This window comes from Miniopterus natalensis, chromosome 7 (genome assembly GCF_054644295.1).
Source record: "Miniopterus natalensis isolate mMinNat1 chromosome 7, mMinNat1.hap1, whole genome shotgun sequence".
NCBI lineage: Eukaryota > Metazoa > Chordata > Mammalia > Chiroptera > Miniopteridae > Miniopterus > Miniopterus natalensis.
The window spans coordinates 72,799,017-72,943,195 of record NC_142087.1 but is presented as its reverse complement, the minus strand read 5'-3'; the positions used below and the strand labels follow the sequence as shown (position 1 = coordinate 72,943,195).

At 50.5% G+C, this 144,179-nt stretch overlaps 1 protein-coding gene across 1 annotated transcript; it reads right to left on the bottom strand.

Annotated features, from left to right (window-relative positions):
• Positions 1–93,449: 93,449 nt before the first annotated feature.
• Positions 93,450–142,658, bottom strand: ACSS1 (acyl-CoA synthetase short chain family member 1). Its single transcript, XM_087819152.1, has 14 exons — positions 142,323–142,658; positions 130,158–130,254; positions 116,012–116,211; positions 110,738–110,913; positions 110,206–110,358; positions 106,440–106,587; positions 105,025–105,162; positions 101,976–102,068; positions 100,686–100,798; positions 100,152–100,278; positions 99,293–99,420; positions 99,127–99,190; positions 95,699–95,817; positions 93,450–94,579 (listed from the first exon to the last, which is right to left on the bottom strand). Exons 1-14 carry the CDS (start codon positions 142,645–142,647, stop codon positions 94,400–94,402), a joined length of 2,061 nt encoding a protein of 686 aa, XP_087675278.1. The 5' UTR covers positions 142,648–142,658; the 3' UTR covers positions 93,450–94,399.
• Between the last annotated feature and the right edge of the window lie 1,521 nt (positions 142,659–144,179).

Genomic DNA, 144,179 nt, shown 5'->3' with positions numbered 1-144,179 from the left:
CATGTTGGCAGCTTGAAATGGGCCATGGTGAGAATATTGACAGCACAGGAACTGGCAAATGTACCAAATCAGGGCTTGATTTGTTTTCCGCAGCGCCTGCTGTCTCCAGACTTAAGACAGTAATGGAGAAGATGTTAATAGCAGAAATTAAACTTAAGAGTGTGTCTTGGGTGAATATTATGGCATGTAAATTGTGTCTCTGTTTTTAAAAAACTAACTGCAGCCATTACAATGTGAACACATTACGGGAAACTGAGGAATGCCATCTGGCATTCAGAAAACGAGCACCTGATAAGGAGCCACTCACATCGTTAACGAGGGACTGACCTTCTCACAAACATCTTCAGCTTCTTTTCCTTGATAACACAAGGAGAACATCACCCGACATTCCCGTTGGAGCTACACTCATCCGTCAGCTGAGGGCAAGCATAGGCGGCTATAAATACACCAGTTTGGCCAAACGCAAGGAGCGCTTCCTGAGGATCCATTGCTGTGCATAGACATGTATATGTGCATGTGTAGGTGCATGTGAATATGTATGCATGTGTACCTGTGTACGTACGTATGCATACATGTAAATACATTCCCTCCTGTGCCGCTGGCTGGTTGAGAAACATTTGGCTGGGTGCTTCCCAGGGTCCGTCCGACCTTTTCTAATATTCTCACTTGACTGTTCTGCCCAGGGTGAGCCCCTCCTGTCCCACAGCTGACCCCAAATCTCCCTCCAGGCAAACCTCAGCCCTGAGCTGTGGGCATGAATACCCAGCTGTCGCTTGGATATTTCCCACCCAGCAGGTCGCACACCTCCCAGGCCAGTGCAGAGAGGGGGGGCCCTGGAGCTCAGCAGAGTCATGATTTGGGGGCCCCCTCAGCAACAGGACCCGTGATACTGCTCAGGGGACCATCACCTGGGCTTGGCTGGGTGTGTGAGCAAGATGTCAGGGTTGGAACCAGCTGATGCAGTAATGGATAGGACACAGTGGGAGAGAGCGATGCCAAACATGGTCTGAATGGAAGGGGACAGATGTGATGAGATGAGGGACACAGGGGCTTGGGTGGAGGGAGGATGGTGAACCTCGATTTTGAGTTGGAGGTGTCTTTGGGACATCCAAGCTGGAAACAGATCTGGAGATTCCCGAGGAGAGGCTGGGGCTAGAGGTGTTGGAATCTTCTGGGAAGACTGCAATTACAGCTCTGGGTGTGAGCCCGGCTGGCACGGTCAGTGCCTGGGCTTTGACCTATGAACCAGGTGTTCAGGGTTCAGTTCCCATCAGGGCACACGCCCCGGTTGTGGGCTCAATCCCAGAAGGGGGTGTGCAGCAGGCAGCTGATCAATGACTCTCTCGTCAGTGATGGATCTATGTCTCTCTCCCTCGCTCTTCCTCTCTCTGAAATCAATAAAAAACATCGATTGTTTAAAAGCGGTGGGCTTATTTGAGCTTGTCTGGGGTTGGAGGGGGGTGAGAGAGTGCAGGGTGCACCCCGACGTGAGCCATGTAGGGACCCTAGACCACAAAGGGATGGGTGTAGCTCGTGTGGAGGCTGAGGGAGGGGAATGTTCAGAAAGGAAGGTCACCCGGGGTGAACGCCTGACAGGCGTCATGGGGCTGAGAGGTTGTGTGAGGCAGGCAGAGCAGTTGACAAGCCCCTGCCAAGACGCGAGTCAGGCGAGGGGGAATGTCACCTAGGACAAGAACAGAAAGTTAAGATGACGTGGCAGGTTCCAGCCCATTCTCAGGATCAGGTGACATATCAAACGTGGGAAGTGGGGATAGGAGGGGTCAAGCCTCTACCACAGGCTCCTGTGCTTGACAGCTGCTGTCCTTGGATTAAGGGGGGAGCCCTGAGGAGCCAGGGGGAGGGGAGGAAGCCTGCAGTCCAGACAGGGGGCGTAACAGGCAGCGCACTTCAGGCCTGCAGCTCAGGAGAGGTCAGTGCTGGGGAGGAGGGTGGGGTCAGCCCTGAGGGGGTCATGGAGGGAGGTGCCTCAAAGGGGAACTCAGGAGTGAGCACACGAGCTTCCATGAGGGTTTGTGGGAGGAATGACTGACTGAGGGCCTGGCAAGTGTGAGCACTGGAGAGCTGTCCCACGGGGGAGAGAACCACGAGCCAGAGGCTGAGAGCTCCAAGGAGTGACTGGCCAGGGTCAGATCCTGCAAAAGCCAAGGGCCCAGGACACACAGCCTGCAGGTGCCGCTGCTCAGTTTGGCTCTAAGCATTGCGGGTGGCAGCTCCCACTGAGTGGTCGGCTAGGACAGGCTGCCGAACCTGGGGAACAGGGGACAGGAGGCTCGAGGACACACTTGTACAGAAGAGGTTTGGTGGGAAGGCAGGGCCATGGAGGCAGCAGCTGCACAGAAAACCATTAGAAGACTGGGTCAGGTGGGGACACTTCCATGCCTCCTTCCTGCCTCCCTCTCTCACCTTCCAGCCTCTAGTCTGAGGCCTCCAAGATCTAAACTCCAGATCGGGCTCTTCCTAGTGCAGTAGCCTTGGAAAAATCCAAAGGATCGCTGTAGGCTGAGCTCCTTTGTGATCTAAATCCCACATCAAAACGGGATTCAACTTATACAAACTTAACATAAATACAGGTCTGGAAAAAGCTGCTGCATGGTGAAGAGGAACCAGGCTTTCCCAGTCTCTGACCTCGTGGCAAAGGGAGCTGTGGATTCCAGGGGGGGGGGCACTGGGGGGCTAATGCAGGGAACCCCGAGGGGCCGGCGCTCTTCAAGGCTGCCAGGGAGGAGCGGTGAAGAAAACTAGGACTCAATTCTACTCCAGCTCATTTTATTGCAACCCCATCCCCGTGTCCAGAATCAATGGCTATTTAATACACATGCAAAGCACTCCTAAAGTCGACCACGTGAACATGCCCATTTCTTTACCAGTATATGAACTCAAAAGGGAAAAATCTTTATAAGACCAAAATCAACAGGTTTAGTACATCCAGGAAGAGCATCTTTAGTAAACAACAGGAAAGAAAATGTGTCAGGAACCAGGCCAAATACACAGAACAGGACGTGAGACTCCCATTGGCCACGATGACTCCCAAGGGAACATCAATATAGGGTGACCCCAAAAAGGTAGACAGACGTGAGACTCCTGATGGAACATAAACATAAGGTATTTCCAAAATGATATACCCATGGCAGATTATTGATAGAACACAAATATAGGTGTCCCCAAAATGGTACACACACGGGAGATTCATGATAGAACTTAAATATAGGTGTTCCCAAAACCGTACACACAGGGGAGATTCACAGTGGAACATACGTATTGGGTGTCACCACAAACGTACACACAGGCTAGACTTCCAATGGAACATAAATTTAGGTGTCCCCAAAAAGGTACCAATAGGGGAGATACCCGATAGAAAATAAATATAAGAAGGTGTCAACCGAAAGGTACACCAGGGAAGACTCCTGATGGAACATCAATACAGGGGTCCCCAAAGAGGTACACACAGGTGAGACTTCTGGTGGTACATATATATTGGGTGGCCCCAAAAAGGGACACAAGGGGAGATTCCTGATGGAACACAAATACAGGGGGTCCCCAAAAAGGTACACAGAGGTGAGATTCTTGTTGTAACAAATACTGGGCTTCCCCAAAAAGCCACACAGAGGGGAGACTCCTGATGGAACATAAATATAGGGTTTTTCCAAAAAGGTACACACATGGGAGATTCGTGATAGAACATAAATATAGGTGTCCCCAAAAACGTACACACAGGGGAGATTATCGATGGAACGTATGTTTTGGGTGTCACCACACAGGTACACACAGGGTAGACTTCCAATGGAACATAAATTTAGGTGTCCCCAAACAGGTACCAATAGGGGAGATGCCCAACAGAACATAAATATAAGAAGGTGTCAACTGAAAGGCACACAAGGGAAGACTCCTGATGGAACATTTATACAGGGGTCCCCAAAAAGGTACACACAGGTGAGAATTCTGATGGAACGTAAATATTGGGTGGCCCCAAAAAGGGACACAAGGGGAGATTCCTGATGGAACATAAATACAGGGTGTTCCCCAAAAGTTACACACATTTTGACAGCTGATAACTCTTATTTTCACTCTCTTCAGGTTTAAGGAATTTGAAGCAATGGGTGAAGCCACACTAAGTTTTGAACAAAGAAAATGTATCCACTGGACTCTTTATGGGGATACGGAAAAGAAAGTCTACGGTACAAAAGCAACAACACTTGGGAACTGAGGGCAGCTACTGAAAGACAAGGCGCACAGATTCCCACAGAACAGGGTGATCCCTGAGGTTTGCGGGTCCTTTGCTGCGCATCAGCTCCGGCCTGGGCGCTCCAGAGACAGAAGCAAAGGAATCGCAAACATCAGGAACCACTTTGTTTGGCGTTTGTGCGCTTTCTTTCCACAGCTGCCCCCGATTCATTGACTGTTGCCGGGTTTGAGCCGTAAGCTTGATATTTTATGAATCCCCATAAGAGAGTTTAGTGGATAATTTTTCATTGTTCAAAGCTTAGTCTGGCTTCACCCATTGTTCCAAACTTGTTAAACCTGAAAAGGAGTGAAAATTAAGGGAGTTACCAGCTCTGAAAATTTACGTACATTTTTGGGAGACACCCTGTAGATCACCCTCAAAATACATGCATTGCACAAGTGTGTACACACCTCTGTAATAGATTATGGGCAATGCGGTCACTATCCCCAGGACTTATTCATAAAGCATAAGTCAACATCTCACCCACGATGGGGACACTGGGGACCTACACCCACTCCCAAATCAGGCGTGTACCTCATCTCAGACACACTCCCCTCAACACACTATGTACACTTGCTGGGGTCTGCCCAGAGACAGGCTCTGGGGAGGCTGGGTCAGCCTCAGGGGGTGCTGGGTGGGGCCTCGCCTCAGCAGGTCTCAAGCTGGGCTTCACACAGGCCCTGGCTTCAGCAGCTTCCCCTCGGAGGTGCTGACAGCCATGTTCATGGTGGGGCCGCAGAGCTGGTGGGTATCCTGGTCCCTTCTTTTCTGGTAGGGGGTCCTGGCTAAGATCTGATGGTTCGGGCATCATTGCCCTTGCTCAACAGGTAATTCAGCAGGTCATCCTGGTAGGTGGAATATCCTACAGAGAAGAGAGGAAGAAGGGAGAGGCGAGGGTGAGGGACACGAGGGTCCTCAGAGAGCCCTCTCCCGGTCAGGACGTCCCCTGTGCAGGCCACTTGGCCAGGACTGAAGTTTCCTGCTCCTGTTGGGCCTTTCACAGCCTAACTGGGCCCCACCACACACCCGGCCCGTGGTTGAGATGGGGAGGCCGGGGCCACACATGGGTCAGGGAGAAAAGCCAGGCGTCCGTCACTCAGGCAGCTCCCTAGCTTCACCAGCAGGAAAACAGACCCAGAGGGAGATGCCGTTTCCAAAAACACATCCACTGGATGGGAGGGTCGGGGCTGGGAGCCTGGGCACAGCCAAAGCTTTCCATCTGTCCTCATTCCCACCAAGCTCAGTGGGAGGCAGGGACCGGCTGGGCACATTGTCCTCTCTTCCTTCCAGGCCACCAGCTCAGACACCTGGTGAGGGCTTCATCTTAGGCCACAAGAAACAGAAATGACGCCAGCAGCTCCTATATGCCAGCCTGACCTCACTCGAAACCCTCACTCACACCTACACCTTTCTTTTGATCTGACAAGGGGGATGTAGGAACAACGAGGTGGGCCACCAAGGGTAACTCAAGACTGTGCAGGGGACAGCCACCCCACCATTGTTCCCTTTAAGCCACTGCCCTGGCACAGCAGCTGTGCTGGGCCGGCCTTCCCCTGTCCAGGGAACCACTGTCCTTTCCCACCATGCGGGCAGCAGGCCTAGGCCCCCAGACCGAAGTCTGACCCTGCTCTGGAACCTGCAGCCCTCTGCCAGCACCTCACAGCCTGGAGGAGCCGAGTGCAGGTGTCCCCTGAGGCGGATGGACACCATGAGGAGAGGAAGGAGTGCATGCAGAGGAGCCAGGGGTCACCAGCACATGGAGTCAGACCCCAGGCAGCTAGACATTTGAGGGACCGTCAGTCTGCGGGACAGCTCAGCAGCCCGACACACCCCTACACCTGCCAACAATGCCTGACCCAGGATTCCGACATCTGGACCCACAACTAGACACACACTCATCCCCAAAGGCAAAAAAAATCAACCTTCTCAGTGACGAGTGTGGGGGAAACACCCTCCCGGCTGCCGTGTACCTGCATGCGAGTGTCCACCACAGCCCTCGGGTCTGAGGGTGAGAGCGGCTACAGGGAGGGGACACTGCCCTGGCCGAGGGCAGGCTGCCCCTTCCAGGCCTGCAGACCTCCCCTCCTGGCCCATTCCTCTAGCACATACAGTATCCGGTCCCTGTTCCCGGGATCATCAGTGTCCATCCCGCTGCACACTAACAACTGTGGGACAGGGACGTGTTTTCGTGGTCCCAGCTCACAGCTGGTGAGCAGCTGAGCTGCACTGAGAACCGGGGACACACCCGGACATGCTCTGCTTCCCGCCCCGCCAAGCCGTCTGCTCCGGATTCACCGGGTCCACAGGGCACCCAGGTCCCAAGTGCTGGCGCGGGCCACAAACAGCAGCAGCTGGAAAACACCACTTGGCAAGGGCATGTGGGGTGAGCCACAAATACTTGGTTTTTCTGAAGGCACAGAAACAGGACCTGCTTTCCACAGTGACGTCCAGGTCAGAGCCACCCACGGCCTTGCTCACAGCCTTGCTGAAGACCCTGCGTATGTCCATTAGGTATTTAATGCACCGGGATCTCCCTATAGAAATGGCTTCTTCTAGGCCTGACAGCTACAAGGAAACCCAAACATAGGCTATGGTGCTTTTCCGTGCTGGCTGTGTGGACATCAGCTCTGGAGATTTGCGTCCCTCTCACCACACACACGATCTGCGAGGCTTCTCATGCTTAAGTGACTACATTGTTCTGGGACAAAACTACCACAACACTGCCTGGGTTTGTATTTTCTACTTGATTGGTAACATACCTAAGGAGGCGGAGGTGTGTGCATGGAGCATGCCCCTCAGGCTCCTACACACTCGTGTGCACATCCAACACTCCTTCTGGCTGGTTCTACCTTCCCAGGAAGGAGACTGGAGATCCCACCCTTTACTACCCACCTGCAGCCAGTCGCCCTCCTACCTTTCCTGGGAGCCTGCTGTGGGCGTACTGGTCTTTCACCATTGGGAGCAGGATGGGATGGGCTCCCGGGGATCCAGTGGACAGGCACCTACAATCGATACCTCTCCTTTTTTCGATCCCTTTTTATTGGTTTTAAAAAGGTTGAGGATCCATTTGGGTCCAATCCAGCGTTTTTTCCTAGTTTGAAGGAGATTTTTAGGGCACAGTTACACTCACTGCCCCCTCCAGCAGGTTTCGGGTGCCCTACCGTGACCTGGGATTTCCATCACTTGCCTGTGAAGTTGCCCATTAACTTGGGGATCAGAATTCGGCTTCTTTTTGCCATCACCAGGATCACTGGATCTGGGGTTCAGGAGGTAAAACAGAATTTGCAGTTAACGTGCACAGACTCGGGGATGGTAGAAGTGTCGGTCTTGGCAGAAGCCCACACTAGCCTTCGGGGAAACAGAACTTCAAATACCGCCCTCAGCCCGTGGCTGTCTGCCGAGCACAGGAAGCGGTGCTGTGTGAACCTAACCTATGTTTCCTAGAAAGTTCACATGAAAATGCCATTTTCAGGAAAAGCCAGGGACCTTCTCATTTTCTGCTAGAGTCAATAATGAGTGAAATAGGCTGGGATACTTTGCCATTCCCGGCACTGGGGAATCTGGGTGAGGGGAAGAGGGCAGGGCAGAGTGGGTCGTTTGAATGAAAAACACTGAGGCCTGGTCACTGTGGCTCTGTGCTTAGAGTGTCAGCCTGAGCACCAGGGTTGCAGGTTCGATTCCCACTCAAGGGAATCGAACCTCTGTTGCAGGTTTAATCCCCAGCCCCAGTTAGGGCACATGCAGGAGGCAACCAATCAATGTGTCTCTCTCATATCCATCTCTCCCTCCCTACCTCCCTCTCTCTCTCTCTCACACACACACACACCCCTGCCTTCTTCCTTCCCTTCTAGTTTCTATAAATCTCAATGCAAAAAATATCCTCAGGTGAGCATTAAAAAAATAAATAAGAAAATACATAAAAACAGGGAATTGAAAGGGTAAGTAGTATGTGTGGTATCCGAGCAGAAATGGAGGCATTCTAACCTAACAGAAGAACCCCATCTGGGTTCTAATCTTGCCTCTGCCCTGAAACAGCACTGTGCTCACACAAATCACTCCAGTTCCTCATGGGTGACTCAATTCCTCGCAACAGAAGGGTCAGAGGGAGCTTCTGAAATCTTGTGGTTCTGTGATTTGAACAGAGAAGCCTTGCAGGATTCATGGGGATGTGACTTCAAGGCTGGGCTGGCGCAGGACAGCCTGAAGGGCCAGCTCCTGGGGCTCAGGCCCGGGACTAGGGGAAGCCCTGCTGAAGGGGACTTAGCCAGCCACCAACTGCAGCTGCTGCTCTCTGGAGAAGGGAAGTGGTTCTGCAAGTGCCTTGAGGTCCAGTGGCTCCAGAGGAATTTCGCCTGTGTTTGAAGACCATGGGTGCTGGTCTAGGTGTCTGATCCAAGCTTCCTTGCCAAGACAGAAGCATGGCTTCCTATGTCCTGAAATCTTCAGGCAAAACATGACCCTCCTGCTTCAATGGCTCTAAAACCAGACTCTCTGTGCCCTTACACAGGCTCATGGCCAGCTGTCATTTGCCATCCGTCATAGGATAACCCTGAGTCCAGAGGGCAGGACTGAAAGAAACTCTAAATTCTGTCCGTACTGGGAGGGACCTGCACACACATGACCTGCTCAACAGTGGAAGACACAGGCCCACCAACGGGCCCCTGCTCCAGGTGGCTACAGCCTTCCCTCCTCCTGAGAGAACAAGCTCTCTGTTCTCTTTCAGTCACTGAAGCTTAAGGCAACTCACTTCTTTGGACCAGGATGAGAGCGCTTGAGCGGAGCTTTGGATTTTTCTTCCAGGTTGTCATTTTCTCTCTGAAAGTCACTTAAGTCGTCTCTAAAAACAGAGGAGAAAGGATAAACAAGCTCGTTTTTTAAATGTAACATGTAACTTGTCCCTTCAGCCCAGCCCAGAAGGGTCGGTGGTTTTCTGGGATTCACACATCACGGTGCTCACGAACATCGCGGTCGCTCAGGTGGGAATGTGTGAACACAAGCATTGGATGTGGGTCCGGGAACACTAACACCTCAAGGAGACCTGCGGAAGCACCTAGGACCAGCCTGGACATCATCTCAGGAGAGCAAACTCTGGTCCATCTGAAACTCAGGCCAGAAACCCCAAGGAATTTCCGGCCAGGCCAATTCAGGACGGGAGGCTCTCGGGGTCAGACACAGGGCTAGGCTGGCTCCTGGGGGGCAAACTAACAAGACCCCCAGTGCTGAGGAGACATCTGCCTTCAGCGAGTTAGATGGGCAGCAAGGTTTCAAAGTCACTTGAGCAAAGTCAGACCTCTGACATCCACCCATTCCATTGTTGGTTTTTGATAACACTTGCAGGGAAGCAAACTCTAAGCCTTTCAGGGCCCAGACAGAGAAAATCAGGAGCAAAGCTGGCCTGGAAGGACCAGAGGGAGTGGCCGGGCCTGGGGCTGCTGAGCGCATGGTGCCGCGGGGAACCGCACCGGGCCCTGCACACGGAGGGCTGCTGGCCAGGGGGCGGAACTTCTGATTCTCTTCCCAAAGGACCCAGAAACCCAGGTTGTGAAGCAAAATCTCTTAATTTCTAATTGTTGGAAATCAGTTCACATTTTGAAAACCACAAAAAGGACCCCAGAGAAACCCTTGAACCTCGGCCTCCAGAGGGCACCCCGACCTTGAGGAAAGGGCGCCCGGCCTTCCTGTGCCAGGGGCCTGCTTCTGTTCTCTCCTGGCCCCTAGGGCTGTGCTGGGTGCTCTCTATACAATGCTGCCCAGGGGGCCCGCTGGCTCCTGTCCTGTCGCTGCCTCTCACAGTGGCTGTGGCCTTGACAGCTTGATCCCTGGTTTCCTTGCTTGGCAATGAGTCCTCTGGATCCCGGCAGCTGCTCAGGCTCCTTGGCCATGAAGCTGCCGAGGTCCCACCTAAACCGAGGGCTTTTGCGGGAGTTCACCGTGAAGTGGGGACCCAGGCAAAGTGCTAGCTTGCCAACCAGTAAGGCCCCAACCACTGCCCCTGCTCAACATCCCAGTGCCATCAGCTCAACATCTTTGATTCTAGACTTTGTGATTCTGCCCCCACAGCCGTGCTGCTTGGCCTTATGCTAGGGTGCTTTCCTGTCCGCATGTGCCCCCTCGTCCTATGCCAGCAGCAGAACCCAACTCCCAGCCCCATGCCTCCATCTATGCCTCCAGGGAGCCCCTCAACATCCGTGTGCTATGCATGTAGCTCTGCTCACATCCCATCTCCCCGACTAGTCCCTGCTGACCAGGGAACTGGTGCTCTGCACCTCGCGGGGCCTCCGCCGAAGTCCGGACCCTGTAGATATTGGCAGAGGGAGGGCAGCCACGCGCACAACAACCCACTCTCCAAGACAAACAAGCTCAGCCTTTGACCTGAATTCTTTCCCTGAGGACTTCTCTTTACCACTATCATATTTTTTTCAGTGAAGTTCATTCCAAAGGCAGATCAAGAAGTGTTTGGCAGTGGGCACTGTCTTTGAAAAGCAAACAAAGGCCAACCACCCTGCTTGCAGAAATCTAGAACCACCCCAGGGAAAATGAGAGGACATGCTGGTAAGGTGGCCTGTCCCCTCGCCCTGGGGACACCAATGTTCCCCAGGGCTTCTCTCCCCGAATGTTGGGCTCTAGGCTGCAGCTGGAAGCCAGGACCCTTTGTGGACAGGCGTCAGCCATCCCACACCCCTTACAGGGAATCCTCCTGCTCCTTGACGTTCCAGCACTGATCTTGGTAACACAAGTTCTGCTCTAGAAGCATCAGCTGGTCATGGTCCAAATTCTGGATCCGCTCCAACATCTCAACCCGGCCCGCAAGGTGGTAATTGGCTTCCTCCATGTTGCCCTTGAGTCGAGACAGCACCTAGAACACAGATGGACAAAGTCTCGACCACCCCAAGCCCTGCGATTCCACTGCTTCGAATCTAATTCCGAAGGAAGAAAAAGGCGACGGGCACACAGATGGCCACTGCGTTATTATCTAGACCAGTCGGAGTGACCAATACTGCCAATGTCATGGGGACGGCCAAGCCTTCTGCCACTGCTCCGTCTGATCAGGCAGCCACTGGCCACATGTGCCCACTGGGCACTGATAACTAGCCAGTGTGAGCTGAGTCGTGCCATAGGTACAAAAGAGACAACAGAGTCCGAGGAATTAATAACCATTTTTAAAAATATGATATATCTCATTAATTAGCCTGCTTCCTGGTGTGGCTCTGTGGCTGAGCATCGACCCATGAACCGGGCCGTCACTAGCTCCATTCCTGCTAAGGACATGTGCCCAAGATGCGGGCTGGATCCCCAGTAGGGAGCCTGCAGGAGGCAGCCGGCCCAAGTTTCTCCATCATCAGTGATGTCTCTGTCTCTCCCTCTCCCTTTTATTCTCCCTGTCAAAAGAATCAATAAAAATATTTTTTTTTTCAAATACCTCATAAAATCTATCATTAAAATTAATCCCACCTCTTTCCTTTTACTGTTTGAATGTGGCTACTAGAAAATTTTGTATTACGTGGGGCGGCCTGCATTATATTCCTATTGGACACCTCTGCTTTCCATGAGGGTTGGCACTTTTTCTGTCAAGGGCGAGATGGTGACTGTTTTAGGCTTTCCAGCAGGATGGTGGTCTCTGTGGCAACTATTCAACTCTGTTATTACAGCAGGCAAGTAGCCAGAGATAAAATGGACATGCATGGGTGTGGCTGTGTTAAAAAAGAGACAAAAAAACAAGTTTACTTGTGGACACAGACATCTAAGGTTCCTATTTCACTTGCCACCAAATAGTCTTCTTCTCGTGATTTCCCCAACCTTTCAAAACTGTAAAAGGTATTATTGGTTCACAGACGTACAAAAAGAGGCAGTGAGTGGGGGTTGGATCTGAACTTGGGGCTGAGGTGGACCAAGTCCTGCTCTAGGATATCATCGCGGTTGGTGCAGCAGGACAGTCAAAAGCTCCGGCTTCAATCAAACTGGGTCCCAAGGCACCACTTAAGAAGGACAAGGACAGGAGCCCCGTTCACGAGATCATCGTGAGAACTGAGTGAGAGGACCCCGGGGAGCACAGGGCAGAGTGCACAGCAGCAGGAGGGACATGAACAGGACTCGGCTGTTTCCACGCACCGCCCGACCCTGCAAAAGCCGAGGTCAGACGAAAGGTGCTTCCTGACACATCCCTGACAGTCAGGGTGTTCGTCCCCTTCAAATGCCTCTGGCTTCCCCTCGGCCTCTGGGTGACATTCACATACAGTCTCTGAGCAAGGACGCCAACGAGGACCCATTTGGACCCGGCCCAGCCCAAGGCTCTCAGCCCAGGGAGCACCGCCCGCTGTCCTGGGCCCCCCAGGCCTCACCTCGCACTGTTTGCGCAGCTGGGCCAGAGAGGCGCTGGCTGCCTGGTGCTCCTCCTCCAGCTGGCAGAACCGGGCCTGCCAGTGGTCCGCCTCCACCTGCACCTTGACAAGGGCGCTTCCCAGCTCCGTGCTGCGGGCTTGCAGCTCCTCCTGCTGCCCCTTCACCTGCTGGTGCAGGATGCTGACTCTAGGGGTGGACAGACACAGGGCCAAGGGCTCAGGAGCACTCCCAGGCTCTGTCCCGATTCTGCAGCCTTAGCAAAATCACCGCCTCTCGGGGCATCAGCTTTCCCATGTGTAAGTGAAGGCTGAACAAAATCAGTAGTTCTCACACTGTGCCTGTTGGGTTCTATGAGGCTCCCCATGGCCCCCCACTGTGCGCTGGGGGGACAGGACAGGCAGCCTTGGACAAGACTTCAACAGAGCATCACTGTTAACATCCTTTATACTTATGGCTTTGCTTCCCTGCTTCCTTGGAAAAAAGGCTTCTTCTAGTAAAATACTTTCAGAAATCATTGAATCACAACATTTTGCTCTAAAATTCTATGCCTCTGCCCAGCTCTCCTCCTCAATTCCAAGCCTCTTTCTAATTTCAACTCTGGAAGGAAATATAATATGAGATTCTGGGGTTCTTGTCAATCCACTGAAATGATCGTCATCACTAGGATTGCCTGATTGGGTTTCCTAAGAAATATTTATGCCAGAAAGCTCCAATTGCCACAGGCTCATGGACTCAGTGAGAACACAAATAGGTCTAGCTTGGCCCACACAGTTCTGTTTCTAAAAGTAATGAGTATGTCATCATTTAAAAATGTTTAGGTTTCACATCAACATTCAGATGTCTCGCTTCTGAGAAGAAAGTACACTCAACAAAACATAACCAGGATCCCCTGGATCCACCTCCCAGGTCTTACATTCAGATGCTGTGTGTTCTTTACCAGGGCCTGGTCTTTTACCGACACTCCTTCCCCACGTCCAGGGCCTGCCGGGCCACCACAGGCACCTGGCTTTGCAGCCCCCCAGGACCTGCTAAAACAAGGCTGTGGGGAGGAAGGCTTCCTATGGTCACGCCTCTAGGTTGAGACAAGCCCTGGCCTCAAATCCTGACTATGCCACTCAGTAGGAGCACTGAGCTTCAACAAGGGTCTAAATCTCTTTGAGCCCGATTCCTCATGTGTTAAAGAAGTCAGTCAATTCCCATGGTCCGCAGTATGTTCTATGGTCACAGGGAAGACGGAATCGGTGTACGCTGAACCTGATGCCAACGTTCCTGTGAGTCTCAGGCCACACTTTTGGCAACTGATCAAGACAGAAAGATGCCTGTGTAACATCCTCACAGCAACAGCACCGTGACTCCTGCCAGAAGGCGCCTTATCTACCACTTGTGTACTCCCCGTGAGGCCCAGCGCAGCCCTGCACATGGGAACGCTAGGGAGCACAGAGCACGGCACGTGGGGGCCATTTCAAACAGAGAAATCGCCGCCAAAGAGCACAAAACTAGAAAACCATGGCACCAACTGGGCCACAGGAAGGGCGCTCGTTTACAGCATGAGAGCTGGAACAAGGCAGGAGTCAAACGCCTCATTGACCGCAGATGCGAAAGTGCACATCAGATGACGTCAGTATCCCGCACTCAGGGACAGTCCACAACCGGCCACACGTGCACATAGGGGGTTCCAAGTACATTTCAGCCAGTAGATGAGTCACAAACAGGGAATGCATGAATGAAAATTGACCTTACCTCCACCACTGGTGTTAGGGGATGAAGGTGCCCGGACCCCATGCCATCATCACGATCGACAGTGTGGGAGGTGAGGCTATCCAAACCCAGACAGTGCACCATCCCAGGTGTCCCTAGTCCTTCCATCCCAGCTACCAGCTGCGGTCCCCTTTTACCCTATTCCCATGCTGCAGTTAACATGACAGCGTTTGTAAGAATGCATCATTGCCAGGGGACTCTCTTGAGTTTCACTCAGTGGGTGCTGAGTACGTTGGTCTGAATGACATCCTGGCAGATGCTGCTGCATTGGGGTGGTGGCGGTTACCTGTCCAGCTCTTCCCTCAGCTTCTGGTTCTCATTGGTGAGGATGGCGTTGGACCTCTGCTGTTCTTGGAGAGCCTCCCGCTGGGTGTTCAGGAGCTTTTCCAGCTGCTCCACTGCCTCGCTGTGCACCATCTTGTCTTCCTGCCTGTGGGAGGGAAGACACCTGCTAGGAAGGGACACCCCTGAACACTGCAAAGCCTCCTCTGGGGGGCTGCTCTATGGAGAGCTGAAGGGGAGGGCGATGGGCAGGGAGTGGGCTGGACAGCTGAGAAATCGGAGAATGGCAGTTGGCACAGACATGGGGCTAGCTCTGGGGGATCTCCTCCAGCCACAGAGCCGAGTCCACCTTCCCCCATCCGATGTATCTCCATAGTCCCTTCAATTCCCTGTCATTCCAGCCCTTCAAAATGACACCACAGCATACACAGCTGAAGTCCACTCTACCAAACACTCTACTTCTGATTACAGCAGTCCCTTTAATATTTCTTGCAACAACATTTGGTGGTGAGAAACTTTTAGCCTTTTTTTTGTCTGGAAAGCCCCTTATTTCACCATCTATTTTGATTGATAGCCTTGCTGGGTAAAGTCGTCTTGGTTGCAGATCCTTGCTTTTCACTTCCTTGAATACTTCATGCCATTCCCTTCTGGCCTGTAGAGTGTCTGATGAGAAATCAACAGACAGCCTTATGGGAGCCCCTTTGTAGGTAGGTAACACAACGCTCTTCTCTTGCTGCCTTTAACACTCTGTCTGTCTTGAATTTTTGGCATTTTCATTAACTGTCAAGGCCTGGGCTTCTTTGCAATTTTTGTGCTTGGCACTCTGTGTGCCTCCCAAATTTGTGTGACTTTCCTTCACCAGGTTCGGCAAGTTTTCCGCCACCATTTCTTCAAACAGGTTCTCTATCCCTGGCTCACTCTCTTCACCTTCTGGGACTCCAAGGATGTGAATACAGTTATGCTTCACGTTGTGCCACAGCTCCGTTACACAATTCCCTTCTTTGTTCTTTCTGGATCTCTGATTCAGTATTTTTTCGACCCTGTCTTCTAATTGGCTGATCTCATCCTCAGCTTACAACACTCTGCTGTTTATCCCGTCCAGTGTATTCTTTTTTGATTTAAATCCTCCTGCAAGGATATGATTTCCATTGCTTTTCAGAGGAAGTACGAGAGAGAGAGGGAGACAGACAGACAGACAGACATCAATATGAGACACACTGATTGGTTGCCTCCCACTCATGCTCAGAATGGGGCCGGGGATCCAGGCCAACACTGAGGTATGTGACCTTGGCCAGAATCAAACCGGAGGCCCTTCAGTCCTCATGCCAACTCTCTGACCACTGAGTCAAACCGGCTAGGGCCCAATGTAGTCTGTGTTTCTGCTAGGTCAGTCTTAATAGCCTGCATAGTTTCCATATCTTTTCTTCTGCTGTTAGGGCAATCCTTACAACCATTATTCTGAACTCTGGATCTGATAAGATTGCGTATCTCCATTTCCTTTAGTTCTTCTTGTGGGGGCTTGTTCGTCTCCCCATTTTGGTCGCCTGTTAGGTTTTGTGTGTATGTATTAGGTAGATGTGCTAGGAGTCCCATTCTTTTTGAAGGGTCTCTGGTGCAGGCCAATGTCAAACTCTCTTTGTGAATGGCCTTGGGTACTCTCTGTTTGGAGCTACACGTGATCCACAACCTGTGGCGGCTGGCTGTCTCTGCTGGGGCTGGGTGCCCCTGGGAAAAAACCAACATGCACACCAGGGTTTGATGTTCCAAACCCTGGGTCCAGAAGCAGATCAGGCAGACCAGAATCACCCACAGTCCACCTCTAACTGCAGGGTGATTGTTATTCTTAGTCTCTTAGTCAGGTTCAGGCTGTAGACCACAGGGTGGGGTGAGAGGATTGCCAAAGGGTGGGGCAATTGTCCCCCCTTCCCCCAGGCAAAAGCTGCCTGGGAAGTACAGGTCTACCTGAGACAGACAGCCTCTGCATCTGGGGGAATGACTCAGCACAGGAATTCAGATGGCCACCCTCCAGCTCTAGCCCCAGAGCCAGGATTTTCCTCACACAGCTCTAGTCTACTCTGCCCTCCCTCCACCAGAGCTCAAAAGGAGTAGCTGAAACAAAACTTTGTGCACTGGCCTTTGAAGAGGCTGCCAGCATTTCCAGCCATCACTCCCTGGCACACAGAAATCTCGGTGCTTTTCACAGCTACATCGTATATGGTCACCTTTCTTACTTGTGCTGCTCTGGGCTGAGGAGCCCAGCTTCATGTTTCGAATCCAGACTTCACACTGGGAACACCCCACAGCTGAGATAGCCCTCCGGACCTCCAGCTATTGCCTCTGGGAGCGCAAGAAGCCATTTCTAGCCTCCATACTTTCTACCAGTCTCTAGGCGCTCTCTGCTTTAGGTCCTTGGTTATAAGGGTGCTCTCTAGCTAGTCTTCCGTTGATTATTCAGGATAATGTTTTCCATATTTTACTTGGAATTCCAGTTATGTCCTGGGAGAGTGTCAGTGTAGCTTCCACTTAATCCATCGCCATCTTGGAATCCCCCACTTTTAATGACTCTTCTCAGACTACACCCACCAGACACTGAGTTTTCCTCTGAGTGTGTGGGACAGGTCAGGGGACTCCAGGAGGCACTGTGCCACTCCAGAGTCAGGTAGGCAGTGAGGCCACCTGGCGGGGAGGGGAAGGAGGGCAGCACCCGAGATGATGGGCAAAGTGACATCACCAGCTTCAGGAAAGGGGAACAGGCTCACCAGATGGGGTGAGACACATCCTCCCTCCGGCCAAGAAAACCACCCCAGTGTGTCACCACTTGAGCCTCACACTAGGCCTGAGGGTAAACAGCAGGCTGCCTCTCTAAGCCTGTAGTGACTGCACTGATAGGAGCCCTAAAGCACCAGAAGAAACCCTCCTGTGTGGACCAGGCTGGGAGTGGACTAGTCCAGGAACAAACAGGGATCAAGCTCAGAGCAGAGCCCAGGGACTCCAGGGTGCAAATCAGAGCTCTCCCGTCTGATGCAGCTCATGGCAATGAACCACATGTGCTAGAAATGGCTTGGTAACACGTGGGAGAAGAACAGAAAGAAGGGCCACAGGAGGACTCACAGCTCTTGGCTCACGAGGCACAGTCTGGCCTTGGTGTTCTCTAGCTCCTCGACCAAGTGCTGCTTCTCCTCCATGGAGAGGCTACTGGTCAGGCAGAATGTTGAGTCCGCGCTAGAGACCTGGAAAGGACTAGGCGGCTGTTGCACTTGGAGGTGCTCCTGCTCCTGAGACAGGTGGGCAGAGAGGGGGGTCTCATCAGCAGGCTCCTGTGCCCAGCACAGTGCCCACACTAGTACTTGGTGAAAAAGAACCAAAAGATGGAAAAATGTAAAAGAGAGGATGCCAGCTAAGACTGTAAAACCAGCAGGGAGCCAGGAGAATGGTGCTATGTTAGTGAAAACCAAGGATATAGTTAGTGAGACAAAAAGGGGAGTGTGAATGGAGCAGTGTCCCCAGGCTGAACTTCTACCCGGACACAGGTGTCTTGGAGGTGACTGTGCAGTGCAGGGAAAAGCCCATGTCCTGACACCCGGGGCACATCCGAGAGGAGGACGGGGTGGTCTGCAGGATTCAGAGGGAGAGTCAGGATGAAGACAGCCGCCCAGCACTCGGGCCCCAGGCCCAGGCCCCTCCTCAACCTGTCCCAACAGGCCACTTGGCCATCAGCAAACACACCTCCTGGCATTGGTCTCGCTCACGTAGCAGCCTCTTCAGGAGAAGCAGCATGTTCCTGGAGAAGGCCGCTAACTCCTCTGGGATCACGTCTGCAAGTCTGAAATTCTGCAAGTCCAGCACATTCTCCGGACTGTGGGTCACCTGAGGGCACACACGGGTAGGGTGCTGCAGAGGCCGCACAGGGAGCAGCTCCAGGGAAACCTGAGAGCACCCACCCGCCATGGCCATGCCACGGGGCCTAGGCGCACTCTCCCACAGCGGGCCCATGGCACTGACATTAACAGCTCTCAGCCACAAATTTCCTATGGCCGGCAGGGGGCTCCTGAACAAGTGCTTTCCCAGGCTCTACCCTCACAAACCACTTCTCCCTTCATCACCAGCTCAGAGAGGACACTGATGTTAACACCAGAAAGCTCCTTACAATGCAGTAGTTCCCTCCACAGTCCTCAGGTGTTCTCAGTGGAGCACCATCCATTTACCACACAAAGAAGGTCAATCTTGGGTGTGGGAGAGTCCAAGAGGAATACTATCTTAGTACGCAAAATCTAAGGCAAACATGGCCCCATATTAAAAGACTTAGGTCAGAATGTTGGTACACAACAATCTTCTGTTATTTTTCGGGGAAATATTTCATGATCTAAAATAATTTTCAGGTAAGCCTGTACCTCAGTCCCACTGGCCACTCGCACCACCTGCTTTTCCCCTTCAGCTGGCTCGGAACGCAGGCCCACGGCCACGGCCTTGCCGGGCCACCTCTCCACCGATTGCCAGCCTCTCCTTCTCAACCTGAACCCCCAGAGCAGCCAGAGGCACAAGGTCTCGTTCATGTCCTTGTCATCTCAGTTTGGGAAGATGACTATTCGAGGACTCACGCCATAAAAGGGGAAGACACTCAGGGAAACGCACCCAAAAGTTCTTAACTATTAGAGAGGAGTAAATGGAGGTAGAGGATAACTTAAACAACAAAACCCACATGAAAACGGGGCCTTCCGGTTTCTCAAATGGCACCCACTTCCTTACTTCTCTCCACCTCACAAAGGAAAAGACGGGAGTCAGATGACCTCAGGGAATTAGGAGAAATCTCAGCCAATAATACGGGGCACCCCAAAGGCCAGGATCTGGGACTCAGGGGCTGGGTTCTAGGCCTGCTCCACACCAGGGTCTGGGAAATGCCCTTCATGTCTGAAAAGGGGCTCCCGGGACACAACCCCAGCTGCACATCACTCAATCGTGCAGCTCAAATTAAAGGCTCATGTCGCTCCTCCCGAATTCTCACTCAGTGGGTCTCTTGTGGATCCTGGGCACCTGACTGCCTGAGAAGCACGCAACTAATTCTCAAGTCCCCGCAGCCAGCACTGAATCTGACCATCGCTCAGGATTCTTTCGGCTGCATTCCACCCCCTCTCATTTTAAATATCCTGCTGGTTGAGCAGGACAGACAGCGAGTGGCAAGGACCTAGTCCCCAGATACATACATTTTCAAAACATGGGGACACATAAGGAAAATCAAAAGGCAGAATGATTCTCAGGCCAAGAGGTGGCCACGCACTTACAGGAATGGCTGAGTGTGTTTCTGACAATGCTGAGTTTCCCCTCGACTGCAACAAGCCGCAGCCAGCTCCTGCTCTGGGGCTGACTCCGAACCCAGCCCCGTGGTGCCTGGAGGCCGGGGAACCGTCACACAGCCTGTCCCCGGCATCGGCGTGGGGAGCTCTGTTCACCTGACCCTGCCAGTCACACACCTGCTCCTATGTGCTCCGGCTCCCGTCCTTCTCATGCCTTTATCTAATCTGTCCCATCAGACTAAAGGCCGAACCACATGTCCTAAGACACTTAAAACATACAAGGCTTCTTCTGGACGGAGGGTGGGGGAGGCTGTCAGGGAAATAAATTTTCAGGTCGGGGATTGCCCTCACAGGCCCGGTTTCTAGGGAAACCACTTCCCTGACGTTACCACCTCTGCCAAGGTCAATGTCAGAGGGGCTGTCCTCAGTACAGAGCCCTCCGGACCCAACCCCAGGGGCTGAGTCTGCAGTGACAGCCCTTCAGGAACCTGGTGCTTTCTCACTTCCTAAGTGGTGCCAGCTTGTTTCTCTGCCATGTCACCAACAGAAACAAAGAATCTTTCTCGAACATCAACCATCTGAAGCGGGGTGATATGTGCCAGAATACAGTCTGTAAATGAAACTCTGAGCCCAAAGCACTTCAGAGTCATCTGAGAGCACTTAAAAGTAGTCTGAGTCCACATTAGGCAAGAAGACTAGGCAATGGCAGACTTGATGAAGGTGTTGTGAAGAAATTGTTTTCATTTTTAGCCCCATTTCATTTTAGCTTGCTAAGGACTACCTGTGGGGTCAAGCAAGTGAGGATACACCCCAATCCCCCTCCCGGGCAGTGGAAAGGTGTCCGCCTGGCCAGCTGCCATGAGGACCAGGGCACCACATACCCAAGGGTTTCCATGTCCTTGAAGGCTAACAAGCCTCACCAGGCTCTGCTTGTCCTGGGTCTGCAAGCAGGCCGTTCCCAGCATGGGTCCCTCCCGTCCCCTCTCTTCTGCTAGGTAAGGCCCTAGCCTACCCTGGCCGAGTGCAAGTAATAAAGGCGACATCTCTCCACGCTGCTCTACCGGCTGCTGTTTTCAGACTAGCAAAGAACAGAGGGGCAATCTGGGGTTGGAGCTCCTACAAGACCCTACCTTTATAAACAGGGTCCATATTGCTGTGGTGTCTGAACCCTAAAATTAGTAAAATCACCAACAGGTGACATAGGCTTTAAACTTTTCCCTCGTGGAGACAGCCTGCCTCCTGCTTGCAATAGGATTGGGGATCTCCGGCTGAGCCCCACAAAGCCAGCCACACACCTACCTCCATAATATGGGCCACGAGCCCGGCCTGGGTGGCCATGTCCAGCTCTTGGATCCGGTTTATATACTCCACTCTCCTCTCGCACTGCAGAGGGGAACACGTGTTAATGGAAGCATTTGCCACTGAGGCAGCCTAGGCCCTTCCCACCCACAGGAATCGTTTCCAAACGAACTGCCCACCCAGCCCCTGGCTTCCTCCTTTGTAACCAACATTTTGTCCCTTGTCCTCCCTACGGTCCCTTATACTGGGGGTTTCTCTAGCACTTGCTCTGACCACCTACATCAGGATCACCTGAGGAGCCATCAGGCAGAAGACACTGGAGGTGAAACACAGAAATCTGCACCTGAAACAAGCTCTCCAGGCGCATCTTAAACAAGATCAACAACACCTAGTGTGCCTGAGCAACACGGTGTTGCTCAGTGCCTGACTGTTGTCCCAGGCACCGCAAGGTCTTGGGTTCAAATCCTGGTCAGGGCACACACCTGGGTTTCAGGCTCCATTCCAGTAGGAGGCATGCAGGAGTCTGCTAATCAGTGTTGCTCTCCCATCCATGTTTTACTCTCTGTCTCCCTCTCCCTTCCTCTCTTTGAAATCAAGGAAAAAACACAAAAAAGGAAATAAAATAAAATGAAGAACACCTGCTTCAAGCCAGGCTGTGGCAAACTATATCTTCACAGGGCTGCATGGTAAGAATATCTTAGAGTCTGCCGGCCATTTGCTCTCACCTGTGCCACTTTGGTGTGGGAGCAGCCAGAGGTAACACACAGAGAAACAACTGAGGCTCTGTTCCTGTGAAAGCCTATTTTCTTTTTAATATTCTAAAAAATAATACCTTATTGATACTGAGAGTGGAAGAGAGAGAAAAAAATATATCAATGAAGAGAGTCATTCATGCTTGCCTCCTGAATGCCCCCCACTGGCGATTGAGCCTGCAACCTGGGCATGTGCCCTGACTGGGACTAAACAGCCATCTCCTGGACTATAGGTCAATGAAAAGCTCATTTCAAACACAGGGGGTGGGTCACACTCAGCCCCCAGGCTGTGTGTGGTTTCTGACCTTTGCTCTAGGTGTCCCCACACCAGGGACCATCTGCTAATGGCACCTTGGGCTGAGGAAACCCCACCTGCTTCTTGCCAAAGGTGCCCTGGGACAAGCAGTGGCTACCACCTAATGAGTGCTCCCTTTTCTCAGGAAGCCAGGGATGTGTCACGTTGCGCTTCAGGCAGCTTCCCTCCTGCCTCACTAAGGTGGAGTCTAATCCCCACAAACCCCAACACGAGATGGCTGAGGGCAGGCCTCCTCCCCTCTTGCCCAAGCCCTACCTGCACAGCGCAGCCCAGCATCAGCACCAGCAGTTTCCTGACTTCCTCGATACTTCGGCCTACATTGAAACAGCAACATATTTAATTAGGCTCATCTGATTATAAAATCTCACTGGTGAGACACCGGTTGGTTGTAGGGGGGAAAATCAGATAAGAAAAAAAAAAAATCCTTTGTCTACTCAGTGCTTCCTACCTGGGTGCACACAGCCCATCTGTTTTCTACTTGTGCGTTTGTGTATTATTTAAGGCAAGCGAGAATTCTGTGCACAGCTTTCACTCACCAGATAGTGGATCTTTGCCGATCATCATGACGTTCGGCAAACGCATGACTACGAGCTGCTCGAGAACATCCTACAGAAACAAAGAGGAAAAGTTACCACTGAGAACAGGAAACAAAACTAAAGAGGCATTAAGAAAATGACAGGATGAGCGTGCGGCCACTACACGGTCACTGTGAGCAAGCCACGTGCGAGGAAGGAAAACTTAGGATAGAAACCATGTGAAAAGTCCAAGCTAACTGCACTTCTGCCTGGATCACAACCAAATACGCATCATGTCTGCTTATGGACAGAGACCTGGGGTCAAAGAAGATGTGTTAATGCCAGGACCGCAGGGTCAGCTGTGAGTGTCTTTTTAAAAGGTGTCTTTATTTATATGCTACGGTCTGCTTGTGCAATTGAAAATGCAGAATGAAAATGAAAGAGGTGCTGCTGGGTGTCTATAACCGACCATGCAGGACGCTGGCGCTCAGCAGGTCTCCGGGACACGATGTGAATCAGGAGGCTTCTCTCCTGTACAGCAGCCCCTTCCCTGGGAGAGGGATAAGTCACAGCTAATCTGCACCCATCGGAGAGCTGGTGTGGGAGACCAGCTGCCTTCTGGCCCTCGGACCAAGGGCCTTTGACAGCGGGCCCAGCCACCAGCCATCAGCCAAGCCCCTTGCCGGGGTGTCTCTGACAAGCCCTCCTGGCACTGTGGCAGCTCACACCCGCACCCACCGCTGCGTTCCCCGAGGGCCTCAGGCCAGGTCGTCTTCCCTGAGCAGATGGGACTTGGATCTTACAAATCAGAAGATACAAATTAAATTTTATGGAAGACGAGGAAGAGGGTAGGTTCCATAAGCATTCCTGGCCTCACGAAACTGGTTGTTATAGAAATCTGCACTGACAAAGCAACCTTAAACCTTTTAAAAACAGGTTTCCAAATTTTCTCAGGAGTCTCTCTATTGCATAGCTCACTGAAACTTTACATTCAGTATCCTGCCAGCAAGCACTGATAAAGGAAAAGGGGATGATTACACAGCAGGGCCAATGGAACACCCTACAGCTGACTCCTGTGAACAAGCTAGAGGCTCGTCGATGACTGCCCTGGCCCAACATAACCCTCGTGTGCTCCCATATCTCCTTCAACCCCTTGAATTGCTGCTGTACAAAGACTCGCTGAGCTGTGGCCAAGAACATCCTCCAGGTTCCTCACGAATTCCAGCCACTCCCCGTGTGACTGGTGCTAGAGGCCACACTGGCGACCCAAGGCTCATCTCTGGGGCTCTCACAGCACCAGACACCCGTGCTTTGCACACCACACAGCTCAAACAACATTTGCTGGAAAAGTAAAGACATCGAACATCTGAACCTTCTCACAAGGTAAAAAGAAAAAGATGAAAATGACAAAAACACACCAAGTGTCAGCAAGGAGATGCCTAAATGTGAATACCATTTCCTCCAGGATTCCCGTGGGGAAAGGTTTGAGTGAAGACATTGCTAGGGGCAAGGAGCAACTGTTTGAGTGAAGTCGGTGTCAGGGGCACAGAACACCTGGGGCACCAAGAGCTGCCCTCACCTGGTAGAAGGTCTTGATATTTGTGACCAGGATGCTTAAGTTCTCAGTCCGGAGGTTAATATCACTGTTCACCTGCTGGTTGATGGGTTTATATCCAGGCCTGGGATCGCTAGGGAAAGAAACATGGCAATGGAAATGGCGTCTCCCCACATTGGCCACACCTCCCTTCCAGTGGCATGTAGTCCTCTCCAAGTCTAGGCTAGTGTGAGGCTGTAAGGAGTGTGGCTCAGAAACACAGGCGTCCTTACTGAGGAGGAAACCTTAGTCACTCACAGATGCTCCCGACCAACCCCTGACACATTTTGTAAGCAGACACTGTCCCTTATAGTTCCTTGATCCCCAAAAAGTGTGATTTGTGTTTTTTTTTTCATTTCATTGCTTAAACCACATGAAATAGCTGATTTTGAAGTTAATTGCACCCTCTACAGTTCTAAATGTCCTTCATCAATCAAGCTGCTAACACACTGTCCTGCAGTTCTTCCCACCCCAACGAAGGGCGGCAAAGGCCCTTATACTGAGATATCACTGGCCCAGGGGCAAGGACCCTCCCAGAGCAACTGCAGGTCTCCTTTTACAACCTGAAAACAAACTTGAAGACAACTTACATTTCCACCATGATCTGGTTAAGAAAGATGCCATCGACCAGACTCATGTAAACCCTCAGGTTGTCATCGTTGCTGCCTTCAAAGGGTCCCAAGGTTTTGACCTGGAAGGAGCAGGATGCAGAAAGGCAGGAAAAGTCACCCCACACACATTATGAAGCTCTTCAGGACAACCGCAGCCTGCGGGCTGAAGGGTCACCCAAGGCCCACCCATGCTTCAGTAGGCTCCAAGCCCACCTTTCTTCAGGGCCCCTCTCCCTGCCCTACTCCAGGCAACAGATTCAAGACAGCGGGAGGGAAACTTTCTCCCCACTTTTTCCCAGTGTCCCAGAACAGGAAAGAAATGAAAAATAAAAGGAACTTTTCAACAAATTACTCACATCTGATCTATTACAAATCACTGTGCCCACCGCAGATTGTATACATTCCCACTCAGGCATCCCTCAAGCCCCACCCGTCACCACCATTCACCACCTGATCTCAGTTCAAAAACTACACAAGGATATTTTCTGGGGAGTCCTTTACGTGAATGGCCAAGCGACAGGCCTGGGGTGACCACTCAGACCTTGTCTCCTCCTGGAACGGCAGCCCAGCACCCTGATGGGAACAGGCCCACCCACTCCCAGCCCAGGGCCGGGACGCTGCAGGGGGCACAGGCTCCCGAGTTGGAAACGCCTCCTGACCCCAGGCCCTGGTCTGGACCCCGCACCTGCTAAGACCCCGGCGTGCTGGGACTTCCCCGGGGTCCCAAGGGGCAATAGTCGGGTCTTGTGGGACCACAGGCAGGCGGGAGAAGGGCCGGAGCACCAACGTAGTAGGGAGCCTGGCTACTCACCCACGCGATGAGGGGGCCGTGAAGAAAGAGCTCCAGGAGCTCCCTGCTCGCATCATCCATCCTCAGGCTTCGCCCACTGTGTTGGGCCCAAGGTCTCTGTACCAGAGTCTCTGCGCCCGACGTCTCTGCACCAACTGGCTCTGCACCTACTGGCTCTGAGCCCAACTGCTCTGTGCCCCACCTTCCACTGTTTCTATGGCCACTGTCCCCATGCCCGCATCCCATAAGCCTCTGCGCCCACATTCCAACTGGCCCTGGCACTCAATGCTGCCCGGCCCGGGCCATGGGGGCTCACGCCCCATGCTAAGCACCGTGGGGGACATAAAAAATTGGGCTCTCTCCCCATGCAACTTAAAATCTATATGCACACATAAAATACAAAGAAATAGAAAAATTATATATCTACATTATAGGATTATAAATGGAAAATAGCCATTTAAACCTAATCTTGTCCATCCCCATTTTTAAAAATTATTTTTTCTATCAGCCGAATTACAGAAATGTGATCAGTTCCTTTAAGGCAAGAGTGTATTCATTTGATTTTGCTAAGTCTTGCCTAGTATCTCAGCTTGGGCTTGCCGCTCCCCATCGACTGTGAAAGGGGACGCTCCAGTTAGTAGTTCATACATCAGGACACCTAAACTCCACCAGTCAACTGCCTGCAAAACAATTTTATAGAATATTAACTAACATGCAATTTATAGGAAAGAAAAATAAGCAAAATAAAGCTGCATATTTAGAAGATATTTTAACAAAAATATTTTGTACATAGCTTTCTCTACAAGGACTATTAAATTAGCATATGCAAGAGAAACATTTAGAGAACAAATATGCAGGTATCCTCAGAAAAGAATTTAAACATTTAGTCTGTCAATCAATGAGCTAAAAGTGTTGTAATTATTTTGTAAACTAGTAATGGCTCTCCTTTGGATAATTAAAAATGAATTTTTAAAAACGTTTTTAATTGATTTCAGACAGAGGAAAGGAGAGAGCAGAAAGAGAGATAGAAACATCAATGATGAGAGAGAGTCAGTGAACCTGCACACCCCCTGCTGGGGATCCAGCCTGCAACCCGGACATGTGCCCTGATGGGAAATCGAACCTCGATCTCCTGAATCAACCTCTGAGCCACTCTAGTCAGACAAAAAAAAATATTTTTCATATAAAAGAAATTAAAAATTTTTTAAGTAAATGAAATCTTTGGACTCAAGATAGAGGGAGGGAAAAAGTACCGATTAGTATTTTTATTAATATTGAGCTCCGATAAATATTATAAAATTACTGAAAGTCAAAGAACAAAAATGAAAATGTAAAAAATCCCACCTATAGGTGTTACTTTTTTCATACCAACCTAAATCAGTTCCTCTTATAGAGCCTATCTCATAAATCGAATGGCCTTCATTTGCAGAAAGCATGCTGACATTTAAAATAAAGGAAAATAAAATGGGAATTTACTGGGAAACAAATTTATAAATGTAGTTACCAGAAATGAGAACTGAGCAAATTATATATAATTAAAGGAATCCTGATCTACTGAAAAATACTTCTTTTATAATTATGCAAAACAAGATTTCAATAATGGTTGAGTGTGTGAGCTTATGCCAGTGAGATATTAACTGGATGCTAAAACTTTATGTTATTTATCTATTTTTCAATATGTCTTTGTTGATTTGAGAGAGAGAGGAAGGGAGAGAGCGAGAGAGAAACATCGATGACCAGAGTCCCTGAACGGCTGCCTCCTGCACGGTCCCTGCTGGGGATCGAGCCTGCAACCCGGGCATGTGCCCTGACCAGGAATCGAACCTGCAGCTCCTGGGTCACAGGTCGATGCTCAACGGCTGAGCCATGCCAGCCGGCCGGGCTCCATGCTAACATCTTCAACTCTCTGCTTCCAAATGTCAGGGCCAAGGTTTCAGAGAAATGATGCAAAACCCATGAGCCTAGACCTATTTTACAGAGAAAACATATCAATGACATAGAAAACAGGCTCAGGCCGACTGAAACCACAGGAAGTGAGTGCAAGGCATGCGTGGTGACCAGCTCGCTGCACACTGTGTGTCTCACGGGAGCAGCTCAGAGCCATCGAGGTGCTCCATGGGCTCCCCGTAACTTAGCTGTATTCTGGACCTCAGGGTGCAGAAATTCCAGGAGTAATATAAGGTTTTCTTTCCTAAAAACGGGTGCCATGCCTTGGCTTGTGTGGCTCAGTTGGCTGGAACATCATTGCCTACACCCAAAGGTTGTAGGTTCAATTCCCAGTCAGGGCACCTATCTAGGGTTGGGTTCAATCCCCAGGTTGGGGTAAGTCCGGGAGGCAACCAAAGGATGTTTCTCTCTCGCATGAATGATTCGTTCTCTCCCTTTCCCTCTCTCTTCCCTTCTTTCTAAACTTAATGAGCATATCCCCGGGTTAGGATTAGGAAAAAAATTGGTTCCATTAGGTCTTAGAAGGTAATTTTCCAATTTGAATAGTTATCAATTCTTACCAAATTTCCCAACAGTTTCAAAGAATATCTTCAACCTAACTAAACCAACAATTCAATTATTTTCTTTCTATGAGCTCTTTTCCTGCCATGTGAGTGAGACCCTGAGAATGTTCTGTTGCTGGATTGGAAACCAATTGACACAGCTCTACAATCTGATTCCTAGTCATGAAAAGTAGAAGGACAGGCTTTAAACATGATAAGCCATCAGCAAGCATTCTCCACACTTAAAATATCTGTGCTGTGCATGAGAGGTTTAGAAAGGGGATGAGGGAGAGGGGAAGCAAAAAATAGTCCGAATCCCTTATTTGGAGAAAGTTATTAATAAAGCAAAAGTGTTAGGAAAGAACTGGACAGGCCTGCAACCATTAATACAGGAAATAAGTGTATGTGACCTAGCCCAGCCGGCGTGGCTCAGTGTGGAACAATGACCTATGATCCAAGAGATCTCAGTTGGGTTCTCTGTCAGGGCACGTGCCCAGGTTGTGGGCTCGATCCCTAGTAGAGGGCAGTAGGGGGCATGCAGGAGACAGCTGGTCAATGACTTCTCTCTCCCTCTCTCTCTCTGAAAACAGCAAGGAGATAGTTAAATAAATGTATATACACATATATATATATGTATATATATTTGTGTGTGTGTATATATATGTGAATCAGGCCTCTTCAAGGCCTTAATTTTGCACATAGAAAGGAAAGGGGGGAGGGAAAACTGACCTCTTTAGAGGGCTTAGGAAAACAAACTTAGACTATCTTGGATTATCTTTTTCTCCGAGGATTGTTACGATGCTTATGTCTGTTGAAGAGACAATCAAGAAAGCCTCCAGCATCTCAAACTTAAAAGCAGAAATTGGGAGGAAGAAAATAAGAAAGATTCCCTTTTCAAGGATCTCTTAGAAAGCAAATATCAACTGTAGGTGAAACAGCCAACGATACGTCTCATGTATTTTTCTCACAAAAATCAGTAATGTCAATACACACTACTTAAAATCATCCTCATGATGCAGACAGCAACACGGGACACTTGGTGCCCTCAGTGACACCTCTGTACTGTATTGTACTCTGGCTCGGCTGTGTCCTAAAAGAGCAGGGCCCATGCAACAGAAAATGCATGATTTTTGTTTTCCATAGAGTTGCAGCTGGTGCTTTGCTTAAGATATAGACTCTTATCATGGCAATTACATAAAAATTATTACTTGAAGAATTAGTTGCTTTTGAAGTTTCCTTTAACAAAGACTGTTACTCTATAAAACAAGAAATTACCCTCACCAACAAAACCTGAATAAAGGGAAACCTAGAATGTCCTCACCGTCCTATTATCTTTTTCCGCCAAAACACTAGATATCACAGTGTGTTCATGTATACGAAGCAAAGGACAGAAACATAAAGACAACAAGAAAGGGGACTCTGCTGAAGGCTGTGCCTGAGTTGTTATACTTTGGTTATCACACCTAAGTTATTACACATTTTAGAGAGGTATATAAAGAAGTGTCAGAAACAGAACACACTCTGTCATGTCCCCAATCTCCCCTCTGACAGTATCTGGTGCCACATATTCAATAGTGCCACGAAACGAACATGCTCGTTCAGCCTGAAACAAACAAACAAAAAGGGATTTGATCTCAAGCTGGGATGATAAGTGACAGAAAGGAAGTTCATGCTCCATGTCAGTGGTGGAGATGAACTGCTATGTGCAGCAAAGCAACGTAGTGGCAGAACCCACCTGAGAGACCCTCTTCTCACCAGGACGGACCATCAGGTCCAGTCTGAGTCCTGGGTAAGTGAAGCCCTCCCGGCCTGAAGCGCGCAGCCGCCACTCACCCGAGCGCCACCCGCCAGCTCACGAGTCCACCGCCCGCCCTTCTTCTCTGCCTGTGTGCGGAGTTCAACTCCTGCTTCCTGCAGCCATTCTTTTCTGTAAGAGCGCAAACAGTCCAAGAGGAGTAACAGGAACTGTCTAAGGCTTTACTACGGATGACTTTGTTTCCAGCCAGGCAAGACTGGAAAACACTAGAAAACTTGGAGGGGAAGGCAGGCCAAATGCTAAGGAGGGGGACAGGGAACCAAAGGAGGGAAAACCTGTCCTCCCTCACCACCTTGTCTGGGTTGGCACTGCTAATAGATTGTCTAGTGATGGCGAGCAACCTGTTTTGAAAACAAGACTTTCTCATAAAGACAGCTGTTTCTCCTTTATAGAGTTTTAAAAAGGGATAATTTTTATATCTGCCAAAAACTAATTTCAAAAACTGAAGGAGCCCTGGCCAGTGTGGCCCAGCAGTTGGAGCATCAGCCTGTGGGCTGAAAGGCCTCGGGTTTGATTTCCGGTTGGGGTACGTACCTGGGTAGCAGGCGTGACCCCTGGCCCAGGGCAGAGCGCATGTTGGGGGGCAACTAATCTATGTGGATGTGTGTCCCTCTCTCTCTGCCTTCTAGCTCTCACTCAAATCAATAAAAACATTTAAAAAAAAAAAGGGGGACATCGGCTCCCCGGGCTGACCTTCGGGAACACACGGGAAGGCTGCCCAGTGCGCGGGGACAAAGCCATTGCGGGGGGGCCTCTGCGTCCCGCCAGCGGGGACCAGGCAGGTCCTTGCTCCTCCCTGGGGCGTCCACGACTCTCTGGCCTCAGGGCCTGCAGCGCCCTCCAGGGCGGCCGGGCGCTTCCCCTCCCTGTGCTGAAGCCCACGACCCGTCCTCCAAGGTCACCAGCGCCTGGATCAGGGCGTCGGCCCCCGACCCCCGCTGCCCGAAGGACGCGCCGTGGTGGGACCCCTGTCGCCCCCACGAGGAGCGTCGGGCGGCTCCACGAGGGACAAGGAAGGTCGGAGGGTGAAGGGCAAGGCCTCAGGTCCCCACCACAGGGGGGTCGACTCCCGCGGAGCAGCGCAACCCCACCCTCTGCAGACCCTGAGCAGGAAGGCGCCTGGGCCCCGCCCCCGGCGGCCTTGGGGCCTCTCTAGGCTGCAGAGGCTCCCTCTCGGTGGCCCCGCCCTGAGGCCCCGGGGTCCAGGCCTTGCTGGGTCAGAGTGCAGGGGAAGGGAGGCCAGGCGGGCTTAACCCGGGTTTCCACTGTGTGAATCATATCTATTTTTTAATTTAAATCTATCTTCATTGAGTTGAGGGAGAGGGGGAGAGAGAGAGAAACATCAATGACAAGAGTCATTGATTGGCTGCCTCTTGCAGAAACAAAATCAAAGCCCTGCTCCTGGATTCCCAGTGTCTCTCATCTCCATCGCCAGCTGTGAGAAGAGTTCAGCCTTGTCTTCATCAGGCCCGGAAATAGCGCCGGTGCCCAGACATCTTGCACCATTTGCTCCGATTATGTCATCCCAGGTACAAGCCACAGGCACTGTGCCCAGGCCCGGCCAGCCTGCTGCACACCCCGGAGGCCTGCTAGGGCCGCAAGGCTGCTGCAGGGAGACCGGGCACGGGAACAGGGCAAGCCCCGTGTTACAGGGCCAGCGAGCATGTCTGAAACTGTTAAAGGCAATTTGGTGCCATTGAAGCACTTCACAGAATTACTTTAGAGGAAGCTCTCCAATTTACACTTTAGCCTTCTTCCACTAGCAAGGGTTCAGAAAAATAAGCATTCATCTGATTTATCATTTTTAAAATGTTTTTATTGTTGCAGAGAGAGGAAGAAAGAGGGGGAGGTAGAAACCTCAATGATAAGAGAGAATCTGATCGGCTGCCTCCTGCACGCCCCCTACTGGGGATGGAGCCTGAAACCTGGGCATGTGCCCTGACCAGCAATGGAACCCTGATCTCCTGGTTCATGGGTCGGTGCTCAACTACTGGGCAACACTGCCTGGGCTTATTTACCACTTTTTAATGTAAAAACAGTCTTACAGCAATGTTATAGAAGTGGTAGTATTCCCCTACTCTGTTGGCTGAAGGTTAAGCTCAGAGACAATGAATGTAATAAATTTATTGAAACTCTGTAATCATGAATGTATTAAACTACTTAATTAGCCCTAGCCGGTCTGGCTCAGTGCTAAGAGTGCCAGCCTGAGGACTGAAGGGTGCTGGTTTCCATCCGGCCAAGGACATATATACCTGGGTCCCAGACTCTATCCCAATCCCGATCAGGGCACATGCGGGTGGTACCCAGTCCATGTGTGTCTCTCACATGCATGTTTCCCTCTCTCGTTCTCCCTTCCACTCCCTCTGAAAAGCAATGAAAAAAATATCCTCAGAAAAGGATTTTAAAAAAGAGGGAGAGTGACGGAGCAGTGTGAAAGCTGCCTTTCTCCTCGGAGTGATGGGGTGTCACTGAGGGTTTGGGGAGTGTGTGGAGAAGGGGGTTGACAGGGTGAGATCCGTGTCCTCAAAGCTCACTCTGGCTACAGGGTGGAGACAGACCTGAGCAGGTGCAAGGAGCAGTCAGGTGGCTATGGAGGTGTTCCGGGGAGCTCATGGTTGTATGGACAGTGGTGAGGGGCCTAGGGCGGCAGGTGGGGGTGTGGGGAGTGACAGCGGAGAGAAGTGGGTGGATTTAAGGTATTCAGAAGCTATAAATGGCAGGGCTCACCCAGGTGCCATGTAGGGATGCTTGGGGTTCTAGAAGATGGTGGAACCATCACCTGGCCAGTGAGCCCTGGAAGAAGGCCAGGTAGGTGGGGGAAGGGGCCTCAGCATCCAGGTGTTGATCTAGAAGAGGCCTGGGTGGTTCTGTGAGTCATCTGCACAGGTCCTGTGCCAGGAGCTCCAGCAACAGGCCTGGAGGAGGGAGCCTCTGCAGAGGAGACAGAAGCAGCCTCCAGGGGGCGGAGGGAAGCCCCCCAAGCTGATGGTGGAGCCAGGGCAGAGGCCTCAGGGCGGTGGTGACCAGGCTGACTCTGAGGTGCTGGCTCCTGCATCTTGAGTCCTTCCCTTTGATCTGGATGAAAACTTAAAACACCCCGGGGCTTTCAAGGAGAGGGAGGTGGCTTCTTAGAGCCAGGGAGAGTCTTTCACGGGGAAAATGCAAGTTGCCTTTTGGAGGCTCAGCTCCTGAGAAAGGTTCAAATACAGGGATCCCTGGGTTTTCGAAGGTACTCGGTTCCCGAAGACGGTTCGAGTTCTGAAAAGTTGGAAAACCGAGGGGTCCACAGCCCACAGCCAGGCCTCAGGATCTGGCCTCAGCGGATACCATGGGGCATGTTCAACTTCGGAGGCGGGGTCGAGAACCGAAGCGCTTCCTTCGGGGACCCGGCGATGGTGACCCGAAAAGTTCGGCAGCAGAGACGGGCGAAACCCCGGTACCCCTGTATCGCAGCTCAAGGCTATTTGTACCTCTGAGAGTCCTTGCAGCTTGGAAACGTCGTGCACCCAGAGCTTTTGGTGGCTAAATAAAGCTGAGGAAAGAACAGAAAACCTGAGAAAGGACAAAAGAGCCACTGAATTTCCCAGCGCCCGACAGCAACCGCCGCTGGGGCCTCGGCCCCCTTCCCGCCATGCCCCCCTGTGCGGGCGCATCCTGGGCTCCCAGAAAGTGTGCACACACTTGAAGAGCTGCTGGCTCCACTGATGTTTCCCTCTTTCCAGGTTTATTTAACCCATTGGCATACAGAATTATTCAAAGTGGGTATACATTTGGGGGACACCTTGTGTATATGTAGACAGGGAATTCAATGTTACCTTGCTTGAAAGATATAATTTTTAATCTTGCTTTTTGTACTTAATATTTTAGCATAAGCCTATCCCTAAATAATTGCAAATGTTATTTTAAATTCTTCCTCCATGTCTCCTCCCCCTTTTCTATTTTCTGGAAAATGTCTTCATTTTGCCCTCTCATTTACCTGGCACATAAATAAATCCTGAGCTAGCTGCTGGGCAACTGACAGTATTCACTGCAAAGGGATACGGCCTGTGTGCAATAAAATAAAGAAGAGAAAAAAATGTTGGGAAGACAAATCTCACACGTGTCCGGTCCCCAGCCTGTGCGTCCCAGGGGCCATGATCTCTGAGAGGCTGAGCACTTGCGCTGCTTTGGCAGATGCTCCGGGAGAGAGGAACGACCTGCTTTCCCGCCGCCCACTCCTCTGGGCCGAATGCTCCAAACAGCTGCTCCCCGGGCAGTGGGTCATCAGGGCTCACTGCTGCGAGCAGAAAAAGCCAAGCCTAGCCAATCCCAACAGAACAGACTTAGTTGAAAGGATGTTAGCTAGCACACCCCACCACCGGGAAGGCTGGACACCCAGCTTGACACAAAGAGCCACTCAGTCAAAGTTAGTCATTAACCCTGACAGTGCCCTCACCCCAGGGAACCAACCGGCTGGGAACCAACAGACCTAATCCTGTCCCCTGGGAGATCCCAGTTTAGCAAAGTCAGGTGCTAGAGTGAGTGGCGAGGCTCAGGTGTTGTGCTGAGTGCATGTCAGCTTGTCCTGGAGGGTTGGGCAGGTGCCTGAGACTGGGACACTTGACAGCGTCCTGAAGGACAAGAATGGATCAGTGTAGACCAAAGTGCGGAGAGCCCTCTGGGCAGAGGGAATTGCCGGTGGTGGCAAGCATCCTGCCCTCTTGCTCCGACCTGAGTGCCCAGAGCCTAGCACACTGTCTGGAATAGTACGTGTTTAATAATAGGAGTCAGATGGATGAATGAGCTAATTTCAAAACCACCTTACATTTTAAAACAAAGTCACATCTCTGTTCAAACTCTCCCCATCTGGCTTGACCCTGATAGGATTGACAGATTTAGCAAATAATTTTCTATAAGTGTGTGTTACGCAATATTGGGGACATACTTGTACTAAACTGGTATTAGTTGTTCATCCGAAATTCAGCTTTAACTGGGAGTCCTGTACTGTATCTGGCAGCGCTACACCCAGAGCAGCAGCCCTTGGATAGGCCCCACCTAACCTGCACTTTTCCCCTTTTCCCTCCCAACAGCCCCCCTCCCCAAGCTTCCTGATCCTTGCTCACTGGCCCTGTAGCAAGAAAGCTGAGAGGATTTCTTCTAGGAGCCTCACGGGTTCTGCAGAATGTTTGGGTCAACAGGCTGCAGAATTGTTTCTTCCCCTGTCTTCACAGTGACAACTTTTAGGTCCTCAAGCACCATTGCATGTGGAATCTTGCAAAGGCAGTTCTGTGGGGGCTTTTTTGTTGTTTTTTTTAAGGAAATTTGACATGTACCCAGTGCTTCAGAAACCTGCTTATATTAGAAGCTGTATTCCTTCCCACCTGTAGTAGCCCATTGAATCATTTGACTGTAGGTTACTTTTTCCTAGTTGCTAATGATGGTATAAGCTTGATGTTTACTCCGCAGTGGCTACCACACAAATCAAGAAATAGGATGTAGTGTTTCTCTCTGCCTGTTCCAATCAGTGCCCCAGCCCTTGAGGGAACCACTATCTTCACTCTTAACATCATCAACTAATATGCTTTTCTCAGAACTTCACAGAAATGAAGTCATGTGGCATGTAAAAGTAAAGAATAATAGTTATCATTTCTTCCTTGGTTATCCTTATGGTATCCAAACTAAATACCCTTGATTGTAAAGACAATTTTTGCCTTCCACAGGCAGAAAGAGCTCACTCAATGCCCTCTTCCCCATTTCAATTTTTCAACTACCAAAGGGTTTTTTCCTCTCTCTTTGTGTATTTATATGATTCTTTTCATCTTACTTTCTCTGTTACATTTGGGCTGTGTCTCCCTTCCTCTCTCTGTCTCTTTATCTATGTTTCTGCTTCACTCTTTCCTTTCTCTCTTGGCCAAGCTGTTTTGCATTTTGCGCCTTATTGTGAAAGGGGTCTATGCCTGGTTATAATTTCTTTCCTTCTGCAATGCCCCAAGCCGTGAGTGTATTGCATAGCACACGGTGCCCCGGGCAGCGCCCCTGTGAGTTTCCTGAGGCAGCAGGATAGTAATTACCAAGCCTGCTGCCTGGGAGCAAGATATTCCTTCCCTTTCGCTGAAGTCACTTGAAGGTCAAGAGAATCGAAAAAACCAAAACCTGCGATCCAGTGAGTGTTGTTCCCATAAACAATGAAAATAACTTCCTCAAATCCTTGTTACTGGAGCCAGAAGAGCAGTGGGTTTTTAAAAATATATTTTTAGTAGGTAGCGTGGAAAATCTGAAAACCCAGAGCAAAGTTTCTCCCGTGAAATACAACCAGTATCAGTTGATCTGATTTATCATCCCGAGCATTTGCTTGAATGTGCTTTCTATTTTATTACTGACTTACTTTAAAAGAAAGAAAAAGTTAGGCCTCGGGGGAAGGTATCTTGGCGTCAAGAGAAAGGATTCCCGCGCCAGTCGCAGTCAACCCCGCGCACCCTCGCGGGGACTCCCCCGCGTCTCCCTCCGTGTCCAGCGGGCTCCACACAACCCCGCGCACACGGACACCTGAGGCCGCGCCCCAGAAATGCGTATTGGTCCCCATATTCGAGGACATGCGATCGCATCCAGCTACAGGAGAGCTATGAGAAAAATAAACATGTCCTCACGCCGCAACTGAATTAACTGCAGCCCGTGGCATTTGGGGCTGAAACATGTAACAAAAGCCCTGGGCTCAGAACTTTCCTCTTGGAAAGAGCTGAAACTTAACTGGTTGTTTTAGTCCCATTTTCACATCTGCTGAAGGAAAAGTCTCCTGGGTTGAGGCTGTCATGGCCAGGCTTGTTTCATCAGCTCGATGCCACAGTGCTTGTGCAGAGGAGAGACCCTGCCCCTCTGTCCATGGAAACTCTTGATAGATCTGCACATAGAGATGAGAGGAAAGGAGCAGCCAGAGGCAGAGACGGCTGCAGGGATTTTTAAGATTAGATAGAACTACGAGAGATTCACTCTGCACTCAAGTAGGGTTATAGATACACAGACATAGCTTTATATTTATACATTACATATATATTCAACTGGCAAATATCAGAATTTTAAAAATATTTACACACTCTGGAGAAATATGTATTAGAAATATGAGCATAAACTTAATGGGTCCACACAGTCTCATTCGAAGTGTACCTGAAATATATCTTGATAAACATAAAATATCAAGTAAAGGAACTACTGACATTTAATCATTGCATGCAATAAATTTTTACAATTTATTCAGAGTATGTGTTTCCATATTGTAAGGTATTTGTGTGTGAGTGTGTGTTTTTGTCTGTTTTTTTCCCTGCCTGTTTTTTTTTAATGGAAAAGAGAAAGAGAGATTTAAATAAATAGAAAAAAGAGACCAATACAGCAAGACTGTCTTTCTGATATTCTATAATGAACACTAGGACTTGATGTGACCATGGTCGAGTATGATTGGGTAGCACAGAGTGTGATGATTTGGATGATTCTGGCACTTGCACCTTACGGAAACACTTCTGAGGAATACTCACTCGACTCAACTGGAATGCAAATTGAGGTTGCTCTCTGCTAGAAGTTTCCACTGCTTCCAATCTGGTGTGGATGCAGATAGAAGCCATAAACTTGGTTAGGCACTCTGACTCTCCCACACAGGGTCTTAGATAAATGAGGCATTGCAAATTTCTGAAAATCTGATGCAAAGGCCAGAAAAAAGGCAAAGAGACATAATCACAGTTAAGAAGGAACTCTGAGCTTTCAAATATGATTTTCTTTGATGAATGGAGAGTCATAGTCCACTGCCTTAAAAACTTGAAGCAGTTTTTTCAAAATACAAACAAAAGAAAGTAAAGATACACAATGAAGAAACACCACCAGGAGGCTCAGAGATAACTTACAGTTTCTTTATACAAAACTATTAAAAATTATGGGTAATATGAATGTTTATATAGACAAAACTGCTAGAATAAGGGAAAGAGGAATATTCAGACAATTTCCTGACTGTTGAATCAAGTTTCTATCAAGAGTACTTTTATCTCCCATATTATTTGTTTTAAATGTTCCAAGGGAAAATAGGATACAAACATTTCAAGGTGTTCTAGACTTCACCTTTAAATCAATTAATCACATGCAGAGTTTAAAGGTATATTTTACTATCTGTTCCTGGGCCGAGAGCTAGAAGAATAAATCATGGTTCTGGACTCACGTGTTCAAGACCGTTAGCACCTGCGCCCTTCTGCACACCGGCCTAACCTCAGTTTCCTCTCCTGAACTCCAGATCCACCAGCAAAGAAACCTGAGGAGGAGTCTCAGCCCTTCGTTAGGCCTCGTTTCGTTTGCCGTTCTGGGGTTGCCCAGACAGCTCGGTGGTGATGGCAGCAGTGAAGAAGTCATGTTGGCCACTTCAAGACTTTTTGTTGTTGCCAGACTTTGGGTGAGGCATCTGCTGTTTGGTGCTCTCAGGGCTTCCAGAGGCTCTGTGGGGCTTGACAACTATCCCTGAGGCACTAAAGCACTTCACGCGGAACAGGGATAAGAAAACCCTTTCGGCTGCCATGTGATGGCTGCATCTTTCCGCTTTGGCCTTGTTCCAACACCTGCTGTGTATTCCAAGATCGAAATACTTTGCTGTCACTGCGGATCTGCATGTCAAACAAAGGCCTGTTTTGGGGGGTGACAGAATTATACTATTCGCCTCCTAAAGCCCGGCCCTGACTTCATTACAGCATGTCCACTAGAGCCTAAAATTCTAACTGAGGGGTCACTCTGGTAGCCCCGGAGGCTCATCTTCCTGAGGTTTCTCATTTGGAAATGCTTGTGCCTCGTCCTATAGCAAGGGGGTTGAGAGGATTTCTTCTAGGAGCCTCACAGGTTGTGTGGGATGTCCCGGTGTCGGCAGGCTGCACAATTGTCCCTTTCCCTTTCTTTCGTTGACATTGACATCATTAGGCCCTCGTAGCACCACTGCATGCAGAGTCTTGCAAAGGCAATGCTGTTGTGTTAGTTGTGGGCTGGCATTTTCCCCCGTCTGGGTATCAAAGGGACATATGAGTAAATTAGAAGCCCCTTCCAATGTCTGTTCTATTTACAAGTGATTCAAAATTTCAAAAACTGTAAGATATATCTTCTCACTGCACAGCCTGCGCCGTGATTGGCCCAATCAGTTTTTGGGGTAAAAAGAAATAACAAGAAAGGCGGGAAAGAGAGGAGCAGCTGTTGCTGCTACAAATGAATGTATGCTATGGAGAGCATAAAATTGAGGAACATGATGAGAGCTCCTGAGAACTGTCAAAATTTGTTTTGGTGCAACCAAGGTAGCAGGTGAGGCTTAGGATGAGGGTCTTGTGCCAAGGCCTTCAGGGTTCCACTTCTGCTCTGCTCTGAGTGCTGAGCTGGTCAGTTCTGAAAACAGTTCTAGAAGAAAAAAAACAGTAACACAAGAACATCTGAAAAAATAAAAGTTTCCAGTTCTATCTCCATCCCCTATACTGCCAGACAGAGGAAAATGTCTGTAAAGCCTTCTATCAGGAGTGTCCTATATATAGCGCTTACCTGGTCCTTTTAACTGGGAGCAACTTAGGGCAACTGTGAGCACATGGCTAAGAGTAGATTCCACATTGAGTCATTAGATGATAGCCAGCGACACACTCCCCATTACATCTCATTCCCAGTCCCCTCCTTATAATCGATGTCTTAATAGTATCCCCTTGGTCCATTCTATGGAACATGAATAGAGATCTGCCCCCTTCCCTACCTGAAATACTCTAAGTCAATATACAGGAATCTCCACCTTCAGCTGCATGGCTTAACTGTGCTCTACACGCATTTTCCGTGCCTTATATGTTTTCTTAATATCTCATTACCCTTCTCCATTGTCTTACACTTGTTGTCTTAAAAGACACATTTAGATAAGAAAATCAAAGCTAACTGCCGTCACTTGGAGGAACTTAAATAAAAGAGGTAAGTTCCCACTCCAATTTGGAAAACCACTTAAATTATTCATAAGGATTTGTTCCGAAGCACAACTCAGCTTTAGCTGCCTCTCTGCATTCTTTGCGTGTGAAATTACTTTCATGTAAAACAGCAGCCACTTATTTCCTTTTCAATTGTGTCAAAAAGGGTTGATGTCCTGGGGCTGGAGCGGCAGTCACAGAGACAGTGGGAGGAGGCCTGATACTCTCTGGAAGAAGCCAGGGTCCGTGTGAGAAAGGAGCTGTAGTCCACAAATCCAATATTTACGTTATATTATTGTTTTCCTTCTGGAGCTGTGCATGTGGCCAGGGCTTGCATTGCTTGTGGCAAATGGACAGCGGGGTGGGCAGCTAGAGGGTGCCTGTTTCTGAGCTGGGCGGGTGGGGAGGTGAGATAGGCTCTAAGTCTGGCCTGTGATGCCCTCTGGAGTCAGTGAGCCCAGGCTGCCCGGAGCTCACTCACATTCCCCTGGTTTCTACTGTTTTGTCACTGTCACTGCCTGGACCCCGTCAGGGTCACGTGCAGCTGTGTCCTACTGAGGAGAGGCTGTGGGCCTGGACTGGTCTGGGGACTCGGCTCTGCCTGTCCCGAGTGGGACGCGAAGGGCTGCACCTCCCAGCACGGCGCTCGGCATCTGCCCTCTGCGTCCCGGGAGCCTGGGCCTGAGCATACGGGGTGTGGCCCGATCCTGAGGCTAGTCCCATGGCGGCGTTTCACCCAACCCTGAAGCGTGGGCTACTGTTACCATGCAGGTCAGAGTTGGAGAAACAAGGCCCAAGTGGCCATCTCTTGCCCAGTGTCATCTAGTGGAGAACCTAGAACTTGAATCCTTGCCTGATGCCAAAATTTGCATATTTGCCACCAAATTTCACAAACCTGCTATCCCTTACCTGAAATACTTGGTGGGGGAGAGTTTGGGGGAAAGTCTGGAGCAGTGAGACATGGCCCTTTTGGGGGATAGTTTCCTTTCTAATTCCCTTTGCACAGGGCACTCACTGTCCTGGGAGTGACTTAATGTCCCACTGCTCCCTGAGCCCAGGCACAGAGATGGACAATGGGGCCTTGGGTCTGGTGGCCCCCTGTGTGTGTGTGTGTGTGTGTGTGTGTGTGTGTAGGCCCACGTGGGCATTGTGGGTTTCGGACAGTGGTGCTGTTTGTAATTAATCAGCAGTCCTCTCCCCTTTCGTCTGTTTTCAAATGATCTTTCCAATAAACGTCTCCTAGGCGCCAGAGCAAGTGCTTATAGAAGATGCCGCCTCTAGGTGAGGCCCTTTCGCTGGAATTGCCCATAAGGCAGCCGAGGCTGTAACTGGTGCACTATGGAAGCCTTGGACCTGCGTACAGATGTGCTCACACTCTGAGGGCAGGAGCATGGGAGTGTGTAACACGCTTACATCTGTGTAATGCACACACGTTTACATGCAGAATTCATATGCGCTTATTTGCGATATACAGAGTGGGGCAAAAGTAGGTTTACAGTTGCTCATATGGAAAAGATAATACAACTATTAATACAGAATAATATAAGAACAGACTCTGTTTTGTGTGCTCACAACTGCAAGCCTAGTTTCGCACCACCCTCTATGCACTTTCATAGTCATGTGCACACGCACACATTACACGTGTGCCCACATGCACGTACCTGCCGGTTTGTACGTATGTCCGAAAGCTCACGCACAGGCGGGGACACTGCCCGAGCGCAGTTGCACAATCCTGCGGATGCCTGCATGGACCGGCACACCGAAACACAACTGATCACCTGTGCCACACTCTCACAAAACGCACGCGGGTCCATGCACATCTCCATGTGCTCACACGTACAAGCACGCACATGTTGTATGACCAACGCTGGTTTCCACACTAAGTCACACAGGCACCGTTGAACAAGTGGGACGTGGCAGCGGTGGGGTTAATGCAGGCCCAGACTCCCATAAATGTGTGCACGAAGCTCTCAGGTTCTCAAAGCAGAGACAGACCTCTCCCCACCAGCCCTGTCAATCACGCGGCTACAAAGGAGGAGCGGCACCTGTCACATCCAGGGCTGTGTGATCCTCGACTTGCCCCATGAGGGCGGCCGCATGCGAGCAGGAGCACGGGGCCCTCTGCACACCTAGCCAAGCACCCCAACGAATGTGCCGAGGCTGGTCCCCACTCCCAGGATGCTCTCGGGAGCAAAAGAAACATTTCAACGCTGCTGCAAGTGCAGGGTGGCATTGATGGGGGGGGGGGGGAGGTGGGGGGAGCAAAGGCTTTTGGGGACTATCTGAGACTTGGCTTCTCCCTGAAGACAGAAGTTATCCGGGAGGGCCTGGGTGAGGAGGTGGGTGCAAGAGAGGCCTGGGGGTCCTGGGCTGACCCAGGTTTGCTGCAGCAGGGACTCCAGCTTCTGGAGCTGCTCCCATCTACCAAATTTTGGGATCCAGGAGCCTCCTGAATTGCAGCGGCTCTAACCCAGCGCTCGGTGAACACCCTGCTTGCGGTCCTGCATCAGAAGACCATTCAGTCAATCATGGAACAGATATTTGTTGTGTGTTTTCTATGTGCCAGGCGCTGTGCTAAGTGCTGACAATACAACACGGAGCGAAACCAGAAACAATCCCCACACACACCTCCGCACGGAGTTCACAGTCTCATAGGATCGTCAGACAGCATTTAGATAGGACAGGAATCGGTGCACAGTTTCAAAAGGAGGTGACTGCTATGGAGAAAAGCAACCTGGCCCTCTGAGAGCACCTCGACTGCAATGATGATGACCTAAACACGGAGGGCTTCCTGGAGGAAGTGATGTCTGAGCTAAGATCTGAAGGCTGAATAGTTGTGCAGGTCAAGCAGGTAGGGGGAAATATTCAGTGTCTCAATATCCTTTAGTCTTAATTATTTTGTAAAATAAAGGTTGGCCAGTGAGAGAGAGGTCAATGCAGAGGCTAGAAAGGCCCTGATGGACTGTGACTGCTGAGGGTGTTGGCAAAAACAGGGGAGGGCCAGCAGGGAGCAGGGCAGTGCCCACTAGAAGCTGCAGCACATTATTAACAAACATCAATTTGCTGAACCCAAACACCAACCCCAGTAGTTTTTGTCATGTTTGGAGAATTTTACCATCTTCGGTGATAAATGGCAAGTTCTAGAAACAAACAGGAAACTAGGGGTGCACAGTGGCCCCCGTTCACCTGAGTGGCAGGGAGGAACTGCTGTTCTCCGGCCCCTGGGTCTGGAGCTGCTTCTCTGAACATTTCCCCTCCTACATTCCCTCACTCCCATGGCCCAGCCACAAGCCCCTTCTCTCTGTTCCCAGGGAGCCTGCGCTCAATAGGGCCCCCCCCTCAGGGTTCAGAACTGGCCTGGGAAGTTCTCTCCCCTTCCTCTAACGGCTACTGCTTCCTATCAACAGGACCTGGGCTCAAATGTCACCTCCTCGCACACACCTAGCCACATGGCTATGTGTCTGGGGATTGTTTGATACAAGGGCACGCAATGAAACTTGTTAAACGATTGCACAAGAAAAGCTGTAAGGCACCCACCAGGGGCACAATCTTGCTCATGACTCCCTGATGGGGAGTGTGGATGGTGACCAAGGACCCACAACTTAGGCTCACAGGGGGTGTGAGGTTGTACTGCAAAGGGAACTGGGCTGTAGCAAAGGGAGGTTTACCCCTGGGAGAGGAGACCCAGTGCCCAGCAGGGACGGGCCAAAGGCACCCCAAGCAAGGCCATCCCCACACGAGGAAAGAAGGAGAGAAGCTGGCGAAGTCTCCAGCCTCCAGACAGCCCCTGGCCTCTCTGTGCCCTGTGTGGGGACAGCACTGTGGGGACACATTCCAGCCTGGACCAGGGGGGCAGCTCCCTAAAGCTCCCAGGGCCCAGCTGTGCTGCTCTTGGCGTCACCTTCCTCTTTGGCCCCTTCTTCCTTCTTGTCCTTCCCTTTAGCCCCCCTCAAAGGCGGGCTCCCCTTGCTGAGCGGGGGCCCTGTGAGGGCACATCCCTGAGTTTCCAGGGACTTGGCAGGCCAGGCGTTAAACGCAGCCGCCGTCAACAGTGAACTGTGCAGCCCCGAGATCACATAATTGACAGCAAACACCTGCCGCCTGGAATTATGCTCCTTACCTATGCTCTTGGGGCTGTTTCTACCCATTGCATCTGCAGGGAGGGGATATTATAGAGCAGGTGACGCCACACAGCTCTTCCCACGGCTGTGGGGAGTGACACCATGTTGGCAGCTTGAAATGGGCCGTGGTGAGAATATTGACAGCACAGGAACTGGCAAATGTTCCAAATCAGGGCTTGATTTGTTTTCCGCAGCGCCTGCTGTCTCCAGACTTAAGACAGTGATGGAGAAGATGTTAATAGCAGAGATTAAACTTAAGAGTGTGTCTTGGGTGAATATTGTGGTATGTAAATTGTGTCTGTTTTTAAAAACTGCCTGCAGCCATTACAATGTGAACACATTACAGGAAACTGAGGAATGCCATCTGGCATTCAGAAAACGAGCACCTGATAAGGAGCCACTCACATCGTTAACGAGGGACTGACGTTCCCACAAACATCTTCAGCTTGTTTTCCTTGATAACACAAGGAGAACATCACCCGACATTCCCGTTGGAGCTACACTCATCCGTCAGCTGAGGGCAAGCATAGGCGGCTATAAATACACCAGTTTGGCCAAACGCAAGGAGCGCTTCCTGAGGATCCATTGCTGTGCATAGACATGTATATGTGCATGTGTAGGTGCATGTGAATATGTATGCATGTGTACCTGTGTACGTACGTATGCATACATGTAAATACATTCCCTCCTGTGCCGCTGGCTGGTTGAGAAACATTTGGCTGGGTGCTTCCCAGGGTCCGTCCGACCTTTTCTAATATTCTCACTTGACTGTTCTGCCCAGGGTGAGCCCCTCCTGTCCCACAGCAGACCCCAAATCTCCCTCCAGGCAAACCTCAGCCCTGAGCTGTGGGCATGAATACCCAGCTGTCGCTTGGATATTTCACACCTACCAGGTCGCACACCTCCCAGGCCAGTGCAGAGAGGGGGGCCCCTGGAGCTCAGCAGAGTCATGATTTGGGGGCCCCCTCAGCAACAGGACCCGTGATACTGCTCAGGGCACCATCACCTGGGCTTGGCTGGGTGTGTGAGCAAGATGTCAGGGTTGGAACCAGCTGATGCAGTAATGGATAGGACACAGCGGGGAGAGAGCGATGCCAAACATGGTCTGAATGGAAGGGGACAGATGTGATGAGATGAGGGACACAGCGGCTTGGGTGGAGGGAGGATGGTGAACCTCGATTTTGAGTTGGAGGTGTCTTTGGGACATCCAAGCTGGAAACAGATCTGGAGATTCCCGAGGAGAGGCTGGGGCTAGAGGTGTTGGAATCTTCTGGGAAGACTGCAATTAAAGCTCTGGGTGTGAGCCCGGCTGGCACGGTCAGTGCCTGGGCTTTGACCTATGAACCAGGTGTTCAGGGTTCAATTCCCATCAGGGCACACACCCCGGTTGTGGGCTCAATCCCAGAAGGGGGCGTGCAGCAGGCAGCCGATCAATGACTCTCTCGTCAATGATGGATCTATGTCTCTCTCCCTCGCTCTTCCTCTCTCTGAAATCAATAAAAAACATCGATTGTTTAAAAGCGGTGGGCTTATTTGAGCTTGTCTGGGGTTGGAGGGGGGTGAGAGAGTGCAGGGTGCACCCCGACGTGAGCCATGTAGGGACCCTAGACCACAAAGGGATGGGTGTAGCTCGTGTGGAGGCTGAGGGAGGGGAATGTTCAGAAAGGAAGGTCACCCGGGGTGAACGCCTGACAGGCGTCATGGGGCTGAGAGGTTGTGTGAGGCAGGCAGAGCAGTTGACAAGCCCCTGCCAAGACGCGAGTCAGTCCAGGGGGGGATGTCACCTAGGACAAGAACAGTTAGTTAAGATGACTGGCAGGTTCCAGCCCATTCTCAGGATCAGGTGACATATAAAACGTGGGAAGTGGGGATAGGAGGGGTCAAGCCTCTACCACAGGCTCCTGTGCTTGACAGCTGCTGTCCTTGGATTAAGGGGGGAGCCCTGAGGAGCCAGGGGGCGGGGAGGAAGCCTGCAGTCCAGACAGGGGGCGTAACAGGCAGCGCACCTCAGGCCTGCAGCTCAGGAGAGGTCAGTGCTGGGGAGGAGGGTGGGGTCAGCCCTGAGGGGGGCATGGAGGGAGGTGCCTCAAAGGGGAACTCAGGAGTGAGCTCAGGAGCTTCCATGAAGGTTTGTGGGAGGAATGACTGACTGAGGGACTGGCAAGTGTGAGCACTGGAGAGCTGTCCCACGGGGGAGAGAACCACGAGCCAGAGGCTGAGAGCTCCAAGGAGTGACTGGCCAGGGTCAGATCCTGCAAAAGCCAAGGGCCCAGGACACACGGCCTGCAGGTGCCGCTGCTCAGTTTGCCTCTAAGTATTGCGGGTGGCAGCTCCCACTGAGTGGTCGGCTAGGACAGGCTGCAGAGCCTGGGGAACAGGGGACAGGAGGCTCGAGGACACACTTGTACAGAAGAGGTTTGGTGGGAAGGCAGGGCCATGGAGGCAGCAGCTGCACAGAAAACCATTAGAAGACTGGGTCAGGTGGGGACACTTCCATGCCTCCTTCCTGCCTCCCTCTCTCACCTTCCAGCCTCTAGTCTGAGGCCTCCAAGATCTAAACTCCAGATCGGGCTCTTCCTAGTGCAGTAGCCTTGGAAAAATGCAAAGGATCGCTGTAGGCTGAGCTCCTTTGTGATCTAAATCCCACATCAAAACAGAATTCAACTTATACAAACTTAACATAAATACAGGTCTGGAAAAAGCTGCTGCATGGTGAAGAGGAACCAGGCTTTCCCAGTCTCTGACCTCGTGGCAAAGGGAGCTGTGGATTCCAGGAGGGGGACTGGGGGGCTAATGCAGGGAACCCCGAGGGCCCGGCGCTCTTCGAGGCTGCCAGGGAGGAGCGGTGAAGAAAACTAGGACTCAATTCTACTTCAGCTCATTTTATTGCAACCCCATCCCCGTGTCCAGAATCAATGGCTATTGAATACACATGCAAAGCACTCCTAAAATCGACCACGTGAGCATGCCCATTTCTTTACCAGTATATGAACTCAAAAGGGAAAAATCTTTATAAGACCAAAATCAACAGGTTTAGTACATCCAGGAAGAGCATCTTTAGTAAACAACAGGAAAGAAAATGTGTCAGGAACCAGGCCAAATACACAGAACAGGACGTGAGACTCCCATTTGCCACGATGACTCCCAAGGGAACATCAATATAGGGTGACCCCAAAAAGGTAGACAGACGTGAGACTCCTGATGGAACATAAATATAGGGTATTTCCAAAATGGTATACCCATGGCAGATTATTGATAGAACACAAATATAGGTGTCCCCAAAATGGTACACACACGGGAGATTCATGATAGAACTTAAATATAGGTGTTCCCAAAACCATACACACAGGGGAGATTCACGGTGGAACATATGTATTGGGTGTCACCACAAACGTACACACAGGCTAGACTTCCAATGGAACATAAATTTAGGTGTCCCCAAAAAGGTACCAATAGGGGAGATACCCGATAGAAAATAAATATAAGAAGGTGTCAACCGAAAGGTACACCAGGGAAGACTCCTGATGGAACATCAATACAGGGGTCCCCAAAGAGGTACACACAGGTGAGACTTCTGGTGGTACATATATATTGGGTGGCCCCAAAAAGGGACACAAGGGGAGATTCCAGATGGAACACAAATACAGGGGGTCCCCAAAAAGGTACACAGAGGTGAGATTCTTGTTCTAACAAATACTGGGCTTCCCCAAAAAGCCACACAGAGGGGAGACTCCTGATGGAACATAAATATAGGGTTTTTCCAAAAAGGTACACACATGGGAGATTTGTGATAGAACATAAATATACGTGTCCCCAAAAACGCACACACAGGGGAGATTATCGATGGAATGTATGTTTTGGGTGTCACCACACAGGTACACACAGGGTAGACTTCCAATGGAACATAAATTTAGGTGTCCCCAAACAGGTACCAATAGGGGAGATACCCAACAGAACATAAATATAAGAAGGTGTCAACTGAAAGGTACACAAGGGAAGACTCCTGATGGAACATTTATACAGGGGTCCCCAAAAAGGTACACACAGGTGAGAATTCTGATGGAACGTAAATATTGGGTGGCCCCAAAAAGGGACACAAGGGGAGATTCCTGATGGAACATAAATACAGGGTGTTCCCCAAAAGTTACACACATTTTGACAGCTGATAACTCTTATTTTCACTCTCTTCAGGTTTAAGGAATTTGAAGCAATGGGTGAAGTCACACTAAGTTTTGAACAAAGAAAATGTATCCACTGGACTCTTTATGGGGATACGGAAAAGAAAGTTTACGGTACAAAAGCAACAACACTTGGGAACTGAGGGCAGCTACTGAAAGACAAGGCCCACAGATTCCCACAGAACAGGGTGATCCCTGAGGTTTGCGGGTCCTTTGCTGCGCATCAGCTCCGGCCTGGGCGCTCCAGAGACAGAAGCAAAGGAATCGCAAACGTCAGGAACCACTTTGTTTGGCGTTTGTGCGCTTTCTTTCCACAGCTGCCCCCGATTCACTGACTGTTGCCGGGTTTGAGCCGTAAGCTTGATATTTTATGTATCCCCATAAGAGAGTTTAGTGGATAATTTTTCATTGTTCAAAGCTTAGTCTGGCTTCACCCATTGTTCCAAACTTGTTAAACCTGAAAAGGGGTGAAAATTAAGGGAGTTACCAGCTGAAAATTTACGTACATTTTTGGGAGACACCCTGTAGATCACCCTCAAAATACATGCATTGCACAAGTGTGTACACACCTCTGTAATAGATTGTAGAAAATGCGGTTACTATCCGCAGGACTTATTCATAAAGCATAAGTCAACATCTCACCCACGATGGGGACACTGGGGACCTACACCCACTCCCAAATCAGGCGTGTACCTCATCTCAGACACACTCCCCTCAACACGCTATGTACACTTGCTGGGGTCTGCCCAGAGACAGGCTCTGGGGAGGCTGGGTCTGCCTCAGGGGGTGCTGGGTGGGGCCTCGCCTCAGCAGGTCTCAAGCTGGGCTTCACACAGGCCCTGGCTTCAGCAGCTTCCCCTCGGAGGTGCTGACAGCCATCTTCATGGTGGGGCCGCAGAGCTGGTGGGTATCCTGGTCCCTTCTTTTCTGGTAGGGGGTCCTGGCTAAGATATGATGGTTCGGGCATCATTGCCCTTGCTCAACAGGTAATTCAGCAAGTCATCCTGGTAGGTGGAATATCCTACAGAGAAGAGAGGAAGAAGGGAGAGGCGAGGGTGAGGGACACGAGGGTCCTCAGAGAGCCCTCTCCCGGTCAGGACGTCCCCTGTGCAGGCCACTTGGCCAGGACTGAAGTTTCCCGCTCCTGTTGGGCCTTTCACAGCCTAGCTGGGCCCCACCACACACCCGGCCCGTGGTTGAGATGGGGAGGCCGGGGCCACACATGGGTCAGGGAGAAAAGCCAGGCGTCCGTCACTCAGGCAGCTCCCTAACTTCACCAGCAGGAAAACAGACCCAGAGGGAGATGCCGTTTCCAAAAACACATCCACTGGATGGGAGGGTCGGGGCTGGGAGCCTGGGCACAGCCAAAGGTTTCCATCTGTCCTCATTCCCACCAAGCTCAGTGGGAGGCAGAGACCGGCTGGGCACATTGTCCTCTCTTCCTTCCCAGGCCACCAGCTCAGACACCTGGTGAGGGCTTCATCTTAGGCCAAAAGAAACAGAAATGACGCCAGCAGTTCCTATATGCCAGCCTGACCTCACTCGAAACCCTCACTGACACCTACACCTTTCTTTTGATCTGACAAGGGGGATGTAGGAACAACGAGGTGGGCCACCAAGGGTAACTCAAGACTGTGCAGGGGACAGCCACCCCACCATTGTTCCCTTTAAGCCACTGCCCTGGCACAGCAGCTGTGCTGGGCCGGCCTTCCCCTGTCCAGGGAACCACTGTCCTTTCCCACCATGCGGGCAGCAGGCCTAGGCCCCCAGACCGAAGTCTGACCCTACTCTGGAACCTGCAGCCCTCTGCCAGCACCTCACAGCCTGGAGGAGCCGAGTGCAGGTGTCCCCTGAGGCGGATGGACACCATGAGGAGAGGAAGGAGTGCATGCAGAGGAGCCAGGGGTCACCAGCACATGGAGTCAGACCCCAGGCAGCTAGACATGTGAGGGACCGTCAGTCTGCGGGACAGCTCAGCAGCCCGACACACCCCTACACCTGCCAACAATGCCTGACCCAGGATTCCGACATCTAGACCCACAACTAGACACACACTCATCCCCAAAGGCAAAAAAATCAACCTTCTCAGTGACGAGTGTGGGGGAAACACCCTCCCGGCTGCCGTGTACCTGCATGCGAGTGTCCACCACAGCCCTCGGGTCTGAGGGTGAGAGCGGCTACAGGGAGGGGACACTGCCCTGGCCGAGGGCAGGCTGCCCCTTCCAGGCCTGCAGACCTCCCCTCCTGGCCCATTCCTCTAGCACATACAGTATCCGGTCCCTGTTCCCGGGATCATCAGTGTCCATCCCGCTGCACACTGAAACTGTGGGACAGGGACGTGTTTTCGTGGTCTCAGCTCACAGCTGGTGAGCACCCGAGCTGCACTGAGAACCGGGGACACACCCGGACATGCTCTGCTTCCCGCCCCGCCAAGCAGTCTGCTCCGGATTCACCGGGTCCACAGGGCACCCAGGTCCCAAGTGCTGGCGCGGGCCACAAACAGCAGCAGCTGGAAAACACCAGTTGGCAAGGGCATGTGGGCTGAGCCACAAATACTTGGTTTTTCTGAAGGCACAGAAACAGGACCTGCTTTCCACAGTGACGTCCAGGTCAGAGCCACCCACGGCCTTGCTCACAGCCTTGCTGAAGACCCTGCGTATGTCCATTAGGTATTTAATGCACCGGGATCTCCTATAGAAATGGCTTCTTCTAGGCCTGACAGCTACAAGGAAACCCAAACATAGGCTATGGTGCTTCTCCGTGCTGGCTGTGTGGACATCAGCTCTGGAGATTTGCGTCCCTCTCACCACACACACGATCTGCGAGGCTTCTCATGCTTAAGTGACTACATTGTTCTGGGACAAAACTACCACAACACTGCCTGGGTTTGTATTTTCTACTTGATTGGTAACATACCTAAGGAGGCGGAGGTGTGTGCACGGAGAATGCCCCCTCAGGCTCCTACACACTCGTGTGCACATCCAACACTCCTTCTGGCTGGTTCTACCTTCCCAGGAAGGAGACCGGAGATCCCACCCTTTACTACCCACCTGCAGCCAGTCGCCCTCCTACCTTTCCTGGGAGCCTGCTGTGGGCGTACTGGTCTTTCACCATTGGGAGCAGGATGGGATGGGCTCCCGGGGATCCAGTGGACAGGCACCTACAATCGATACCTCTCCTTTTCTCGATCCCCTTTTATTTGTTTTAAAAAGGTTGAGGATCCATTTGGGTCCAATCCAGCGTTTTTTCCTAGTTTGAAGGAGATTTTTAGGGCACAGTTACACTCACTGCCCCCTCCAGCAGGTATCGGGTGCCCTACCGTGACCTGGGATTTCCATCACTTGCCTGTGAAGTTGGCCATTAACTTGGGGATCAGAATTCGGCTTCTTTTTGCCATCACCAGAATCACTGGATCTGGGGTTCAGGAGGTAAAACAGAATTTGCAGTTAACGTGCACAGACTCGGGGATGGTAGAAGTGTCGGTCTTGGCAGAAGCCCACACTAGCCTTCGGGGAAACAGAACTTGAAATACCGCCCTCAGCCCTTGGCTGTCTGCCGAGCACAGGAAGCGGTGCTGCGTGAACCTAACCTATGTTTCCTAGAAAGTTCACATGAAAATGCCATTTTCAGGAAAAGCCAGGGACCTTCTCATTTTCTGCTAGAGTCAATAATGAGTGAAATAGGCTGGGATACTTTGCCATTCCCGGCACTGGGGAATCTGGGTGAGGGGAAGAGGGCAGGGCAGAGTGGGTCGTTTGAATGAAAAACAGTGAGGCCTGGTCACTGTGGCTCTGTGCTTAGAGTGTCAGCCTGAGCATCAGGGTTGCACGTTCGATTTCCAGTCAAGGGAATCGAACCTCTGTTGCAGGTTTAATCCCCAGCCCCAGTTAGGGCACATGCAGGAGGCAACCAATCAATGTGTCTCTCTCATATCCATCTCTCCCTCCCTGCCTCCCTCTCTCTCTCTGTCTCTCACACACACACCCCTGCCTTCTTTCTTTCCTTCTACTTTCTGTAAATCTCAATGCGACAAATATCCTCAGGTGAGCATTAAAAAAATAAATAAAATGCATAAAAACAGGGAATTGAAAGGGTAAGTAGTATGTGTGGTATCCCAGCAGAAATGGAGGCATTCTAACCTAACAGAAGAACCCCATCTGGGTTCTAATCTTGCCTCTGCCCTGAAACAGCACTGTGCTCACACAAATCACTCCAGTTCCTCATGGGTGACTCAATTCCTCGCAACAGAAGGGTCAGAGGGAGCTTCTGAAATATTGTGGTTCTGTGATTTGAACAGAGAAACTTTGCAGGATTCATGGGGATGTGACTTCAAGGCTGGGCTGGGGCAGGACAGCCTGAAGGGCCAGCTCCAGGGGCTCAGGCCCGGGACTAGGGGAAGCCCTGCTGAAGGGGACTTAGCCAGCCCACAACTGCAGCTGCTGCTCTCTGGAGAAGGGAAGTGGTTCTGCAAGTGCCTTGGGGTCCAGTGGCTCCAGAGGAATTTCGCCTGTGTTTGAAGACCATGGGTGCTGGTCTAGGTGTCTGATCCAAGCTTCCTTCCCAAGACAGAAGCATGGCTTCCTATGTCCTGAAATCGTCAGGTAAAACCTGACCCTCCTGCTTTAATGGCTCTAAAACCAGACTCTCTGTGCCCTTACACAGGCTCATGGCCAGCTGTCATTTGCCATCCCTCATAGGATAACCCTGAGTCCAGAGGGCAGGACTGAAAGAAACTCTAAATTCTGTCTGTGCTGGGAGGGACCTGCACACAGATGACCTGCTCAACAGTGGAAGACACAGGCCCACCAACGAGCCCCTGCTCCAGGTGGCTACAGCCTTCCCTCCTCCTGAGAGAACAAGCTCTCTGTTCTCTTTCAGTCACTGAAGCTTAAGGCAACTCACTTCTTTGGAGCAGGATGAGAGCGCTTGAGCGGAGCTTTGGATTTTTCTTCCAGGTTGTCATTTTCACTCTGAAAGTCACTTAAGTCGTCTCTAAAAACAGAGGAGAAAGGAAAAACAAACTCGTTTTTTAAGTGTAACATGTAACTTGTCCCTTCAGCCCGGCCCAGAAGGGTCGGTGGTTTTCTGGGATTCAGACATCACGGTGCTCACGAACATCGCGGTCGCTCAGGTGGGAATGTGTGAACACAAGCATTGGATGTGGGTCCGGGAACACTAACACCTCAAGGAGACCTGCGGAAGCACCTAGGACCAGCCTGGACATCATCTCAGGAGAGCAAACTCTGGTCCATCTGAAACTCAAGCCCAGAAACCCCAAGGAATTTCCGGCCAGGCCAATTCAGGACGGGAGGCTCTCGGGGTCAGACACAGGGCTAGGCTGGCTCCTGGGGGCAAACTAACAAGAGCCCCAGTGCTGAGGAGACATCTGCCTTCAGCGAGTTAGATGGGCAGCAAGGTTTCAGTCACTTGAGCAAAGTCAGACCTCTGACCTCCACCCATTCCATTGTTGGTTTTTGATAACACTTGCAGGGAAGCAAACTCTAAGCCTTTCAGGGCCCAGACAGAGAAAATCAGGAGCAAAGCTGGCCTGGAAGGACCAGAGGGAGTGGCCGGGCCTGGGGCTGCTGAGCGCATGGTGCCGCGGGGAACCGCACCGGGCCCTGCACACGGAGGGCTGCTGGCCAGGGGGCGGAACTTCTGATTCTTTTCCCAAAGGACCCAGAAACCCAGGTTGTGAGGCAAAATCTCTTAATTTGTAATTGTTGGAAATCAGTTCACATTTTGAAAACCACAAAAAGGACCCCAGAGGAACTCTTGAACCTCGGCCTCCAGAGGGCACCCCGACCTTGAGGAAAGGGCGCCTGGCCTTCCTGTGCCAGGGGCCTGCTTCTGTTCTCTCCTGGCCCCTAGGGCTGTGCTGGGTGCTCTCTATACAATGCTGCCCAGGGGGCCCGCTGGCTCCTGTCCTGTCGCTGCCTCTCACAGTGGCTGTGGCCCTGACAGCTCGATCCCTGGTTTCCTTGCTTGGCAATGAGTCCTCTGGATCCAGGCACCTGCTCAGGCTCCTTGGCCATGAAACTGCCAAGGTCCCACCTAAACCGAGGGCTTTTGCGGGAGTTCACCGTGAAGTGGGGACCCAGGCAAAGTGCTAGCTTGCCAACCAGTAAGGCCCCAACCACTGCCCCTGCTCTATTCCCAGTACCGTCAGCTCAACATCTTTGATTCTAGACTTTGTGATTCTGCCCCCACAGCCGTGCTGCTTGGCCTTATGCTAGGGTGCTTTCCTGTCTGCATGTGCCCCCTCGTCCTATGCCAGCAGCAGAACCCAACTCCCAGCCCCATGCCTCCATCTATGCCTCCAGCGAGCCCCTCAACATCCGTGTGCTATGCATGTAGCTCCGCTCACGTCCCATCTCCCCGACTAGTTCCTGCTGACCAGGGAACTGGTGCTCTGCACCTCGCGGGGCCTCCGCCGAAGTCCGGACCCTGTAGATATTGGCAGAGGGAGGGCAGCCACGCGCACAACAACCCACTCTCCAAGACAGACAAGCTCAGCCTTTGACCTGAATTCTTTCCCTGAGGACTTCTCTTTACCACTATCATATTTTTTTCAGTGAAGTTCATTCCAAAGGCAGATCAAGAAGTGTCTGGCAGTGGGCACTGTCTTTGAAAAGCAAACAAAGGCCAACCACCCTGCTTGCAGAAATCTAGAACCACCCCAGGGAAAATGAGAGGACATGCTGGTAAGGTGGCCTGTCCCCTCGCCCTGGGGACACCAATGTTCCCCAGGGCTTCTCTCCCCGGAATGTTGGGCTCTAGGCTGCAGCTGGAAGCCTGGACCCTTTGTGGACAGGCGTCAGCCATCCCACACCCCTTACAGGGAATCCTCCTGCTCCTTGACGTTCCAGCACTGATCTTGGTAACACAAGTTCTGCTCTAGAAGCATCAGCTGGTCATGGTCCAAATTCTGGATCCGCTCCAACATCTCAACCCGGCCCGCAAGGTGGTAATTGGCTTCCTCCATGTTGCCCTTGAGTCGAGACAGCACCTAAAACACAGATGGACAAGGTCTCAACCACCCCAAGCCCTGCGATTCTACTGCTTCGAATCTAATTCCGAAGGAAGAAAAAGGCAACAGGCACACAGATGGCCACTGCGTTATTATCTAGACCAGTCGGAGTGACCAATACTGCCAATGTCATGGGGACGGCCAAGCCTTCTGCCACTGCTCCGTCCGATCAGGCAGCCACTGGCCACATGTGCCCACTGGGCACTGATAACTAGCCAGTGTGAGCTGAGTCGTGCCATAGGTACAAAATAGGCAACAGAGTCCGAGGAATTAATAACCATTTTTCAAAATATGATATATCTCATTAATTAGCCTGCTTCCTGGTGTGGCTCTGTGGCTGAGCATCGACCCATGAACCAGGACGTCACTAGCTCCATTCCTGCTAAGGACATGTGCCCAAGATGCGGGCTGGATCCCCAGTAGGGAGCCTGCAGGAGGCAGCCGGCCCAAGTTTCTCCATCATCAGTGATGTGTCTGTCTCCCCCTCTCCCTTTTATTCTCCCTGTCAAAAGAATCAATAAAAATATTTTTTTTCAAATAACTCATAAAATCTATCATTAAAATTAATCCCACCTCTTTCCTTTTACTGTTTGAATGTGGCTACTAGAAAATTTTGTATTACGTGGGGCGGCCTGCATTATATTCCTATTGGACACCTCTGCTTTACATGAGGGTTGGCACTTTTTCTGTCAAGGGCGAGATGGTGACTGTTTTAGGCTTTCCAGCAGGATGGTGGTCTCTGTGGCAACTATTCAACTCTGTTATTACAGCAGGCAAGTAGCCAGAGATAAAATGGACATGCATGGGTGTGGCTGTGTTAAAAAAGAGACCAAAAAACAAGTTTACTTGTGGACACAGACATCTAAGGTTCCTCTTTCACTTGCCACCAAATAGTCTTCTTCTCGTGATTTCCCCAACCTTTCAAAACTGTAAAAGGTATTATCGGTTCACAGACGTACAAAAAGAGGCAGTGAGTGGGGGATGGATCTGAACTTGGGGCTGAGGTGGACCAAGTCCTGCTCTAGAATATCATCGCGGTTGGTGCAGCAGGACAGTCAAAAGCTCCGGCTTCAATCAAACTGGGTCCCAAGGCACCACTCAAGAAGGACAAGGACAGGAGCCCCGCTCACGAGGTCATCGTGAGAACTGAGTGAGAGGACCCCAGGGAGCACAGGGCAGAGTGCACAGCAGCAGGAGGGACATGAACAGGACTCGGCTGTTTCCACGCACCGCCCGACCCTGCAAAAGCCGAGGTGAGACGAAAGGTGCTTCCTGACACATCCCGGACAGTCAGGGTGTTCGTCCCCTTCAAATGCCTCTGGCTTCCCCTCGGCCTCTGGGTGACATTCACATACAGTCTCTGAGCAAGGACGCCAACGAGGACCCATTCGGACCCGGCCCAGCCCAAGGCTCTCAGCCCAGGGAGCACCGCCCGCTGTGCTGGGCCCCCCAGGCCTCACCTCGCACTGTTTGCGCAGCTGGGCCAGAGAGGCGCTGGCTGCCTGGTGCTCCTCCTCCAGCTGGCAGAACCGGGCCTGCCAGTGGTCCGCCTCCACCTGCATCTTGACAAGGGCGCTTCCCAGCTCCGTGCTGCGGGCTCGCAGCTCCTCCTGCTGCCCCTTCACCTGCTGGTGCAGGATGCTGACTCTAGGGGTGGACAGACACAGGGCCAAGGGCTCAGGAGCACTCCCAGGCTCTGTCCCGGCTCTGCAGCCTTAGCAAAATCACCGCCTCTCGGGGCATCAGCTTTCCCATGTGTAAGTGAAGGCTGAACAAAATCAGTAGTTCTCAGACTGTGCCTGTTGGGTTCTATGAGGCTCCCCATGGCCCCCCACTGTGCGCTGGGGGGACAGGACAGGCAGCCTTGGACAAGACTTCAACAGAGCATCACTGTTAACATGCTTTATACTTATGGCTTTGCTTCCCTGCTTCCTTGGAAAAAAGGCCTCTTCTAGTAAAATACTTTCAGAAATCATTGAATCAGAACATTTTGCTCTAAAATTCTATGCCTCTGCCCAGCTCTCCTCCTCAATTCCAAGCCCCTTTCTAATTTCAACTCTGGAAGGAAATATAATATGAGATTCTGGGGTTCTTGTCAATCCACTGAAATGATCGTCCTCACCAGAATTACCTGATTGGGTTTCCTAAGAAATATTTATGCCAGAAAGCTCCAATTGCCAGAGGCTCATGGACTCAATGAGAACACAAATAGGTCTAGCTTGGCCAACACAGTTCTGTTTCTAAAATTAATGAGTATGTCATCATTTCAAAATGCTTAGGTTTCACATCAACATTCAGATGTCTCGCTTCTGAGAAGAAAGTACCCGCAACAAAAGAAAACCAGGCGCCCCTGGATCCACCTCCCAGGTCATACCTTCAGATGCTGTGTGTTCTTTACCAGGGCCTGGTCTTTTACCGACACTCCTTCCCCACGTCCAGGGCCTGCCGGGCCACCACAGGCACCTGACTTTGTAGCCCCCCAGGACCTGCTAAAACAAGGCTGTGGGGAGGAAGGCTTCCTATGCTCACGCCTCTAGGTTGAGACAAGCCCTGGCCTCAAATCCTGACTATGCCACTCAGTAGGAGCACTGACCTTCAACAAGGGTCTAAATCTCTCTGACCCTGATTCCTCATGTGTTAAAGAAGTCAGTCAATTCCCATGATCCGCAGTATGTTCTATGGTCACAGGGAAGACGGAATCGGTGTACGCTGAACCTGATGCCAACGTTCCTGTGAGTCTCAGGCCACACTTTTGGCAACTGATCAAGACATAAAGATGCCTGTGTAACATCCTCACAGCAACAGCACCGTGACTCCTGCCAGAAGGCGCCTTATCTACCACTTGCATACTCCCCGTGAGGCCCAGCGCAGCCCTGCACATGGCAACACTAGGGAGCACACAGCACGGCACGTGGGGGCCATTTCAAACAGAGAAATCACCACCAAAGAGCACAAAACTAGAAAACCATGGCACCAACTGGGCCACAGGAAGGGCGCTCGTTTACAGCATGAGAGCTGGAACAAGGCAGGAGTCAAACGCCTCATTGACCGCAGATGCGAAAGTGCACATCAGATGACGTCAGTATCCCACACTCAGGGACAGTCCACAACAGGCCACACGTGCACATATGGGGGTTCCAAGTACATTTAGGCCAGTAGATGAGTCACAAACAAGGAATGCGTGAATGAAAACTGACCTTACCTCCACCACTGGTGTTAGGGGATGAAGGTGCCCGGACCCCATGTCATCATCACGATCGACAGTGCGGGAGGTGAGGCTATCCAAACCCAGACAGTGCACCATCCCAGGTGTCCCTAGTCCTTCCATCCCACCTACCAGCTGCGGTCCTTTTACCCTATTCCCATCCTGCAGTTAACATGACAACGTTTGTAAGAATGCATCATTGCCAGGGGACTCCCTTGAGTTTCACTCAGTGGGTGCTGAGTACGTTGGTCTGAATGACATCCTGGCAGATGCCGCAGCATTGGGGTGGTGGCGGTTACCTGTCCAGCTCTTCCCTCAACTTCTGGTTCTCATTGGTGAGGATGGCGTTGGACCTCTGCTGTTCTTGGAGAGCCTCCCGCTGGGTGTTCAGGAGCTTTTCCAGCTGCTCCACTGCCTCCCTGTGCACCATCTTGTCTTCCTGCCTATGGGAGGGAAGACACCTGCTAGGAAGGGACACCCCTGAACACTGCAAAGCCTCCTCTGGGGGGCTGCTCTATGGAGAGCTGAAGGGGAGGGCGATGGGCAGGGAGTGGGCTGGACAGCTGAGAAATCGGAGAATGGCAGTTGGCACAGACATGGGGCTAGCTCTGGGGGATCTCCTCCAGCCACAGAGCCGAGTCCACCTTCCCCCATCCGATGTGTCTCCACAGTCCCTTCAATTCCCTGTCATTCCAGCCCTTCAAAATGACACCACAGCGTACACAGCTGAAGTCCACTCTACCAAACACTCTACTTCTGATTACAGCAGTCCCTTTAATATTTCTTGCAACATTTGGTGGTGAGAAACTTTTAGCCTTTTTTTTGTCTGGAAAGCCCCTTATTTCACCATCTATTTTGATTGATAGCCTTGCTGGGTAAAGTCGTCTTGGTTGCAGATCCTTGCTTTTCACTTCCTTGAATACTTCATGCCATTCCCTTCTGGCCTGTAGAGTGTCTGATGAGAAATCAACAGACAGCCTTATGGGAGCCCCTTTGTAGGTAGGTAACACAACGCTCTTCTCTTGCTGCCTTTAACATTCTCTCTGTCTTGAATTTTTGGCATTTTCATTAAGTGTCTAGGCCTGGGCCTCTTTGCAATTTTTGTGCTTGGCACTCTGTGTGCCTCCCAAATTTGTGTGACTTTCCTTCACCAGGTTCGGCAAGTTTTCCGCCACCATTTCTTCAAACAGGTTCTCTATCCCTGGCTCACTCTCTTCACCTTCTGGGACTCCAAGGATGTGAATACAGTTATGCTTCATGTTGTGCCACAGCTCTGTTAAACAATTCCCTTCTTTGTTCTTTCTGGATCTCTGATTCAGTATTTTTTCTACCCTGTCTTCTAATTGGCTGATCTCATCCTCAGCTTACAACACTCTGCTGTTTATCCCGTCCAGTGTATTCTTTTTTGATTTAAATCCTCATGCAAGGATATGATTTCCATTGCTTTTCAGAGGAAGTACGAGAGAGAGAGGGAGACAGACAGACTGACAGACATCAATATGAGACACACTGATTGGTTGCCTCCCACTCATGCTCAGAATGGGGCCGGGGATCCAGGCCAACACTGAGGTATGTGACCTTGGCCAGAATCAAACCTGAGGCCCTTCAGTCCTCATGCCAACTCTCTGACCACTGAGTCTAACCGGCTAGGGCCCAATGTAGTCTGTATTTCTGCTAGGTCAGTCTTAATAGCCTGCATAGTTTCCATATCTTTTCTTCTGCTGTTAGGGCAATCCTTACAACCATTATTCTGAACTCTGGATCTGATAAGATTGCGTATCTCCATTTCCTTTAGTTCTTCTTGTGGGGGCTTGTTCGTCTCCCCATTTTGGTCGCCTGTTAGGTTTTGTGTATATGTATTAGGTAGATGTGCTAAGAGTCCCATTCTTTTTGAAGGGTCTCTGGTGCAGGCCAATGTCAAACTCTCTTTGTGAATGGCCTTGGGTACTCTCTGTTTGGAGCTACACGTGATCCACAACCTGTGGCGGCTGGCTCTCTCTGCTGGGGCTGGGTGCCCCTGGGAAAAAACCAACATGCACACCAGGGTTTGATGTTCCAAACCCTGGGTCCAGAAGCAGATCAGGCAGACCAGAATCACCCACAGTCCACCTCTAACTGCAGGGTGATTGTTATTCTTAGTCTCTTAGTCAGATTCAGGCTGTAGACCACAGGGTGGGGTGAGAGGATTGCCAAAGTGTGGGGCAATTGTTCCCCCCCCCCCCCCCCCAGGCAAAAGCTGCCTGGGAAGTACAGGTCTACCTGAGAAAGACAGCCTCTGCATCTGGGGGAATGACTCAGCACAGGAATTCAGATGGCCACCCTCCAGCTCTAGCCCCAGAGCTAGGAGTTTCCTCACATAGCTCTAGTCTACTCTGCCCTCCCTCCACCAGAGCTCAAAAGGAGTAGCTGACACAGAACTTTGTGCACTGGCCCTTGAAGAGGCTGCCAGCATTTCCAGCCATCACTCCCTGGCACACAGAAATCTCGGTGCTTTTCACAGCTACATCGTATATGGTCACCATTCTTACTTGTGCTGCTCTGGGCTGAGGAGCCCAGCTTCATGTTTCGAATCCAGACTTCACACTGGGAACACCCCACAGCTGAGATAGCCCTCCGGACCTCCAGCTATTGCCTCTGGGTGCGCAAGAAACCATCTCTAGCCTCTATACTTTCTACCAGTCTCTAGGCGCTCTCTGCTTTAGGTCCTTGGTTATAAGGGTGCTCTCTAGCTAGTCTTCCGTTGATTATTCAGGATAATTTTTTTCTTATTTTACTTGGAATTCCAGTTATGTCCTGGGAGAGTGTCAGTGTAGCTTCCACTTAATCCATCGCCATCTTGGAATCCCCCACTTTTAATGACTCTTCTCAGACTACACCCACCAGACACTGAGTTTTCCTCTGAGTGTGTGGGACAGGTCAGGGGACTCCAGGAGGCACTGTGCCACTCCAGAGTCAGGTAGGCAGTGAGGCCACCTGGCGGGGAGGGGAAGGAGGGCAGCAGCCGAGATGATGGGCAAAGTGACATCACCAGCTTCAGGAAAGGGGAACAGGCTCACCAGATGGGGTGAGACACATCCTCCCTCCGGCCAAGAAAACCACCCCAGTGTGTCACCACTTGAGCCTCACACTAGGCCTGAGGGTAAACAGCAGGCGGCCTCTCTAAGCCTATAGTGACTGCACTGATAGGAGCCCTAAAGCACCAGAAGAAACCTTCCTGTGTGGACCAGGCTGGGAGTGGACTAGTCCAGGAACAAACAGGGATCAAGCTCAGAGCAGAGCCCAGGGACTCCAGGGTGCAAATCAGAGCTCTCCCGTCTGATGCAGCTCATGGCAATGAACCACATGTGCTAGAAATGGCTTGGTAACACGTGGGAGAAGAACAGAAAGAAGGGCCACAGGAGGACTCACAGCTCTTGGCTCACGAGGCACAGTCTGGCCTTGGTGTTCTCTAGCTCCTCGACCAAGTGCTGCTTCTCCTCCATGGAGAGGCTACTGGTCAGGCAGAATGTTGAGTCCGCGCTAGAGACCTGGAAAGGACTAGGCGGCTGTTGCACTTGGAGGTGCTCCTGCTCCTGAGACAGGTGGGCAGAGAGGGGGGTCTCATCAGCAGGCTCCTGTGCCCAGCACAGTGCCCACACTAGTACTTGGTGAAAAAGAACCAAAAGATGGAAAAATGTAAAAGAGAGGATGTCAGCTAAGACTGTAAAACCAGCAGGGAGCCAGGAGAATGGTGCTATGTTAGTGAAAACCAAGGATATAGTTAGTGAGACAAAAAGGGGAGTGTGAATGGAGCAGTGTCCCCAAGCTGAACTTCTACACTGACACAGGTGTCTTGGAGGTGACTGTGCAGTGCAGGGAAAATCCCATGTCCTGACACCCGGGGAACATCCGAGAGGAGGACGGGGTGGTCTGCAGGATTCAGAGGGAGAGTCAGGATGAAGACAGCCACCCAGCACTCGGGCCCCAGGCCCAGGCCCCTCCTCAACCTGTCCCAACAGGCCACTTGGCCATCAGCAAACACACCTCCTGGCACTGGTCTCGCTCACGTAGCAGCCTCTTCAGGAGAAGCAGCATGTTCCTGGAGAAGGCCGCTAACTCCTCTGGGATCACGTCTGCAAGTCTGAAATTCTGCAAGTCCAGCACATTCTCCGGACTGTGGGTCACCTGAGGGCACACACGGGTAGGGTGCTGCAGAGGCCGCACAGGGAGCAGCTCCCGGGAAACCTGAGAGCACCCACCCGCCATGGCCATGCCACGGGGCCTAGGCGCACTCTCCCACGGCGGACCCATGGCACTGACATTAACAGCTCTCAGCCACAAATTTCCTATGGCCGGCAGGGGGCTCCTGAACAAGTGCTTTCCCAGGCTCTACCCTCACAAACCACTTCTCCCTTCATCACCAGCTCAAAGAGGACACTGATGTTAACACCAGAAAGCTCCTTACAATGCAGTAGTTCCCTCCACAGTCCTCAGGTGTTCTCAGTGGAGCACCATCCATTTACCACACAAAGAAGGTCAATCTTGGGTGTGGGAGAGTACAAGAGGAATACTATCTTAGTACGCAAAATCTAAGGCAAACATGGCCCCATATTCAAAGACTTAGGTCAGAATGTTGGTACACAACAATCTTCTGTTATTTTTCGGGGAAATATTTCATGATCTAAGATAATTTTCAGGTAAGCCTGTATCTCAGTCCCACTGGCCACTCGCACCACCTGGTTTTCCCCTTAAGCCGGCTCGGAGCGCAGGCCCACGGCCACGGCCTTGCCGGGCCGCCTCTCCACCGATTGCCAGCCTCTCCTTCTCAACCTGACCCCCCAGAGCAGCCAGAGGCAGAAGGTCTCGTTCATGTCCTTGTCATCTCAGTTTGGGAAGATGACTATTGGAGGACTCACGCCACAAAAGGGAAAGACACTCGGGGAAACGCACCCAAAAGTTCTTAAATATTAGAGAGGAGTAAATGGAGGTAGAGAATAACTTAAACAACAAAACCCACATGAAAACGGGGCCTTCCGGTTTCTCAAATGGCACCCACTTCCTTACTTCTCTCCACCTCACAAAGGAAAAGACGGGAGTCAGACGACCTCAGGGAATTAGGAGAAATCTCAGCCAATGATACGGGGCACCCCAAAGGCCAGGATCTGGGACTCAGGGGCTGGGTTCTAGGCCTGATCCACACCAGGGTCTGGGAAACGCCCTTCATGTCTGAAAAGGGGTTCCCGGGACACAACCCCAGCTGCACATCACTCAATCGAGCGGCTCAAATTAAAGGCTCATGTTGCTCCTCCCGAATTCTCACTCAGTGGGTCTCTTGTGGATCCCGGGCACCTGACTGCCTGAGAAGCACGCAACTAATTCTCAAGTCCCCGCAGCCAGCACTGAATCTGACCATCGCTCAGGATTCTTTCGGCTGCATTCCACCCCCTCTCATTTTAAATATCCTGCTGGTTGAGCAGGACAGACAGCGAGTGGCAAGGACCTAGGCCCCAGATACATACATTTTCAAAACATGGGGACACATAAGGAAAATCAAAAGGCAGAATGATTCTCAGGCCAAGAGGTGGCCACGCACTTACAGGAATGGCTGAGTGTGTTTCTGACAATGCTGAGTTTCCCCTTGACTGCAAGAAGCCACAGCCAGCTCCTGCTCCGGGGCTGACTCGGAACCCAGCCCTGTGGTGCCTGGAGGCCGGGGAACCGTCACACAGCCTGTCCCCGGCATCGGCGTGGGGAGCTCTGTTCACCTGACCCTGCCAGTCACACACCTGCTCCTATGTGCTCCGGCTCCCGTCCTTCTCAGGGCTTTATCTAATCTGTCCCATCAGACTAAAGGCCGAACCACATCTCCTAAGACACTTAAAATATACAAGGCTTCTTCTGGACGGAGGGTGGGGAAGGCTGTCAGGGAAATAAATTTTCTTGTCGGGGCTTGCCCTCACAGGCCTGGTTTCTAGGGAAACCACTTCCCTGACGTTACCACCTCTGCCAAGGTCAATGTCAGAGGGGCTGTCCTCAGTACAGAGCCCTCCGGACCCAACCCCAGGGGCTGAGTCTGCAGTGACAGCCCTTCAGGGACCTGGTGCTTTCTCACTTCCTAAGTGGTGCCAGCTTGTTTCTCTGCCATGTCACCAACAGAAACAAAGAATCTTTCTCGAACATCAACCATCTGAAGCGGGGTGACATGTGCCAGAATACAGTCTGTAAATGAAACTCTGAGCCCAAACCACTTCATAGTCATCTGAGAGCACTTAAAAGTAGTCTGAGTCCACATTAGGCAAGAAGACTAGGCAATGGCAGACTTGACCAAGGTATTGTGAAGAAATTGTTTTCATTTTTACCCCCATTTCATTTTAGCTTGCTAATGACTACCTGTGGGGTCAAGCAAGTGAGGATACACCCCAATCCCCCTCTAGGCAGTGGAAAGGTGTCCGCCTGGCCAGCTGCCACGAGGAGCAGGGCACCACATACCCAAGGGTTTCCATGTCCTTGAAGGCTAACAAGCCTCACCAGGCTCTGCTTGTCCTGGGTCTGCAAGCAGGCCGTTCCCAGCATGGGTCCCTCCCGTCCCCTCTCTTCTGCTAGGTAAGGCCCTAGCCTACCCTGGCCGAGTGCAAGTAATAAAGGCGACATCTCTCCCCGCTGCTCTACCGGCTGCTGTTTTCAGACTAGCAAAGAACAGAGGGGCAATCTGGGGTTGGAGCTCCGACAAGACCCTACCTTTATAAACAGGGTCCATATTGCTGTGGTGTCTGAACCCTAAAATTAGTAAAATCACCAACAGGTGACATAGGCTTTAAACTTTTCCCTCGTGGAGACAGCCTGCCTCCTGGTTGCAATAGGAGTGGGGATCCCCGGCTGAGCCCCACAAAGCCAGCCACACACCTACCTCCATAATATGGGCCACGAGCCCGGCCTGGGTGGCCATGTCCAGCTCTTGGATCCGGTTTATATACTCCACTCTCCTCTCGCACTGCAGAGGGGAACACGTGTTAATGGAAGCATTTGCCACTGAGGCAACCTGGGCCCTTCCCACCCACAGGAATAGTTTCCAAACGAACTGCCCACCCAGCCCCTGGCTTCCTCCTTTGTAACCAACATTTTGTCCCTTGTCCTCCCTACGGTCCCTTATACTGGGCGTTTCTCTAGCACTTGCTCTGACCACCTACACATCAGGATCACCTGAGGAGCCATCAGGCAGAAGACACTGGAGGTGAAACACAGAAATCTGCACCTGAAACAAGCTCTCCAGGGCATCTTAAACAAGTAAAGATCAACAACACCTAGTGTGCCTGAGCAACACGGTGTTGCTCAGTGCCTGACTGTTGTCCCAGGCACCGCAAGGTCTTGGGTTCAAATGCTGCTCAGGGCACACACCTGGGTTTCAGGCTCCATTCCCAGTAGCAAGCATGTAGGAGGTTGCTGATCAGTGTTGCTCCCCCATCCATGTTTTACTCTCTGTCTCCCTCTCCCTTCCTCTCTTTGAAATCAAGGAAAAAACACAAAAAAGGAAATAAAATAAAATGAAGAACACCTGCTTCAAGCCAGGGTGTGGCAAACTATATCTTCACAGGGCTGCATGGTAAGAATATCTTAGAGTCTGCGGGCTATTTGGTCTCACCTGTGCCACTTTGGTGTGGGAGCAGCCAGAGGTAACACACAGAGAAACAACTGAGGCTCTGTTCCTGTGAAACCCTATTTTCTTTTGAATATTTTTAAAAATATACCTTATTGATATTGAGAGTGAAAGAGAGAGAAAAAAATATATCAATGAAGAGAGTCATTCATGCCTGCCTCCTGAATGCTCGCCACTGGCCATTGAGCCTGCAACCTGGGCAAGTGCCCTGACTGGGAATAAACTGCCATCTCCTGGATTATAGGTCAATGAAAAGCTCATTTCAAACACAGGGGGTGGGTCACACTCAGCCCCCAGGCTGTGTGTGGTTTCTGACCTTTGCTCTAGGTCTCCCCACACCAGGGACCATCTGCTAATGGCACCTTGGGCTGAGCAAACCCCACCTGCTTCTTGCCAAAGGTGCCCTGGGACAAGCAGTGGCTACCACCTAATGAGTGCTCCCTTTTCTCAGGAAGCCAGGGATGTGTCACGTTGCGCTTCAGGCAGCTTCCCTCCTGCCTCACTAAGGTGGGGTCTAATCCCCACAAACCCCAACACGAGATGGCTGAGGGCAGGCCTCCTCCCCTCTTGCCCAAGCCCTACCTGCACAGCGCAGCCCAGCATCAGCACCAGCAGTTTCCTGACTTCCTCGATACTTCGGCCTACATTGAAAAAGCAACATATTTAATTAGGCTTATCTGATTATAAAATCTCACTGGTGAGACACTAGTTGGTTGTAGGGGGGAAAATCAGGTAAGAAAAAAAAATCCTTTGTCTACTCAGTGCTTCCTACCTGGGTGCACACAATGCATCTGTTTTCTACTTGTGCGTTTGTGTATTATTTAAGGCAAGCGAGAATTCTGTGCACAGCTTTCACTCACCAGATAGCGGATCTTTGCCCATCATCGTGACGTTCGGCAAACGCATGACTACGAGCTGCTCGAGAACATCCTACAGAAACAAAGAGGAAAAGTTACCATTGGGAACAGGAAACAAAAATAAAGAGGCATTAAGAAAATGAAAGGATGAGCGTGCGGCCACTACAGGGTCAGTATGAGCAAGCCACGTGCGAGGAAGGAAAACTTAGGATAGAAACCATGTGAAAAGTCCAAGCTAACTGCACTTCTGCCTGGATCACAACCAAATACGCATCATGTCTGCTTATGGACAGAGACCTGGGGTCAAAGTAGATGTGTTAATGCCAGGACCGCAGGGTCAGCTGTGAGTGTCTTTTTAAAAGGTGTCTTTATTTATATGCTACGGTCTGCTTGTGCAATTGAAAATACAGAATGAAAATGAAAGAGGTGCTGCTGGGTGTCTATAACCGATCATGCAGGACGCTGGCGCTCAGCAGGTCTCCGGGACACGATGTGAATCAGGAGGCTTCTCTCCTGTACAGCAGCCCCTTCCCTGGGAGAGGGATGAGTCACAGCTAATCTGCACCCATCGGAGAGCTGGTGTGGGAGAGCAGCTGCCTTCTGGCCCTCAGACCAAGGGCCTTTGACAGCGGGCCCAGCCATCAGCCAAGCCCCTTGCCGGGGTGTCTCTGACAAGCCCTCCTGGCACTGTGGCAGCTCACACCCGCACTCACCCCTGCGTTCCCGGAGGGCCTCAGGCCAGGTCGTCTTCCCTGAGCAGATGGGACTTGGATCTTATAAATCAGAAGATACAAATTAAATTTTATGGAAGACGAGGAAGGGGGTAGGTTCCATAAGCATTCCTGGCCTCACGAAATTGGTTGTTATAGAAATCTTCACTGACAAAGCAACCTTAAACCTTTTAAAAACAGGTTTCCAAATTTTCTCAGGAGTCTCTCTATTGCATAGCTCGCTGAAACTCTACATTCAGTATCCTGCCAGCAAGCACTGATAAAGGAAAAGGGGATGATTTCACAGCAGGGCCAATGGAACACCCTACAGCTTACTCCTGTGAACAAGCTAGAGGCTCGTCGATGACCGCCCTGGCCCAACATAACCCTCGTGTGCTCCCATATCTCCTTCAAGCCCTTGAATTGCTGCTGTACAAAGACTCGCTGAGCTGTGGCCAAGAACATCCTCCAGGTTCCTCACGAATTCCAGCCACTCCCAGTGTGACTGGTGCTGGAGGCCACATTGGCGACCCAAGGCTCATCTCTGGGGCTCTCACAGCACCAGACACCAGTGCTTTGCACACCACACAGCTCAAACAACATTTGCTGGAAAAGTAAAGACATCGAATGTCTGAACCTTCTCACAACGTAAAAAGAAAAAGATGAAAATGACAAAAACACACCAAGTGTCAGCAAGGAGATGCCTAAATGTGAATACCATTTCCTCCAGGATTCCCGTGGGGAAAGGTTTGAGTGAAGGCATTGCTAGGGGCAAAGAGCAACTGTTTGAGTGAAGTCGGTGTCAGGGGCACAGAACACCTGGGGCACCAAGAGCTGCCCTCACCTGGTAGAAGGTCTTGATATTTGTGACCAGGATGCTTAAGTTCTCAGTCCGGAGGTTAATATCATTGTTCACCTGCTGATTGATGGGTTGATATCCAGGCCTGGGATCGCTAGGGAAAGAAACATGGCAATGGAAATGGCGTCTCCCCACATTGGCCACACCTCCCTTCCAGTGGCATGTAGTCCTCTCCAAGTCTAGGCTAGTGTGAGGCTCTAAGGGGTGTGGCTCAGAAACACAGGCGTCCTTACCGAGGGTGAAACCTTAGTCACTCACAGATGCTCCCGACCAACCCCTGACACATTTTGTAAGCAGACACTGTCCCTTATAGTTCCTTGATCCCCAAAAAGTGTGATTTGTTTTTTTTTTCTTTTCATTGCTTAAACCACATGAAATAGCTGATTTTGAAGTTAATTGCACCCTCTACAGTTCTAATGTCCTTCATCAATCAAGCTGCTAACACACTGTCCTGCAGTTCTTCCCACCCCAACGAAGGGCGGCAAAGGCCCTTATACTGAGATATCACTGGCCCAGGGGCAAGGACCCTCCCAGAGCAACTGCAGGTCTCCTTTTACAACCTGAAAACAAACTTGAAGACAACTTACATTTCTACCATGATCTGGTTAAGAAAGATGCCATCGACCAGACTCATGTAAACCCTCAGGTTGTCATCGTTGCTGCCTTCAAAGGGTCGCAAGGTTTTGACCTGGAAGGAGCAGGATGCAGAAAGGCAGGAAAAGTCACCCCACACACATTCTGAAGCTCGTCAGGACAACCGCGGCCTGCGGGCTGAGGGGTCACCCAAGGCCCACCCATGCTTCAGTAGGCTCCAAGCCCACCTTTCTTCAGGGCCCCTCTCCCTGCCCTACTCCAGGCAACAGATTCGAGACAGCGGGAGGGAAACTTTCTCCCCACTTTTTCCCAGTGTCCCAGAACAGGAAAGAAATGAAAAATAAAAGGAACTTTTCAACAAATTACTCACATCTGTTCTATTAGAAATCACTGTGCCCACCGCAGATTGTATACATTCCCACTCAGACGTGCCCCAAGGCCCGCCCGTCACCACCATTCACCACCTGGACTCAGTTCAAAAACTGAGGATACTTTCTGCAGAGTCCTTTACCTGAATGGCCAAGCGACAGGGCTTGGGGTGACCACTCAGACCTTGTCTCCTCCTGGAATGGCAGCCCAGCACCCTGATGGGAACAGGCGCACCCACTCCCAGCCCAGGGCCGGGACGCTGCAGGGGGCACACGCTCCCGAGTTGGAAACGCCTCCCGACCCCAGGCCCTGGTCTGGACCCCACACCTGCTAAGACCCCGGCGTGCTGGGACTTCCCCGGGGTCCCAAGGGGCAATAGTCGGGTCTGTAGGGACCACAGGCAGGGAGGAGAAGGGCCGGAGCACCAACGTAGTAGGGAGCCTGGCTACTCACCCACGCGATGAGGGGGCCGTGAAGAAACAGCTCCAGGAGCTCCCTGCTCGCATCATCCATCCTCAGGCTTCGCCCACTGTGTTGGGCCCAAGGTCTCTGTACCAGAGTCTCTGCGCCCGACGTCTCTGCACCAACTGGCTCTGCACCGACTGGCTCTGAGCCCAACTGCTCTGTGCCCCACCTTCCACTGTTTCTATGGCCACTGTCCCCATGCCCGCATCCCATAAGCCTCTGCGCCCACATTCCAACTGGCCCTGGCACTCAATGCTGCCCGGCCCGGGCCATGGGGGCTCACGCCCCATGCTAAGCACTGTGGGGTACATAAAATATTGGGCTCTCTCCCCATGCAACTTAAGATCTATCTGGGCACATAAAATACAAAGAAATAGAAAGGTTATATATCTACATTATAGGATTATAAATGGAAAATAGCCACTTAAACCTAACCTTGTCTATCGCCATTTTTAAAGATTATTTCTTCTATTAGCCGAATTAGAGAAAGGCGATCAGTTCCTTTAAGCAAGAGTGTATTCATTTTATTTTGCTAAGTCTTGCCTATTATCTCAGCTTGGGCTTGCTGCTCCCCATCGACTGTGAAAGGGGACGCTCCAGTTAGTAGTTCATACATCAGGACACCTAAACTCCACCAGTCAACTGCCTGCAAAACAATTTTATAGAATATTAATTAACATGCAATTTATAGGTAGAAAAATGAACAAAATAAAGCTGCATATTTAGAAGATATTTTAACAAAAAGATTTTGTACATAGCTTTCTCTCCCAGGAGTATTAAATGAGCATAAGCAAGAGAAACATTTGGAGAACAAATATGCAGGTATCCTCAGAAAGGAATTTAAACATTTAGTCTGTCAATCAATGAGCTAAAAGTGTTGTAATTATTTTGTAAACTAGTAATGGTTCTCCACTGGATAATTAAAAATGAATATTTTAAAAGTTTTTAATTGATTTCAGACAGAGGAAAGGAGAGGGGGAGAGATACTACATCAATGATGAGAGAGAGTCAGTGAACCTGCACACCCCCTGCTGGGGATCCAGCCTGCAACCCAGGCATGTGCCCTGATTGGGAATCGAACCTCCATCTCCTGGATCAACCTCTGAGCCACGTTAATGGGACAAAAATATATATATTTTTTTCATTTAAAAGAAATTAAAATTTTTTAAGTACATCAAATCTTTGGACTCATGATGCGGGGGGGGGGGAAGTACCGATTAGCATTTTTATTAATTATCCAGCTGTAATAAATATTATAAAATTATTTAAAGTCAAAGAACAAAAATGAAAATGTAAAAAATCCCACCTATAGGTGTTACTTTTTTCACACCAACCTAAATCAGTTCTTATAGAGCCTATCTCATGAACGGAATGGCCTTCATTTGCGGAAAGCATGCTGAGATTTCAAATAATGGAAAACAAAATGGGAACTAACTGGGAAACAAATTTATAAATGTAGTTACCAGAAATGAGAACTGAGCAAATTATATATAATTGAAGGAATCCTGATATACTGAAAAATGCTTCTTTTATAATTATGCAAAACAAGATTTCAATAATGGTTGAGTATGTGAGCTCATGCCAGTGAGAAGATATTAACTGGATGCTAAAACATTACTTTATTTATCTATTTTTCAATATGTCTTTGTTGATTTGAGAGAGAGGAAGGGAGAGAGCGAGAGAGAAACAGCGATGACCAGAGTCCCTGATCGGCTGCCTCCTGCACGGCCCCTGCTGGGGATCGAGCCTGCAACCCGGGCATGTGCCCTGACCAGGAATCGAACCTGCCGCTCCTGGGTCACAGGTCGATGCTCAACTGCTGAGCCACGCCAGCCGGCCGGGCTCCATGCTAACATCTTCAACTCTCTGCTTCCAAATGTCAGGGCCAAGGCTTCAGAGAAATGATGCAAAACCCATGAGCCTAGACCTATTTTACAGAGAAAACATATCAATGACATAGAAAACAGGCTCAGGCCGACTGACCCACAGGAAGTGAGTGCAAGGCAGGCGCGGCGATTGGCGCCCTGCACACTGTGTGTCTCACGGGAGCAGCTCAGAGCCATCGCGGTGCTCCATGGGCTCCCCGTAACTTAGCTGTATTCTGGCCCTCAGTGTGCACAAATTCTAGGACCAATATAAAGTTTTCTTTCCTAAAAACGGGTACCATGCCTTGGCATGTGTGGCTCAGTTGGCTGAAACATCATTGCCTACACCCAAAGGTTGTGGGTTCAATTCCCAGTCAGGGCACCTATCTAGCTTTGGGTTCAATCCCCAGGTTGGAGTAAGTCCGGGAGGCAACCCAAGGATGTTTCTCTCTCGCATGAACGATTCCTTCTCTCCCTTTCCCTCTCTCTTCCCTTCTTTATAAACTTAATGAGCATATCCCCGGGTTAGGATTAGGAAAAAAATTGGTTCCATTAGGTCTTAGAAGGTAATTTTCCAATTTGAATAGTTATCAATTCTTACCAAATTTCCCAAGAGTTTCAAAGAATCCCTTGAAGCGAACTAAACCAACAATTGAATTATTTTCTTTATATGAGCACTTTTTCTCCCCAAAAAGGTACACACAGGGGAGATTTTTGATGGAACATAAATATAGGGTGTTCCCCGAAAGTTACACACATTTTGACAGCTGATAACACTATTTTCACTCTCTTCAGGTTTAAGGGATTTGAAGCAATGGGTGAAGCCACACTAAGTTTTGAACAAAGAAACCATGTCCACTAGACTCTTTATGGGGATACGTAAAAGAAAGTTTACGGTGCAAAACCAACAACACTTGGGAACTGAGGGCAGCTACTGAAAGACAAGGCCCACAGATTCCCACAGAACAGGGTGATCCCTGAGGTTTGCGGTTCCTTTACTGCGCATCAGCTCCGGCCTGGGCGCTCCAGAGACAGAAGCAAAGGAATCGCAAACGTCAGGAACCACTTTGTTTGGCGTTTGTGCGCTTTGTCTTTCCACAGCTGCCCCCGATTCATTGACTGTTGCTGGGTTTGAGCCGTAAGCTTTATATTTTATGTATCCCCATAAGAAAGTTTAGTGGATAATTTTTCATTGTACAAAGCTTAGCCTGGCTTCACCCATTATTTCAAACCTGTTAAACCTGAAAAGGAGTGAAAATTAAGGGCGTTATCAGCTGGGAAAGTTTATGTACATTTTTGGGAGACACACTGTAGATCACCATCAAAGTACATGCATTTCACAAGTGTGTACAAATATATTTAATATATTGCCAGAAATTTGATTACTATCCCATGGAGTTATTCAGAAATCATAAGTCAACATCTCACCCACGATAGGGACACTAGGGCACTACACCCAGTCCCAAATCTGGCGTGCACCTCATCTCGGACACACTCCCCTCAAAAAATATGGATACTTACTGTGGGCGGGTTGCCTTCTCAGTGCCCCACACCCCAGGCCTGGCATATCTACTATTTGTAGAAAAGTGAGCCAGGGCAGGTAGGTCCCTGTGTGGGCCCAGGAGCCAGCTAGAGAGAGAAAAAGGCCTGAGGCCACCTGCCAGGAAGGCCACCTTGGCCCTGGGTGAAGGGAAGTACATGGGAGCCCAGGAGTGTCTCAGCAACACTCTTGGTTTACAGTGAGCCTGACTCCAGGTTCTGCCAAGGCCTCAAGATCTCTGTATTCTGGCGGATCTGGTCTTCAACTAGGATGATATGGCTTCTAGGAAACATAGTAGAGTTTCCGCCCTGTGAGCCTGTGTGCCCTTGAGTATCTGCACACGCACACATGCTTTAAAGGTGGTCAACAAGTTGTAAACAAGTGCTCCGCAGGGGCGTGCTGCAATAGCGTCTGCTTTGGGGGCCCAGTTTTGTCCCTGCATTACGAACATCCCCAGGTCAGAGTAGATTTGTTCAATAGAAAGCAGTGCCTGGAGGCTGTAGATTCATGTCCCACACCTGGGAGTGTCACCCTTTAGGGCTTGGCACAGTGTCTTCACTGACAGAACAAGCGGGAGAAACGCAGGGGAACCCCATTCCTGCCACCACGGGAGGACAGAGAGAAGGGCGGCGGCGTCAGGAGGCAGCGGTGCGTTTAGGGCTCTGCAGCTGCTGGTCCAGGAGACCAGGCACAGGCAGCCACGGTCCACACTCGCACCACAGGGTGTGCTGGGCCCGCCCGGCTCAAGGAGGAGCTCCAGCTGGCAGGTGTGCGGGAGGCTGGGGGCATCGTGGCTTGCTGGGGTCTGCACAGAGACAGGCTCTGGGGAGGCTGGGTCCGCCTCAGCAGGTCTCAAGGTGGGCTCGCACAGCCCTGGCTTCAGCAGCTTCCCCTCAGAGGTGCTGACAGCCATCTTCATGGTGGGGCCGCAGAGCTGGTGGGCATCCCGGCCCCTTCTCTCCTGGTCAGGGGTCTTGGCTAAACTCTAATGGTTGGGAGATCATTGGCCTTCCTCAAGAGGTCACTGAGCAGGTCATCCTGGCAGCTGAGAATGTCCTACAGAGAACAGAGGAAGAAGTGAGCAGCCGGAGTGAGGGCCACCAGGGTCACCAGAGAGCCCTCTTTTGCCCAGGACGTCCCCTGTGCAGGCCACTTGGCGAGGACTAAAGTTTCCCACTCCTGTTGGGCCTTTCACAGCCTAGCTGGGCCCCACCACACACAAAGCCCTTGGTTGAGATGCTGAGGCCGGGGCCACACATGGCTCAGGGAGAAAATCTGGTGTCACTCAGGCAGCCCCCTAACTTCACCAGCAGAAAAACAGACTGAGAGAAGGAAGACATTTCCAAAAACACATCCACTGGATGGGAGGGTGAGGGCTGGGAGGCTGGACACAGCCAACGGTTTCCAACTGCTCCTCATTCCGACCAAGCTCAGTGGGAGGCAGAGAGCTGCTGGGTAGACTGACCTGTGTTCCTTCTCAGGCCACCAGCTCAGACACCTTGTGAGGGCTTCATCTTAGGACACAAGAAATAGAAATGATGCCAGCAGCTCCTAAATGCCAGAGTGGCCTCACTCGAAGGCCTCATTGCCACCTATACCTTTCTCTGGATCTGACAGGGGAGATGTAGGAACGGAGCCACCAAGGGTAACTCTGGACTTTGAAGGGGACGGCCAACCCACCTTTGTTCCCTTTAAGCTGCTACCCTGGCTGAGCAGCTGTACCCGGGCCAGGCTTCCAGTGTCCAGGGAACCAGTGTCCTTTCCCACTCTGTTGGCAGCATGCCAAGGCCCCCAGTCCGAGGTCGGACCCTGCTCTGGTACCTGCAGCCCTCTGCCAGCACCGCACAGCCTGGAGGAGCCGAGTGGAGGTGTCCCCTGAGGTGGATGGACACCATGAGAAGAAGAAAGGAAGGAGTGCATGCGGAAGAGGCAGGGGTCACCAGCAAGTGGAGTCAGACCCCAGGCAGCTAGACATGTCAGGGAAAGTCAGTCTGTGGGACAGCTCAGCAGCCCAGGAACCACCTGCACCTGCCAACAACTCCTGACCCAGGAAGACATCTGGACCCACAATTGACACACACACAGTCTGCCCTAAACGGGGAAAAAAAATCAACCTTCTCCGTGACGAGTGTGGGGGAAACACCCTCCCGGCTGCCCTGTACCTGCATGAGTGTCCACCACAGCCCTCGGGTCTGAGGGTGAGAGCGGCTACAGGGAGGGGACACTGCCTTGGCCGAGGGCAGGCTGCCCCTTCCAGGCCTGCAGACCTCCCCTCCTGGCCCATTCTTCCAGCACGTTCAGTATCCGGTCCCTGTCCCCGGGATCATCAGTGTCTATCCAGCTGCACACTAACAACTGCGGGACAGGGACTAGTTTCCACGGTCCCTGCTCACAGCTGGTGAGCAGCTGAGCTGCACTGAGAACCGAGGACACACCCGGAGATGCTCTGCTTCCCGCCCCGCCAAGCAGTCTGCTCCGGATTCACCGGGTCCACAGGGCACCCAGGTCCCAAGTGCTGGTGGGGGCCACAAACAGCAGCAGCTGGAAAACACCAGTTGGCAAGGGCATGTGGGGTGAGCCACAAATACTCGGTTTTCCTGAAGGCACAAAAGCAGAACGAGTCCCCTCTTTGAGAAGGGAAAACTTGAACTTAAAAGCCACCTCTGCCTTTGAAAAGGATGTGTCCCTAAGAGGAAACTGCGATACAAATCAACGGCCTCCATACCACCCCTGTATCCTGGAGCCCTCGCTGCACACTCCTCGCCTCCTCCTCGGGAAGAGAAGCTCGAGGAGCCAGAGCCCTCAGGAAGGAAACCCTCTCGTCCGAGGGTGAGCCTAAGTCGGGCTGCCAGTGAAACTTTCCGAGAGTGGTGGCCGACCCCTCCTGTTGTCATCCTCCCCCAGGGCGAGGAGAGAGGGCTCCGCGGGTCCAGCTGTGTCACCCCAGCCCTGTCTCCACCCGTCAGCTAGAAGCGTCTATGTCTGTGCGGATCAGTGCCAGCACCATTCAATATTTTACGCAGTGGAGAGGGCAGGAGACCACCCTCACTCCTACACTTACTGCTGATCAGTTCAGAGACTGGGTCCCATTTGAACTCTCTCAGTCTTTGTTTTAATTAAAAATTGAGTTTCCCACCATTCTAGGAGCTTGTGTTTCAGGAATTACAAAAACCCAGAGCAACTTTTAATTTTTGAGAGGGGTGGCATAATTCACTGTTTCCCTTCTGCAGACATTTGTAATAGGCCTAAATCAGATGCAAGTGTTTCTAACAATTTCTGAGATGAAATTTACATCTTGGAGCTGCTCTGGGCAAGTAACCTCCAGGCGAGGACAGCGAGACCTTCCTGCAGTCAGTGCTCTCTGCATGGGTCGCCAGGCCTTCCTTCAAGCAAGGACAGCCAGAGCCTCCAGAAGGAGGGCACTCCATAGGTAGTGACTTCCCCATCACTGGAGGTATGTAAGCAGAAGCTGCATGTTTAGGCCCCTCGGAGGGCAGGGAAGGAGTGTGGAGGAACTGTGGGTCCCCCGTTCCCACTCTAGCATTACAACTCTACTTGTACCCATTGTGTCAGTGGAACTTCCACACAGGAATTAACAGGAAGGACAAGTCCTGTGAATGAAAACAGGCATGAGAACCGAGGCTGAAGGGCACAGCACACCACCCACTCACCATGCTGCCTGCAGTTGGTGAAGTCGAGCTCCAGGAAGCGCTCACAAAGCTGTCATCTGAAGTCTAGCCTATGGTGAAAATACGGCTGTGAGACAGGGGACCGGGGATACCCATGGCGAAACAGGCCTTTTGCCAAACGGCCACCTCTGACTCGGCCCAGCGCCTGAGTGGTGGTGGGGTCCAGCACCTGGAGGAGGGGGGACGTGTGGACCGTCCCTTAGGACCTGCCTGTACTCTCCATCCCCCCATTTCTCCTGCTGGGACAGCCTCAGTCTCCAGACTTCTATTTGACTTAACTTTAAACCAGGCTTCTGCCTGTGCAATGACTGGGACTCCAAACGGAGGCAGAGTCCAACCTGAGGGCAATGCACCAAAAGCAGAGGTGCTCCCCCGGGGCCTTGTTCTCTCAGGGGCCCGAGGAAGGACAAGGAAAGAATCCAGCACCTGGGAGAGGAAGCTGACTCCCTAGAGACTGAGCCCTGCACCAGCAGCTCCTACCAGGAACAGCGCACAACCCTTGGGCCACCAGTCACTACTCTTTCCCCGAGAAGGGCTACAATTCCCTGGGCCTCAAACGTGCTAGTTTCTCTCTGACAGCAGCCCCAGATCCCTTCCAAAATGACTCTAGGGCCTTCCCTTAAGCTGCTCAGGACCAGACTCTAGACAGTGACGTCATCTGTCCAAAAACAGTTGCAGGCAGAGCTGAGTCGGAACCTGTGTCTGTGTGATGCCAGGGCCTTTCCACAGCTGAGCCTATCTGCTGACCACACCTTAGTTTCAGAGGCCCCTCCTGCTTCCAAGAGTAGGGGTCCCCAAGGACCCTGGGCTCCAGACGCTCATCCCTTCGGGTTTGGACGGACCCATCACTCACCTGGGGTGAGGCCTGGTGCCAGGAGATAGGGTGTAGTGATGGCTGTAGACAAACAGGTCTGGAAGCCCAGCTCTGATGACCAGGACTTCATGGCTGGGCAGTGGCCGCCTCCATGTGGTCAAGGCTGCCTCCACGCAGGAGCCTCGCTTTGGTATTTGGTCCCGAGGGCCTGAGGCAGAGGAGGACAGTGAGAAATGGAGCTGCAGGGTGCCATGCCATGGCGAGGCTGTCACACTGAGGCCTAGCAGCATGGGCAGCGAGGCGCACGCACCACAGGAACAAAAGCTGAGCCTGCGTCTCGCAGGCTGTGCTCTGCAAAGGAGCTGTGTGGACATCAGCTCTGGAGATTTGCGTCCCTCCCACCACAGACACGATCCGTGAGGCTTCTCATGCTAAAGTGACTACATTGTTCTGGGACAGAACTACCGCAACACTGCCGTGGGTTTGCATTTTCTACTTGATTGGTAACATACCTAAGGAGGCAGACGTGTGTGCATGGAGCATGCCCCCTTCAGGCTCCTACACACACGTGTGCACATCCAACACTCCTTCTGGCTGGTTCTACCTTCCCAGGAGGGAGACGGGAGATCCCACCCTTCACTTCCCACCCGTAGCCAGGTCGCCCTCCTACCTTTTCCTGGGGGCCTGCTGTGGGTGTACTGTTCCTTTACCAGTGGGAGCACGATCGGATGGCCTCCAGGGGATCCAGTGGACTGGACGACACCTGTCATTTTCTGGACCCCCCTTTGTTTGTTTTAAAAAAGTTGAGTATGGTTTTGGCTGTGTCATATGACTCCTCCCAATGGAACAAAGGTCTGAACTGTCGTGCAGACATATTAAGCAGGGATAAAGAATTCCTGTTTAATAACACACATCCATATGGCTATGTATGAAACTTTTATAGGCACTTTGGTGCCATTCAAATACTTTTACAGAATTATTTTAGGGGAAGCTCTTCAATTTTACACTTACTCTTCCATTAGCGAGGGTTAAGAAACAAAAGCATTCCTCTGATTTACCATTGTTTAAATGTTTTTATTGATTTCAGAAAGGAAGGGAGAGGGAGAGATAGAAAAATCAATGATGACAGAGACTCACCATTGGGCTGCCTCCTGCAAGCCCGCTACTCGGGATCGAGCCTCAAACCCGGGGATGTGCCCTGACCATGTATCAAGCCATGACCTCCAGGTTGCCGTAGCCATGCTCAACCACTGAGCAACACTGCCTGGGCCTACTTACCGCTTTTTAATGTAAGAATAGTATTCTAACAATGTTATAGAAGTGGTAGAAGTACCCCACTCTGTTAGCTCAAAGCTAAGCCCAGAAACAATGAATGTAATAAATTTACTTAAACACTGTGATCATAATTGTATTAAAACTACATAATTAGCCTTGGCTGGTGTGCTTCATCAGTTGAAGCATCGGCCCATGCAATGAACGGTCTCAGGTTCAATTTCTGGTCAAGGGCACGTACCTGAGTTGGGGATCCCTCCCTACCCCCAGTTGGGGCTCGTGTGGGAGGCAACCAGTCCATGTATGTCTCTCACATCCATGTTGCTCTCTCTCTCTCTCTCTCTCCCACTCCCTCCTTCCCTGCCACTCTCTTTGAAAAGTAATGGAAAACATATCCTTGGGTGAGAATTAACAAAAAACAAAACAAAATTAAAAAAAAAACAATCAAAATATCTACTTTATTATAATGTGTACATATATTTAAATAAAAATAAAAGGTGGTATATCTATAATTCACTTATTTCTTCTTAAGTATCATGTAAACTTAGATTACTATCCACCTAGAAACTGAAAGTAGCAATTCAAGTATGTGTAGACCTGCAAAAAATTGCTCTTTCCTGGCAGAGCGTTATTGCATACCTAATAAAAATCATATAACAGATGTCATAATTTCTCTGCTTCCTCATTTCCATACTAAATGCTAATTTTGCATCAAACTATTGAAATAATGAAAGTTAAATAAAATTTACTTCATACAAATTTGTGTATAAAAAGTGAATAATTTGAACATGGTTGGACATGTTTAGACACAAAAAATGAGTGTATCAGAAAGCATTAATCTGTTCACTGAACTATTTAAAATGAAATACTACAAAATTACTTTTGAAAAAACCACCAAACTGGTCACCAGGCTTGGCTGAGCAGTTGAGCATCAAACCCATGACCCAGGGGACTGGGGTTTGATACCCAGTCAGGGCACAGGGCTGGGTTGCAGGCTCGATCCCCAGCAGGGGGCGTTCAGGAGGCAGCCCATCAGTGACTCTCTCATCACTGATGTTTCTCTCTCTCTCTCCATCTCCCTACCTCTCTGAAATTTAAAAAAAAAAAAAAAAAAAAAATTAAAAAATCCAAAAACCTCAAACTTCATAAAACTGGAGTTTAATGGACAAAGCATCCAGAGGGCTCCTTGCTCTGGCAGAAGTCTCAGGGGATGCCATCAGCTGAAGCACCATAACGACTTCCCTGGAACAAGTCATTTCTGGCCTCCTTCATGCCATTAGTGAAGGTTTAAGTGAGAAGTGCACCAATAGCCTCATACCTCCAAGTCCAGTACATTCCTGACATGCTGTAGGTGCTTGGGGTCTATGGCTTTTGCTACAACTCTGTGATATTCTGTCGGAGCCAAACCATGTGGTTATAGAGGATCCTGGTGTGGCACAGGAGGACTGGGCGGGGGGCTGGGAAAGCCCTGTAACAGCGCCGAGTTGTGGCAACACAAGGAACGAGGAACAGTGCCCACGGCTCCATCACACTGCAGGGAAGAGTGGGACTCGGCTCTGTGTGAGGGTGAGCGTGCCTCTCAGAAATAAAACCCTTACTGCGAAGGCTGACTCCCTAAGCAGCGGGTGCCTGCAGGGCCGGGAGACCCGAGGAACAGAGGACCCAGAGCCTGAGCCTGTCCTCTGTCCCTGCCCCCAGTGCCCAGTATGACCTGCACTTTCCACTTGCCGGGCAGAAGGTAACTAACTAACCTGTAATGAGCTCCTGAGGACACTGGCTACTTGCAAAACTCACTAGAGCAGCTGCAGAGGCCACCCGGTGGCAGCTGGAAAGTGGAGCCGAGCTGCAGACACACAGCGTCTACCCCACACTGCTGTCGCTGGGGGACCCTCACACCACAAAGGAGGACTCATTTGGGCGAGTGCGTGCATCGGAAAGCACGAGTCCCACGTGTAAAAGCCCCAGTGAGGCGCCAGGCTGACGGGAGCAGGCGCTGGAGCAAGGACATGCTGGAAGGCCAGGCCAGTGGAATGAGCACCGGCCCAGGGGACGAAAACACGTCCCAGAGCCCTTCCACCGCCCATGGTCTGGGGACCCTCACACAGCTCCTCAGGCTTTGCTGAACTTGCAAGGTGGGGTTCAATCAACATCTGTCCTGCTTACCGGGCTGGGAGACCGCGAGGACCGCCATGGTGACGACATGGAGCCTGCGGACCACAAGGGGGGGGACCTGCCGCACAGCTTTGTGGCCCGGCCAGTTCTCGGGAGTGGGGCTATCACAAGGCAAGAAACAAAACCTCACCATTAAGGTTCTGGACCATGTAAAGATCCAAAGGCATCCCCAAGTTCTTCCTCAAACAGCAATACCATCCACTATGTAAGCGTCACTGGCTCACATGCTGACCATGCACCTCCCTTCGTCTACACTCCCCGAATTAGACCTGTTCCTCCAACAACCCTGGCATCAGCTACAAGGAGGGAGCAGATACCGACTGGAAAGGTCATGATCTCATCACAGCGGCCTCCCTGACGCTGACAAGAGAGAGGGTCACCAAGCAAGGACAGAGTACAGAAGAGGCGATAGTGTTCTGTTTTCATTTTTAAAAAAAATTTTTAAAGCAGTGTGGGGGGGGTTGACTACAAGGGGTAGTGGAAGAGCCTTGTGGCACTGGCCTGTTCTGTCCTGACTGTGGGGGACCATGCAGAGCTGCACACAGGCAGAGAGCGGAATGAGCCTGGGGATGGAGGACCATGCTCGGCCCGAGGGCCACCTTGGGCCTCTGCAGGGAAGAGAGCCTGTTCTGCTCACCCTGCTCCTGGGACTTCTCAGATTAACCACATGGGCACCTGCATTGCTTTCAAGCTCTGAAGGGCTCAATATACCAAAGAGAAAAGGTAGGCACCCTGCTCATCAGCATCTGGGTCTGGCTGCATCAAGGTGGGAATAGAAAGGGGCCAATCAGCAGCCACAGACCGGCCCCCTTACTGGGTTTTAATTCCGGGGATAGTTTCTATATTTTTACAAAACAGACCATTTCCTTAAGTGACAATGTAACAGCGCTGCCACGTTACCTGTTCGTTAGGCCTTGGATATGCTCCTTTAGCCTGTCTCTCTTCCATTTTCTGGCATCCACTGTCTCCTCAGCTTGCTGCACGAGAGTCTGTTCACCAAGACTCTGCTGGAAAGGATAGATATAAATCACAAAAATCGACACTGAACAAATCCCACTTTCCTCTTGCTTTGTGCACCATTAGACGTTCAATCCTCGGGAACTGGCAGAGCTGAAACCACCGACTGTGGCGGCTTAATAGACATGGGGCACTTGCTGAGTGCCCACAACAGCCTACATACACGCTCCCCTCAGGATCTCTGGGCTCACCATTTGCGTTGATGTCAATACAACTCCACATCCCGTTTTCCCCTCTGTAGTTCTGCGACTGGGCTGTGTCCCTCCTGGATCTGCTGACAGAGCCCCATATTCTACACGTTGCCCAGCTTTGCCTTCCTGGAGTACAGTGGCACAAACACCAAATGTACCACCAGTTTTTGGAGGGAAAGTGTCCTAAAATAATTTCAAACTTGTTGAAAACTAGTATCTAAATTTACATGCTAACATCAAAATCAATCCACTGCTCACTATCTCCTAGATTATCAACTGCAAGGATCACAAATCGTCATCACTGGCCCACACTCCCTGGACACCTGAGTGACAGGCCTTTAGGGAACATTGGTAAGCGCCATCCTTGCTCTCAGGAACTTTAAACCTGGTTGGAGAAAGCACACCAGTGGACATGGAAACGGCTACTCTTGAGACACCCTTAGTTCACACTGCATGTCACTTACCTCAACAGGCTGTGAAAGGAAACAAGGAAGAGTCAAAAAGAATGTTCTAAGAAAAACTAGAGCACTCAGGAATTGCTCACACAGTGCCGGGTGCAACGGCACCAGGCAGAGAAGTGAAGGCGGCTCCTTCACCTAAGATGGGAAGAGTCCCTGAGCTGACTGACACGGACAGACAAACACCACAGCGAGAAAACGAGGAAAAGCCTTGGAAGCAGAAGTAATAGATCTAGAGGCAGAAGATAAAATACAGCAGCCCCCCTTTATCTGCAGGGGTCCATTCCAAGCCCCCATAGATGCCTGAAACTGTAGATAGTACTGAGCTTTACACACAGACCATTTCACTTAAAGGAAGCACCTGACAGCTTCCTTTTGGCAGATCCAAATGGCCAGCTTACGTTTTCGGGCCATTAGAAGTGAAGTAAGGGCTATTTCAACACCAGCAGTGCAATGCTATGACAACTGGTCTGAAAACAGACGTCAAGGGCAGGTGGCAAGTAAAGCACCCGGATGGAGCAGGACAGCCCGAGATTTCACCAGGCTTCTCAGAACATCGCACCAGTTAAAACTTCTCAATTGTTTCTTTCTGTAACTTTTCATTTAATTATCTTTGCACCATGGCTGACAGCAGGTGACAATCCACAGAGAGCAAAGTGGGGATAAAGGGGACCATGGTGGTGGGAAGTTAACTAGCAATTCCTTTGGCTGCCTTCAAGGTGCCTGTTGGGGTGAAGCTGGTTTCAGGGGCAGGGGAAGGCCCTGCAGGCCTGCACTGCTGTGTCCTGGCTTATGACCTTGACCTTCCATGTGAGGCTCTTCAAGCCAGTGTTGCAGACTAGCTTAGTGCTTCAGAAAGGCTGGCTCCAGGAGCAGGTGCACAGAAAAGGCCAAGGTAAGGGGAAGGGGTCCAGGACAAAGCAAGGGCGAGGGGAGTGGCAGTCAGGTTTGGAGCCTGAGGCAGTAAATGCCGAATGCAGGTGTCCCCTGAGGACAGCGGTGGGAATGGCCACTCAGTCCCCGGGATGAAAAGCCTCCAGAGCTTTCCCCCTACTCTTCATCATGGGAATTTCAAGACATGAAAGTAGGAGAATAACCGATTCACCACGCGCAGCTCCAACAGGAAACCCACCACTGTGCCCCGTGTCCCGCCCTCTGTCCTCATCATTTTGCGGGAGCCCCTGGGGACTGAGGCCCTGCACAGGACTCCTGATCTGCGGGCAGCATCCTCAGGGAGTTTCACTCCTTCCCGCACCCTCCGCAGAGACTCTCTCTAGCTCCCCCCCCCCGCCCCCCTTGTTCTTCCCACTTTCCTCCCTTCCTGGGCCTCCTGCTCCCCTTGCTCTGCGCTGGGTGCAGCCTCCGCTCGCCCTCCCGGGGCCTCCTGGGCGCCCGACTCCCCGCGTCCCTTTCGCGGGCGGCCTGTCCTCCCTCCGCCTCCCCGCTGCTGTCCCACCAGCCACTCCCGCCCCCCCAGGGCTCCCAGGACGCCGTGGGCCCCCCGCGGGGGACCGGAGCCTCTGGAACTGGCTCACCTTCCTCCAGGCTGTTCGCGCCCAGGCGGGATCCAGCCCCTGGACCTGTCGCCCCCCTCTCAGCCCCTGGGAGCGCCCGTTTGGGGCGGCCCGGGACGAGGGGCTCTTGGGCGCGGCTCTGGCAGGGGTAGGGCTGGGCTTGCAGAGGGGCGGGGCCTGGGGTGGGGCCCCGCTGTTCCAGGGCCCGCGCGCCTTCCTCAGCAGGAGCTTCTTGCTTCTTTCCTCAGACCTGTGGGAGTTTCCTCCCGCCTGGAGGGTCCGCTGCCCCGCTCTGCCCAAAGCCTGCGGAGGCGGCCGGGGTCCCTGAGGGGCGGGGGGCGGGGGTCTGACCCTGAGGGTGGCCCGCAGAGCTCCAGGGGCTCCAGCTTCTGCAGCTTCTGGCTCCACCCGCCCCTGCAGGCCGGCGCCCGCCCTGGAGCTTCCTGCAGCCCCTGCAGGCAGGAGGGCGGGAGCCAGGGAACCAGGCAGCCCCACCACGTCCCTCCCAGAGCTCGGTCCCCTCCCTGGGAGCTGAGCCCAGACACCTGCTCACTGAGCCCATGACACCCCCATTTATGGTCAAGGGGCCTCTTCACCACCCGCCACAGGAGGAAGCCGCTTGTGTGCTGGGAGCCCGTGACCTGTCTGGACATGGTCCACCCACCTGAGGGTCTGCAGTCGGGGACTGACCCTCCCCGCAGTTACCCTGGATGCTGGGAGCCCGTGACCTGTCTGGACATGGTCCACCCACCTGAGGGTCTGGAGCCAAGACTCAACCCTCCCCACAAGTTCCTGTGAGGAGCCGAAATAAAGATAATTCCCAAGGTCTGGGCCCATGCAGGAGGCAGGATGTTTACTCTGAAAGTGTGTTTGTGCAGCTTGAAGGAACTACTTTGTATCGGCCTCACCTCCTTACCAGTTGTTTCTTACTCACTAGTAATAAAGACCTTGGAGCCATTTGGGGCTGCACCTCATTCAGGGCAGTCCTCCTGATCCCATAACTTTGTTTGTCTCTTTAATTCCCCCCCCCTCAAACTCAGGTTTGTTCAGCCTTCAGGCTGCTTCCTGACATTTGTGGGCAGGGCGTGAATCTTTCACCAGTGGGTGCATTTACCTGGGTGGGAACCTACCCACGAGAAAATGTGCGGTGGTGTTTCTGGGTGTATTTATGGGGAATTTCATACTCAGCTTGCTGGTCTGAGACTGGTGTTTCTGCTCAGCCTGGGAGACACCTGGACCGATTTTCTCCTGCAGCCCAGAAGGAAGCCACCCTGCCCGCACCTTGATTTCTGGGAATGAGTATTTCACAGGCTGAGGTGGGAGCCCTGTAGGCTGACCAAGCCTCAGTGTGGAGAGCTCTGATCACTGCCCACCTGCCTGGCCAAGGTCTCCTAAGCCCCTGGAGAGAAGCAACAGGAGAGGAAGGGACCCCCAGCTGCAGCCCCCAGTCTTGGGGTGAGCAGCAGGAGGAGGGGGTGCCTGGGGCACTGGCCCATCCCTGCCTCCCTGGCCAGGGCTGATTTCGGGCCTGGGGCCCTGGGGGACCAGTGTGCAGCACTGTGCAAAGGAGAGGCAAGAGCAGGCATGACAGAGTTCGTCTTCTGTCTGTCCCCACCTCCTCCACGGCTGCATATACTCAGCACCCCCCCCACCCCCCACCCCAGTCTCTGCAGGGTCTGGCTTCTGTAGTTTCCCCTGGAGCCCATGCCTTTCTCTCATTCAATGATTTCTCTGGTGCAAATTGGGAAGAGGGAGTCAGTCGCCTTTTCCACCACCCCATTTAACAGGAACCAAATGAATTAACTCCATTTATTCCCACAGAGCTGTGAGAAGGGGTCTGGCCTGGACAACTCTCCTCCCACCAGGGGCAGAGCTCCTGAGTCTGCCCCAGCCTGTGATCCCAGGAAAAGGGGATCAGTGCTGGGTTGGAAATCAGAGCCCGACCGCTCAGAATGACAGTGCAGAGGTCTTAGATATTCGGCCCTGTTGGAGCCTGGGCCATGGCCCTGCACAGCCCCTGGCCAGCTGTGTGAAGAGATTGGACTGCCGAGGAGAGCTGATATGTAGATGTATTTTTGATCCCCAACTACCTGGTGTGGCAGCCAGGGGGTGACAGGGAGCCAGACAGAGCTGAGGTATTAGGATTGTGTCTTTGGGTGAGCATCTATCTGGGAGACAGGAGGCATGTGTGGGCGCTACAGCTGCATTGTGGGGAAGCAGGTCCATGTGAACTCCCCAGTGAGTTGAGTCAGCTCAGCCCTGGGAAGGAGAGAAAGCACCTGCCACCCCTTCTACAGGGTAAGGGCACTATGCCCAACTTGGGGCTGAGTAAACCACCTCTGCAGAGTGCAGCTCCAGGGGGAAGGGAGAGCAGCTCAGAGCAGAGACACTCAAAGGCAAGACCCAAGGCAGACTCAGCCCTGGGGCTCCAGAGGCCCTGCCCACCAGAATGCGTGGGGTTCCCCCTGGGAAGCTTCAGACAGGTGCCTGAGACTGACGATGGAGGCGCTTTTAAAATCATTATTTTCCCAATTGGGTCAGTGTCTCATTTCCTTCATTTTAAGTACTTTCCACCCATCTTGGAAAAGCATGTGTGTCATGGGTTTCAAGTAAGTCTCCATATCAGAGGAACTGGGGCCACTTTGGCCAGTAAAAACACAGGTTGCCCTATAACCTTCCCTAGGCGGAAGGACACAGCTTCTCATTTAAAAACACTCAGTGGTTGAGTAGCTCTCCCCCCCATTTTCACAGAAGCTTAATGCTGAGGGAGGAGGCAGGGAGTTGGGGATGGTGAAGGAGAGAGAAAGTAGCCCCAGCAGCTACAAGGGCCTTAGTAATGCCCCTTTGGGGTAATTTCAGTTTCTGCTTGAGGTTGACTTTTGCATGAAAGGAGCTCATAGAATTCCTGGATTATCCTTGTCTGAATTTCTATTCTCATTTTTCCTTAGGCCAGTAGGCAGTGGCAGTAGAGAAGTTAGAGAGCAAGAAAGAAGGGAGGGGAGGGCAAGTCCAAACAAGAAAGCTCAGAAAGCAAAGGATATAGGGCAGGAGCTGCAGAAAGGGGAAGAATGGGTTGTTGGCACTTATTAGCTTCAGAAGCCTTCCTGAGTTCAGACACAGTCTCTAAAATTTCTTATTAACTTCTTGTGAAGAAGAGATTTTATCTTTGCTCCTCCTAAATTCTTCTAATTTCCAATCAAGATATGCTTCCAATTCATTCAGTTTCACTTTTCTAATTTTGCATGCAAAAAAAATTAATTTAGTCATCCACAGAGTTCCGTTTTGGCCATCTTAAGTTGATATCACTTCTAGTTAAATCTTCCCATTTCTGTAAGTACTTGCAAGTAAAGCCTTTCTATTTATTGTATATGTGTAGAAGTACTAATAGGGGCTGGGGCTGGAACTTTTCAGCCTTGGAGGCACAATTTCCCATGTTAATTTTAGTTTCCTTTGGATATTTGCAGAGTCTGAGCAAATTTCTAGGGATATCGTGTGATGGGTTGAAGTGTGCTGCTTATGGGTTGAACTGCAAGAGGCCGTCACCTCCCAAGTAGCACCAACCCCTCTTATGTGTCTCAGTTTCTCCCCCAGCTGTCTAACACAGCCTTGAGGACTCAGAGCACTAGGTAACCAACATTTATGTGCACATCCCCGGACAACTCAATTATTTAATTACAGGTGAGTTTTCCTATGGGGCTCCTGCATGTCATGAGGATGCCCTCTGACACCTCCACAGAGATTCTTAGTCACCTAAGAATACCCAAGATTAGAGCTGGAGGCAGGAAGTGCCCCTTAACTTCAGAGCCCAAAGAGTTCAGACTCTCCTCTACCCAGCAAAAGCTTTTCTTCAGACTCACAATGATTTCAATCGAAAAGCCAAAATTAAAAGGAGCCTCCCATCTCAACTCCTATCCTGAGGTTTCAAGTCATCTTTAGCTTGGTCCTCTCAACCCTTAACCTTTACCTCCACCTTGAGGATTTTTTTAATAAACAGCTCAAATAAAGTCAGACCTCTTACTCTAAAACGGGGGTTCCAGAATTTTGAGAAAAACTCATCCAAGCTCACTTGATGCAAAGCAGGAAACCGGTGGGGCCCAGTGGGCCCTTGTTGATATCTAGCATGAGCCCAGGTCTTCAAGCTGGTCCCGCGTGGGCTTCTCTGGAATTCTTTGCCCTATGCCAAGGAAGTGTCAATGTAGGAAATGTTTAAACCTGTAGAGAAGTTTTATGAGTTTATTTGAGCCAAACTGATGACAATTGCCAGGAAGCAAAATCTCAGTGGATTGAGAGAATGCTCCTGAGAATTGCAGTTTGGCACCTTATTTTATACATTACATTCAAAGGAGGGGGCAGAAGGGGTCACATGAAATCCACTGGCGCCAGTTTAGGGAGGCAGAAGAAGGCAAAGTGGGGACCTCTCTGGAGTTGGATAAAAAGTAAAAGAAACAGACACATATTCTTTTACACAGGTGGGTAGAGGAGAGTTTGCAGGGGACAATGAACACGACAACCACAGCAACGCGGGCTCTGTGGGCTCCTGCTCTGCTGGGAGGTTGTACCCTGAGGGTCTGGGGAAAGGAAATTACCCTGATGTTCCAAAGCTATGTTATTGTACATGGAAAAAGGACAGGCTCAGTTGAGGTGAAGACTGGCCTTTCTCAGGAAAGATACCAGTCTAGGCCGTGACCACCAGCCATGACTCGCTTTCAGTTAGAAAGTTTAATTTCAGACCGTCCTATGTGGTTACTTCAGGTCTCTGAGTTTTTGTGTTTTTTTATTTTTCTCAAAAATTATAGATTTTAGAGAGAGAGGAAGGGATAGAGAGTGGGAGAGAGAGAAACAGTGATTTGTCCCACTGATTTGTGCATTCACTAGTTGATTCTCCTATGTGCCCTGACTGGGGATGGAACCTGCCTCTTTGTCGCGTCTCGATGATGCTCTAACCTGCTGAGCTACCAGCCAGGCTCTGACTCTGAGTTTGTGAGGCCCCCCGTGCTGGCCTCCATTGAGCTTGTCAGCTTTAGTGTGTTGCCCCTTTTTTGTCCACCCTGCCTGTGAAGGTGTCAGAGGAACTGGGTGATGGCTTTGAGAACCTGCTCAAAGCCTCCTTGCACATGACAGTAATGAAAGGAAGTCAGGGCTCATTCCCAGTGTTGGGTGTCTTGAGGGTAGTGGTGCAAGTCAGCTCTGCGGGTCTAGCACAGCTTAGGGTGACTCCGTTGTTGCTGGAAATGGGCTCCTTTCATGAAGTCATGAGGAAACATTCACGGGAGGTGAGGTGTGGTTAAGTCTATTGAAGCTGGAACAAGCACAAAGGACTGTCCTGGGTTCTGCTCTGTCCCACTGTGGAAAAAGTCCAGCCTTTCCTTCATCTGGCCCAGAAATGGGGCCAGTGTCTAGAAATTCTGAGTCATGCCAAGTCTTAGTCCAGTGTGGTCTCTGTCCCCATCTGGCTGGCTTAGTCTGTCCCCACTGTGCTCTGGGTAGCACAGGGCCCAGGCTCGGGCTTGGAGCCCACACTCGGAGGCGGTGTGGCTGTTGGACCCCAGGTGCTGCTGGGCCTGCTGACTGCTGCTGAGGGAGACGGCGTGGCCAACCCGGTGAAGGAGCGTTACCCGTTGTGGGAGGACAAGCGGGAGCGAGCTTTTTGAGCTTGGATTGTACTGTCTCCCCTTGGACAGGACCAGGTGCTTTTTCAAACTAACCACTCACTTTCCCAATCCTTTCGCAGGATTGCACTGGGCCCTTCCCAACCAATCCATTCCCTGGATCTCCTGGGGCTGTGTCCCCACCCCATCTGATCCTTTCCCCAGCCTAGGCCCCCCCCTTTATGGTCAGCACCTTAGTTCCTAGCGTGCATACCCTATAGAAGAACCACGTCCCCACACCATCGAGGCTTAGGGCATGCACCCGACAGAGAAATGTCCCCCTTAGTGTATATTCTTCCCCCTATAGTTTGGACACACCGACCGGTTGTGCCCTGGGGAGACTGGAAGGCTGATCCTTTCTCCCTACACAGGCAGGGAGGGGTGTTAAATCCCCAGGCGACACTGTGATCCCCAGGGGTGCCTATGAATGCTGCGGCTTCCTTGCAATACAGGCCAATATTTGATTGAGCTCCTACTTTATTATGCTCACGTCTGAGTCCCTCTGCTCTCCTCATTAATGTCCAGCTACCGACGCCAACAGTCCCACAGCCCAATCTGCACCCCTCAGTCACGCTGAGGAAATGGGAGAACTCACTCTATTTTCTTCACCAGAAATGCAGCTGTGGTGTGTGAACCAGGGATGGTGTGAGCCTGAATTACCTCATGATGTATTTTCTATATTATTATTTTTTATAGTATACCTTTATTGGTTTCAGAGAGAGGAAGGGAGAGGGGGAGAGACAGAGAGAATCATCTATGATGGCAGAGTCGCTGACGGGCTGCCTCCTGCCCTGGGGATCGAGCCCGCCACCCGGGCAGGTGCCCTGACCAGGAATCGAACCGCCATCTCCTGGGTCATAGGTCGATGCTCAACTGTTGAGCCACGATGGCTCTGCTTGTGATTTACTTTTAGATTAATGTTCTACACATCACAAACGTTAGCCATGATTTCTCTTTTCAATTTTTCTATTTGATACGAACATATTTCCCTTTGGGAATTAATCATGTTGAAAGCTGAATTCCCTTTGAGCATAACAAGCTTTGTGGATTCTTTTAGCCACTTTAAATGACAATTTTTCTTAAAAGGCACTGCCCATTGCTTCTCTGAGTATGGACTCAGTTTGCCTTGGGGACTTAGGGGTTCTTCTGAATGTCATCTCATGGTGTCCTGAGATGTACGTAATGTTCACATTAGCTGTCTCTGAATTCGGTCAATACGTTCCCTGCTTTTCTGGAGCTGCCTGCTCTTCTCTCTGCTCCTCAGTAGCACTGACTTGGGTCTTGGTCAGGGTGTTTCGGTTAAGACAGAAAAGCCAAAGCAGGAAGTGGAGTCTGGGCTCGGGGGGGCCTGGTACAGCTTGGCCAGGCCTCCATGCATCTCCCCTGGGCTTCATGTCTTCTCTCCTGCCCTGTTCCCAGGCATGCCCTTCTCTGTCATGACTAAAGGCTACATTAGCTCCTCTCTGTGTCCTGTCTTGTCTTGTGGGTACATGGGGAACAGCCCCTTTGCCAATGGTGTCCCTGTGTCTGCTTCCTAATGGGACTGATTACGTTGCACGTCCAGGCATGAACTTGTCACTTAGGCCAGGGACCGTGGTTTTGGGGATATCCACCCCAAACCCCCCAGCAGCCAGGGTGGGGACCTAAAAAAGTAGGGGACAGGATGGTCCCCCAACTAAATCAGGACGGCTTTACCAGGGCGGGGTGGTAAGGACAACCTAACCTGTTAACAGTCTATCTGTAAGCCTCTTGCAATGCCCCATCTGGCAGGGTGTGGATACAGACTTTTTCGGTAAAAATCATTCCTGCTGTGACTTCCCACAGCACCCAGAGGTGCACGAGTGTGTCCTTCCCAGTAGTTGCCTTTCTGTGCTTTCAGACTACCTCAGGTGGGCACCTGGGAACCCCCCAGCTTCCCTTCCCAATCTCCAGGCACAAGAACTAACACCGTCCCTGGGAACAGCCATTCCCAGCTCCTGCTCTGGAGGCAGCAGTGGGTTCAGGCTTAGTGGGAGTGAAACCAGCCTCTCACATCTCACATCTCACGGCACCAGCTCAAGGTGTCCTTCTGTCCCTGTCTAGTGAAGGACACGGCCAACCTCATCCAGCCACAGCCAGTGTAAAGGCCACCTGGGCATATGGGCGGCTCCCGGGCAAGTTGGTGCCCCGTTTCAGTCTGTGACGCCAAGTCAGCTGCCTAGAGATCTCTCGGTGTCCTCATTGTCATCCGTGCTCCAGGTCAGCCCCCCCAGACCCTGTGTGATGACTGCGATGTTCCCATCCACGTGTCCAATATGGTAGCTGCTGACCACGGGTGGCTCCTGAGCACTGAGCTGTGGCCCCTGCCCTGGAGGAACTGATCCTGTTCCATTCTGTTCACTCCATTCTAGTCTGTTGTCTTCATTTACATTTAAATAGTCACATGTGACCAGTGTATGTGACCGCACAATAATCTAGAGACAGGTAACCTTACCGACTAAGTCTAAGACGGGTGAGCTCTTCCCTGCATTTCCTCCCCGTCAGGCGACAGCTTCTTTGTGTGTGTTCTTTCTGAGTGATGAGGCCCCTCCCAATTTTGTTCCTAGGCTTATATTCAGCAACGTGATTTGATCAAAAACATCACCACAAAGAGAAGAGAATGAACCAAAGAAAGCTTTACTTGAGCCACCCTGCAGATCATTCTGAGGCCCTGGTCACTGTCCAAGTTTACATCTAAGCCATTTCACAAATACTGCCGTAACCGCAGTCTTCCGAGCCCCCCACAGATGTGACAGGTCCAGGTGCATGGTTCCCTGTGGCTAAGCACTGGAGCAACGCACCATCCCTCAGAATATCTGTATGCGACAGCCAATGGCCACCCCGTTGGGTGGCACAGATGTACTCGCCTAATCACCTGATAGCGTTGAGTGGCCAGGGGACAGGATGCCAGCACAGCTGCAGGCCCCAGTAAGTATTCAGTCCGCCAGACACCCCCTGAATACCTGCACAAGCGCAAGGCACCGTAGGCTGTGAGGTAAGGACAAGGATGACCTTTCCGTGTCCTCAAGGATCTGACTCAGCAGGCTCCCTTCCCCTGTGCTCCCCACCATCACCCCTGGCATGCTTGGTAATAAGTAAACACTGCGTGACTCAATGGTTTATATCACCTTGCTAACCTCAGGGGACTTAAGGCACTTTGGGAGAAAGAAACTTGATTCAGAGCTCCAGCTCTCATCCCTGGCCCTCTGTGGTTCTTATGCCCAACGACAGAATGAAGGACAGGCAGTTTGCATGGACCTCCTTCTACGGTAGTGCTCTACGTTACCTGAGTTTTCACTGGCTTCCCTGAACCACCCCACAAATTTGGAGCATGCTCACCTCCTACCAAGTGGTATCCAAGGTCAGGAGGGGGAAATCTTTCCAGATCACAGCTTGGAGAAAAAGAACATGTGCCTGGAGAAGCTTTAGAACTAAAAGGTGAGCACATTCATGCCACCACTTTACAAGTTGGGTTTCAATTATACACAAACCAAGAGAAATAGAAATTTATATCAAAAAGGAAAAAGGATGCAGCAGTCTCGAGCATTCTCGAGAGAGCTCTGTTTAGACTGAGGTGCAAACACTTCCAATTCAGATTTCCAAATATGCCAAACAATAATTACAAGTGCACCCTCGACCCTCTCCACGTTTCACCACGAGCAAAGGCAGACAAGGAGATTTTTGTAACTAAATGTCACAAAGAGTACGTACAAGGAAATCCACACCTTCCACGTGTGTTTGCACGTTATTCCAAAATATAAAAGTACAAAAATAAAATATCTGCCTTTTATATCTAGAAACATCAGGAAAAAACATAACTGCTTCTATTTCTCAGTTATCTGAGCAGTCACACTTTACCAGGTTTTTCACCCTCCTGTGTAGTCTGGAGAGGGCACAGAAACAGACAACAGGGACTTTTCATTCAAGGAAACCAAATTCAGGACAAGTGGAACAAACACTAACCACGTCTGATAGTATCCGTGCGTGGGTTCTCCCACACAAAGCAGGAAGGGAGTTTAGCATGGACTTCACCTTAGGGACAGTGTGGGTTATGTGCTGGGAGGGGATTACTCCGGGACATCTGAAAACAAGCCGACTGAGAACTGTGTTCTAGAAGGCCTTAAGTTAAGGGCGTGGGCACTGGGTCTTGGTCACAGCCCATCACTGACCAGCAGCCCTCTTTTCTTTGTGCTTCTGGTAGGCACTCAGGATTTCTGTGATGATGCTGGGGTCTTCCAGGGTGGTGGTGTCCCCCAGATCCTGAGTTCTGTCTGTGATTACCTTCCTCAGGAGCCTTCGCATGACTTTTCCAGACCGAGTCTTTGGAAGACGTTTCACTATCTGGCAAGGAAGGGGAACAATATTAGAATCTCAGGTGCTGCCCACATTCCCAGCCAGTGTCTGACTGCACTGACATAAGAGGGGTTCTTCCCAGGGGATCCTGAGGCCTATGGTCTCTGGTTTCATCCACCTACAACCTGGACCTGAAGTTGGATGAACCCAAAGGGCAGACTCAACTGCAAGTCATGCTGAAGCCTCCACCAGGCGAGGGTTCACCTGTACCTGGGTTCACCTCACTGCTGACACCTGTTTCTCCCATAAGCTACATTAGTGACGGCGCCCAGGTAGCAACAGAACCAAACACGTGCCACAGCACCTCGTCTCCACTCCCGGGACTGGGTCTGGGTTGGTTTTGTCTTATATATGAGGTGAGAGCTACTTAAGAGAAAAAAATGTTGTCTGGCTAGTGTGTGAAAATTTAGCATTTCACATTTTCAAAAAGCCACAACCCATTCCAGGTCAATGGCAGTACACATTAGGAGCTGCATTTGGGCACTTGAATAATGACCTATCTTTTGAAAGAGTTCAGTTCATCGAGGGAGACTTTAGGTCTCCCTGAAACTCTGGTCCCCAGGCCAACACTATGACCTTGTGCCACACCAAGTGAAGCTTCAGAGGACCACTTCCAGAGGAAGGAACACCATGGGGGAAATGTGAACAAGGGAAGGAATGAAAAGCTAAGGGGCTGACAGGGTGGCCCAATTCTTCCACGAAACTACTCCAACACAGGCTCCCGCAGATAAGGTCTGGTGACATCTCTCTGCTGGCACTGAAAAGGTATTCAGAAACCACACAGGGGCTGAAGAACTCTGGTACTTTCCACATGTTTCTCCATTTAAATTCCCTAATTTTCTTCGGTTCCTGTAACCAGCCAAAGTAAGACAGCATCCGATCTTGCCCAGCACTACCCCCTCCACAGGAGAGCCGCTATTCAAATTCATGCTGCTATATCTCCCTGCCCCCCTCCCTCTCTCTCTGACAATACAGCCACCTGCCACCCTCATCTACCCCAGGAAACGAAACAGCTAGTGTCAGTTTCGTTGCGATGTTAGTTCTGGGAAGTGGAGAAGGAGGCAGAGGTGAGCAGTGCAGTCGAATCAGAGGCATAAGTCCGCTCACCAGAATCTGATCGGGCACAGCGTACTTGGCGATCTTGGTGGCCACTGTGGACCTGAGCTCGCTCAGCACCACATCCGAGTCACCTGCACCATCTTTCAACACGATGAAGGCAAATGCAACTGAAAGGAGAGCAAGATTTTGGGATGTATTAGCCAGAGTGTTGTACACAAATCACCATAAAGTCAAAGGATTTCAAATCATATGTCGATGACCTTGCTGCAGTTGGTCTCTTTAGCTGCATCCATGAAGATGCATATCGTCCGCACTGCAAGGGAAAGGCGATTCTGTCAGTTCCTCTGAATGTCCCAGGTGGGTGGGCAAGTGTGGGTGAGAGCTTGGCGCCGTGGCTCTGGTGTTGCCTGGCTGTGTGTGTGACCTTGAACACAGGACCTAGCCTCATTAACTGTGCTAGCACCTGTGAAATAGCCTGTAACATGGGTCATAGGAAATTTGCTATCAGCTCCCATGACATGGTACAAGGGAACACTGCACGTGGCACTAACTTTGTGCGTATGTGTCCAACATTGTAAGCACTAGCCACAGTGTACAACTAAATTTAAATTAAGTTAAAAATGCAGTTCCTTGGTTACACGAGCCACAGGACGGACAGCTCCGTCATAGCAGAAAGTCTGTTGGGTGACAATGGCCATCCCATACTTTAGCACAGACACTTTGTCAATATCCTACCATGTTCCAGAAAAGATTTACAGTGGCTCCCACAGATCTCTAAATGCATTTCTTTTCAATTTATCTGGGATAATCTTATATATGGTATGACATCAGGATCTAATTCAATTTTTTGTGCACATGAGCAGTCACCTGTCCCAGCACCATCTGGGACAGTCTGTCCTTTCCCTCACTGACCTGCAATGTCCCCCTCTCTCATACACAAAGTTTTTATATACATGCAGCCCTTATTGTTCACTTCTATGTTTATTGCTATACCATTTCCATCTCATCTTAATGAATTCTCCTTCCGGCACATATCATCTAACATACTCTGTAGTTTCCTCATTAATCATGTTTATTGTTTATGTCTCTCTCTCCTCTAACCCCTAACCTCCACAGCATGTCAGCTCTAGGGAGCAGGAACTTCTGTCTCTTTCACTCTCTGCTGTGTCTCAGTATCTACAACTGTGCCTAGAATATAGTAGGTGCTCAACTGCATCAATGAATGACTTTCCTGTATAAGCGACAATCTATAGAAGCTGACAGCCTTTGCCTGAAAGCCTCCCCCCATTTCCACCTGGCAAACTCCTATTCATCCCTCAAAACCCAGTTCAGCTACCTTGCACTCTGTGAAGCCTTTCTGATTCTGTCCACGAATGCAGCTGTGGCACTTGTCATGTGGCAACAGTTGCTGGTCCCTCCTCAGTAGGTTGTGAGATCTTTGAGGGGAAGGGCTGCATTTTTCTCTCCTCTCGGTATTTGAGATTTCAAAAGTCCAGGCCCAAACCACAGGGGCTCAGAGGAAAGGGACAAAGCTTAACACCTGAGCTGGCTGGGTAGGCCCACTGAGATGTTTATTATAGATTTAATGAAAAACTTAAAACCACCAAAGCAACACACACTGATTACCAAAATTAAAACACCGCAGAAGTATATAAAATATAACTGCACCTCCCGCCCTGTCTCTCTCCTTTCATTCCTCCCCTTAAAGGCCGTGAAGAATGATGGGTAGAAGAGGCTGCTCCTGCTCCATATCCTGGCTTTGCCACTTGCTAGCTGTGTGGCCTTGCTACCTGGGAGGAAGCCACTTAACCACTCTGTGCCAGTTTTCTACTTGTAACCTGGGGAGCTAACAGTACCCGTGTCATGGCTATGTGCCAGGATTAAATGGCGACAGCCCCTGTGCAAAACCCACAAGGCGCAGGTTCTCAGGGGCTTCTGGCAGCTGTTCCCAGACCCAAATTTTCAAGTTAACTTCTGGGTATATACTGCCGTCTGTTAAACCCTAGAGGGATCACACTGGACAAGCTGCCCTGTGTGCTTCCCCGTCTCTAATTGGCACCGTTCCCTGCAAGTCGCTTGTACCTGTAATGAGATGGCAATAAAACGAGCCTGGATTGAATTCTGAGCAGAAATGGGCTGAACTCGGGGACTGGGGAGGCAGGCCCATGGCAGAGGCACAGCACTTAGGTCAGAGCAAGTATAGAGAGAACGGGGACTTTAAAGGCACAAAGCTTTGGCAGACGGCCGTAGAGTTTGCCAAGAATAGTTAATGGGTTATACATTACAAATGGACAGATGCTTAGTTTTGTAAGAAATCAGAAATATTCATATCCTCATGCTCATTATATGTGCAGTTCTCCCCCACCAGCCTGGCAGACATTAAAGGGCCTGGCAACATCAGAGTCCCGTAGGACGCCAGGAAGCGGTGCTGAGAGCTGCTTATGGGAGCATGAAGTGTCCCAGGCCTCTGAGAGTCACACATGAAGACCGGTTCCCATCTCCACCCCCTTCTGATCCCTAATAGCCCCCCATATATCCCAATCCCCTGTTAACAAAGAGAAGGCAGCCTCATGGGAAAATCCTTCTCGTAACAACTGAGCATGTTTTTTTTTTTAGAGTACTGAAGTAAATATTAATTTTTACAATGGCCCAATTTAGAGAAAGGGTTGAGTAAATAATGGAACAGTGGCAGGTGACCATTGGGACACATTTGGCACAGAATGTCTCTGACAGCAGGAGGAAGAGTGCCAGATCCCAGACCACTTTGCAGGGCAGCAGAGGCCAGTCCACCCAGCAGTGCAGCACAGGATCAGTGAGTCTCCAGGTCACGCCAGGCTGGTGTGGCCACTGTGCACCTGGCATTATAACACTCAGGTCACCCTGCCCCTTCCCACGCCCACCTGCTCAGGAACTGGCAGACTTTGGAACAAAGTGTGTCCTCGGTAAAGAAGACAATGCTGATCGCTTGTTCTGCAATCCCCTCCGTGTGTCACTGTGCAGTGGGAACCACAGGTCAAATCCCTCTAAAAAGAGCTCAAGAGCCGCAAAAGAGTACACTGCAGAGCACACGCTGATCTGCCAGCGTAGCAGTAGAGCTGGCACTGGAAGCCGTGCACGGGCATGTGCAAGGAGACACTGTGAGCAGGGCAGGGCATTTCATAAGTCCTCTGTAATGGTGCTGCCAGAGTCACCATGGACAGAGAAGCAAAGTCCCCAAGCTCAGCTGGAGCCAAAGAGCTCAGGGCTGCTTGTGGATGAGTGTCCTTCACGGACAGGAGAGCTAGGGCATCTCAGAAATCTCACCTTAGTCTCACAGGCATGCCATTCTGCCTCCTCACCCAAAATCTACACTTCAAAGAGACGAAAACCAATAGCTTCACCCACAAACACCCTGCCACCCATCCTCCAGAGTCTGTTCTTTTTAGAGAGGTGTTGTGATGGGAGCGAGACCAGAGGAGTTCCTCTGTGGCACTCACCTTCCCCTTTGATGTCGTGGGGACAGCCAATGACAGCAGTCTCGGGCACTGCGGGGTGGCTGGCCTGCACAGAACAGAATATAAAGGCAAAATATGTGGGAGGTGGGATACCTGACACCACCGCAATTACAGCTCCCAATCTGAGGCTAACACGGCCTGTGCTCACCAGCGCGTCCTCGATCTCTGCCGTCCCCAGCCTGTGGCCGCTGATGTTGATGACGTCATCCATCCGCCCCGTGATTAGGTAATAGCCTCCCTTGGTTCGGTAAGCTCCATCTCCAGTGAAGTAGTAGCCTGTTCCACAATGAGGGAATTCAGAGCCAGCACCGCCGAGCCAGACCCAGCAGGACTCTTGTCCTTCCGTAAGAGACCCATGTCCCAACCTTGTTCTACAGAAGAAAGCTCTGAAGCCCTGCACTCTGCTGCCATCCTGCCTGCTGGCCCTCCTTCAACCCCTCATGGACACACTGTCTACATGTGCCATCTGGCTGTGTGCTAGTGAAGGGGTAGATGGCTCTGAAAACAGAATGCAATCAAGACTGCAGATGTCTTGGGAGCAGAAGACTTAGAATGAGTGCACTCAAGCTTCCCCAAAAGTGTGTCTTATTTACAGGCTTGAGACTTAAGATAATGGGTTCCAATAGTTATGCTGTATATGTAAACTTCCAACCCAATGACACAAAAGCCAACTGGGGGGAAAAGGAAGCCAGAGGAAAACTTCCAGCCATCACGACAGTTTTCCTAAGAGCCTAAAGAGGATGCACCGTGGGCCATGCTCAGGGCCCTGCATGCCCTCCCACTTAACCCCACGATGTTCCTTCAGTGAGTCTTTTCCCATTTGAGACATAAAGTCAGGGAGCTAAAGAGGAAGGGAGGGAGCAGGACTCAAACTCATGCCTCCAAAGTGCCTGCTCTGAACCTGCACTACGTACACTCATGGTCACCATTACCTTAGAAAGGTTTTCTGAGAACAAGGTTCCAGTAGTGTGTGGGAAGGCACCACACACTCACGTTGGCCACCTCACCTGGATAAGCCTTGAAGTAGGCGTCCATGAATCTCTGGTGGTCTCCGTAGATGGTCCTGGCCATTCCTGGCCAGGCCTGTGAGAGGCACAGAGCCCCAGACACATCGTTGCCCTCCACAACGTTTCCCTGCAGACCGGGGGAGACATGATTTTGAAAATATGGACAGGCTCTGGTTGAGAAGGAAACAACTGACAATATCGCTCTCCTCACTGCTTTGCTTGAGACAGAAAAATGACAAGCGTGCCCCAAAGGATCTGTCCAGAGCTTTCTCCTCTGCAAGGAATACTCCTCAAGAGGGCTTCTGAGGAGAACCTGGGGTCACCCCACATGGGGACTGTACCTGCTGTGTCTCTAAGAGGAGACTCTGCAGTGCACGCTGCATGAGGACACAAGCCCTCTCACCTCCTGCCAGACCCCGGGCATGTGTGACATGGGTGAGTGGGCAAAGGGGGCCAGGAAGGCAGAAAGAAACACCAGGTGCTCAGTGGGGTGCACGTGGAGGAGAGAGTCACCTCTGTGAGGCCCTTACACACCTTTTCATCCAGGAGAGTTGGGACAATGCCAAAGAAGGGCCTCATCGCCATGGCGGGGAGGATTTCTGCGCCTTCCTCCGAGGGCCGTGGTGCAATGCAGATGCCACCTGTTTCTATGGGGATGACAGGGAAGAAATGCTGATGGGCCACGGGGCCAGTGACATGTTTATCCAAGCCAGGCCATCAAGAATCTGGGACAGACACTCCAGCTGGTGCTCTCCAAGAGTGGGAGGTGGGCAGAACTGCCAATTTGGGGAAAGGAAACGGCACCCACTGTCACAAGGACTTTTCTCTGAGGCAAAGCTGGACTTGGATTCTGGTCTCCTCCACTGTGGAATGGGAGTGGGGCCCCGGCAGAGGGCTCAGTCCCAGGTGACGTGGCTTCACAGCCCAGTGGGTGCTGCCTCTCCTCCTCCAAGGCCCTGTTTGTCCAGCCCTCACTTCAATGGAAAGGTGGAGCCCATGTAGGTGCACAGGAAGATGAAGAATTGCTTCTGGACCAGTGCCCCAAACAACAACAACAGATGGCCACAAATTCTGTTTCCACATGATCTCCCTGGCGCTTCCCTCTGTCAGCCTGCATGGAAAACACCTCATGGGACTCAGCTGTAATCTCAATCCTGTGCCCTCCTGAATGGATGAGACCTGAGCCACTCAGAACGTCCCACTTTTTGGCTTCTGGAAAGCCAGGACCTCAGCTACATCAGTGGTGGTCTCCTGCTCCAAGCATCCTAATAAGTCAGATACTAAGAGAAGAGGAGGCAAATCCAAACAGAACGCCACAGAAAACTCCTACTAAAATTTCCCACTAAAATTTAGATTTAGACCTACCAACCCCCTTAAACAGCAGGCTCATCCTCACACTTGCACTCAGAAAGTGGCCCTTCGGAGGACAGTGAATCTTCGCTGAGCACTTACTACGCCGGGTCTGGGGCACCCCAAGTGGACAGTATCATCTCATCCATCCTCATACTGAGCCTGGAGGGGGCACCCCGCTTTACAGAGGGGAAAACTGAGTCTCAGAGGAGCCACCACACACCCTAAGTGCACAGCTGCAAAGCCAGGCTCCACCGCTGAGGTTGGCAACAACCAGCTGTGTCGGGGCCAAGGCGTTAGTGGGGTCGGATCTGCATCCACACAGCCTCACGCCTGGCCCTTCACACTGGGCACTGGGCCGCGTGTGCTCAGGGCACTAACAGGAGAGGACAGCGACTGAGGGAAAGGCCTCCCTGCGAGCCCCGTGCCTGGTTCCCAAGTGCGCCCCGACCCTCTTCTGGGAGACGCTCTCACCTGTCTGCCACCAGGTGTCCACCAGCGTACATCTGCTGTCCCCCACCACATTGTGGAGCCACTCCCAGGCCTCACGGTTGATTGGTTCCCCCACTGAAATCACACACAAAAGAAAAAACGATATTAATAGACCTGAATAAACCTGAAACCAAAAGGAATAGATTGTTATGGCAAAACAACTCTATAATTTTCCTGAGAGACATAAAAGGAGGTTTGAGAAAGCAGTGAGAGCAGTCACATTATGGCCATCAAAGAAATACAAACTAAATGAGATATTTTCACCACTGGACGGTCAAGTATAAAAAATTTTTTAAAAATGACAAGAATGTAGGGGAAAGAATAGCACATGTACTGTAGGAGTGTAATTTGGTACAGCAATTTTGGGGAGCAATTTGACTACTTCTCTTAATATTTAAAAGTGTGTACATCCTATACAACCACTTTGGTCCACTGTTTGGGGAAGATTACCCTAAGGATAACGTAGGTTTATCTTTGTCCGCAAAACTGTCACTCCTGACACACACTCCAGAAAAACGAGTGCCTATGTTCACCCAAAATGGATTCAAACGAGAATGTCCACAGTGGCCAAAAACTAAAATACTACCCACTGAGAGCGGAACGGAGAAATACACTGTGGTGTATTTATGCAGTGAAATACCGTAAGCGTGGAGGTGACTGAGCTGCCACGACCCCAACACCGATGGGGGGAGCCTCAGAGTCACGGCCCCAGCACTCGCGGCAGGCACCAGAGCAGCGCACGCGGCACAGGCCCGTGGGCAGAACAAGCGAGTCCTCCCCGCGGACAGCAGCCAAGCAGTGGGCAGGTGAGGGCTCCCGACTGGGAAGGGCTTAAGGGGGCCTCTGGGGACTGCAAATTTCTTCTTCTTTTTTTAACCCTCACCCGAGGATACTTTTTCCACTGCTTTTCAGAGAGAGTGGAAGGGAAAGAGAGAGAGAAAGAGAGAGACATCCCTGTGAGAGAGACACACTGATTGACTGCCTCCCGCACGCACCCCGACTGGGGCTGGGGATCGAGCCTGCAACCGAGGTACCTGCCCTTGGCCGGAATCGAACCTGGGACCCTTCAGTCCGTAGGCCGGTGATCTAACGACTGAGCCAAACCGGCCAGGGCGGGACTGGAAATTTCTATGGCCTGATCTGCATGTGGCAATATATTTATACATGTAAATAGTTCTCAGGCTGAACACCTGACATTTGTGCATTTCACTACATTTTATACCTCAGTAGAAAAGGGGAAAGTGTTTATGCCCTAGGACTATTGTTTACCTCCTGCGTTCCGAATGTGTATGCCTCCCAGATTTATGTCCAAATCCTAGCACTAAGACACTACACTAATGAAACACCCACACCAGACTAGCATTCAGCCAGAACTTGCAGGTTATTACACACTGTTGCTAAAATAATGAAATACTCTCACGCTGATTGCCTTTTGCTTGGGACCACCCATGATGTAGGAGCTAACCAAGGCCTGTCCTGACTGGGGTCCCCCATGCTGGTCACCCAGGTGGCTGAGCTTTGTGTGTATTGCCTCTACACTCACCTATGCCCACAACGAGGCAGGAAGATGCCACTGCAGCACTGGTTGATACTGGGAAACTGCCAATGGCCACATAGCCAACCACAGGGATGTGACTACAAGGACCATGTCAATCCCCACAGGAGGGTCTGAGCAAGTTCTCAGAGCCATATGGGAAGCTCTGGCTATTGCTGAGTTAAAATAAACATAACATTATACTAGTGCAGTGTAATTACATTCATGATAAAGAAATCATCTCCAAGCTGAGCTGTGTGTTTGCACAGGAATATAACTTTGAAGAATGTGCTAGGGAGGACTTCAGCTTTCACTGCAAAGTACCGAGTTTTGCTTTTTATAATAAGATTATACCTGTGTTACTTATAAAATTGAAAGTTAAAAAATTTTCTTAAGAAATATGTATCTTGGGGTAGAAGTCTTGAGTGAGCTAGATTCTGCTGACTGGTAAGAGTAAAAGAAGCCAACATACCCAAAGGCTGAAGTGCTGTGAGGGCTAATCCAGCCGCCTAGAATGGTCCTGAGCTATGACCACAGCAGGAGACCAGCACCAAGCTGGCCCTGCCCAGGTATGAAACACAGTTGGTCTGAGAGCCGACAGCCCAAGTTCCACAGCAGCCAAGGAAATCCCCAGGAGAAACAGCACAGAAGAGGCCTTGAAGGAGGGTCGGGGACTTGAGGCTGGAGGGGGCAGCAGGGCACTGCAGGTAAGGGGGGCAGAGTGAACCAGGGCCCTAAGTCCTGTGCCAGCACTGCTCACCCTCATCAGTGACAAGTATCGTGTGCACACCATCACCAAGCTACCTCTTCCATGGACAAAACTGGTAGAAAGACACATCCCAGGAAAAACCACCAAGCAGATCTGTGTATCCACCAAGGAGCATGGAGGGCCTCCCGCCTTGTTTTCCCTCCTGACCACACCTGGCAACACGTGTAGGGGCAGAAATGAAACGCGTCAGGGAAAAGCAGAGAGAACAGGCAGTTCCTCCCAGTTAGCCTCTGAATGAACCCCATATCCTTTCCCCAAAGCTTCCGTGGCCTTGGCAACCTCTGTTAAAACTAAAAATGGAGATAACCGTTGATCTTGCAACTACCTGCATGGGAATATCTATGGTGAGAGCAGTGCACAGGACACTGACATTTATGACAGCGCTTGGAAATAATCGGGGCCCAGCACAGGAGAATGCTCAGTGAACAGCAGTTGACTTCCACAGGAAATCCCACGCAGCCACCGAAGAAAGTGCTCAGGCCATAATAAGGATGAACCCGTAAGGATGGGCACAGAAAGTGTCTGGAGTGCTGTGCCCCACACTGTTAACTGCTGTGGGCTCTGAGGTGGGGCTGCCAGGCCTCTGCTTCCTACTCGATGTGGCCTGGCATTGTCTGAATTCACCACAGACATGGCCACACAGCTTTGATGATTACAACCATTTAGAAGCCTGCAGTGGCTCTGACAGACAAAACACACACCCCCTCCAGCTACAGAGCAGTGCTCACCTGACCCCAGAGTCCGCAGGGATGAGCGGTCATACTTCTTCACCCAGGTGTCGCCGTATTTTAGCAAGAGCCGGACAGCCGTCGGGGCACCATAGAACTGATTGATCTTCAACCTCTGCACTGTCTCCCAATACCGACCTACAAAAAGACCCCAATTCAGTCAGTCTGAGACCCACCAGACGGTATCTATTTCAACCTAATTTAGGGGTCAGTCAACAATACTGGGTCCTGGATATATGCAAATACCTCCACTGTTTACAAAAACAGGATTCATCACCCAACACCCAGATGAGAAGGGAGACCTCCGCGAAAGGGTTCCCTGAGGCAGTCGTCCCCTGGCACACCCCCATCTACAGGGTGGCCCGTTTGTGAAAAGCCTCCACCTGGCTCTGGACAGCTGCACCCACATAGTGTACCCCATATGATATAGTGAGGAATCAGTTAAAAATATGTTACTGTGTACTTAAAAAGCACCCATGTAGCATTAACATAGAACTTGCGTTCAGTTGCATTTAAATGGTCTCTAAAGTGGTGACTGGTGCTTCCCCTGGATTACTGCAAACAGGCCACGAATGCATGTGTCCCAGGGGCCAGGGCAACTGCCCTGCATGTACTCACCTCACTTCCCATTAACCACCTCCCCCAACTCACCACCATTACTCTGCACACGGGAAGCCACGCTTCATACAGTTGAAGTGACTGCACCTAAGACATGGCTCTTAATCCCCAGCTATGTCCCTACATAGTCTTAAAGAGCATGCAGCCCCACTGGGAGGGTGGAGAGGAGCAAGGGGGGGTGACAAAGACATCCCACAAACATAATTGTCAGCTCTGTGGGATGCTTGAGAAGAGCCTTCTGGCAGGGCCACCACCCCTGGATTACATTAAAACACATAGTTGGTGACACTGTGCTGAGTGGGAGGAAGATGCCAAGGTGAGACACAGCCACGTCCTCCAAGTGGAATCAGTTCATGGAGGTGGCTCAAGGCCACACATGACACACTCTGATGGAACAGCCTTAAAGGCACAAGGAGCAGGCAGTAGAAAGCCCTCTTCATCTGGGGGTCCTGAGGAGGCTGGCAGTTGGTCTGGGCTTCGAGCAAGGGCTGGATCTGGTCAGGAGGCCATAGAGGTAAGAAGAGCAGTGCTAAGGGGAAGGCCCGAGGCAGGCAGTTTAGGTTGAAGAACGCTGGAGTGGGCGGTCTTGAGACAGCTTCCAGTACCAAATTAGCTCCCTTCTATTGCTCATCTGATCTTATTATGGACAAGGCCCCAGCTCAGTTTGGCAGCTATGCCAGGGGACCATGAACCACACAGCCAGGCCAGAGTACAGGCCTCTTCTCCACCCTCCTGTGAACCTCTCCTCCTTCCTCAAGCTCCCTCCCAGGAAACCTATTTGGGTTCCCAGTCCTCACCAGGATCAGGGTAAACTGGAGTGCTCTCAAAAAGAACACTGGTCGCTCCATTGCAGAGGGGCCCATACACCACATAGCTGTGTCCAGTGATCCAGCCAATGTCAGCCACACAGCCGAAGACGTCTCCTGGCTGGTAGTCAAACACAAGCTGCAGAAACAGGAGAGGCTGTCAGAAGCCTATGACCCCACGTTCCCACATGTCAAGAGTGTTCTATAACTACAAAATGTAGCAGCTCCACTGGCCACCGAGAGGAGAGGAGAAGTTGAAAAGGCAGTTACTGGTACAAACAAGAGCACACTGACTCTCGCAGAGGACAGTGAAAGAAGCCAGATGTCAGAGTGTACACTGTATAAGCCCCAGCTTGACAGACTCAATCTGTATGCAGAGGTCACACTAGAGCTGGTCTTGCTGGGGGACTGCCTATGAGGGGCATGTCAGGGCCTTCCAGGGGCTGAAGATGCCACATGCTCGTGTGTACTCACTGGTAAAACTTTAGCTAGTGGTATGTATAAGGGCATCTTTCTGCATTGTTATAACATAATTTTAAAAATTTTTAATTGATGTAGTTTTTTTTAATTCATTGATTTTAGAGAGAGAGGGGAAGGAAAGGAGAGAAACAGTGATTTGTCATTCCACTTATTTATGCATTCATTGGTAGATTCTGGTATTTGCCCTGACTGGGGATCAAACCCTCAACCTTGGCATAACAGGATGAAGCTCTAACTGAGTTACCTGGCCAGGAAAAGTTATGCCACAATCTTCTGAATCCCTTAAAAACTGCAAAAATATTAAAGTAAAAAAGGCCAACAAATGTCTCAAGCATCATTAGCTTCTAAGAGCCTCAGACATGGATGTCTCCTGCATTCTTGCCAAAGGGTCCAACCTGAGCCTGATCCCGTCTCTGGATCTAAATGCTCTTTGCAGGAAACAGAGGACAGAGGGACAAATGACCAGGTGCTGCAACTAAGTTTAAGGACATGGAAGGGATGGAGGGTCACCTATAAGTTTAAACATGCTTAAAAGACATATCAAAAAATGGCAGTAGCAAGAGTAAGCTGCAGGACCTAGGGATGCACATCCAGGTGACAACTAGAGAAAGGAAGACACAAGACAGTGATGCTGTAGACGTCAGGATGTGGGGAGGAGGCTGAGGGTGGACAGGCTATGAAAGGGCTTCATTTCCTGAATGAAGTGAGTCTGCCACACATTTGATTTGGATGGTTTTCTGTATATATTCTATTTTGCAACAACATTTTTAAAAAATTAGGTCCAGTCTTCTGCCAAAGACAAATACCGAGATTCTCCAGGAGTTCCCAGACAGCACAGTGGTGGTCTGGACATGTCTAGGTCCCCGTGGAGTCATGTCTGAGCGAGGGTGGATTCTTTCAAGGGAAAGACTGCTCTTTCACTGCTCTGGTACATCAGGACACTCACATTCCAAAACCCCACAGTATTTGGGAACTAAAAAGATTTTTAATTCAACTCGAATCCAAATTGTCAAGTCTTTCAAGGGGCTGGAGATTTCTTTCCCTGCAGTTCTTGGAAGGAGAGCTGGTCCCTGGGGCAAGCCATTCTTCAGAGGGCCCAGCAGGCAGCTGGTGCCCTGACCCCACTGCACACGGCCAAAATCAGTTCACACCCCATCAACCCTTCAGAATTAACTGTCCTTTTCCCTGAACAATCCAATTGCCCTAGCCTGGCTGGTATGGCTCAGCAGTGGAGCATTGATCTATGATCCAGGAGATCGCAGTTTGATTCCTGGTCAGGGCACATGCCTAGGTTGCAGGCTCGATCCCCAGTAGGGGGCATGCAGGAGGCAGCTGATCAATGATTCTCTCCTCATTGATTTTCTATCTCTCTCTCTCCCTCTCCCTTCCTCTCTCTGAAATCAATAAAGACATTAAAAAAAGAAAAGAAACCAACTGCCCTAATATCCTCTGCATGTGCATACAAATGAGTGCACGTAGAGACACACAGGTGCACACACACACACAGACACATGAGCACACACACAAACACACTTATCTACAGAAGGCTGAAAAGTCCTATTCCTAATACTTAAACAAAAAATCTCATTGTACTAAAACAAATTCAAAAGATGGTCCTCATCCCTATATCCTTTTGTTCACATAGACAGTTTCCTGGAAATGCAAAGCACTTTGGAAATGCAAAAAAAATAAGAATCTCTCACCTTAACTTCCAGAATGTTAATTGTATAAAAACTGATGGAAACAATGTGATTCATTCTGTGACTTTCTTGGTATTTTGACTCAGTGTTTATATTTTCCAAAGTATTTTTACTTACAATATATATTGATCTTTGCACCATCTCCAGGAACTGAGGAAGGGTGGGGTTTTCCAGGTGAGAACATTAAGGTCTAGAGAGGTTCTGTGACATGTGCAAGGTCACCCAGTAGCCAGAGGCAACCATCTTAATATGGATTTGTATTAAGTGTAACACACTGTATGCTCAGCCTGGCTCTGTACCACATCTGTCTTTCTGCCTCACTTTCAAAATCCTTAAGGCTGGGTGTGAGTGGCCGCCACTGGGGCCTGGACATTGCCACTTGAAGGCTGTGTGTGCGCGTTCAGCACCGAGGGCCTCGTCCACTTTCATTGCACGGAGTTCGCCTCCTAAGTGCCCCAGCCTGGCCACTCAGCATATTTCACCCCCACCCCCGCCCCCCCTTCCCACAGTGACTGGGATTGTGGGCCTCCTCTCTGGCCCCTGGGGAAGCCAAGTTGACAGCCTGGCTGGGAGCCTGGTGGGCAGAGAGGAAGGCTGAGGCAGGGAAGATACCACTACCCAGGGCTGTGTCCCAGCCTGATTCGATGGGCTGGGACTTTCTAGTCACCTGGCCAGACACTTCCCTTTACTGCTGGCACCTGCTGGAGCTGAGTTTTGCCTCCTTCAACAGAGAGGGTCTGGCCCATAGATGGTATGTCCCACCTGGAAAGTGCCAGCCGCTTCCCCAGGCAACCGGGGATGCCATGGTAAACTGCAATCACCCACCAACATTTAAATGATACTCATTTCTAAACTGACTGGAATAAAAAAATGTGTCATAGCGGCCGCTTTCTAATCCCGAAGATGGCCCACCGTAATATAACTTCCATGTACTAAATTTAAGTTTCATTATAAAAGCAAATTTTAAAATATGGTCCCAATGAGCAGGGTTTAGAGGTCATGATAGTTTTAGAGGCCATGAAAATGTTTTACTTTCTCTTAAGATCAGGAGGCAAAAGTGATCTTTTAAGTAAAAAAAAAAAAAAATGTTTTAATATATAATAGTAATATATTCATCCTTATACCAACACTGTTGTATTTTTTGATATTTTTTTTATACAAGAAGGGTCCCAAGAAGGCCAAAGTGTCTTGGTCCCGAGCATCAGAATGAGACCCTGCCCGTGAGTGTGTCAGAGCTGGTAAGGGCCCAATTCCTGCAGGCTTTCAAGCCAATATACAACACAGGCACATAGGCAAAGGGCTAAAAACCAGCAGTGAGACTCAGGCTTGGGACCTGGACTCTTACAGAAAAACAAGACTATGTGCCCCCTTCCAACCCACTCCATTGGGCTTGTGCCATGACTCACAGCTGCCCTGCTCACGAGCACACTGCGGGAAAACATGAGCCCCTCACACCCACGGGCACTGCTTTATAGCAAGAGAAGTCCTAGCCCTAAATCCAGCCCCACCTGGCCCCCCGCCCAATCCCACCAGGGAGGTGAGCACCTCCCATCTTCCACCCACCACCAAGGCCATACCTTGTGCGTCAGGGCAGCAAACAGCAGGTAGCCTGCCTGGGTGTGCACGAGCCCCTTGGGCATCCCAGTGCTCCCGGAGGTGTACAGCAGGAAGAGCATGTCCTCACTGCCCATGCTTTCTGGGGCACACACAGGGTCTTCCTTGGCCATTTCCTGTAAGGGGGAGACAAAACCAGCCCCATCCAGTTAGCCTCTCCCCTCCACTCGGCTTCCCCGAGAACACCTCTCCCCAGCTGCTGTGACCCGGCAGACTGCATCAGAGCTCATCTTCTCTGGCCTGCCCGAGTTCAACTCCAGATGCAGAGAAAACACAAAATAAAAGGCCGAATCCAATCATTGCTGCTACATTAACTGTTTCACTGTGCTTGTGGTCTTTGAGTTCCACCTTCCCAACTGGGATGTAAGCCCATCAAATACCACCCTGAACACCTCCGGGGACCCAGATTCAAAAGGACAATCTGACAGGACTCAGACCCAGTTAACCCAATAATAATCTCTCCCCATCAAACTGCACAAAGCGCGGTAAACCCACCTGCTCAAGGGGGACATCCCGAGGCCCCATTTGGACCTTGTTGTCCGTCCTGTGAGCCACCAGGACATGCTGGATGGTTGGGCAGTGCTTCACGGCTTCATCCACTATTTTCTTCAGCTCCACCACACGCCCTCCCCGCAGTCCTTGGTTGAAGGTGATCACCACCTTGCACTTTGCTGACAGAGACGATGGGCATTTCTGATTAGTTTCCTCTCCACTTTGACCCTCACAGCCCAGACGGGCAACCACGCATTCCAGGCACAGGAGTGTGACAGAGAAAGTGCAATAGTGAGGAAAAGAGTCAACAAAACAGGAAAGGGCGTGCGTGCTTTGCAATCTTTGTGTAGCATACAGAAGCGCCAGGCCTCTTCCCAGCTCTGAGGGCAGCGGGAAATAACTGGAGACAAGTAACTTTGAAGCTGAACACTTCCCGCCTTCCACCAGTCCTTTCTACCTGCCCCAGAAGCTCTCCTAGGTGACAGACCATCATATCACCCCAGCCACAGCCACAATGAGGCAGAGACCAAGAAAGCTGGGCAGCGAGAGACTGAGCCCCGATATGTCCTGTGTGGCCCATGCACTATCTAGGGCTGAAGTGCCAGAGAACAGAGACCACACCCCAGGTGGAAGCTAGGAGCTGCTGGCCTCTACCCTCACCTTCAGGGGACAGCCCTCCAGGCTCACAACTGGTTTTCAATGACCCAGCCAAGGCTTAGCTAGGCCCAGGGCAATGTAGGATTGACCGGAGCTTCCATGGTTAACCTAGGGGGAGGCCCAGAGCAAGGAATCTTGTACAAACACAATCAGGCCTCAGGACCACAAAGGAATGACCTCCACACTGTGCCCTTAACTTGGATGACCTGAAGTAATCAGGTTACAGTGCGTTTTTTACACGGCTCCCTAAGGGAGAACCTGGAACAAATATCCAGGATAGTGCTGGCCAGTGGGGCCCCATCCACATCGCTCTAACCTTTCAATCCCTCTCCACCAAGGCCTTCTTTTGGAACCACAGGCAGAAGTGCTTGGGAGTTACCCCGACTCCGGCAGCCCTCAACAAGTGACTCTCAAGAGCTGGAATATAAATACCCCAACTCCTTAGTCCCTGGGTAGAAGGGTTCTCCTGACACGCGTGGCTTCATCATCCTACAGGGTTTCCCTGTGGGACTGAGTTCTGGTCGCCCACTGTGAAAGTTGGTCTTATTTCATTCCTCTTCCCAGCCTCAGCCCCACTGCCCTAGAGCACTATGCAGGACCACTTTCCAAATGAACTTGACCTCTCATCACAGGGTCTGCTTCTTGGGAGCTCTAACTAAGGCACCAATCTCCCTGAGCCTCTCAGTCTGAAAAGCAATTTCTAGCAACATACCCACATTCTTTCTTCATCCCAAGAGCCCTAGAATTCTCTAGTCGGGTCTTTGCAGCTGGATGACTCACTCAGCAGAGTCATACAGGGGTCAGAGATATAATCTAGACTCCCTAGGGTGCCAAGGCCAGTGCCATCTGGCTCTGCCTACCAGGGGCCCCTGGCCACACACAGTCTTTGCTCCTTGGACCTTGATAATCAGTCATCTTGTGTAAACAAATTCTGTTGGATAGAATCTGTCAGAAACTCTCCAAGGCCTATGTCTCTCAGACCTAGGACTGCTCCAGGTGAGCTTCCTGCAGGGAAAGGTGACAGATGATCCAACAGGTTCAAATAGGCCTTTCTCAAGGAACCTCCGCAGGAGAAAACATTGGCCTGCCCCATCCAACATGCTAGAATTGTGTTACGTGAGTTTTAGCTCCTCTCCAGCTTCCCATGGCCCATGTCTCTCTCCTGGGGCTCATTTGTCCAAAGCCTCTACCTGGGTAGTTGTCAAGGACAGGAGCCTGTGTGCACAGGTTTGGTCCCTGAGAGATCTGTGGGGGGCACATATCGCCTCGTGGTTCCCCATAGCTGGGCAACAGGGACAGGGTGAGTGCACAGCACCAGGGCACAGGCAGGATCAGCCTGATGCTTTATCTGGGAGGATTCGATTTACCTTCCTGGTTTCTGAGCAGGTATCAGCATCTGTATTAGTCTTCTATGGTTCCCACAGCCAATTACCATAAACTTAGTGGCACAAACACTAATTTTTTAGTTCACAATTCTGTAGTCCAGGGGAGCTTCACAGGGTCCTGTCTTAAGAGTCTTAAGGCCAAAATCAAGGTGTCAGGGTGTTATTGTTGTAATTAGCTAGCTAATATTAAAATAGAAAGAAAGCAAAGAGGAGGCCAGACATTGTAAGCATGGTCCTTTGGGCAGCTTCACCAGTAAGCTGGAGCTTTACACTCCCCAGGGAACCACTGCAAATCACTGGGGGATGGGGTCCAACAAAGAGGAAGATGGGCACATGCACAGTGAAGTCGGGGTGACATGGGGAAGGGGCCTGCCTGTCGGCCCTACCTGGACAGAGATAATTGGCTAGAGGGACGGAGCCACTGCAAGCACATGAAATCCTAAAGGGTTCATTGGCTAAGCTCCCAGGTAAAATCCTGAGACAAAGAGTTCATGCTCTCTTCTTCCTATTCCTTCGCTCCTGCTCCCTTGCACTCACTTGCGCCGTGGCCCACCCGAGCCCACATGTGGCCCTACAAGCCACATGGCCCATGGCCATGCAGACCCCACATGCAGTGGACTGCAGCTGGGAACACAAGCTAAGCTAGCCAGGTGCTGGACTGGACCGGCCTTTGCTATGGAGTGGAAGCTCTGGGCAGTGACTTTAATTCTAGCCCTGCTGAAGACAAAATGGGACTTTCCCATGGCAAGACTGAGGGAAACAGGACCCTGCAGGGAAACTCCCTTAATATTACATCATCAATAAAGCTTTCCACGATATTTCATCCTCCTGTGCGGGCCTCAGGGAATTCTTGTTCCTGTGGCACCCCAAAAGCTCCACTTCTAGCAGTAACAGGTGGGCATGCAGCGGGCATCCCACTGGAGGCTCTCAGGGAGAATCTGCTTGAAGGCTCATTCGGGCTGTTGGCAGAATCAGTGCCATGTCACTGTAAGACTGAGGGGTCCCCATGTCCTTGCTGTCAGCCAGTGGTTGTTCTTAGCTTCTAGAGATACCTACATCCCCTGTATCTTCAAAGCCAGCAAAGTCCTTCTCACCCTTTGAACCGCTCTGACCTCCCCTCTGCCACACGTCTTCTGTCTCCAGCCAGAGGAAGTTCTCTGCTTTTAAGGACTTATGTGATTAGATTGGGCCCACCTGGATAATCTCTCCATTTTAAGGTACATTACGCCCTTCTGCCATGTTATAGAAGATATTTACAGGTTCTGGAGGATTAGAGTGTGGATATCTATGCAGGCCATTATTCTTTTCCCATAATATCTCTCAGAGCCATTCTCCTCCCTTCCCCACCACACCTCTCTCTCTCCACTCCTCATATGGCCTGAGAGAGAGTAGATAAAGGGATGTGGAGCGCTCACAGCCTGGAAGCCAGGCCAGGGAACTAGAAATCTAGAATAGTACATGCCACCTGAGGTGGCTGCCCAGCTCACGGTGAGACACCGGTGGCCATGCCCATACTACCACCCTCCCAGGGGAAGATTAAAGACAACTGCAAATTTCTGACCTGGTCTCATACTACTCCTCACAGCGAAGTAGAGTCTAGGTCCCATTCCCTTGAATTGGGAAGGCCACCGACTGCTTTGACCACTGGAGTATAATTATAATAATGCTCTATGTATTCTGGGCGGGCCTTTAGGATAACTGGCAATTTCCACTTCCATCCTCTTGGAGCCATGCAGCACTATGTAACAAGTCTGGCTACCTGAGGTTGCCACGCTGTGAGGAAACACAAGTTAGTCAAGTGGAAAGTGCCACACGAAGATGAAGCAATGACTCATAGTCCCCCACCGTTCAAGACAACCCAGCTGATATCCCAGCCATCGTGGAACAGGGAAAAGCCATTCCCACTGTGCCCATCTGACTCCTGCCCCACAGGATCATGAAATACAATATTTATTGCTTTGAGCTACTGTTTTAAATACTAAGTTGTGGAGTAGTTTATGACATACCAATAAACTACTCAGCAATAATTACACAGCAGTACAAAGCACTCCCTCATTGACCCAAGAGGATACAGATACCAGTCCCAACAGAGTCCTATCCCCAGGAATCTGACAACTGAATAGCTGGACACAGAGACTGAAGGATACTGGGGAAGAGACCTTATAATGACCAAGTTAGAGAGGATATTTACAGAAGTGTCTCTTACTGAGGCCCTCAGAGCCTTAGCCCCTGCCCTCCCATGGCCTGGTTGTTTAGGATTCCTGAGGTTCTGGGCAGTGCCCAGCATCCAGCTACTAACTCCCCATATGCTAAGTCCCCAGAATCAACTGCTGTTACTTGTTTCTAAGAATTTCAACAGAAACACTTGGGCATATCTGCAATAGAGAAAACAAGGAGCCTAGTGTAATGATAAAAGTCTGAACTCTTGGGGCAGAATGCCTATCTTCAAACCGTGGCTCTGTCACTAACTAATGATATGACCTTGAGCAAGTCACTTAACCTCTCTGTGACTCAGTTAAAAAGTGAATAGTAAGATTCCAATAAAGCAAATTCCAGGACCAGATAGCATCGCTGGTGAATTCTACCGAACATTTAAAGACAAATCAACATCAATCCTTCTGCAACTTCCAAAAAAATTGCAGAGGAGGAAACACTTCCTAATTCATTCTACATGGCCAGCATAGAATGGTATCAGTGATCCCAAAGCCAGACAAACACATCACAGGAAAACTACAGACCAATATCCCTTATGAACTCTGATGCAAAAATGTTCAACGCAAAATGCTAACAAATTGTACCCAGCAGCCTAGTATCTGGTTTTGGAATTTTCTTTATTGGAAGATTACTATTCAATTTTTAAAGTCAAGGATTATGCATCAGGACAGTGGGATTTACTCCCAGAATGCAAGGATGGGCCAAGATGAAAATCAATCAATGTAATATACCACCTGGGTAGGCCCTCAGGCACACTGCTCCTCCCACCACTCAGCTGGTACCTATGCTGTTCCCTCCACCTGGAATCTTCCCTCCTTTCCTCACCTGGTTACATCCATCACACTCGGATCTCAGCTCAGAACAAATGCTCGTTCAGCAATGTGCACTCAGCCTGTCCTGGTAGTGTCTGTAATCTTTTTGGGTCACTTTTATTAATGTCTGTCTCTACTTTAAGTCCAAGGAGCAAGGACCGGGGGCTCTGGATTCCTCCCTCCCTCCCTCTCCTTGCCCACATGCTCACCGTCATTGATCCTGCCAGCCAAGGACTCTGCACTGAAGCCAGCAAAAATGACTGTGTGGACAGCTCCAATCCTTGCACAGGCAAGCATTGCAGCCACAGCCAGTGGGGACACAGGCATGTAGATGGCCACACGGTCCCCTCGACGCACTCCATGCCTCTTTAACGTGTTGGCCAGGCGGCATGTGGTCTCCAAGAGTTCCCTGTGGCACAGAGAAGAGAAGGCCATTAGAGATGGAGGCGGCCCGAAACTCAGAGCAATCTGGATAGGAATAATTCTGCAAGTACTGTATATACCCAGCCAGCGACTGGAGGCCAGCAGACAATCAAATCCTTATCACACGGTGGGGTCGTTTCCAGAAAATAACGTTTTTAACTTTGTAGACTGGTATTGACAGAGTCACTGTCACACTGCTGAGGTAAAATGACTGTCCTTGTGTCCATTTAGAGCATGGCTTCTCAAAAACCACAAACATCCAAAGCCTAGATCATCATAGCCCTGAGACTTCTTAAAACGTTCAACTCCAAAATAGAGATTTCATAAGTAAGACGGTGGAAATATGCAAGTCCCAGGTTTTTCAACCAACACAGTCCAGGGGCACCGAGGGAGGCTCTTGCCAGGCAGGGCCTCAAGTTCATGCAGCAGACGCCAACTGTGAGCCCGCAGTGAGGCGGGAGGGAAGGCAGGCCTGCAACACAGCCACCCTCCACGCAGCGCTGAAGCAGTGCTGGTGGGTAGTGAGAGCACCCACTTCTCTTCACGCTAAGTGCTAAGTGGGGACAGCGGATGGAACCTGTGCAGGGACACACCGTCCCTCACCTTTCCCCTCCCTCACATGACCCACCCTCCACTCTACTATTTTCCAAGGAAGGCCCAGGCTCACTTAGGATTCACAGGACACAAGAGCTGAACTGCCACCAGTAACACCAGGTCAAACAGTGAATTGGGACCACTAAAGCTATGTGCTTTCTAAATTTCTTTCAAAAATTAATGTATTTTCCCTGAGGCTTTGCTATACTCTGTAGAAAGTACTGGACCCAGAGTTTATCTCTCAGGCCAAACAACATCTGGTCAGAGACGGAGTTCCTACTCCACGTCCCATACACCTAGGGGGCCTTAGTTGTCTTTCTATAGACTGGCCTCATGATAGGGCCCGCTCCCAGAGTGGCTGTGAGGACTCTATGGTTTGAATAGTTCTGCCTCCCCCAAATTTACATGTGGAAATCTTAAACCCCCAAAGGTGATGGTATTACAGATGGGGCCTCTGGGAGGCGATTAGGCATGAAGGTGGAGCCCTCGGGAGTGGGATTAGTGCCCTTACACAAGAGGTCCCACAGAGCTCCCTTGCCCACCCACCATGCGAGGACAGGTGAGAAGGTGCTGGCTGTGATTCAGGAGGAGAGAACCCCTTCAGAATGACACCAGGCTAGTGCCTCGAACTTGGACTTCCAGACTCCACTACTGTGAAAAATGAGTTTCTATTATTTATAAGACCCCAGTCTGTGGTGTTTTGTTATAGCAGCTGGAATAGACTAAAGTCAAGGACCAAATATGAGGTCCCAGGCACAGTTATTGCAGAAAGTGGCAGAAAAAGAAATGTAGTGGGAATCAGTACCTCCATCATAGAAGATGGGCACCTCAAGCACTCTTCTCGGGAGGGAGAAAATGCCAGCCTGTTTTCCTATAAGTTGCAAGGGTTGGTATCTGTGTTACTCACCGACTCAGAGTGAATAAGCTTCACAAGTATTTGAATGCCATGCATGAAGCCCTCAGCTACACGGCCTACCTGCTGTGTCCCTGTGATGGGTGGGTGCTGTTGGGAAGTCCTCACCTTGGGGTGGGGGTTGGATCTGAGAAGGGTACGTCATCCACAGTCAGTTCTATTACTGGCCTGCACGTTCCAGGAACCCAGCCCGGGGCCTGTGATTTTGAGGCTGGAGGGAAGTCAGACAGACCCACCCCTCCACATTCTGTGCACCCCACCCATCCATCACCCACGGCATCACCCCACAGTCTCCACCAGCAACCCCACCTCCTCCAGCCACACCTGCTACCCACTAGACCACAAGAAACCTTTGTAGGCCAGCCACACACTGTCAGGCCCATCATCTCCTACATCCTCCTCAAGGGGGCTGGTTCCTTCCCAGGCCGCCACATGTTACTATCCAGAGCACCTTCCTCCTACCTACCTGCCCCCCAGCATATTTCCTGCTCATGGAATGACAACAGTAACCACTGTTAAGGGAACGTACTGTGCCCAGAACTGCTCTGAATCCTCTGCACATCCATTTCGCCCTCACAACAGCCTGCGGGCTATGAGCTTCATCACCCCACCATCATTTTCCAGATGAAGAAACTGAGGCACAGAGCAGTTAAGGGACTTTCTCACAGCACTTCAACTGAAAGAGTTAGGCCTGGCCCCAAGGGCTTTTGTCTTAACCAGTTCTTCTATAACCCTCAGCATCAGAACTGCTCGCTTTCTATTGCAAAGGTGCCTGGACTTCAGGATTTTTGCCATCTGCCACCTCTATTGTTACTGAGTTAACATTTTGGGTGGAGGGGGCGTACTTTTATGTAAATTTATTTTAAGAATAAGTTATAGGCTCTGAACCTAAGGCTAACCCTATTCAAAAGGGAAATTAGGCCCAGTGGTGGGACTCAATGGTTGAGTGTCGACCCATGAACCAGGAGGCCACAGTTTGGTCCGATTCCAGGTCAGGGTACATGCCTGGGTTGCAGGCTCGATCCCCAGTAGTGAGCATGCAGGAAGCAGCCGATCAATGACTCTCTCTCATCTTTGAGGTTTCCATCTCTCTCTCCCTCTCCCTTCCTCTCTCTGAAATCAATAAAAACATGTTTAAAAAAGTAAAAAAATGGAAATTAATAAGTGTTAAAAGCCTGCTAACTGCAGTTACATCCAGCCTTTCTTGTAATCAGGATTAAGGGGAACTTGGGAGGGGATAGGACTGGAAGTAGGAGTAGCTTTTCCTTCATAGTTCAGTGTTTGGTCCCATACTCAGGACCATGTCCCCGAGGGTTAAATCTCCTGAGGCATGTCCAAGTCAAATGCCACATCTCAAGTCTTTCTCTCCTACTCTGACACAGCCTCGCTTGTCACTGGCCTCTAGACAACCCTGTAGAATGGAAGTAACCATAAGACATCAGCAAAGCTCTGCCCTCTTCCCTAATTAATGTCTAATTTCCTGCTGGGCCCATGTCCCCTCAGACCCCAGCAACTGGCCTTCAGCCAGAGTCTTGTCTCCAGACAAGTTCTTTCCTTTCCACACCAAAGCCGGGCTTGTATCACTTGAGGGAGCCAGGTACCCATGCACAAAGAGCTCCAGAGGCGCCTGCAGGCTGGAAGCCTGGACAAGAGACACTGGCAGACTCCAGGCTGGAACCCAGCCCAGAAAACAGCTGGTGTCCTGGCAGGACATTCACCCACTACCCGGCAGGCTTGTTTACTTCCCAGGAAAGCCACAGAGGTAATGGTCTTTCCCTGGCAGAATATGAGAGCACATGTAGGTTTTAACTTTATAAATACATGCACTTATCCCTGTGGTTAAGAAAAAAGTGCCACAGGATGTTGTTCAGATCCCTCTCCAGGTTTACATGCCCACACAAGATCTGGTGGGTCTCTACACTGATCCATGCAAGTCCCCTGGGCCACAGCAGCAGTGACAAAACACAGAGCAAGTGGGATCGATACCGTTGTAATTAACTAATTATTAATAACAGGGGGGAAAAAAAGAGAGGGCCAGACATAGGCAAGTTCCCTGCAAAGCACTGGGGGAAGGGTACTGGACAAAGGAAAGATAGAGGAATGGCCAGTAAAGTTGGGGGGACTAGGAAATGTGCTTGCTGTCAATCACACCTGGAGACAGAGATGGTTGGCCAAAATGGGCACGGCCACTGCAAGGGCGTGAAGATTTGGGATATATTACCCCCTAAACAAAAGAGTTTGCTCTCTTGTGCTCCTGGTTCTCTTGGGACCCGTGTGACTCTGGGATTATGGGGCTCCTTTGCTCCTGCTCCCCTGCATTCGCCCCCACACAATGGAACGATGGACTGCAACTAGCCTGATACTGTACTGGACCCGGCTCCAACATGGAAAGGAAACTCTAGACACTGGCTTTGCTTCTACCTTTACTGAAACCTCAGCTACACTTCTACGACTGGACGAAGGGAAATGGGACTTTGGAAATGCAGGGATTTAATTTCATGCAGATAAAAATCACTTATTCTCCTGTGAGAGTCCCAGAAATTTCTTTTTCTCAAATATCATAATATGCCAACCCCCAGCAGCACACAGTGGGAAGAGGGACCCTCTACTTCATCTGGTATCAAGTTCACAAGGAAAGATTCAGAGCAGACACAGATGGGAGTGGCTCTATTTCTCAGGCTTTAATGTGAATCCACAGAGCGCCTTCCAAGTTAACACCCGAAGGAAAGTAAGCACAGCCAATTTGCTCTGGCAGACACAGCCACATGGGTGGGAATCCAGAAAGCACAAAAACTCAGTGTGACTGCCTCTGGCCCAGTTTGTTTTCCTGGCCTTCTGGTCGTAGCTTGGAGAAACACAAACTGCTGAAAATGGCTCATGTACAGTCCACTGTTGAGCCAGCAAATGTTTAACAGCCAATTTTCTCAGGGAAGAAAGACTTGATTTTTAGCATTTGCCAATTATTGTGGTGTAAATAGTCCCACCATGGTCGATTTCCAGCTACTAACATGACTTACTGAATGACTGAGCCAAGAGTTGGAGAGAGGAGCCCCTCTAACACTAGACCAAATACCGTGCACTTTCAGCACCCCCAGTACAGCCTGTGACTCCCCACTGAGGCTATCCTTAAAGGTCATTTCAACCAATTTCTTCCTTCATAAAAACAATCTTTGTTAATTAATTCATTTTATTTAATAATTAATTCATTTAATAATAAAAACTTAATTGCCAATAAAAATGAAAGTTGTTGGGGCTACAGGTCAAGATGATGAAGTAGGTAAATGCTGTACTTGCCTCCTACCATAACCACATCAAATTACAATGAAACTACAGAACAACCATCACTGAGAACTGCCTGAAGTCTAGCTGAACAGAAGTACTATAACTAAAAATATACAGAAGAAGCCACATAGAGACTGGTAGGAGGGGAGGAGATGTGGAATGGGCTGGTCCCACACCCATATGTGGTTGTTAAAAAATCAGGGATATCTCAGCTATGGAGGTCCCGCTAAAGACTCCCAGCATCACACCAGGCTCCCCAGCCCAGGGTTCCAGAGCTAGAAAGAGAAGTCCCCGTAGTTTCTGGCTCTAAAACCAGCAGAGATTGTGGTTGAGTGAGACAGAGGACTTCTGGAGTCCCAGATGTTTCTCTTAAAGGGTCATGCAAGAACTTACTCACTGACAGATGCACTCACTCTGAGCTCCATCACTGGGGCAGCAGCTCAAAAAGCACCAGGGATATCTGAGGAGGACCTAAATTCTCTAGCTTCAGGGAGAGGGCTCAAGGAGCAACTTTCTCCCAGATAGAAGTGTAAGCAGAGGCCATTGTTCCTTTGCTGAGCCTTCCCCCTGCAGGAGCAGGAAGGTGCCATATCTGACTCTGCCTAACACTGTCTGCCCAGCTCTGGTGATTCCCTGAGACCCTGCCACACCCAACTTGCAGGCAAACCCAAGCTGTTTCCAGTAGCTTTTCCATACAAATGGCCACTCTCGGCTCTCCTGTGGACTTCCATAAAATTTTTCAAAGGTTCACAAACCCCAAACGAGCATCATCTGGCTTTGGCATGGCCCGTAGTACCTCTTGCTAAGCAACCCCAAGGGCAGCACTACCTGCAGCAGGCCTCAGTTTGCAACTAGCCTCTCCCAGGCACCTCAAGTCCAACACAAGTGGTGACCATCTGCAGATCACTTTGTAGCTCATACCAAGTGGCCCTGAACAAGGCACAGGCAGCAGCTGACCTTGGCATGCACCTCCCAAGAGGCCCCAGAAACAACATATCAGGTGGTCGGCTTCAGATCACACCAGAGCACCACCCAACCACCTCCACAAATGACACACTCAAAGGGGAGACTTGGCAGGCACAAGAGCCCCAATGAACAAAATCTTGCTCCACAGGGTCAGGCCCTGCACAACAGCTCCTCCACTGTAGTCACAGCCAGTTCTCATAACCAATCAGTCTGAGAGTCAATCCTTCCCACTGATGTACCAAAGCAATCAAGGCTCAACTACAACAGGAGGGCACATAAAACCCACATTCAGGAGAGACACACCTGAAGCTCCCAGCTCAGGTGACCAGGGAGACTGCACCCCTGGCCCCCACAGAATACCACTACATAAAGCCACTCTACCAAGAACAGGTGATGTAGTAGATCTACCTAATAATTAGAAACAGACACAGGGAGGCAGCGAAAATTAGGAGACAAAGAAACATGCCCCCAAATGAAAGAACAATAGAAGTTTCCAGAAAAAGAACTAAACAAAATGGAGACAAGTAATCTACCTGATTCAGAGTTCAAAACAACAGTTATAAAGATTCTCAAGAAACTTAGTGAGAACTTCAACAGTAGAAAAAAAGTAAATAGAAACCATAAAAAAGAATCAGTCAGAAATGAAGACTATAATAACCGAAATGAAGAATACATTAGAGGGAATCAACAGTAGATTAGATGAAGCAGAGGGTCAAAGCAGTGATTTGAAAGACAGGGTAGCAGAAAACACCCTATCAGAACAGGAAAGAAAAAAAAAATCCAAAAAATGAGGATATTTCAAGGGGGTCTGGGACAACATCAAGCATACCAACATTCATAGCATAGGAGTACCACAGGAGAACAGAGAAAGCAAGGAATTGAAAACCTATTTGAAGAAATAATGTTAGAAAACTTTTATCACTTGGCAAAGGAAATAGACATACAAGTCCAAGAAGGGCAGAGAGTCCCAAACAAGATGAACCTAAGGAGGCCCATGCCAAGACACATCATAATAAAAATGGCAAAGGTTAAAGACAAAGAGAATCTTAAAAGTAGCAAGAGAAAAGCAGTCAGTTGCCTATAAGGAAGCTCCCATAAGACTCTCAGCTGATTTCTCAACAGAACTTTGCAGGCCAGAGAGATTAGCACAAAATATTGAGAGATGAAAAGCAAGGACCTACAACCAAAATTACTCTACCCAGCAAAGCTATCAATTAGAATAAAAAAACAGATAAGGATCTTCCCAGTCAAGAAAAAGCTAAAGAAGTTTGTCACCTCCAAACCAGTATTATAAGAAATTTAAAGGGACTTCTTTAAGAAGCAAAAAGAGCTCAAAAATATAAATAACAGAACAGCAATAACTACATAAGCATCAGCAATTACTTAAATGTAAACAGATTAAGTGCTCCAATCAAAATATATAGCGTAGTTGAATGGATTAAAAAAAAAAGACTCTTACATATGCTGTCTATAGAGATTCTCTTCAGACTGAAAGACACACAAACTTAAAGGAATGGAAAAAGATATTTCATGATAATGGAAACAAAAAAATCCCCTGGGGTAGCAATATTTATATCAGACAAAATAGACTTTAAAACAAAGAAGGACCCAGCAATTCCACTTCTGGGTATTTATCTGAAGAAACCCAAAACACTATTTCGAAAAGACATGTACATTCATATGTTCATTGCAGCATTATTTACAATAGCCAAGATATGGAAGCAACCTAAGTGTCCATCAGTAGACAAGTTGATAAAGCAGATGTGGTCCATACATACAATGGAATATGACTCAGTCATAAAAAGGAATGAAACCCTTCCATCTGCAACAACATGGATGGACCTAGAGGGTATTGTGCTGAGTGAAATAATTCAGAGAAAGACAAATGCCAGATGACTCACTTATATGTGGAATCTAAAATACAAAATAAATAAAAACAAACAGATACAGAGAACATTTTGATGGCTGCCAGAGACGAAGGGGTTTGGAGGATGGGTAAAAAGGTGAAGGGATTGAGAAGTCCAAATTGGTAGTTATAAAATAGTCACAGGGATGGAAAGTACAGCATAGGGAATACAGTCAATATAGGAATAACTATGTATGATGTCAGATGGATACCAGATTTATCAGGGTGATCACTGGTAAGTTACATAAATGTCTAATCAGTACGCTGCTTACCTGAAACTAATATAATCTGTATGTCGACTGTAGTTCAGAGATAAAAAAATAGTTTTAAAAAAAAAAAGAAAGAAAATTGTTCACTTGGAAGGAATGAGAGGAACACAATGCATGCCTCTTTTATTCCACTCCAAGTCACCACCTTTTCTTTTTTTAATTTGTTTTTGAATTACAGTTGACATACAATATTATATTAGTTTTAGGTGTTCAAAACAGTGATTAGACATTTATAAGAAGTCACCTTCTTTTCCAGGCCACAATCCCCCTGACCCTGGGTTTAAGGCACTGAATTCTTTGTAAGCTCAGAAATTGGGCTTCCACAGGCTCCACTCCTGTCTTTTGGGTCAGAGGCAGAAAGCTCTCTCAGATACACTCCATGACAGCGCTGTCACCTGGGCCACTGTAGATGGCTGTGCATCTCAGTGCATCCAAGGCCCTAGCCCCAGTACTCTGGAGCCCACAGGAGGCCTTGAGCCACCCTTCTGCAGTTCTGCAAAAGTGCCCAGTTTGCACCAGCTGCTAACGTGACAAAGACCTCCTCATGAGAAACATTATACTGGAAAACGATCCATAACTTAGTTGTAAGGTTTAGAAAAATAATGGGTTTTGTAGTGTGAGGATAAAAGACTGTCCTTTTGGAAAATGGCCAATGAATCCGCAACAAGTGTACACCCCTACAGGCCCCCCAGGCGGAAGCACTTAGTTACAAGGTAAAGACTGGATCCTATTAGTTAGAACACAACTTGAACAGCTGTGGTGCACACAGGAGTGATTCAGAGGTTCTGGTCACTTGCATCGGGAGGAGGGATGACCAGGACCCACCCAAACAGCCTGGGATCCGAGCAGATACAGGCCCTGTCCACGCACTGTCACAATCAACCACCCACGCATCAATCAGCTGGAATTAGGTACACACACACACCTTGGACTGGTCCTGCCTGCAGTTGCCATGGTGTTCTCTCAACATCCAGGCCAGCCTCCCAGGGGTGCATCCCCACCTCAGATGCCTCACATCTGGGCTTCTGCGTGTGACTTAGGTTGTACCAGGTAGCTGCATGCAGGAGCAGTTCCATGGTAGGCTACAATCGTAATGCCACCCAGTACTACCAGGAGATGCTGGCTTTTCCTGGAAAGGTTCCACTAGCTGAACCAGCAAAAATTGTGGTTTCCTGACCCCTAGACCAAAGCCATAGCAATGTGTTCGGAAGCTCGGCAGTATCTTTTGGTCTCCTGAGTACATTCTGATTGTGCCAGAGGTGAGGGCTGGAGTCCGCCCAGAGGTTGCTCCTCCTTGGCTTTTAAGCACCTGGTATAAACGTCCTTTCTGCTTAAAAGAGTGGCAGTGACTTCCCTTTTCTGCAACTAAATCCTGACAAATACGTTCTCTCCATATGAGCAGAGATGCATTTTCAAACAGAAATTCCCAGGCCCCATTAGGAGATGCTGACTGCAGGACCCAAGCAGGGGTGTGGGTGTTGTGTCATTAGAGACCTCCCCAGGAGACTCAGGCATACCTGGGCTGGAAATCACAGCTTTAGAGCCTACCAGACTGACATATCACTTAAGCTCTGGCATGTCTGGAGACCACAGGGAACTTCTGAAGATGTTTGCATCGGCAAGACCCCATACACCCTCTTCTAAATTCCATGCCTACACTGCATAAACTCGGTCAAGGCTTTCCCCCCAAATCCCCTTCCGAGAACCAGCAGGGAGAAAGGGGCTGTGTCAGCCTAGACAGGGAGCATGCGAATCCTCTCATCCGCCAGTAGTCCAGAAACCTCGCTCCGAATTTCTAAGAGGAAGTTTAACTGCATTTGTTGACCGAAAGTTGTCAAGTCTCTCACCCACCCCAACTCCCTGAGGTTACCACAGCAAATAAAATCCAAGACAGCCACAGGGAGGGCCAGGAGAAAGAATGCTGAGGGAGACAGCACCTGTCCTGAGAAGTATGCAGCACCCACCCATTATCCCTTCCTCTGGCACCCACAGCGATGCCCCCTTGCCTCCAAAGCAACCCGAGGTCTGCAATGCTCCCCGAGCATGTGCACGTCCTACTCCTCACTGTCTCACTATAACACCAGGACTCCACAGCCCGACCTCCTCCTTGCCCTATCCCTCCAGGCCACCTGCAGGCCCTGGTGCTGGTGAGTCCCCTCCTCCTGAGCTGGTATTAACACTTAATGTGTGTCTGCTTCTCCTGGGGTGGAGGGGGGACAACATCTGGAACACATGGCCCTGCTCAGTGAGAGGGCATATTATCTGCACACAGCGGAGTTCAGTCTCTACATACAGGCCTCTGGGCCTGTCCCCAAGTTAGTGCTGCGGAGCAGGAGCCCCATTCGTACCTTCACCTCCTCCTTCAGACGGGGATGGAAGACTCCGGTTCCTCGGCACAGCCAAAGAGCCAGGCAAAGCTGCGTTTAAACCCGATTTCGGACCTTCCCAGCTGGGTGAGCTTGAGAGTCCTGCAGCTCGTTGGGTGTCAGGTCCCCGGCTTTACAGCCAAGGGCCACCATGAATGTGAATGAAGATCATGAGTGTGAACTCCTGCCCAGTCGGCCGGGGTTTGCCCCCAGCCAAAGGGTCAGCCATGACTTCAGGAGGAAAAGGGCTGGGATGCCCTTTTCCCAGCCCGGCTGCGAGGCTTTTCTGCAACCTTCCCCAGATTCATTCCAGTGGCCCTTGACCTGGGCAGTCCTGATGGGGACCAGGCACCAGGCAGGGTAGTGTGACCCCACAGTGAGGCCCACAGCAATCACCCCACTGTCTTGAGCCTCCAGAAGGAGAAGGGGAAACAAACAGGAACAACAAAACACTGTCCTAGAAGCCCTAGCTCCAAGTGCTAGCTGCAGCTGAGCCAGTGCCCTTCCCCCACTCCCACCCCAAAAGCTGGCACAGCCCCAACCAGCACCCCCAGAGCTTGCATTCTACCCTCACCAGACTGTGCACCTTCACCTCCCACAACCCAAACAACCCCCAACGCCTCCTGATGGAAGGGGGTTCACAAAGGCAAGGATCCGGTTCCAAGGGAGGTGTGCTTGCCTAGGTGTGCTCCCCCCAAGTAAGCCTCTACCACTGTGCTCAGAAAGCCCCCATCACAGAGGTTTCCCTGGACATACAGATAGACTCTCTCGGTGTGGGTCATTCTTGCTGCAGTCCCAAGTTGTGGCCACTCTAAAAGATGGAATTCCAGGAGCCTTAGCTCGCCCAAAACAGAGACAAAGAAAAATAAGTGGTCATGTTTAGAAAGGTTCAAAACACTTCCAACTTCAACATCAGGAGCCAAAGTCTTGAGGAAAGTCTTTAAAACCAGCACGATCCAAGTAACACAGGGTTTCTTCAGGATTCTGGGAGTCAGCGCGCAGACCCTTCTTAGGCTAGAAGCTAGGACACCACACAGAAGCCCAGGAGCCACCGGCCTCTCTGTCCTACACAGGGGACCCCAGTGAGCAAACCAACTTTGACCTGCGTGACAGTGGCCATGCACCACATCCATCAACCTCATTATGCCCGTTTATGATCCTCCCTCAACTGCCCAGGGTTTTAACAAAGGATCTGCTCACTAAAGTAATTACTTTGGGGTGAGAAGAGAGGCACAAGGGTCAGGCACACGACGGGGGGGGGGGGGGGGGGAGCCTGCTTGCTGCCGAGACTGTTCTCCGGAATGAAGGCCTCACCCTGAAAGTGCAGCCCTACCTGCCCAGCGCCAGCAGCCACGGGCCACCCTGTTCCCTTCCCACTGTCAAATCTGAAATCCTCTGCTGACCTCCTTCAACTGCTCCCAACCTACAGCTGAAATGGAGCCTCACCCTCCAGATACTGTTCTGGACTTTGATCCCCCACGTCCTGCTAACACTCAGCCACCTAGTGGAGGAGAAGTGTGTTTCCATTTTGCAGATGTGAAAACTGAGGGTCAGAAAGCTGGAGCGATCTGCTTAAGGTCACACACACACACACACAGCCAGGGGACAGAGTGGGTGGAGCACAGGCCTCCCACCTCCACCCTTGCTGGCTGCGGCACCCTACAGGGTGCTCACCTGCCACTCCCACTCCGCCTCCATCATCACGCCTCCCCCTCCTCTGCCTCCCCAAACCCAACCCTCCACAGGACTTCCCCAGAGCCCTCTCAACCAGGTGTCCCTGGTGACACTTCCTGCTTCCTACTGCTGATGCCCACAGGCACCTGCCACTTCTGTGACCTGAACAAGTGACCAAGTTTGAAGACACCCAGGGCCAAGGACTCAAACAGGCCTCTGGGTGTGTGCACAGGCGATGCCCAGCCAAAGAGCTGCCCTGCACTGCCCACCGCGCCTAAGGCCGTGACACCAGGAATTCAGGCTGTGCCTGGACCCACTTTATCTCAGCATCCAGGTGGTTCGCTCCTCCACCCCCACCACAGAGTCTTACTCTTTCGGCTAAAGAATCACACATAAATCAGGTTGGGCCAGTAATAGGAAAGAACAGTGGAGCCGGTTTGTCTGTTAGAGCCGCGCTCCCTAATCTCTAGAGCACACAGGGGTCCCGGGGATCTGCCCCAGTTGTCTCAGTGGGGCCCGGGCTTTATCTGTATCGGCTGTCAGCTTGGCCAGTGAGAGAGAGGCCGATGCAGAGGCTGGAAAGGCCCTGATGGACTGTGACTGCTGAGGGTGTTGGCAAAAGCAGGAGAGGACCAGCAGGGCAGTGCCCACTAGAAGCTGCAGCACATTAACAAACATCACTTTGCTGTAACCAAAAGTCAACCCCAGTAGTTTTATCATGTTTGGTGAATTTTACCATCTTTGGTGAGAATCCCAAGTTGGAGAAACAAACAGGAAACTAGGGGTGCACAGTAGCCCCCCAGTCACCCCAGTGGCAGGGAGGAAGTGCTGTTCTCCGGCCCCTGGGTCTGGAGCTGCTTCTCTGAACATTTCCCCTCCTACATTCCCTCACTCCCATGGCCCAGCCACAAGCCCCTCCTCTCTGTTCCCAGGGAGCCTGCTCTCAATAAGGCCCCTCAGGGTTCAGAACTGGCCTGGGAAGTTCTCTCCCCATCCTCTAACTGCTGCTGCTTCATATTAATAGGACCTCAGCTTAAATGTCACCTCCTCGGACACACCTAGCCACACAGCGATGTGTCTGGGGATTGTTTGATACAGGGGCACGCAATGAAACTTGTTAAATGATTGCACAAGAAAAGCTGTAAGGCACCCACCAGGAGCATAATCTTGCTCATGACTCCTCGATGGGGAGTGCGGATGGTGACCAAGGACCCACAACCTAGGCTCACAGTGGGTCTGAGGTTGTACTGCAAGGGGTACTGGGCTGTAGCAAAGGGAGGTTTACCCCTGGGAGAGGAGACCCAGTGCCCAGCAGGGACGGGCCAAAGGCACCCCAAGCAAAGCCATCCCCACAGGAGGTGGCACTTTCAGGAGGCCAGTTACTATTCCTAGACAGTGGGTTTATCCAAACCCCTCAGCACACACACATTATTCAGAAGGGTGCTTGGAACTTAGAATATGTGAAGAATTTAAGGAATCAAAGAATATAAAAGCCAGGTCTTTAAAAGACTTGATTTTGGTTTTGGTCCCACTCTTGTGAGTGCACTAAGAGTAAGAGGCCAGGTGGGTTGATTTTAATTACGCCAGCGTGTAGTTTATTCAGGTTGCATTCATGCGTACTTTTCCTGGGATGAGAGAACATTCCCAATGCTCCTTGATACTTAGAAAACCAGGATACCCGCCCAGGACCAGACACACACTCACAGGACTGTGCCAACAGCCCCCCCATGCCTTGAACATTCCTCATAGTTGCTTCCAAAGAACCAGTTCCTTCTATGGAATCTGAAGACAATAAGGACTGCCAAGTGAACAAGAAAGCCAGGCCTCCTCCACACTGGGCAGTCCTGCTCCTGGAAAACAGTCCAGCAGAGGTGTCTGGTACCAGCATCTACAGCAGAGATCCAGTGGCCCAGGAGACCCAGTGGGGCACTGAGATGCCTGCCGTCAGGGGACACACGGTACCTGTAGGTGATCTTCACTTCAGTTCCGGGTTCGTCTCGCTCCCAAATCAAAGCAACACTCTCCGGGGACTTCTGAACATGCTGATCCAAGCAGTTGACTGCACAAAAAGAGGTTAACAAACATTAAACTTGTTTTTTTTAGAGTCCAACTCGGGGGAGGGACTGGTTTGCTGGGACTTGCACTACTCTCTGACGAGGTAGACCCTTCCCTCATCAAAGGTGAGGTTTCTACTTCCTTGCAAGTAGGGTGATTGTCAGAGATATGATCTCACAGGTATAGGGTGATCACCTGTGAACAATCTGAAGCAGGCACTTCATACCAGTAGTCCTAATCTCACCCACACACTGGTGTTGTCTGGGCCATCCCCAGGGACCCTGACCCAATTGACCCTGTGGTTTTCAAGGCTCCCTGGCTGGTGCTAATGTGCAGCTGGGGCTGGGCACCACAGTTCATGCAAATAGGCTGTTCCTGATTCAATGCAAGGTTCATGCAAGGAGCTCTCGTGTGTGATAGAGACACAGTCCAGGTCAAAGAGCCACATTCCTCCTCAGGCGTCCAGTCAGCACCCTAAAACCAGCCTCTCCTCCAAGGAGTGTTGCAATGATGGGGAAATACAATCCTGGTTTTCTGGAAGGCTCTGCTCTCCTCCCCCTCTATTGCCCAAACTCAGGTCACATGACTGCCCAGAAAAAAGGAAGGTCAGTTCTGCTGGTTGACAGTAAATGTGAAGATTAGTAGAATCATGCTCATTTGCCAACATCCTGTTCTAGGGGAGCTTAGCTGTGGCTGTTAACAACAGCCTTCAAAGCCAGGCTTTCATTGCTCACCTCTCAGCAGGGGAAATGTCCCCTCACGGTTGCCTGGCCCTAATTGATGGAACGAGAAGCAGTAACCTGAAGCAGGTCACGACAAAGAGTGCCCAGCAACTTGAAGCTGAGGACAGATACTGAGAAGGGGTTGGAGGAGAAGCAGGGTGAGTTAAAGCTGTGCACTGAAGAGGAGTCCAGCAGCAAGGCGTTGCTTCCATATGTACACGAGCGTTTTTTGGACCCTGGCTGCGCCAGGCATCACTGGGGCACAGGTGCAAACCCTCAACCCCACCCCAGATCAGCCCTGAGAAGACTCCAGGTGACAGGTGTGCACTCTTATCTGAGAAACTGCCCCAACACACCTTCTCCCACCCTGAGTTGGACCTTCTGAGTCACCCTGGAAAGTGGCCAGCTCAGGTACAGCTTAGGAAACAGTCTACACGCAGTCTAGTGACCTGCCCAAGGCATATCCAGGAAGCAATAGGAAGGGCGTCAAAGCACAACACCATACCTGGGGCTCATCTACCTACATGGCCTGCTCCCATAGCAGCCAAGGTGCCAACACATGACTGCCCAACTTCAAACTTAGACCCTCAGTGCCACAGAGCCAAGCAAGGCATCCTGTGCCTGGTTTACGCCAAGCAGGAGAGCAGAGGCGCAGAAGGTAGAGGGGAGACTTGCCCCATGATGGACTGCACCCAGGATACTGGATAGCCAGCAAGATCAACCCTGTGTCCATCTCTTCCCAGGGCTGACAAATAGCAGGAATTCAGGCAGGTCAGCACTGAGCCCCAGTACAGTGTCCCTAGGCACCTTCCTTGCATATGGGAGGTGCAAGTGGCCGCCAAGGCCCTGATTGACCTCTCCCTACTGGCAGTGCCGATTCTGGTGAGCACCTTCCTGCCTCAGAATTTTTACATGATTTCTTCCTGTCTGGGGCACACTGTCCCACTCTCCCCACTGCTGTCCTCACCTGTTGCCCACCCTCCTGCAGGTCTCAACCCACACATTCTCACTCTGTGAGCACTTCACATCCCTTGGACCTCTAACTCACCTGAGCCGTTTGCACTTGCTGTCCCTCTATGGGCAGGGGGCAGATGTCCTGTTCATATTTGTATACATGCAGCGTAACCCAGAGCAGAGAGCAGAGAAGCACCACAGCTCTGGATGGTGGACAGACCACTCAAGTCCTTAAGCTAAAGGACAGTAATGGAGTCTAAATGGCACCAGGATGGCCCCATGCCCAGGGAGAGGACAGACCTCTTCCTGTCTTCATGACTTTGTTCCTCAAGAAGTTCTCTTGGGGGACTAAATCAGCACTTCTGAATCCCCTGGAACCCCCAAAGGGCTTCTTACCACACACGTTATGAGCCCCACAACTACCAGAAGTCTGAGTGAGTAGGCCTGGGTGGGCCTGGGCATTTCACCTCCAACAGATCCCAGGGATGCCATTGCTGCTGGTTCAAGACCATGCTCCCATAGACAGACGTGGGTGTACATCTACACACATTCTACTCTGTATGTATATTACAGATTCCAGGGGCTTTCTTTTCCCTTTGGGGAGAGGAGTGATCAAAAACACCACCAGGGAGGTGAAAGATGGCTGCAGAGTAGGTGAAGGATGCATGCACTTGCTGCCAGCCACAGACGAGATTTACCGCTAAACTGCAGAGCAATCAACTTGAAAAACCAATTGAAGTGTAGCCGATCTGAAATATTATGTCTAAGTAGCACTGAAGAAGCCATGTAGAAACTGGTAAGGGGAGTGAAGATGCAGAAAGGGAAAGTCCACCTTGGAGAGGCTGACAGGCTGGAGAAGTATTGCAGCTGCGAAGCTCCCTCCCCCTGGGAATGTGGGATCTCAATCCCACACAGGGATCTCCAACCCAGAGCAACAGAAACGGGAAGAAGAGCCTGTGTAGCACTAGGCAGAGGGATTCAGGGGGATTCTGTCTACCTGGGCGACTCGGACTGCATCTATTGTTAGCAGCCCAGGCAGAGAAGTCTGCTCCAGACTCTGACTGCTGGAGAGGCTGCGCAGCGGTGTTTGGGTCCAGCAGAGGAGTCTGTGGGCTGCACCCTGCAGAGACTTTGAGTGACACTTTACTTTCTGGAAAGGCATTGGGCACAGCCCCAGTCAGTGACTAATCTGTGTGGCTTGGGGAAAAAGGAACAGTCTCTCCCACAGTGAGCACACAGTCAGAGCCCCTCACCCACCTGAGGAGCCACCCGGTCAGCCCCAGCCTGCTGGGCTGGTGGAAGAGTGAAGCAACACAGGTTTGGGATTTTTGGCTCACACTGCAGGGTTCGGAGCCTGAGCAGAGCTGGAAATTTCTGCCCCACTTTTCTGAGAGCAGATGTGCAGAGAGATCGGAGTCCTGCAACAGGCTGATTTTCTGGCCCCTCCTGCTTGGTTTGGTGGCACAGAGGAGCTCGGATTTTTAGACTGTGTCTCCTGGGGAGGCTTCTGTCAGGGAGACAAACAGGCAAGTGGTGAGCTCTGTGACTGCATCATGGGGAGACAGTTTAGCTGCACAGACCCAGGAAGAGGCAGTGCCCGTTCCCCCACCCCTCCTGCAGGCTGCAGACACCACCCCCAATAGGAGACTATTTGGTTCAGCCCTGTGAAGTCCTGGATGTCCATACTGGGTACAGTTCTGTGGGGGATGGGAGAGCAGCTCAGAACAGGTCATTCAAAGTGTGAGACCCTCAGGAACCGGAAGAAAAGCTTAGCCCCCGCCTGCAGGCTGGGCCCCTGACATTCTCAGCAGGAGACTCTAGAGGCTAAACCTGGTACTGCAGAGGAGACTGCAGACTGTACCCAACCTGAACCTGTAGTGAGACTCCTTAGGGGGAACTAGAGTTGAGGACTCTGGCAGAGACTGAGGAGTTTAGCTTTGAAGCAGAGGCTAATTTCCCCTCATTGAGTGCCTCACTCCGTAAGCCCCAAGCAGAGGGCCCACTAGCCTGAGCTACAGACTCTCTATGGAAGGCACTGGAGGAAGACCAGGCAACCTCAGAGGGAAGGAAGAATAACTGACAAGTGGAGGTGGACCTCAGAGAGCCTCAGTCTGACCAAGGATGGCTCCCAAGTCTAAGCTGGAAGAAGCCGAACTATTTACACAGGTTGGCCCCTCCCACTCTCACACAGGTCCGGTCAATGAATACACAGTGAACAGAGTGGTAGATAGAGACAGGTAGCCCAAGGCCAGTTACACACAACATCTGACAGCACCTGCATCTGAAACCTACCCAGGAGTACCCAGAACCAACACAACCAGTGGTGGGCTTCGAACCACACCAGACCTCGACCCAATTAGACACCCAGAGGGGGATCCCAGCAGTCTCCAGATCTTGCTGGGAACAATCCCACCTTAAGGGGCAGCCCCTGAATAGCATCTCATACACGGTGATCAAGGTTTACCTCGACAGATACCCAGCCTGAGGGTTAACGATTGTGCCACTGAGCCCATCAAGACACCTCAAGACGACCTGCACAGCAGTTTGCATGAGCCTCATATTCAGCCAGCTTGAAGGTCAATCCCACCCATGAATGGGTCAACATCAATCAAGACCCAATTACAACAGGAGGGCCCAAATAGCCTACACCAGAGACATTCCTAGAGCACCCAGCTAAGGAGATCAAGGAGACTGCACCACTTACAAGTTCTTTTGTGAAGCCAACATTATTCTAATACCCAAACCAGACAAAGACACTACAAAGAAAGAAAATTATAGGCCAATATCCCTGATGAACATAGACGCTAAAATCCTCAACAAAATATTAGAAATAGGATTCGGCAATACATTAAAAAGATCATATACCTCAAGTGAGATTTATTCCAGGGATACAAGGCTAATACAATATTGACAAATCAATAAATGTGATACATTGTATAAACAAAATGAAGGATAAAAGTCACATGATCATATCAATAGATGCAGAAAAAGCATTTGACAAAACCCAGCACCCATTCATGATAAAACTCTCACTAAAGTGGGAATAGAGGGATTATACCTGAATGTAATAAAGGCCATATATGACAGACCTACAGCCAACATCATACTTAATAGGCAAAAATTAAAGAGCTTTCCTCAAGATCAGAAACAAGACAGGGGTGTCCGCTTTCACCACTCTTATTCAACATAGTACTAGAAGTCCTAGCCACAGCAATCAGACAAGAAGAAAAAATAAAAGGCATCCAAATTTGAAAGGAGGAAGTAAAATTTTCATCTTTCACAGATAACATGATATTGTACAAAAAGAATTCTAAAAAACTCCATGAAGAAAACTACTAGATTTAATAAATGAATTCAGCAAAGTAGCAGGATACAAAATTAGCATCCATAAATTGAGGTCATTTTTATACACCAATAATGAACTCTAAAAAAGAAAAACTAAAAGACGATCCCATATAACTAGTAATAAACTTAACCAAAGAGGTAAACAACCCACCTATACTCGGAAAACTATAGGACACTGAAAAAAGAAACAACCCAGCCGGGCATGGCTCAGCGGTTGAGCGTCGACCTAGGATACAGGAGATCAGGGTTCGATTCCCGGTCAGGGCACATGCCTGGGTTGTAGGCTTGATCAATGACTCTCTCATCATTGATGTTTCTGTCTCTCTCTCTCCTTTCCTCTCTCTGAAATCAATAAAGATATATTAAAAAAAAAAGAAACAGAGGGAAATAGAAACAAGTGGATGCATATACCACGTTCATGGATTGGAAGAATTAACATCATTAAAATGTCCATTCTACCCAAAGCTATCTATAGATTCAATGCAATTCCTATTAATATACCAACAGCATATTTCACAGATCTAGAACACATACTCCAAAAATTTATATGGAAGCAAACCAAATAGACCCCAAATAGCCTTAGCAATCTTGCGAAAGAAGAACTAAGTTGGAGAGATCACAATACCAGATATCAAACTATACTACAAGGCCACTGTCATCAATACAGCCTGGTACTGGCACAAGAACAGGCATATAGATTAATGGAGTAGAACAGAGATCCCAGAAATTGTGCCATGCCATTTTGGTCAATTAACATTTGGCAAAGGCGGCGAGAGCATACAATAGAGTAACAACAGTCTATTCAATAAATGGTGTTGGGAAGACTGGACAGGTATATACAAAAAAATGAAACTAGATCAGCAACTTACAACATACACAAGAATAATCTCAAAAGAGATAAAAGACTTAAATGTAAGCTATGCTTCCTAGAAGAAAACATAGGCAGTAAAATCTCAGACAACTCAAGTAGCAAAATTTTTACCATTACATCTCCTAGGGCAAGAGAAACAAAGGAAAAAATAAACAACTGGGACTATATCAAACTAAAAAGCCTCTGCATAGCAAAAGAAACCATCCTCAAAATGAAAAGGGGAACCATTGCATGGAACATATTCACCAATAATACATCTGATAAGGGGTTAATTTCCAAAATGTATAAAGAACTCATACAACTTAACAGAAGGAAGACAAGAAATCCAATTAAAAAGTGGGCAAAGGACTTGAATAGACACTTCTCCAAAGAGGACACACAGATGGACAAGAGACATATGAAATAATGCTCAAGGTCACTAATCATTAGGGAGATGCAAATTAAAACTACAATGAGGTGCCACCTCACACCTGTCAGAATGGCTCCCATCAACAAATCAACAAACAAGTGCCAGCCGAGATGTGGGGAAATAGGAACCCGAGTACACTGCTGGTGGGAATGCAGACTGGTGCAGCTACTGTGGAAAACAGTATGGAGGTTCCTCAAAAATTAAAAGTGGAACTGCCATTTGACCCAGTGATCTCACATCAGGGAATATATCCTAAGAATCTTGAAATACCAATCAGAAAGAATATATGCACCTCTATGTTCATAGCAGCATTATTTACAATAGCTAAGATCTGGAAACAGCCCACTTGCCCATCAGTAAATGAGTGGATAAAAAAGCTGTGGTACATATACACAATGGAATACTATGCGGCTGTAAAAAAGAAGGATCTTTCTTTTACCCTTTGCAATAGCATAAATGGACCTGGAGATTACTATGTTAAGCAAAATAAGCCAGTCAGAGAATGACAAAGACGACATGACCTCGCTTATATGTGGAATCCAATGAACAAAATAAACCGATGAACAAAACAGATCCAGAGGCACAGATGCATGGATCAGACTGACAGATCTCAGAGGGGAGGGTGGTGGGGGATATGGGAAAAGATCAACCAAAGAACATGTACGCATATATGCATAGCCCCTGGACACAGACAGTAGTGTGATGAAGGCCTGGGGTGGGGCAGGGGTTGGGTGGATGGGGGCAAACTGGGGGGAAATGGTGGACATCTATAAAACTGTCAATTCAAAAAGTAATAAATTCAAAACACAAACAAGCAAACAAACAAAAACAACTTGCCAGCTCTGTAAAGCATCTGGCCATGCCCTCACTGAATGGCAGCCTACATCAGGAGTCAAACCCACCCTCCATAGTCCATCCCCTGTCCAAACACTCATTGAGCTGAGAGGACACACCTGTTATTTAATCTAAATCTCACTTTCCTAATCCAAAATGGGGATAACAGTTCTTAACTCTGGGAGTGGCAGTAGGAATTAGATGCCATTGGAGAGTTTCCTGTCACAGGATCAGATTGTGTGGCAGTATTCCCAAGGGAAATGCAGTTTCACAGCTGCCATGGTTTCCTCTCATATGCCATGGGCACCCAGAGAAAGCACAATGCGGGATCTGAGTGACGGTGGCCCTAAACCACAATGTATATGTTGGCATTTAACACATATGGTTCTTGCTATTACTTCAAATGCAGAGAGAAAAGGAAAGAAGGAAGGGAGAGCAAGGATAAAGGGAAGAAATTCTTCTCCACATTTAAAAAAAGTCTCCACCCACAGAACTGAGCAATGGGCCAAGAAAACTCCATTTACAAGCATTTACAAGAAGAGTTGGGCAAGATCCTAACGTAATTTAAGGCTCAGCTCAAACCCCACCTCCTAGCTCAAGCCTTTTCAAAATTTCCCAGCACAGTGTTCTTTCTCTCTTCATCACTCAGTAGCCAACACCATTTAACACTTAGTTATTCTGCCCATTCTGGGACACAATTCTGGCTCTGCTAAACTCTCCTCAGTCTAGTTCACAAGGTCCCTAAGATTCACATATCATGGGGGTGGGTTGGGGGCTGACATCATAATTCTTCCCTTAGCAACTGTAAATGCCCTGAGAAAGTTACCCTAGAGTGGATTTGCTCATTTACTGGTTTGTGATGCATCTCTTCATTAGACTGCAGACTCTGTGGCATTGGGGCATTTTCTGCACTGTTCATCCCTATATGTGAGCTGGAGCCTTTATTTCCACATCTGTACAATGGGACCACCAACCACTTCACACTGGTGTCATAGCAATGAGATGCGAAGAGGCTCCATCATGGTCACCTCAAGGCAGGTCTAACACAGAGCCTGGCACAACTCTGCAAATAGTTAAGAAATGCCTGATGATGGTTCATAGGTTTGGGTGGTGGTGGTGGTGTTGTTTTTTTAAAAAAAAAGACTATGAGAGGTTATCATTTCCATTATAAAGATGGCACACTACTTATGTAGGAATTTTCAAGAACTCCTGTTACTTGTTTAAATACATCCTTCCCCTCCCCAACTTTAAGTAAACCCACACACAAATTCTATTTTAATCAAAAGAAACAAGGGAGTTAATATTCATAAAAGAATTCACAATGGGTTTTCCTTAAATAGAAAATCTCCCTGGCACAATTTAAGATATTACATCAGTCACAAAAATTCCATTAGCCAACTTTCCAGACGCATCTGCTCTTTAAAGTAAGTCAGGCCTCTGATAACTACAGAGAATTCAGTCTCTTCCTTCCTCCCAAGACCTGGAATTACATTTTCATTTAGAGTTCCTTGAAAGTTACTTCAACTGCTGAGAAATAAGTGAAGCACAGGACTGTACTGTCTTGCCATTGTCAGTATATCTGCTTTCAAAATTATTGGAGGCATGCAGAAAGAAGAGAAAGGTACAGCAAAATGGTTCTCATTGCTGCAACTAATGTCCCAAAAAGCATCCAAAAATCTGTGTTCAATGCTTGGTTAAAAATAGTTTCTCTATACCCTTGCTTGAAAGTATGAATACACACTTTTTTAAAAAATCAGACTCAGAATTTGGTATTTAGAAAATAGAGTATAGTTGTGTGTTTTGAAAGCAACACGTCATTACCACCTCCCCCCTCCAGTTCTGCATTGCAACTTCCTGCCATTTTGAGTTTATACACCACATCTGTTGAGCCATACCAAGGACAGAGCCAAATTTCAAAAACCGGAAAGAATCTTTTTTAGATCTTTCCTTCCCAAAGAACCTCTGTAAAGCAGTTTTATGTAAAAGAAGCAAGACACTGAAAGGGGTGGTGACTCTGCCTCCCCTGCCCAAGGGGCCTTCTGATACCAATGACTCACCTGGCGACCTGGCTACTAACCCAGAGTTCCAGGATGGACTTTGAGCCTTGTTGATCTCCTGCATAGCTTCCTGACCCGTTTCCTGCCTATCTCAGACTGGTCAGACACAAGCCCATGTGGTCCTGTTCAGAGAAAACACTGTACTCAGCAGCACTGCTGATGGTCAGGCTCAAAGTCACAGCCTCCTACCCACCCCCACCTCCCTACTCCTACAGGATCCTTAATCAATAACAAAGGCCAGTTATTGGATGTAAGTAACATGCTAACGACTGTGCAGAGAGCTTTATAAGTGTTTTCTCATTTAATGCTAACAACAGCTCTAGGTATCCTCAGGCCATCCACTTCCAGTCAGAAGAAACCTAGCAGCTTCTGCTATAGTGTCTGTGACCTCTGGTCCACGTTCCCTGGACCCTGTGTAGGTGGTTTGGGACACAGTTCCAGCTGAGCCAGCCTGAGCTGTCCCAGTGAACACCCCAGACTTGTGACAACAACCCCAGACACAGATCAAGGGGGAGCAGAAGCAAGTCATGCCCATGGGGTCATGTCCAACATCTTGACCCACAGAATTGTGAGTACTACAACTCTTGGGAGTGGTTTGATATGCAACTATAGCAAGTAGAACAGAATTCATACTGTCCTTATTGCACAGACAAGGAAAGCCATGTAAAGAACAGTAAGGGAAAAGCAAGGATTTAGACCCAGGTGGAATTCTCAAAATATACCCAGAACCGCTAAGCTATACTGCACCACCCATCTGCCATTTCTGTTTGTTTACAAGAGTCATCTCCAGGACACTGATCTCAGTTCTGCCCATTTAGAAGTTTCTTTGTCTGCCCTAGTTTGGGCCATATATGTCTGTGGTTCTCAGCCTTGTGATTCCTCAGGAGCACCTGGAGAGCTTGTAAACACAGAAGGCAGAGCCCCACCCACCCTCAGGGTTTCTGATCCTGGGGTCTAGGATGGGACTTGAAAACTTTCATTTCTAATAAAACTCCCAGGTGATTCTGATGCTGCTGGTCTGGGGACCACAGTTAGAAAACTACTGGTACAGATTTTCCTAAAGGAGTAATGGGAGTTTCCAAAGTGATACTCCTTTGGAAGAGGCCATCATCACACTATCACACAGACAGATCAGTCCAAAATTTGCCCACCATTCCACAACTTTCTAGGGTGTTCCCAGGGCAGCTATGGTCTTTTCTCACACCATCACCTCTGTGATTTACAGATACTAGCAAAGCGCAGGGATATTCCTGAGAGATGAGAGGGTAGACATACACATTCAAGGTGAGAATGCTGCTGAAAAACTGTTTTTCCACAAGGCAGTTTCTGAAGCTCAATTTCTGGCAAAATAAGTGAAGGGAAAAAAGGCAGTTCTGCTAGCAACCACATGTTGAACTTGACCAAGTGAGCCTCAAGAGGCCCTGCCTGCCCGCCCCATGAGGTTCATCCCCAGTGACTTGTCTGGGAGTGAGAGGCCACAAGTGTGCACGAGCCAACTCTAACCATCCCCAGTGGCCTCAGGCCTCTACGGTCGCAGTCAGCTTGCACAGGAGCTGCACGTTACATTTTCTGCTCTCTCCTTCTGTAAGTAGCTCTCCTCCCTTCAAGGGCACATGCCACCAACTCTGCAAACCTAAGGGTTTGTTTTACCTTTTTATACCCACTAGTTCAAGCTCACTTGCTGCTGACTCAATTTTAAAGAAAACACTGATCTAGTAAGTGATTTATTTTGATTAAACCATCAAAGTAGTATACAATATGAAAAAAGAACAAACTGCTCCAAAGTTCTTCCCTAAGTTTCTTTGTTTGAAAAATAACTGCAAGACACTACCTATAATTGCACCGCTACTTCTAAATATAGTAAATTAAAATTGCTACTTAGAGTAAATGGTGGAGTTGTGCAAGACACCATATCCATACCTCAAATTTCAGGTCTTGGCCAAGGCCTGACGCCGCCATTAAGATTTGCTGGACCTCCCCTGAAACATCCCCCAGACCCCACTTCCACCTAACTGGGCACCCCTTCCTCCCTAGCCATGCAGCCCCCACGGGCACCCCACCTGGCTGTGAGTCCCCTCCTCCCCAGGCTACCCACACCCCAGCCTACCCTGTCTGGATGGCCACTGCCTCCAGTTCCTGCTGCCTCAGGGCACAGTGCACTCATCCCACCAAACAAATCACATATCTTAAGCAAACTGAAACCGTAGGAGACTCAGCCTCAGCATATACCAAAGGACTGAGTGGCTGGTGGTGCTGGTTTCTGGAACCTCATGCGGAACCAGGTCTAAAGCAAGCCGTGGGTCTTTTTTGGGGGGTGAAACTGAGGTGGGAGGCCCCGCCTTCTTCTCTCCCCTTCCACAAGCGCTGCCGGGGAACGAGGAGATCGGTGATTCCAGCAGCCAGCCTTGGGTGTTCTCCTCCGGCTACACTCCACAGCTCGGTTTGTTTACAAGGGCAACGTTTCTCTCCAGGCCAGTCGCTGGGCAGGCAGTTGGTAGTAACAGCAGCATGATGTTTTTTGGGACAGGAATGGGGACTTCCCGACTCCTGGGCCCCGGGCACCCACCACCCCAGCGTGTCCCAGGTGTCGTCCGTCCGTCGCTCCCCGTGGTTAAACTTGAGAGCCAGCCATTGGAGGAGGCAGCTGGGGTAAGGCCAGCAGCTGGGCGACCCTGGCTGACACCCAACCGGATCTCTCCGGGTGCGGGCTGGAGCGGGGTAAGCGGGGTCAGGACGCGGGGGTGCAGCGGACCGGGAGGCTGGGGCCTCTGAGTCCGGAGGTGACAGCACACCCGCCAGCGACCTGTCCCTGACTGGGTTCTGAGAGTGGCCTCTGGACCGATGAGCTGGGAACGCCCAGGGCCCCCGCAGCCCACTCACCAGACACGTTTAGCTGGCCTCCCAGGAACCAGCCGATCTTGCCGCTGCGTAAGTCACAGTCCCAGACGGTATGGTAGGGGGTGTCCCACACCAGCGTGTCCTGCGCCAGCGGCCCCCAGAAGGCGGCGGGCTGCTGGGCCGCCAGCAGTCTCTGCGCGGGGTACGAGGCGGGCTGCGCGGCGGCGGCGAGCGCGCTGCCCCGGGGCAGAGAGGCCGCCCCGCGCCGCGCGCTCCCTCCGCCGAGCCGCCGCCCCGGCGCCCCCGCGCGCGCCTGCAGAAGGCTCCGGAGCCGCCCGACGCCGCTGCCCACGCTGCGTGCGGCCATCTCCCCGACGCCCCGAGGCCTCGGTACCTGCAGCAGGATCTGAAGCCCCGGGTTGGAGAAGCGGGGGGAGGAAGCTTCGCTCGCTCCGAGGGCCCCGCCCCGTCTCCGCCCTTCTGTCACCACCCACTCCTCAGGCCGGTCCCTGGCCTGAAGCTGCCTTCGGGAGCCGCCGGGTCCCCACCTCCTCTCTCCCCGCCCTAGAGAAGGAGACCGCAAAGGAGGAGGAGACGCAGCCTGGGTGGGGGCGCTGGGAAACGCGCGCCGAGCAGAGTCCTGGCCCCGGCGACGCTGAGGGGCGCCCCCCTGGCCTGCGCTCATCTGCGCGCTCGCCCTGGCGCGGGGCTTCGGGCTGTTTTGGTTTCAGTTCGTGTGTCTTCAAGTTCGGACGGCAGCGCTGCGCAATAAACAGCAGAGACACGTGCGTCCATGACGCGGGCTGGGCCCAGCCTGGGCCTCCCGGATCCAGGGCAGCAGCCCTCATAGAACAGACGCGACAAATGCAAGGAAGTGCACAGGTGGGTGTGAGAACCAGAGTCGGGTCGCTTAGCATCTCAGGCTGAAGTCAAAGTAGTAATTTCTTTGTGTGCCATTGAGAGAGAACGGCCCCCCCACACACCCCCACACACCCCAGACCAGTCTGTACCTCCTAACTCACAAACACAAAGTGAAACTAGACAAGGAATTCGTCCAGGCTGCCTGTCACTACTTGAGCCAATTAAGCAGAGACAGGGTTGAGTTCTATATGCGCGTTTAGTCCAGTATTGCTGGCAATACGGGAGAATGGGGGAGGGATCATCCAGGAAAATCTGTTCTACCACCCCCCTCCCCCATAAGCTAGCTGCTTATATTGGGTAGAAAGACAAAGATTACATGGGAAAGTAGGAAATACAGGCATGGGGAAGTAGGCAAGATATAATGCTAACAGGTTACAGGCAATGTGGGCTGAGGGGGTCACGAAAAGGGGGTACCTCCAGGACTCCATTGTTTCGGGAACAAGACTGTTAATCTTCCCAAGATGATAAAAAGAGAATGCACCAAATTCCAAAATTAATTCCCATGTCCCAGGGGCATACAGCTCACAGCCAGGTTAGAATGTGCTTTCTCTGATCAGAACAATCACGGTTAACAGAGCATGATTAATATTTCTGCCCCTAACACAAGTAGCCCCTGTGGGCTAAATGGGCTGATCAGGGGCCCACTGGCCAGGAGGCTGTGGGGACCTGGGATCCAATGTTTTTATCACCCAACTGCCTGATTTGGAACTGTGTAACTTTGGGGCCTCAGCCTCTGTGGCCTGGGTTCAAACCCTGGATTTCCTAGCTCTGTGATCTTGGGCAAGTTCCTAAACTTCTCTGTGCCTCATTTTACGTTTGTAGAAAATGGGAGTAATAGCTCCCTTCCCCGCTGTAGTAAAAAATAAATGAGATTGTGTCGGCAGCATCAAGGCCAATAGGAATCCCCAATTTGAGGTTGAAGGAAAGTATTCAATGCAAACAGTTCAATTGTGATGCAGCACAGCTATGGAACAGCAG

Bases quoted from the DNA above. Each gene is read 5' to 3' on its own strand.
- ACSS1 (XM_087819152.1), bottom strand. From the start codon at position 142,647: ATGGCCGCACGCAGCGTGGGCAGCGGCGTCGGGCGGCTCCGGAGCCTT. The intron at 99,191-99,292 runs GTGAGCACAGGC...TGTTCTGTGCAG, and splicing joins CAGAGATCGAGGACGCGCTG to GCCAGCCACCCCGCAGTGCC. The intron at 95,818-99,126 runs GTGAGTGCCACA...CTCTCCTTTCAG, and splicing joins CCACGACATCAAAGGGGAAG to TTGCATTTGCCTTCATCGTG.